Source organism: Cricetulus griseus, chromosome 4 (assembly GCF_003668045.3).
Source record: "Cricetulus griseus strain 17A/GY chromosome 4, alternate assembly CriGri-PICRH-1.0, whole genome shotgun sequence".
NCBI classification, from domain to species: Eukaryota; Metazoa; Chordata; class Mammalia; order Rodentia; family Cricetidae; genus Cricetulus; species Cricetulus griseus.
The window spans coordinates 95,561,688-95,702,506 of record NC_048597.1 but is presented as its reverse complement, the minus strand read 5'-3'; the positions used below and the strand labels follow the sequence as shown (position 1 = coordinate 95,702,506).

General features: G+C 48.5%; 4 protein-coding genes, 1 long non-coding RNA gene and 2 other non-coding genes across 14 annotated transcripts in view; 1 reads left to right on the top strand and 6 right to left on the bottom strand.

The window, feature by feature from the left end:
- Gcn1 (GCN1 activator of EIF2AK4) overlaps positions 1-42,299 on the bottom strand; it is a 59,495-nt gene extending 17,196 nt beyond the window's left edge. The window contains exons 1-39 of the mRNA XM_027414214.2: positions 42,282-42,299; positions 35,884-35,986; positions 32,908-32,971; positions 32,245-32,376; positions 31,454-31,562; positions 29,276-29,374; positions 29,058-29,192; positions 28,325-28,393; positions 28,093-28,201; positions 27,264-27,338; positions 26,474-26,602; positions 25,842-25,892; positions 25,402-25,500; positions 24,993-25,166; positions 24,223-24,375; positions 22,451-22,543; positions 21,606-21,681; positions 21,331-21,490; positions 20,160-20,349; positions 19,938-20,062; positions 19,023-19,201; positions 18,139-18,232; positions 16,735-16,848; positions 16,420-16,618; positions 15,079-15,234; positions 14,610-14,794; positions 13,696-13,776; positions 13,318-13,461; positions 11,589-11,716; positions 11,317-11,506; positions 11,087-11,157; positions 9,432-9,597; positions 9,035-9,229; positions 6,454-6,700; positions 5,790-5,911; positions 4,860-4,974; positions 3,755-3,934; positions 2,569-2,789; positions 93-161 (exon numbers count right to left, since the gene is read on the bottom strand). Of these exons, the coding sequence (XP_027270015.1) occupies positions 93-161; positions 2,569-2,789; positions 3,755-3,934; positions 4,860-4,974; positions 5,790-5,911; positions 6,454-6,700; positions 9,035-9,229; positions 9,432-9,597; positions 11,087-11,157; positions 11,317-11,506; positions 11,589-11,716; positions 13,318-13,461; positions 13,696-13,776; positions 14,610-14,794; positions 15,079-15,234; positions 16,420-16,618; positions 16,735-16,848; positions 18,139-18,232; positions 19,023-19,201; positions 19,938-20,062; positions 20,160-20,349; positions 21,331-21,490; positions 21,606-21,681; positions 22,451-22,543; positions 24,223-24,375; positions 24,993-25,166; positions 25,402-25,500; positions 25,842-25,892; positions 26,474-26,602; positions 27,264-27,338; positions 28,093-28,201; positions 28,325-28,393; positions 29,058-29,192; positions 29,276-29,374; positions 31,454-31,562; positions 32,245-32,376; positions 32,908-32,971; positions 35,884-35,986; positions 42,282-42,299 (5,019 nt within the window). The remainder of the gene's footprint in view (positions 1-92; positions 162-2,568; positions 2,790-3,754; positions 3,935-4,859; positions 4,975-5,789; positions 5,912-6,453; positions 6,701-9,034; positions 9,230-9,431; positions 9,598-11,086; positions 11,158-11,316; positions 11,507-11,588; positions 11,717-13,317; positions 13,462-13,695; positions 13,777-14,609; positions 14,795-15,078; positions 15,235-16,419; positions 16,619-16,734; positions 16,849-18,138; positions 18,233-19,022; positions 19,202-19,937; positions 20,063-20,159; positions 20,350-21,330; positions 21,491-21,605; positions 21,682-22,450; positions 22,544-24,222; positions 24,376-24,992; positions 25,167-25,401; positions 25,501-25,841; positions 25,893-26,473; positions 26,603-27,263; positions 27,339-28,092; positions 28,202-28,324; positions 28,394-29,057; positions 29,193-29,275; positions 29,375-31,453; positions 31,563-32,244; positions 32,377-32,907; positions 32,972-35,883; positions 35,987-42,281) is intronic.
- Positions 42,300-43,812: 1,513 nt separating this feature from the next.
- Rplp0 (ribosomal protein lateral stalk subunit P0) lies at positions 43,813-48,528 on the bottom strand. The gene is made up of 7 exons (XM_027414216.2): positions 48,379-48,528; positions 48,035-48,136; positions 46,780-47,043; positions 46,537-46,683; positions 46,236-46,421; positions 44,925-45,065; positions 43,813-44,046 (listed from the first exon to the last, which is right to left on the bottom strand). The coding sequence occupies exons 2-7, from the start codon at positions 48,086-48,088 to the stop codon at positions 43,885-43,887; spliced, it is 954 nt and encodes a 317-aa protein (XP_027270017.1). The 5' UTR covers positions 48,089-48,136; positions 48,379-48,528; the 3' UTR covers positions 43,813-43,884.
- Positions 47,305-48,028, bottom strand: LOC118238649. Its single transcript, XR_004769494.1, has 2 exons — positions 47,771-48,028; positions 47,305-47,684 (listed from the first exon to the last, which is right to left on the bottom strand). It is a non-coding gene; the product is annotated as an uncharacterized LOC118238649 (long non-coding RNA).
- Positions 48,529-51,290: 2,762 nt separating the features above from the next.
- Pxn (paxillin) lies at positions 51,291-103,557 on the bottom strand. 3 transcript variants are annotated; one of them, XM_027414218.1, is made up of 12 exons: positions 103,390-103,557; positions 62,345-62,571; positions 61,984-62,093; positions 61,512-61,648; positions 61,222-61,423; positions 60,107-60,242; positions 55,565-55,666; positions 55,146-55,316; positions 54,893-55,066; positions 54,300-54,381; positions 54,010-54,158; positions 51,291-53,394 (listed from the first exon to the last, which is right to left on the bottom strand). In XM_027414218.1, exons 1-12 carry the CDS (start codon positions 103,400-103,402, stop codon positions 53,128-53,130), a joined length of 1,770 nt encoding a protein of 589 aa, XP_027270019.1. In that variant the 5' UTR covers positions 103,403-103,557; the 3' UTR covers positions 51,291-53,127. The 3 variants fall into 3 exon arrangements, with proteins under 3 accessions (XP_027270019.1, XP_027270018.1, XP_027270020.1); XM_027414217.1 differs by lacking the exon at positions 103,390-103,557 and adding an exon at positions 62,676-62,730; XM_027414219.1 differs by lacking the exons at positions 55,565-55,666; positions 103,390-103,557 and adding an exon at positions 62,676-62,730.
- A 24,275-nt stretch (positions 103,558-127,832) lies between these two features.
- Positions 127,833-127,973, bottom strand: LOC113835513. Its single transcript, XR_003485101.1, has one exon. It is a non-coding gene; the product is annotated as a U4 spliceosomal RNA (small nuclear RNA).
- Positions 127,974-128,135: 162 nt separating this feature from the next.
- Positions 128,136-139,596, top strand: Sirt4 (sirtuin 4). 6 transcript variants are annotated; one of them, XM_027414222.2, is made up of 5 exons: positions 128,136-128,246; positions 133,917-134,411; positions 136,566-136,860; positions 137,651-137,861; positions 138,990-139,596. In XM_027414222.2, exons 2-4 carry the CDS (start codon positions 133,924-133,926, stop codon positions 137,801-137,803), a joined length of 936 nt encoding a protein of 311 aa, XP_027270023.1. In that variant the 5' UTR covers positions 128,136-128,246; positions 133,917-133,923; the 3' UTR covers positions 137,804-137,861; positions 138,990-139,596. The 6 variants fall into 6 exon arrangements, with proteins under 6 accessions (XP_027270023.1, XP_027270022.1, XP_027270027.1 ...); XM_027414221.2 differs by lacking the exon at positions 128,136-128,246 and adding an exon at positions 132,365-132,521; XM_027414223.2 differs by lacking the exon at positions 128,136-128,246 and adding an exon at positions 132,387-132,521 and having other exon boundaries at positions 133,920-134,411.
- LOC113835498 lies at positions 128,904-129,044 on the bottom strand. Its single transcript, XR_003485086.1, has one exon. It is a non-coding gene; the product is annotated as a U4 spliceosomal RNA (small nuclear RNA).
- Positions 139,597-140,819: the final 1,223 nt, after the last annotated feature.

Genomic DNA, 140,819 nt, shown 5'->3' with positions numbered 1-140,819 from the left:
CACCCCACCCCCGCCACCTTCTTCCCCCTCTCCTGAAAGCCACACACATGGTCTGAGGGGAATTCCAGACACTGTGCTACACCCAGACTCACCTCAGGTACAGGGTCCAAGAGCGAGGCTTTCAGGCCAGGTGTCACACTGGGCAGGTAAGGAGCCAAGTCCTATAACAACACAAGTTGCTATTCAAGGCCCGCTCTCCTATGGACCCTGACTTGTGGGTAGAGGAGTCTGCTCTCAAGACTGAGGACCTGAGTTTGATCCCCAAGACCCACAAGGTGGAAGGAGAGAACTAACTCCTTCAAAGTGTCCTTTGCCCTCTATATTCACACAGGTGTGTGCACACACATGCATCATATTAAAATGTATTTAAAAGCTAAAAATAAAACTGCAAGACATGGTGGCGCATACCTTTAATCCCAGCCCTTCAGAGGCAGAGGCAGGGGGATTTCTGTGAGTTCAAGGGAGTCTGGTCTACAGAGAGAGCCAAGACCACTTGAGTGGAGACCCCATGTTTAGAGAGAGGAAGAGAGTTGCTCACTATTTATTTGTTTGTTTGTTTGTTTTAGAGGCAGGGTCTCTCCATGTAGCCCTGGCTGGCCTGGAACTCACTCTGCAGACCAGGCAGGCCTTGAACTCACAGAGTGCTGGGATTAAAGGCATACACTACTATGTCTGGCTTGTAATAGCTCTTAAAATGAGAAAAAAACAAACAGCCCCCTTCCACCATGGGATACTATATGACAAGCAATTTATATAAATCATGGCACACAAACCTATTGGGAAATTATATACTACTAAATTATCAGTTGGGGGAACTCCCTCTCTGGCCCTGGCTGGCCTAGAACTTGTCATGTCATCCAGACTAGTCTTGAACTTGTGGTAGTCCCCACGCCTCTACCTCCTGAGTGCTCGCTATAAAAGCATGTGCCATCACACCTTGCAGTAATGTGAAAACATCAACAGTAACTGTCTCATGTTGGAGACCTGTGGCATTTTGTTGTTTTTCTGATTTTCTTCCTGAGACAGGGTCTTTCATATAATGCATACCAGGTGGACCTCTGTGAATTCGAGGCCAGACTGGTCTAGACAGAGAATTGCAGGACAGCCAGGGCTTCACAGAAAAAGCACATCTTAAAAAAAAAAAAAAAAAAAAAAAAGAGTATTTTGTGTGTATGGGTGTTTTTCCTGCATGTACATCTGTACCCCACAGAAGTCTCAGAGCATCGCTCTCCCTGGAGCTAGAGTTAGATGTTTGTGAGCCACCATGGGGGTGCTCGGAATTGAACCTAGGTCAGGGCTCTTAATAGCTAAGTGAGTGGTTCTCAACCTTCCCATGCTGCCACCCTTTAATATAGTACCTCCTCATATTGTGGTGACCCCAACTATAAAATCATTTCACTGCTATTCCATAACTACAATTTTGCTACTGTTATGAATCGTAATATAAAATACCTGACATGCAGGATATATGGTAGGCGACCCCTGTGAAATGGTCATTCAAACCCCCATTCCAAAAGGGTCACAAACCACAGGTTGATAACCACTGTGCCCCATTTCTCCAGCCCCTGGGATTTTGTAATCCTCCTGCTTCAGCTTCCTGAGTGCAGAAATTACAGGTATACACTGCACATAATTTTCTAAATCATCTGAAATAGAAATAACTCCACTTAGCTGGGCATGGTGGCACACACCTTTAATCTTGGGGGTGGGGGGGGGGCAAAGCGAAGCAGATCTCTGTGAGTTTGAGTGAGACCAGCTTGGGACACACAGAGAAACCCTGTCCCAGAAAACAAAACAAACAACAACAACAACAAAAACCCCTCCACTTTAACTTCTTTTGTGTATCAAGGCAGAGCTGTGAAATCACAGACACCTGGAACAAACAAACAAAGCAAATCTCCCCAACTAAACTTAATTCTCCTAAGAAGCTTACAGAAGCATACACACTCCCAATCAGAGAACACTTCAATGAAGGAAATTCAGAGCTGTGTGATGAACACTCCTGAAAGGTCTGAGAGGAAGGCAGACTGTCATCTGCACAGTGTGTGGTAGAGGCCAAGGACACAGTTAGCAGGTCCTTGAACCATTGCACTCTGGGAGATGCCCACATTTCCACCTCCTACCCTAATGGTCCAGGATTCCCTGCAAATATAAGCAGAGACAAGGCCCACACTCCGATGGGGGAAGTCCTTCTGTGTATGTTGCGTTATCAGTTGATCAATAAAACACTGTGGCAAATAGAGGCAGGGAGATAGGCTGGACTAGGAGGTGAGAATTCTGGGAAGTGAAGGCAGACAGGGGATGCCATGTGAGACCAGGAAGGTAGGACACACTGGACCCTTCTCCAGTAAGATAAGACCACGTGGAAATACTCAGATTAATAGAAATGTGTTAATACTTAAGACAGAGCTAGCCAATAAGAAGCCCTAGTCATTGGCCAACATTTCATAATTATTACAGCGTCTGTGATTATTTGGGGCAAAAGGGCTTTGTGAACCTCACATTACACACACCCTTCCTTGTCTTCGGCAGACTGGGACTTTGCACCCTAAGCCATTGGGCTCCTACCTTCTGGTCTGTCAAGGAGTACATGTTGCCGATAATCTGTGCCGCCATCTTCCGTGTGTCTGTGGAGCGGTCCTGGAAGGCTCTCTGGACAATAGGCATTATGAGTGCCAGGGACGGGGCGTCAATGAAGTGAACAAACTTAGTGTCCAGCAGGGTCTGCAGGCATTTCTGGGTCTTCCTCGACGGGTCCGTCAGGGCATCCAGCAGGACCGGGGCAATGGCTGTATGTCAGAGGGGAGAGTCTGGTCTGTACAAGTCTGGGAAGTAGCAGAGCCTTAGGGAGAGCAAGACGACTGGGTGCCTCAGCTGGTGAGGCCAGCCTCCCTAAAGGAGCAACCTCTGCTTCACAAGAAGAGAAGCTGGCTGAGTTTTGTTGCCAGCATTCAGCCTCTCCACTTCCCAGCCCTCAGAAAAGAAACACTTTATGGGCTGGGATGTAGCTCAGTTGGTAGAGTCCATGTTCAGCAAACACAGAGCCCTGGGATCAGTGTTCAACACTGCCTAATCCAGGTGTAGTGAAACAGCTATAGTCCCAGGATGTGGGAGAAGGAGGAGGACCAGAAGTTCAAAATCATCCCAGGATGGTAGGCTGCACACACAGGCCAGTCTATTCCAGAGACCAAAAACCACACTAAAGGATACCTCTGGGCCAGTGAGGTGGCTCAGCCAGAAAAGGCACTTGCCACCACGCCTGAACTGAGTTTAATACTCAAATGCACATGGTGGAACCATGGAGGGAACCAATTCTCATTAAGGATCTGCTGTCTTCCACACATGTGCCACTGCACACTTGTGCCTACATATACACAAATTCCTTTAATTAAAAAAAAAAAAAAAGAACATAGCTAATTCTTTTCCTGATGAAATGAGGTGAGACACACACAGTTACAAAGAATCTGGGTTTCAGATGGTGCTGATGTGCTGTGAGCTGCCAAGGATTCTGCAGACCTCACAGCTCAGCCAAGTACACAGGATCTTAGAGCCCAGCTGCTTCTAAGCCAGTGACTCACTGTCCCTACCTATGAAGATTGTGACATGTGCTCCAGACCAGTGGGAGCAGACTACTTGCAAATTCCCAGCACTAAAGATTTCGTCTTCAGAGGGCAATGGTCTTAGCTGACACTCCCTAACATCCAGAAGATAACAGGGATGCAGCTGGAGTAAGTGCCCCATGGGAAAACCGTACCCAGAATCTCCGGGTTCCTGATGACAGAGCCAATCTGCCTGAGTGCTTGCTGTCCGGCCTTCTGCACTTTGACGTGGGAATCTGTCAGCACCTCTGTGAGCTTGGGCACAATGTTGGGTAGGCAGGATGACAGCTGCTTAGGAGCACAATATGCCATTGCCCCGAGTAGCTCTACTGACCCTGCAAACAGAAGACACATGTCCAGCACTGAACCGCTCAGCGCTGGCCAGCAAGACACCTGTGCTGGCTGTAGGGGGATAGGACACTTAGCTTGCTTCCCTGAAGACTCGTCAGTCCCTGGAAAGAGGCCTACTGCACTGTGGCATTCCAGGTGAGGAGCAGGTAGCATAGAGGAGAGACAACACCAGGATGGGTATCCTGGCTAGTTTACTGTTAACTTGACACAAGTAAGAGTCATTTGGTAAGACAGAATCTCAATCGAGAAAATGCCTCATAAAATTTGCCCATAGGCCAGCCTTAGTACATTTTCTTAATTAGTGATTGACATGGGAGGGCCCAGATCACTGTGGATGGTGCCATGCCTAGGCAGGTTAGTCTTGGGTGCTATAAGAAAGCAGGCTGAACAAGCCATGAGGAACAAGCCAGCAAGCAGCACCCTCCATGGCCTCTGCACCGGCTCCTGCCTCCAGGATCCTGCCCTGACTTCCCTTAGTGATTGACTAGAATTCCAAATTTCTTCTGGCCATGGTATTTATCACAGCAGTAGTGATCTGACTAGGACAGCAGGGCTACAACAGGGAGACCTAGTTTAATGCCTGCATTTCCCTGGCCTCGGTTTCTTCATCTCATATTTGCACTGTTTGAAACTGAGGCAAAGCCTGAAGGAACAGAAGGGAGGTCATGCAGGAAGGCTCCAGGTCTTGACCCTCCCAACCAGAATAGCTCTAGTCTGCTTGTTCTAGAAAGTTCCAGATCATAGCTTCCAAGCTCAGGATTTCCTCAGAGCTACAGCTTCTATGTGACAGACAGCATGACTGAGCTACTCTACCATGTCCTCAAACAGGAGCTGTGAAGACCTGCCTCCCTGCTGAGAGTCATTCTCAGAGCAGGAAGCTGAGACTGAAACAGAGGGGAGTGGCCTCACCAGCTTTAGTCCGCCAGGATTCCTCCTCCAAGGCAGCTAACAAGGACGGGAGCACCAACTTCACACCATGAGCACTCAAGTTGCTCATCACAGCTTTGGCACAATCATCTGCAGCCTCAAGGGAGGAGAGAAGACATTCAGGGGCCTCCTTGCCTGGGCAAGCATCAAGGCCTGACACTAGCCCTAGTGTCCCTACACTGACCAAGACTGTAGTTGTGTCAGACCCGTGCCCAGGTCCAGAGGAACAGCCAAAAATGCATCTTAAAAAGCTTCAGTACTAGGAGCTGGAGAGATGGCTCAGCAGTTAAGAGCAACTTGCTTTGGGCCAGGCGGTGGTGGTTCATGCCTTCAATCCCAGGACTTGGGAAGCCGAGGCAGACAGATCTCTGAGTTCGAGGCCAACCTAGTCTACAAAGTGAATTCCAGGACAGCCAAAGCTACACAGAGAGACACTATCTTAGGGAAAGAAAAAGAAAAAAAGCAACTTGTTTAGCAATCTGAGGACCAGAGATTGGATTCCAGCACCATGCAGTCAGCCAGGCCCTTCACACACATGCCTATACCTAGCTAGCTCTGAAAGGGTAAGAGACAGGGTCACTGGGGATTACTGGCTTCCAGCCTAGCTGAGAAAGTATAAGCCCCCCAGTTCAGGGAAAGCACTACCTCAAAAGGAATAGGTGAAAGGTGATGGAGGATATCTTCTAGCTCCTAGTACACACATGTACATGCTCTCATAGACAACTAGATAACACACATGCACACGCAAATAAAATCTTCAATGTGTAAGGGAACCAGAGAGAAAACCAAAGCAGTAACCAGTGTCCCAGGTACAAGTTGAAGGGCCGCTGGCAGTGGGGGCTGGAACCCACTTAGACACCTCCCTGACCAAGACTGCCTAGGAACAGTTCTCACTTCCACCTCTGGACTTACCTCGCGAACGTACTGGTTTCCATCCCCAAAGCACAGCAGCAGATGGGGCAGCACATGGACCACATAGGGCTCAAAGAGCTTCCCCAACATGGTGCACAGCATCTCAAAGGCAAACAGAGCTCCTGGGGAGAAGAGGACAACAGACAGCGCTAGGAATACAAGAGCCAGCATTCCCCTGGTGCCTCCTCAGGCTATGGTGGCTATAGGACTGAAGCACAACAGCCTGTCTTAGTACTCAAGGGCAGGGGTGTGGCAGAGTGCAACAGGCAGGAGTTTCCAACACTTCCTGGCACCAACAACTGGAAAGGTCAGGCTTCCTTTGCTCAGCCAAGGCACTCCATTACAAGTTAGAAAGTAGGTAGAAAGACAAGCCTAGCACTCTGGAGTCTGAGGAAGGCGGACCACCAAGTTGTAGCTTATGCTTGACAACTTAAGGAATCCTTACCCTGAAATATCTGAAATATTAAAATAAGAAGGGCTGGTGTGTAGTGCAGCAGTAGAGTAGCCTGCCTAGCACAGGTGGGGCCTGGGATTCAGCCCCCTGCAGTGCAAGAAAGAATAAGGGAGAAAGTGCAGGCCACCCCACCACAGACAGGGCTGGGATGGGTCACACAGTCCCTCCTCCCTTGCTCTGAGGCACAGGCACCAACTTAGGGACACTCACCCTCTCGCCTTCGGAAATTCTTCTTATCCTGGATGGCGTCAGTCAGTGCAGCCATCATTTCCTGCTGCTTCAGGGAGAGGATGCCCAGGCCTTTCACCAGGCCCGCCAGCCCATATGCAGCCCCTTTACGCTCTGCATACTTGTCTGACTCCAGCAGCTGCTGCATGAGCCGCTGAATCATGCCCCCAGCGTCCTCCTTGACAGCAGGGACAAGAGGTGGCAAGCAGCTGGCAACAGACTCCTGGACCTGTGGGAGGGGCCATCTCATTAGTGCAAACAGCTCAATGACAGTTGTTCCTTGGGGCCTACACAGTAGCACTGTCTCACACCCAACCTTACCCACTGCTGCAAGTGTCAAAGCATCAGAGAAGCAGTGTTTCCCATATACTCATTACAACACACATGTTCCATAGGGAACATACTGCAATCAGAGACAAGAACAGCAACCCTATAGTGCTATTTCTGGTCTAAACCACAGCTTCTTAAACTGTGGTTCACAACCCCACATGGGACTGCATCATAAATCAATGTCAGGGTTGTGAGAAATTAGGAAACAGTAGAGACTTCTGAATGTGCAATAACTAAAAACTAACTCAAATGTCACCTCTGATGACTTCACTGTTGGTTCTGAACACACAATGCACTGTCCTGAGTGTGCTGTCACACCACCCACCAGCAGTGAACCCTGCTGCAGCACCTCAGCTTCCATTGAGACCACCCTGTGCAGGCAATGGCCGTGTCTAACTGCACCTATGAGCTTTTCTGCACTCAGAGAAGCACCATGGCTCAGTTACATAAAACAGAGACTTGTAGTGTTTGCCTCTCACCATCACTCAGTGTTTAAGTGTCAGATTGTTTTAGTTGTGGACCACATTGTGTTAGGTTTTTAAAACCATTGGCGTTAGTTGGGAATGGTGGCACATGCCTTTAATCTCAGTACTGGGGGAGGCAAAATCAGGTAGATCTATGTGAGTTCAGGACCAGCCTGGTCTACATAATGTTTCATGCCAGCCTGAGCTATACAGTGAGACCCTGCCTCCATAAATAAGCAAATAAAGAAATAAAATAAAAATTGAGTTGATGATCCCAGTTTTAGTCTATGAATTTTGGCTTGATATTAAAACAGAATTTCCAACAATTTCTGAAATGACCTCAAACGTACATCTAAAAGGGAGGATCAGGGAGATGCCTTTGCCACCAAGCATGATGAGCCCAGTTCCATTCTGGGGACCCACACAGTGGAGAGAACCTACTCCTGCAAGTTGTCTTCTGACCTCTACACTCACTCACACTGATGCATGTGCCTCTGCCCACATAAATTAAAAAGTAAAATGTTATTAAAAAATACATACATACACACACACATACATACATACATGCACCATTTTGTACCATGCATTTACGCAGTGGCAATCTCAGCACTGATTATAAAATAGAAAATAACTCAAACTGAAGTTCTACATCCTAAGTAGTATCAAACATTTAGGTGAAATTTGTTTATAAAAATAAATAAGCAAGCTGGGTGTTGGTGGCACATGCCTTTAATCCCAGCACTCGGGAGGCAGAGGCAGGCAGACCTCTGTGAGTTCGAGACCAGCCTGGTCTACAAGAGCTAGTTCCAAGACAGCCTCCAAAGCCACAGAAAAACCCTGTCTCAAACCCCCACCCCCCAAAATTAAATAAGCACATCCTTCTCATTAGTACAAAATCTATTCTCATCCTTAGTAAATAATGAAAATCAGGGTATACCAAGGAACTGTTTTGAAAATGTATGGTTGATTACCACTAACATTTGATTTGCAAATCTGTTTTTATTTTTTATTTTTTTTTGTTTTTTTGAGGTGCACCACCACCACCAGGCCATGAAAAACTCTTTACACACTATTGTTGAGAAGCCTTAAAGGTACCTGCAACATGTCACCAGCACCTGAAAGGGCCACAAAGCACAACACAAATGGGGCCTGTCTGGTTTGTTGGTTAGTTTTATTTTTTCAGATAAAGTCTCAATACATAGCACTATCTGGCTTGGTTTGCTCTATGCAAATCTTATCACATTAGCCTCAAACTCAACAGCTGCACCTGCTGGTATTAAAGCAGTACATCCCTGTGCTGACTGTTGTCTGGACTGTTTGTTTGTTTCTTTCAAGACAGGGTTTCTCTGTGTAGCCTTGGCTGTCCTAGAACTAACTTTGTAGACCAGGCTGGCCTTGAACTCACAGAAATCGTTTGCCTCTGCCCCGAGTACTGGGATTAAAGGTGTGCATCACCACGGCACAGCTGGGTTGTTTGTGTTGTTTTGTTTCTTTTAATCTTTGTGTATTCAGTGCAAAAGTTACTCTAAACACATGCACAAATATAAACAAACATGTACATGAACACACCAAAAAACCAAACAAACAAACAAAAAAAAACCAACCAAACAAACAAACCTCTAGCAAATGAGTATGAAAAAATGAAATACCCATGTTCTTCCTGGAGAGATGTCTGCTCTCTGTCAGCCACTCAGCTGCTAACATCCTATAGCCTATCCACAATGGATTCCCATCCCCCAGTGATTCATGGGCCCCCAAGATGGGAGTACCTGCTGAGAAGGCGTAGAGAGGGCAGCAATGAGCTTGGCAACAATGGGTTTTACTTTGGGGTCACTCTTGTCCAAGTGCTTGGCCAAAGAACCCATCAGGACCACCACACTCTGCCGCACGGCGTCGTAGCTGGCATCATTGGGAGCATCCTTCAAGAACTCCTCAAACACTGGCAGCAGGGAGTTGACATTCTCCTGAAAAGGCCACACCCCAGAGCCAAAGGTCAGCCTCCAGGTCCCATTAGAACCACATGCTTTGCCTCTGGGGCTGGCAGGGTTTCCAGCTTCCAGCAGACAACAGCAGGCCTGAGGACTACATCCTCTCAGGGTCTTTCTGGCACAAAGGAAATTCCCAGTAGGTGCTGGTGCCCTGTCAGGGTTTCTGTCACTCGCTCACCTTCCCATGGGCATTGAGTGTTGCGAGCGCTGCATCTAACATGCACTTCCGAACATCCGGGTTCCGGTCATTGAGAGCATCAGGGACAAAAAACTGAAAGAGTGGCTTCACCTGAGAGTTATCCAGATACTGCGAGAGCTTGTTCAGGGCCAAGGCTAGGCCACACCTACAAAGAAATGGGAGCTTGTGGGTTGGCAAGAGTAGGGCGAGGGCATCCCATGCAGGTGGAGCAAACAGCCGTGGGGCCGGGAGCAACATGCAGCCTACCATGAAGCAACTGCCCAAGGTGGTTCTCAACAAGCTGCTTGTGAAATGGAGACTAGCCATTAGTCCATGAGGTTATCTCCTGCAGGGTGTCCTGAGGTAAGGACCCGCTCTGCCTATTTCCCTGACTATGGAAGGAAATGAACCCCCCCCCCCCCCGCTATGTGTGAGACAGGCTGGAAGAGGAGAGACCTTGTTAAAGGAAACAGATGAGACGGCCCTCAGATGGGAACAAAGGCAAAGTGGAATTATTTTCCTTAGCCAGAAACAAGAAATTCCTATTCCAAGCTGATGGTCTTGAATGGAAAAGAGAGCAAGATGGCTCCATATAACACCTGTACTAGCACACAAAGTCACAGAGTGGAGAATGTGGGTGTGCTGGCTGGTTTTGTATCAACTGGGCATGGCTAGACTCACTGAAGAGGAAGGAACCTCAAATGAGAAAATGTCTCCATAGGATTGGGCTATACACAAGTCTGTAGGGCATTTTCTTTAATGGTTGGGGCGGGGACGGATCCAGCCCATGGTGGGTGGTGCCATCCCTGGGCTGGTGGTCCTGGGTTCTATAAGAAAGCAGACTGGGGCTGGAGAGATGGCTCAGAGGTTAAGAGCACCGACTGCTCTTCCAGAGGTCCTGAGTTCAACTCCCTGCAATCACATGGTGGCTCACAACCAACCATTATGAGATCTGGTGCCCTCTTCTGATGTGCAGATATATACATGGAAGCAGAATGTTGTATACATAATAAATAAAATCTTTAGAAAAAAAAGAAAGAAAGAAAGAAAGAAAGAAAGAAAGAAAGAAAGAAAGAAAGGAAAGAAAGCAGGGTGAGCAAGCCATGAGGAACAAGCCAGTGAGCAGCACCCCTCCATCAGCTCCTGCCTCCAGGTTCCTGCCCTAGGTGAGTTCCTCTCCTGACTTCCTTCAGTGACGAACAATGATATGGAAGTATAAGCTAAATAGACCCTCTCCTCCCCAAGTTGCTTCGATCTTGGTGTTTCATCACAGCAATGATAACCCTACAGTGTGATCAGCAATTCAGGAAGCTAGCCCTACTGTCTCATGATAGCCCACTGTGGGTGACAAGTGTCTTCCAAGGTCATACACTTGCTCCTGGACACTTTCCTAACCCTCTGGCTACTACTTCAGAGGCTGAGAGATGAGATCAACCTCTGCTGAGCACATTACACACTGCTATGGACTAGGGCCGGGGCTTTCCAGGTAGGTTCTAGGGGTGTGCTCCTCAAACAGATGAGCAGACAATGTTCCAGGGCACAGAGCTGGTACATGGGGAGCCAGCACTGACACATGCTACCTACTTGCAGCACCCACCCCAGTCCAGCCAGTGCATCTCAGAAAGCTTGGCAACGAGATCAAAACATGGATTTACCTGGCTTCCCACTGGTCTGGAGGGGACTCTGAAATCACTCGTCCCAAAGCATCCAGCACTGGGGGCGGCCGCTGCAACAGACAAGAGGCTAAATGCCCAGCAATGCTCTCCCTTACCCCAGGAGCAGGCAGACCAATGGCCTGGACCCCTGAACCATTACACAAACTGAACAAAAGACCACCCACTCACTTCCCCTGTCCCAGAGCACAGCAGCTGCCCAGCTCACTCACATAGAGCTTCTCCTGGTAGATCTCCATGAGTCTGCCCATAACCTCTGCTGCCTGCCGCTGGTACTGTGCCACTGCCTGGGAAAGAGCTTCAGCCCCAGCCTGCCTCACAGCTACCTCGTGGTAGATCACATCTTCGATCAGTAGAGAGCAGAGATCTGACTGTAGATCAAGGCTCATGGTCGACCAGAGCCTGCAGCAGACCAAAATTTAGGACTGGTCAAGCAAGGGCATGAAGTACAGTCTCCAGCAGTCTCTGCCGGAAGGACTCTCACCTCTCAGCCAGCTTCCGGATCTCATCATCCTTGTCAAACTTAACCACCCAGAGTCTCCGCAGCAGGTTCAGGCCGTTCTTTTCATCAGTGTCAGGTGCTGGCAATACTAGCTGGAGCTCCATCAGCCCCTGGGAAGAGAAGGAGGGATCAGACTGTGAGACTTGACATCTCAGAGCACAAGAGTTCCATCTCCCTTCTAAATATAACCATTATCTGTGTGTGGATATTTAAAGGAAAATCAAGTATACATAACCTCAAGTTAGGCAGTCATAGCACCAGACTCAAGCACTAGACACACGGGTATACACTAGAGACCACAGTAGGACACATCCCCATCACTGCAGAATGGTGGTGGATAGCAAGTCTGCAGATGCTGGGAATCAGTTCACTGCTGACCTGCTCAGATCCCCAATGGTTTTCTGGGACCTACGGTACAGCTCAGGGGTTCAGAGTATGTACCCCTCCCCAACCCAGCTTCTTTTCTTTTGTGAAATGATGACGTAAAGTGGTAGAAGCTTTGTTTTGTTTTTAAGACAGGGTCTCTCTAATGTAGCCCTGGATGTTTTGCAACTCATTATGTTGACCAGGCTAGCCTTGAACTCAGATATCTGTCTGCCTCTGCCCCCAAGGTGTACACTACCATAGCCAGTATAAAGAATTTTTTAAGGAGGCTGGAGAGATGGCTCAGAGGTTAAGAGATGGCTCAGATGGTTAAGAGGTCCTGCTCTTCCAGAGGAAGACCTCTGCTCTTCCAGAGGTCCTGAGTTCAATTCCCAGCAACCACCTGGTGGCTCACAACCATTTTTATGAGATCTGGTGCCCTCTTCTGGTGTGCAGATATACATGGAAGCAGAATGTTGTATACATAATAAATAAATAAATCTTTAAGAATTTTTTTAAAAGTAAAATTTACTAATTTAACTCTAAACATGGCTGACAAGGGCTCAAAACAAGGGCTTGTTAAATGAGTAAAAAAAAAAAAAAAAAATACCATACTGCCACCATTTTCCCCATGTTTTACCAAGTGCCAGTAGTAGGGGAACTAGCATTTGGAAACCACAACCTAAAAGCCATCCAGAAAAGCTAAACAGAGGCAGAAACTGAATAAACACCCTAACCCTGTGGACTAGGTCAGGGGATGGTTATTGTTAATAGTCACAACTTGGCAGAATCTAGAACCCCCAGAAGATGGGCCTCTGGGTAGCCAGTGGGGGGGTCATCTTGATTACGTTAATCGATGTGGGAAGATACCCACTGTGGGTGGCACCATTCTCCAGGCAGGGAATCCGGGACTCTGGGGGACTGGAAGAAGCAAGCTGAGCACAGACAAGCATGTATCTACTCCTCTCTTTTTTCTGATTGCAAATGTAATGTGTTCACTGCTTCAAGTCCCTGGTGCCTTCCCTCTTCCCTACCACAATGGACTGTAACCTGAACTGTGAGCTTAAATAAACCCTTGATCCCTAAGTTGCTTCTGTTAGACTATTTTATTAATACAAAAACAAAAAGATACAGGCTATATTTAACTGCATCAGGAGCCACAACTCAGACTGACAATTAAGGAAAGTCTTCCACAGTGAAGAAAAAGTGGACGGTGCTAGACAAGCTTAGAAAGACCCTAACCTACCCTTGACCCTTGACCCTCTCTTTGCCTCCTAGCCCTGTCTGAGGTATGGGACATTCTGATGCAGCTCCAACACTTGCCCAGAGTAACAAAGCACACACGCACCCGGAGTGCAGTCTCCCGCACGCTGGTACACGGGGACTGCAAGGCAGAGAGCAGCACATCCACCTCCTCCTGCTCGGCAAAGGCACAGCCATCCTCACCACTGCTGCTGGCACACAGGGTGGTCAGTGCATCCGAGGCTAGAACCTGGAGGCAACATTGATGCACAGTTCAGTCCAGCAGCTAATTTACACCAAGGGAGCTGGACAGCTGGGCTTAGAAAACCCACCCCACAGTGCCTTAGGGCTAAGACCCATAGTCAAGCCAGGCAGTGGCAGCCCTTCTACACAAGAGGGCCAAGAGAGAACTAGGTCTTAACTACTCAACTTTGAGGTCAGAGTCACAAAAACCATAGAACAGTCCCACCAGAAAGCTGATCACCTGTAGGCGAGGGGAGCCTATCCCGATCACCCATGTCAGCAGGCGCAGCATGGCCACTCGAGGCAGCAACTCTGGGCCATTCTGGAGAGAACAGGAGAAAAGTTAAGACGATGAAGTAGGAAGCTCCGTATCCACAAAGGCCACTGGTCAGCTGGCATCCCCTCACCTAGGGGAAGTATTCTGGGTCACAGCACTGACTCAATCATTTTAGAAACATCATTAGGTTTATTTACCACCAAGCCCGCAAGTGCTAACCCAGACTATCACAGGTTCTGAAGCTTGCTTGCGACTCCCAGAGTGAAATACTGTGAGCCTAAGTAAGAGGAGATACTCAATTTTACAAGAAAGAAAGAAATGCTAAAAAAAAAAAAAACAAAACCCATCACTTAGCTGGGCATAGTGGTGCACACCTTCATTTATCCAGTGCTTAGAGGCAGAGGTAGGAGGTTCTCTGTGAATTCGAGGCCAGCCTGGGCTACAGAGTGAGACTCACACAAAGCCTGTTAAGTGTTGAAGGGAAGAGAACTCTCAGTGAGCAGCTAGCTCAGTACACATCATGCAACCTAGCAACTCAAAACCAACAAGTGCTACAGATAGGCCAGAGACATGCAGACACTTAACAGTGCTGTTAAGATTAGGAAATACATACAACGCTGAAACAGCCATGAATAGGTAGCAAGTTAAATAAAACATAGTGCATACATGGCACAGGATCTCAAGCAATGGTAAAATCAAAACACATCAACAGAGATGTAGACCTATGAAAGCAGCAGCATGGCCCCTTTTTATATAAAGAGCCCATTGTCTAGTATGTGAACCACTGCTATAGATAAAACACCAAAACTCAAGGGACATATGTGAGCCCTTGCCTCCCAGGCCCCTCAAACCATGGGATGAGAGAGCTCCCTGCCAACCTCATCCACTCGCTCGGGCGGGGTGTCAGGAGAAGCCCTCAGCTGTGCATGGACAGTGAGGATCTGAAGAATCTGGGCCATCTGCTCCTCCTCCTCCTCCTTACTGTGGTAGGGCATCTCAGTGAGCACCATCTTTAACATCGGGAAGACCAAGGAGAAGGCGGGTGCGGACAGGGGTGCAGCATCTGTGAGAGCAGCAGAGCAGACAGAAGCTGGAAGCCTGATACCAAGCACAGTGCCAGGCACAATGGCTGGTAACCTGGTGCTAGACCAGGGCCACTTCTACCCCACAGATTGGCCCAGTCCCAGAATGTGAGACTGAACAGAGGCAAACAAGGAAAACCAAGGCCAGAGAGAGAGGACTCTCCCAACACCAAAGGCACAGTAAGCTTAGGGACGCTTTGGCTCCTGCCTCACTCCCCACACCAGCTCACACTGCCCTGTGATCTAGTGCCTCCTTGCCCCTTACCTGGCTCACCCTTGCCCACCCTGCTGGTGATGGTATGCATGTGCAACAGTGACACTGCCCTCTTCACAGCCACTGGAAGCTCTTCCTGGCACCAGGATTTATCCAGAGAACACTCTGGCTTCAGCAAGCGTAGTGTCACATGGCTCACCAAGGTGCCTGTGAGAAGAAAAGCAGCAAATGACCCACAAAGACACCACATCTGGCTAGAACACAAAGGCGGCACAGGAACAGTGGGAGCCTTGTCTCCACCCCTGCTGTGGCAGGTGTCTTAATTACTAAGTCTTTGTGACAGTATCCAAAGAGGGAGGCACAATAGCTGCCCTTTGTTTTTTTGGGGGGCGATGTTTATTTTGGGGCATGATGTCACTATGTAGCCCAGGCTAGCCTGAAACACAGGATCCTCATGGCTCCGCCTCCCAAGTTTTGGGATTACAGGCACAAAGTACCATGTCTGCAGAGCTGGTACTTTTGATACTAAATAGTCAAGAGTCACTGATCCCACAGTAAAGTTCCAGCTACAAAGTTCCTCCATCACGAGTTACTAATACTTCTCAGGCACCAACTGACATTTCTTCTCAGAACAGCTTGTAGACTCCAACCCCAGTCATGAGAACATTCCCTTTAGGCTAAGAAGAAAATCTACTTAAAGTTACCAATGGCTCACAAGAGAAGGCAATTGTAACTTCCACCCACCTGCTTGGCTTGTGTTTCTTCAGACCTTGTCACTGACACCTGCTGCTCATGAGCTCTGAGCACAATGACCAGCCACAGCACACCAACCCTCTCACTGTCTCTGAACCTGACTTTGTGGAGAACAATGCTACAAAGGGCTGGGGTGTGGCTCAGTTACCAGAGCACTTGCCTAGCATACAAGGCCCTAGATATGGTCTCCAGCACTAAAACAAAGCTGCTACAGAAAGATGAGATGCTAAGTAGCATGTAAAGTCTGCTCCTCAGCTGGGCGTTGGTGACGCACACCTTTAATCCCAGCACTCGGGAGGCAGAGGCAGGCAGATCTCTGTGAGTTCGAGGCCAGCCTGGTCTCCAGAGCGAGTGCCAGGATAGGCTCCAAAGCTACACAGAGAAACCCTGTCTCGAAAAACCAAAAAAAAAAAAAAAAAAAGGCTGCTCCTCAGAAGTCAGAGAAAATGCAAAATGGAGGGAAGAGGCAAGACTTCACTGTTCTTGAGCATATCCAGTGTGAGGTTCCATAGGCTGCTTCCATGTGGAAACAAAATTAGGCAGCTTAGGCCACACATCTCCTTAGCATACCATGGCTACCTCCAGCCCAATTCCCAAACATCCCTGAGATGACCCCACAGACAGAAAATAAAGACTAACCCAAGGCCTTGAGTCTAGGGGGCATGACACAGGCAGCCAAGGACAGGAAGGGGCCTTTGACCCTGGGAGCAGCCAGGGGAGACTTCAGCAAGGGCAGGAAGGCGTCGACCAAAACAGGGATGTACTGGGTCAGGCCACACGGGTTCCTGGTCATGATGGCATCTAGCAGTCCGAGTGCCGCCTCTAGCTCCCCATCCAGCTGCAAGCAGAGCCACCAGAACAGAGTCAGCAGAGTCCAACCCGAGACAGCAAAGAGCAGGAATGGACCACAGAGGATCCTTCCGGCACTGTCATGTGCTGGTGATGGCTACTTACCTCCTGCAGCCGTCTCCGGATTTGTGCCTCCTTGTCCATCTGGGCCTGCAGCATCTCCTTCTGCTTGCTGGTCAGCTGCACCTCCTCTTTTATGCCTCTCTTCTTCTTTATCTCCTGAAGGGCCGGGGTCAGAAACCAACTCTATATCCACGGAACAGACCCGCTTCCAAAAAGGATTCCAGGTCAGACTCAAGTCTAGGACCAGGGCCTCAAGCCCAGCACTTGTGGTGATATGTGGCACAAATAAAGTTTGTCTGAAGATCAGAGGATGGAGCTTAACACTAGCTAATCATAGAGGTCTGGAGGTCTGTATAGACAGATAGGAAGTGAGAGGATATAAGCAGGAAAAAACCAGGAACTTGTGCCCTTTTCTACTGGTAAACTAATGAGATAAAGGTGGCTTTGGTTTGCTCCTTTTCTCTGATCTCTCAGCATTTTCCTCTACATCTGACTCTGGGTTTTTATTATTTAGACCTACTAAGAACTACAATTACAAGCACATGCCCTCCTTCCCCTCCATAAAAGGTCACAGCCACTGGATGCCTACAGAATGGAGACAGCAGCAAAGAAGCACACTTTAATCAGGATTCTCAGCTTAAAAAGATGAGGGGAGAAATAACAAGTCCTTCAACGATCTCCAAGGGGTATTCTGGTGGCCACATGACTTCAGATTAAAAACTTTAGCCTGCCCTCAGACCCAGCCAAGGCCCTTACAGGACATAGGCTGCTTGGGTTTCAAAGTATTGAGCACCTCATCATGCCAGGAGCTGTTTGAAATGCTGGAGACACTGGGGAGAAGATAAAATCCCTCCCCTCACAGAGCTTACAACCTGGCAAGTAAAGTCAGACAATAAACAGGGAAACAAATACATAAAACGACTGTGGAACATGACAAATGCTATAAAAGCAACAAGCAGGAAGAGAGTGAAGCAAGCACACCATGGACAGATGGGCAGTAAGTCCTTTTCTGGGAAGGGCAAGTGATGACGAGACAAGAAAGCCCAGCCTGAGCTGAGTCATCGTCCAGCCGGCAGTTCGAAGGGCACGGACCGTCGGGACAGAGCAGGGAACAAAGTAAAAGGAAAAAAAAAAAAGTCCAGCCTGGTGAAGACTGAGGGAGAGCATGGGCTGAGATAGGCTAGAGCTCTCATAAGAACCAGTTCTTTAGAGCATATTCTGTCAATCATCTCAAGGATCCCTGGGACTCCACAGGATCAGGAATCAAGACACACCTGTCCTCACAATGCTAGGGCCGGAAAGACAGAGCAGCAACGTGCAGTGACAACCCAGTCTCTCTCTAGCAGGGTTGGAGAAGACCAGGGATAAATCAGGAGGGAATGTAAGACATAGCAAGAGAGCTAGTGCTAAGCTCAGCAGGCCCCCAGAGATGATCCATGCACTCACCTCCTTTAGCTCGAGCTCAATGATCTGCTCCTTAAAGGAATAGGCTTTGTTCTCTCGCTTCATGTTGGCCTTTTTTATGCTGTCCTGCTGGGCACTGAAACACACCGGAGCCAGTTACCCAAAAGAGTCACTAGGCTCCTCAGCCTTCTGACAGCCACCAAGCCTAGCCAGCAAACCTGTATGTGTGTGTTCATGCATGCATGTATATGCTCACATGTGTACATTGAGGCCAGATGTTAATTTCTAATATCTCCATCTATCACTCTCTCTGGCATCTTTTGAGACAAGGTATCTCACTGAACCTATATGTAGCTAACATTTTAACTAGGCTGGCGGGCCAGCAAGCACTTTACTCAGGTCCATTTCTTCAGCCTCCTTTTCTTTTCTTTCTTTCTTTTTTTTTTTTTTTTGGTTTTTCGAGACAGGGTTTCTCTGTGTAGCTTTGGAGCCTATCCTGGCACTTGCTCTGGAGACCAGGCTGGCCTCAAACTCAGAGATCCGCCTGCCTCTGCCTCCTGAGTACTGGGATTAAAGGCATGCGCCACCAACGCCAGGCCAGCCTCCTCCTTTTCTTTATTGAGACACAGTCACAATGTAGGCAGGGCCTCTATACAGTCCTGGCTGACCTCCAATTTACAATCCCTGTGTCTCAGCCTCCAAAGTGTGGGGCTACAGGCTCGCACCACCACACTCAGCTCCCAGGTAGCTTAAGTACTATGTACCTGGATAGTGCTAGCTCTAGACTTTAGGACCAAGCATCAGGGTTGGAACACAAGCAGGTCTGTCTGCCACGGACATCTATAAAGATGTCTCCATCAAATAAGCATGAAAACTGGTGCTGAGGAGGAAAGGTAGGGGAGCCAACTGCTGAGCAAGAGTCTCACCTCTGGATGATGGATTTATCAAACAGCTCTCCAGCAGGGGTCTGCATGATGGCAAACTCCTCCCGAGTCACGAGGCACAGTGCAGGGTTCTGCACGGAGGCGGTGATAGTGCTGATGAGCTGAGGGAGGACTCGGTCAGGGGACAGGATGGAAAGGGACCCCATGGCGTTCATGGAAGACTGTCAGACAAACAAACACCATCAGTCTGTACCCTAACTAGCACCAGGATAGGGTTCTGTCACACCCAAATGACCCTTCCAATCGGCTCCCCATTTCTGCCTTGTGAGCTGAGTATTGCCCACCAGCAGGGCGCCGCGATGCAGTCTGAGCATGCCTTACTAGACAAGCCTTCCCCCTCGCTCTGCTATTATCATTGATCTAGAGTGCACATTCCACTCTAAACTCCATGATCAATTTCCAAAGGCAGGCATGTAACCCCCTAACTGTATGACAGTCTTGGGGACAGGTCAATAGGGGCAATGAGACCCTGAGCCAGCTGACATTACTGGAAAATGAATGCTTTCTCATCGGACCTAGTGGGAGGACAAGATGTGAGCCTGAAACTCCTATCACAAACCTGAGAATGTAGCTCACACACTGGAAAGCAGAGAGAAGTGACTCAGAGATCAGATAAGTCTCATGGCAGAGGAAGTACAGAATCCACCTCTACTGACCTAAAGGTACCAGCTAAGCCTTGGTAGCACCATCCCAAGCTATGCACATCCTAATACCATCCACAAATAAGGTCGTTCCCTTTTGTGCTCCAACCAGTATGCATTTCTGTCAATTACAATCAAGGGGTCAAGACTACACATCACCATTCTTTCTCTAATTTCTGTGAGCCCTCACTTCCTGCACCCTCGAAGGGAAGTCCGGTCCTGATGTAAGTACAAATGCAGCTCATGGACCCATTACCTGGTTCAGGGGACTCTGTGTAGTAATTCTGGGGATGATCTGATCCAGGTGCCTGGTGATGAAGGCTTCAGGATCAATCTGCATCCTGGTGAGAAGTGCTGGCCAGAGTGCAGACTGTACTGCCACTGAAGGAGAGGGGCTTCTTGAAGCCTTCTGCCTGGACTATCGGTCCCCCTACCCTAAAGAGCCGCCCACCTCCCTGTCCCTCCTACAGCCACAGACCTAAGGACGGGTGGTGAGAGATGATCAGCATCTCCTGGGCCAGCGCCTCCGTGCTAGTGCTGTCACCCTTGAGCGCTGGCACCCCAGAGATAACACACAGAGCTTCCTGCAGGACCCGTGGAGGCACATAGGTCTTGCCCATCTCAGTCACTTCCCCAGCCTCTGTCACAAGAGCCTCCAAGGGCAGCACCTTTAGAGAGAACAAATGAGTTCCCACAGAGCCTGTGCAGAGCAGTACACAAACAGAGTGCGCAGAGTCACAGAGCCTCTCCTGCTATTAGAGGGAGTCCTTGCTGGAGTGCAACTGACACCTTGCTTCCTGCCCTGGAATCTGGACTGTGAGATGTGTCAGAAAGACACCCAAGACATCCACCTGAAAAAAATCTAAGGGAAGAGAACGAATTGGAAACTGGCTCTAGAGACCAGGAACACACTGCTGAAGGAAAAACAGTGAAGCCTGGCACCTAGGAAACTTCAACAGTCCAGGTCTCCACTGTCTACTCCTGGTTTTTCCTGCTGCTGCCTGAGAGAACCCAAACAGTGTGGATAGCTAGAATAAAAAAGATAGCAACCAGACGGTCAAGGATACCATGAGAACAGAGTCCACAGGTTCAACTAAGCAAGGCCCATAGGGCTCACAGAAACTGAAGCAACAACCACAAACGACATATACATAATTGGTGGTCTTGAAGGACCCACAGCAGGAATGGGGGGAACCTCTGAATCTTTTGCCTATGCTTGGGACCCTTTATCTCCTAATGGGTCACCTCATCCAGCCATGATATGAGGGTTTGTGTCTCATTTTATTGTAATTTGTTATGCCATGTTCAGTTGATATCCCTAGGAGGCCTGCTCTTTCGTTTTCTTTTTCTTTCTTTTTTCCTTTTAAACAGAAATGAAGAAGTGGTCCAGGGGAGAAGGGAGCTAGGAAGAGGGATGTAGGGGAAATTGTGATTGGCATGTAATAGTGTTTTAAAACAATCAAAAAGAAAATATCCAAAAACATTTTAGTTAAACTACATCAACAGTATGGAAACAGGAAAGAAAACCTCTAAAAGGCAAAGATGTTACCAAAGCTTGGTGGAAAAGCAGAGTCCTGGAATCATCTGGCTAAAACTCCAGGGCAGAAGCACAGTGACTGACTGGTTCCAGAGCCCACACCCTCTCTCACCTTGTGAGAACTGAGGACAGTCTTCAGCTCCTCCAAAAGGCCATTGGCCAGCTTAATGCCCCCAAGAGAGGACAGCAGCTTCCGAACTGTCTGCTGTGCCTGCCTGCGCACATGCCAGGTACGGCTCAAGAGCACAGCCACCAGGACCCGATAGTACTGCCTGCAAACACAAAGACATGGTCCCAGGAAGCAAACTTGTTACACACCCACTCCTCAAAGTTCCATCAACATCTGCTTTGTTGACCCAGAAGACAAGAGAAGTGAGGCTCACGTACTGAACTTTGCTGTTGGTGAGTCTCTGCGGGTGGTCCAGGAAGAGCCTCTCCGTCAAATGCAGCACAGTACACAGGGCTGTAAGGGAAAGAAAGAAACGGTGCAAGTCTTTGTTGTTGTTGTTGTTTTTTTTTTTTTTTTTTTTTTTTTTTTTTTTTTTTCAGACAGAGTTTCTCTGTGTAGTCCTGGCTGTCCTGGAATTCACTCTGTAGACCAGCCTGGCCTTGAACTCACAGAGATCCATCTGCCTCTGCCTCCCAAGTGCTGGGATTAAAGGCGTGTGCCTGCCAGCAGGAGGCAGTTTTCAATGAACATTCCCTCCCACCTTGTCTCTCTGAACTATATGAATGTCGTTCCTAATCAAAAGCTAACTAAAAAAGAAAAAAAAAAAAGTAAAAAATTTAAAAAGAAAGTGACTAAGAGTTGTAGCTCATTAATAGGATGTTGTGATTCATGAGTCAAAAGACTTTTCAAATCACTAATTAGCATCAGACTCCTGTGAGGCAACCTAGAATTTTACACATACATTTGGAGATCATTGTTCCCTTTCTGCCAGGCTAGAAACCAGTAGTTTCTGTGTCGCCTGGTGGGGGAGTAGAGCTGCCACAACTCCACCAGCACTTAGCAGAAGGAAACCCAGACAGCACCAATTACCCACTGAGCTATAATTACAGCTAATATCACAGCTCCATGACTGTCTCTTCAGTCCTCCCAAGTCTGCCTTCCTACTGAGCCTGACTCCCCTCCCACAGGAATGAATTCATTCAGAAAACAGCCCCACTGCTGGCCAAGCAGGTGCTCAGGAGCAGGTCCTCCCTAAAGACCTGTCAGGAGCCTAGAAACTCACCATCCTCTGAAGCCAGGAGCAGAAACTTCTCAGACGTGAATATCTGCTTCTTTTCATCCATGACCAGCTGCCAAAAGTTGTTCAGTTTGGCCTCTGAAAGAAACCAAAGGCCACCCATGTCACCCACAGGATGGCCCTTCCAAGCTGAAACCACTGGGCAGGCTCTGTGAAAGACACTCTGTGAAGGACCATTCCAAAGTTCACTGTTTCTCCTATTATGAAAGCAAATGTCAGTCCTTCAAGCCTCACATAGGGTCTGGACAACTAAACAACTAAAGGGTTCTGTGCGGCCTGAAGCCTCTCCTCTGGAATTCCCACTACCCGGGGACCTGGCCGGAACCCCACAGGTTCACACAATGCAGCTCTTTCTGCCTTTTCCTAACTATGACCATTCCAAGGCTCGCAAATGCTTCCCCCCTTTATGAAACCTTTACCAACATCCATTCCTCACACAAAGGATCAACCTCCAAATGACTCCCATCTCTGTCCTCCTACCTCAGAGCACGCACTCTGAGATGTGCTGAAGTGAGGTCCTGTTCGTGTTTATCTCACCCAAGGTAGCCAAAGGCCCTGGCATGCACAGTGGGCACAGCAGCATGCAAGAGTGAATCCTAGTTCTCAGCACAGAAGCAAGGCCAGGTAAGAGCACAGGCAGAGAGGGAGGATGCTAGAGGTTAGATGTCAGGCACCCATTCCAAAACATGGACCCAGCCTATGGCACCACTGCAGGTGGTAAAACCTTCAGGACACAGTGGGGGGGATACAGGTCAGTCACCAGTGCATGCCCTGAAAAGAAATGCTGAGACCTGGGTCTTTGCTTTGCTTCCTTCCCAGCCACCAGGAGATGAGCAGCTCTGCTCAGCCACAAACTCCCTGGCTGACACTGACCCCCACACAATGGGCAACTGCCCCACCATGTGACTGAGACCTTTAAGACCATGGGCCACAATATATCTTTTCTTTCATCCTCAGGTGAATTTCTCAAGTAGTCTGTCACAGTGATAAAGCCGACTAACACAGAGGACTCAAGAGAGGGCAGAATCCCAGGGGACAGAGAAGAACGGGAAGACTCCGACTTGAATTGTTTCCGTGCAGTTGATAGACGACATGGTTTACACAGTGTGTCACCCAGCAAGTCTCACTGCTATAGACATGATGTGACCAGCTGCTTAAAGTTTCTGCCTTAACTTTCCCACAATGACAGAGTATAACCTGGAATTATAACTGAAATGAATCTGTCTCCCCAAGATGCTTTCTACCAGGGTGTTTTATCACAGCAAAGGAGTGAACTAGAACATCCTATGAATAAGTAGGTAATTAAGACATGAAGTCTAGGGAGATAACTCAGGACCCAGGTTCCCAGCGCCTACATGGCAGCTCACAACTGTCTATCATTCCAGTTACAGGAAATCTGACACTTCTTCTGACCTCTGTGGCACTGAGTAGAGTGGTACCCATACACGCATGAAAAATACTCATACACATAAAATAAACAAACAAGTACAACAATTAAAAAACAACCAGACACAAAGTCCTAATACTCAACCTAGCAGTCCAAGTATCACAAATAAGCCTAGCCCCGAACACTGAAGTAACAGAGCCAAGAACTGTGAGAGGCCCCTGGCTGCACTCCTATTGTGACCCAGAGTTCATCCCTGCAGATTAACAGGCAGCCCTGGAGCTGACAGGCTGATGCTAAAAATCCAACACTTGACCAAGGGCTCTGAGAAGAGCGCTGTCACCTGGCACCTTGGACACATGCAGACCCTTACCCGCCTGTGAGTCAGCCACAGAAAGCTTAGACAGCAGCAAGGCTGCAGCGACCCCTTCGGTGACCGTGGGAACCTGAGTGTTCTGGGAGGCCGCCTTCTCTACTGTCTGCATAAGCAAAGGCAGAAAGTCCAAGGCCTGCAGGAGTGTGTCACCTGTGGAGACAGAAACATCTCAGAGACATCCAGATCTGCAGGGGTGACGAGATTACTTGAGAAGACATTATCCACCTAGGTGTGGACTGCCTAAAACCCTTCAGTTAATTTTCTGAGTATCTCAAAGAATTGGAGTAAGAACCTGGGACTTAAACTCTGTAACCATAAAAATTAAAGGTAAAAGAATACTATTAATCTGATCATCAGATGCTCCTCCACTAGATAAGGAAATAGAGATGCCAAATGAACTGTCCAGGGTTGTCAACAGCTGGTCAACAAAGAACCACTGGAGGCAGAGGCAGGTGGATCTCAGTGAGTTTGTGAATTCGAGGCCAGCCTGGTCTACAGAGTGAGTTCCAGGACAGCCAAGCCAAGGCTACACAGAGAAACCCTGTCTGTCAAAAAAAACAAAAAAACAAACAAAAAAAAAAAAAAAAAAAAAAAAAAAACCAAACAAACAAAAAATATCAAACAGGAGAAGAAGTCACTACTGTGAAGGCTGGGACACACACTCAGAAGAAAATGAGGCAGAGTCAATGCACTGGAAGAGGAAGCCCTGAATGGTGAGCATGCCTCTGGTCTCAGTCACTCCTTCAATGCAGGCCTGGACTTCTTACCTCGAAAGGAGGCCAGCATGCACTGCAGGTAGGCGTGCCTCACTGCAGAGGTGGAGGTTTTAAGGCTGAAGGCTTTCTTGAACCAGTCAGTGAGCTTCTTGGGCACTTCTGTAGTGAACCGGTTGCACCAGAGAGCCAGGACAGAGACAGCGTGTACCAAGGTACCTTCGTGCACTAGGGCAAGCGGCACAAGTCCAGTCGGTCTGACGTCTTATGACCATATCAAATCACTGCAAGCAGTGCGAGAAGGCAAGCCAGAGTCCCAGGGGAGGAAGCAGTGACATTTCAGACAATTCCCAGCCCTGTTAACTCAGGGAGGCGCACCTTTAGAAAGCCTTTAGAAGGCTGACTGAAAAATCATGGTCAAGAATGGGTTTAAGCAGCATGCTCCCCGTGCCACAAGAATTACCTTCCTGCTGGAGGAACGGAATGAACAGCTCAGCCACAGACCCATTCAGGATTTGACTAGAAGGGCCAGATACCACGTGATGACTGAGGCTTCCAATCCCTGAAAAGCAGATTCTCTGGTTAGGCCCTCCCTTGCACAAAGCCACAGCAGACAGCCTTCCTGCCACTGCCACCAGGGTACACCAGGCCACAGACCTCACAGGCTCCAGCAGCCACACTTTCCCCTGGCCATTACAGACACTCCTTCAAATTTCCTCCAGTCTCTCCTTTTAGAGAAGCCAGAGCTCCTGCCACACAGCCTGGCAGCAGAGTCCTGGGAGGCAAGCTGGCACAGCCAACACTGTTGGGCATTGGGGTTCAAAGGACTCATCTTGCCCGACAGTTCATTAACCCTCCTTCATCACTACAGCACACTGTTGAGACCCGGGGAGGAACCCCTACCTGAAAGGACGCTTGTCTTCTGGGCTACAACAGTTAACTTTCCTTCTGAGCCTGTGGGGAAGTAATAAAAGCGCTTGTTCACATTGGCCCCACTTCATAACACACATGTAGACACCCGAAGCAGCCTTTCTGGTGTGAAGCTGGGTTTAAAACAGCACTTTATAGCCTTTTGTTTTCTGACTAAAAGTACTACAATCTCAGCCAGGCAGTGGTGGCGCACGCCTTTAATCCCAGCACTCAGGAGGCAGAGGCAGGCGGATCTCTGTGAGTTTGAGGACAGCCTGGTCTACATAGTGAGTGCTACACAGAGAAACACTGTCTCAAAAACAGACAGAAGTACTACATTCTTACAGAAAGTATGAGAAACAGAAAATAAAGAGAAAAATGTGGCACATCATGTTCCCACTACTCAAAGGCACCATTAACATCTTCATGTCTTTCTTTCCTTTCTTCCCCGTGTGCACACAAGCAGGGGCATTGAAATGGGTGTGCTTCTGCCACACACGTGGAGGTGCGTCTCATCAACAGCCTCTCCCAGAGCAGACTCAGAATCAAGTTCCCACCACATCCCAGGTTCAAGGCTAGGGCATATCTGCTGTGTGAGATCTGCTGTGCCAAGAAGGCCTGCTCACCTCCAAGGATTGCAAACAGGTGCTTGGTCAGGGCCTCAGTGGCGGCGGAGTCACTGCACTGGCGAGCCAGGTTGCACAATGCCAGAACAGCTTCGTCCATCAGGCGGGGGCTGTTGGATTTCAGCTGATCTGGACACACAGAGCCACAGCTCAGGGGCTGCAGCAGCTGAACATGCAGACTTTAGTCCCAGCTCTCTACTCCCAGCTCTCTACTCCCAGCTCTCTGACATCACCATCAACAATCACAGAAAAGAAACTCCCTCCCCCGTTGCTGGCTAAAGCCTTATTTCTTTTTCCTTTTTCACTTTTAACATTCATTTACTTATCACCGGGCGTTGGTGGTGCACGCCTTTAATTCCAGCACTCGGGAGGCAGAGGCAGCCGGATCTCTGTGAGTTCCAGGCCAGCCTGGTCTCCAGAGCGAGTGCCAGGATAGGCTCCAAAGCTACACAGAGAAACCCTGTCTCGAAAAAACAAACAAATAAACAAACAAACAAAAACATTCATTCACTTATGAGGGAGGAGGGGTACCATGGCATGCACATACAAGTCAGAGAACAATTTGTGGGAGTGGGTTCTCTCCTTTCATCATGTGGTTTCCAGGACTGCACTTGAGTTGGCACTCTTGGCAGAAACCACCTTTAACCCAAGGACCCATCTTGCTGATGCTAAAGTTTACTTCTAACATAAGATGTGCTCCACCCCTTTTCAACAAAAAAAAAAAAAAACTACTGGATACAACTAAAACTCAAGATGCATCAAGGGGCTGCAGAGGGGTGAGCATACTCACTAGCCAAGCCTTTCACAATGTCCAGAGCATACTGGCTGAGATCAAGTGTCACTGATGCCAGCAGACTGGAGATGGCTAAAGGGACAGCAAACAATGTGCATTAGTTCCAAGTGCCAGTGCCCATTTTGCCCCACTCCCCAGCATACACCATCTGGAGTCTGCTGGTTAGCTCCATGGTGACATGACTGCCTTTCACCTCTCAAGGCCACAGCCTGGAGCCAAAGCTCTGCTCTTCACACCAAGTCCAGCCCAAACTGCCTAGAGAAGAGCTTATTAATCTTAATGGTCTCCGGAAAGTTCTCCAGCCTCCCTAACTACAGTCAGTATTAAAGCGAGTATTTTTCCATAGTCTTCTAGTAAGACAGTGCCCCATGGGGCTGGAGTAATGGCTCAGCAGTAAAAAGCATCAGTTGCTTTTCCAGGACCAACATCAGCCAGCTCACAAGTGCCTGGAATTCTCGTCTCCAGGGAATCTGATGCCCTTTTCTGGGTTCTGCAGGCACATGCACTCAGCCAGGCACTCTTCACGAAAGCACACATGCACAAGCACACACACAAGCACACACACAAGCACACACACAAGCACACACACACACAACACACACACACACACACACACACACACACACACACACACACACACACACGAAAATAAATTTAAAAAAAGAAAGCCCTCAACTTCCAACTATTCCAAAAGGAGTTCCTTTCTTGGCCACGGCCCTCACCAGGTAACTCTCAGAACACGTGGTGTGCCTGCTGCCAAGCCTACAGGAACAGAGCTGCTCAGGCAGCCCATCCCTTCACACCCACCTGCTCAGCAGGGACCTACTTTCAATAACATTTTCTGGGCTCCTCAGCAAGGACTTTTGTATGGTGGGCAGGATCAGATCCTTAAACTCTGAGTGGGACATGAACCGGAGCAAGGGGGCACAGTTATCCTGCAAAGATAAAAGAGTCAAGCACCCGGGCTCATGATTAAGAGTGAGAGTAAAGAGCAGGGTGTGTCCATAATTAAGCCAGGATTTGATACTGCTTGGGTGGTAGGTGTACAATCCACTCACCAACAAATACTTGGGGGGCTTCACTTTGCTCATCAGAATGTTCTTCACATAGAAGTCCAACAGGGCACTCTATAGGACATGAAGCCCCAAAACTTCAGGGTGAGCAGAGGTCCCACTTGCCATGCTTCCCACCCTCCCATGCTTGACACTGAAAGGTGGGGAGCAGTCATTTCCATGGCTCCTGGGACAAAGGTCAAAGACCTGTGGCAGGGTTTTGACAGTTCTGACTGCTCTCAGCTGGCTACATCTGAAAGCTCTCCCCTGCCCCCAGATGAACCCTACTTGCTGTCTCCATGATCCTTCCTACTAACTTTCTGCTCAAAATGTTCTGTCCCACCTCTTTACTGGCCAGCTTCTCTTGCTCCCTAAGTCCCTTCATTACAGAGACACGTTCCCTGATCCACAGTCCAAGTCAGATACCCATATTTATTTCCTTTGTCACACTTATCAGATACAATTAACTAGATGACAATCTGTCTCAAGTCAGAGTCCCCTCTGATTCAGTTTCACAAAGATCATAGTCTTCTGCTCACTGCCCCCCCTCCCCCCAACTACTGGCACTGTGCTTGGTGCATGAGAGCTGCCCACTGAGGTGAACAGTAAACTCTCACCCCAGTGACTACACCAGGGTTCACAGGCTACAGCTAGAGGCCACAAAGACAGAGCAAGTTTCCACTCTCTCCCTCCAGACCCCTGATGCAGCAAACCCACTGTCACTGCGCTTGACACTTGCCTTATGCTGACTGACCACGTCCATCTCTTTGTGATTCGTGCAGAACTGCACCAGCAGCCCCAGCATGCCAGCATAGTTTTGGTTAGGTTCTAAGCTAAGGATAGCTGAAAAGTACTGCTCCACCAGCCCAGGATTCTGAAGAGGAAGTAGAAGTGTGTCAGGTGGCAGCAGAGGTACCGAAAAGGCCCGGCCTCTGACTTCCCACCAGCTCCATTCACCTCCTTCCACAGTTTAGTGAGCTTCTTCATCGCACCATCCACAGCATGCTTGTGGGAGCCACCCAACACCTCCAGCAGCAGGAGACACTGCACCTCCACCTGCCAGCACAAGGAAAGGCTCCAATCAAGATCTGACTTAGAAGCATCCTATAACTTCCAAGTGTGCTATGATCCTCATAGCCTGTCACAGACATCCATCAGTCCTTCTAGATCCCAGCTTCATCTCTACCCCACTCCAGCCCCTTGTCCTAAATCTGCCCCCTTTCTCTTTTTAATGTGTGTGGGTTGTTGTCTTATGTATGTCTGTACACCACACACACACACACACACACACACACACACACACACACACACACACACAGTGCCCTTGGAGGTCAGAAAACACTATCAGATTCTCTGAAGTGGGATTACAGACAGCTGTGAATTACCATGTGGATGCTGGGAATCAAACCTGAGTCTTCCCCAGTGCTCTCAATTGCCCCCTAAATCCTGGCTTTCACCTAACACTGTACCTTACACTGACATGCATTTATTTAATAAATATTTGTTAAACACCTACTATGAGCCAAAGTATACACAAGGAGAACAAGGTGCATTCTTGCACCTTATAGATCAGGGAGAGAATACTGAACAAATAAAGATACAAATGGGGATCTAGCTCAGAATATAGCATGCATGAAGCCCAAAGTTCACCCCCAATAACAAAAAATTTTAAGAAGACACAATAGACATACGTCAGTAAGACAGTTGCCATTCAGGAACAGAACAAGACACCCTAGTTAACATTTATCTGCCTAGACGTGTCCTTCATTAAGGACAGGTAACAGCTGTAAGAACTCAATGAAGATAAGCCAGAGGCCTTGCCTGCTAGTAACCATCTACCTTAGTAGAAAGCCATTTGCTAACAAGGACACCCACACTCTGTGGAGGGCTCCAGCGTCAAACCCACACCAACTACAGCACAGGACTACCAGGAAGTGTCAATGCTCTAATTCACCACTAATTAATCCACTGCTGAAGGCTACTCCACAGCTGTTCCAAAGTATGCTAGGTAAGAAACCAGGAGAAACCATCTGTCTATCTGCCTGCCTGACTGGATGTTTCATCATGAGATGATTTCAGCTTTCTAATGTCACTAGTCATTTACATCTCCATGCACTACACTCTACAGTGTCTATGGCCATGCAGATCTCCCTAGAACACCTCTCTGAGGTACGTGGGTGGCTCTGTCAAATCTCATGGGCAAAAAATAGATCCACAATACTACCCTCAAGACTCCACCAGAACCATTAACCACTCACCCTGACCCTTAACCTACACTTAAGCCTACCTGGACATTCAAGAGAACCCCCCCCCAACCCAGCCTTAGACATCCAAGAGAACTCCCAGCCCAGCCTACCTAGACATCCAAGAGAACCCCCCAACCCAACCTACTTAGACATCCAAGAGAAACCCCCAGTCCAGCATACCTCGATATCCAAGAGAATCCCCCAACCCAGCCTGCCTAGACATCCAAGAGAACCCCCCTAGCCCAGCCTACCTAGACATGCAAGAGACCCCCCCCAGCCCAATCTACCTAGACATCCAAGAGAACCCCCCACTCTGGCCTACTTAGACATCCAAGAGAACCCCCCTAGCCCAGCATACTAAGACTTGCAAAAGAACCCCCAGCCCGGCCTACCAGGCCATCTCTGGGTGGCAGACAGGTGAGAAAAAGAGAGAGACTGTGCAAAGAGCAGGTATAGAAAGAGAGGAGAGAATTAGATGACCAAGACAACAGCCAGAATTTCACTCTATAACCTTGAAATCCAAACACAAAAACAGATGAGAGAGTGCTTAGCCAGAAAATAACATAATCTACATAATTGGCCTATGTTACTGTATCTTCTGGCATCCCTGACTTTTAGTTATCTCCCCCAGTCTGGCCTCTCATGAAGGCAGGGTCTACATGTCTTCCTCATCATTGCATACAACGCCTAGCATCACGCCTGGCCCAGAGAAGCTTGGGAACATTAGTGAGCAAACGAATGTGATTCCTGCTGCACTTAAGCCCACCACCAAACACACACCTCTGGACAATTTCAACCTGTGACAGGGGACTTGGGACGCAAGGAATGCTTAAACATCATACAACTGTGTAAAATTGACCCTCATGGCTCCAAAGACAAGGGAACCTACCAGTTTGTTCCAGATGTCTCCTTGCCGCTTAGCTTTCAGGGGAAAGACAATGCGTACTAGAAGGCAGGTCCAGGTCAGAGCCAGCAAGGCGGCTGAGCCACTGCTCTTGCTATGAAGGAGAGAGAGACAAACGCACATCCTGAGCACAGCACAGTATATGAACCCTCCCTTGACTTAATATACAGAAACTTGTTACCCAACATCATCACTGACAACTCAGGACAAGAGGACAGACCTCATCAGCCAAAATCTCATCACTTGACATTTGCAACAATAAAAACAAGATAAGGCTGGAGATGGCTCAGGGGTTAATAGCCGTCCTTCCAAAAGACCTGGTAATTCTCCCAGCAACCACATGGCAGCTCCCAACTGTCTGTTCCAGGGGACCTGACACCCTCCTCTGGTATCTTTGGGTATCAGGCATGCACATGGTGCAAAGACATACATACAGGCAAAATACTCATACACATAACCTTCATAGATAGATAGATGATAGATAGATAGATGATTAGATAGATAGATAGATAGATAGATAGATAGATAGATAGATAGATAGATAGGTGAAGCTGGCTTTCCCCATCCAGTGCCTTGGGCCCACTGACTCCCAGTCCTGCTCTTCAAGACAAGTAGTTTTTCTCTGCTAACCTGTTTCCTCTCTCCACATAGAGGCAGTCTCTAAGTGCTGTTCAAGTGCAAAGGGTAGGAGCCAGGTGTGCTGACATCTGCTCATTTGCACCAGCCTATCTGAGTAGTACTCCAAACCCCTAGAAGCCCACAGTCTGAGCTCTTACCTTGGAACCCCTGCTTTGGAGCCAACACCTGAAGACTGAAGAGAGTTTAGGAGGTTCTTAGCTGTGGCCTCTGGCTGGGCCTCAGCCAGCTGCTGGATGGCTGCCTGCAAAGCTCTGCGAGAGGCTGCGTCTCTAGAGTAGGGAGGGAGGGAAGGTGAATAGGTGATCTCAGCAGAGGCAGGGTTGCTTAAGCCAAGCACTGGTCTTTTGGGGAAACATTGATGGTAACTACGCCAGTGGATCCTAGGTGATGGAAATAAACTAGATAAACCCACCTCGCCCCAGAGTTCTAAAGTAGCTGGAAAGAGCAGAGGATAAGAAGGACAGAATCTATAGTTATGGTATGTGCCCCATGACTTCAAACTAGGTTTATATATATATATATATATATATATATATATATATATATATATATATTGCATACATAAGCTGAGATATTACAGAAGTAGATACCATCCCAGGCCTTCACGCTGACAACCACCCATGAGGTATATAATGGCATCATCTCCACTCTGCAGACGAGGAAACTGAGTCATAGAGAGGTTAAGTAACTTGCCCAGGACTTAAGAAGTCTGGCTCTAACAACTGAGCTCTCTCTACCCACTGCCCTCTCCCATCTTCCTGTACAGCATCTTCAGCACTGGGTTTCTGGTTCAGACTCACCTGTATCGATGCAGAGTCAAGCAGAATAACTTGCAGAGCCCTTTCACTGCTCCCTCTGGCAGATCTGAAAGCAAAATTTACACAGAGACTCAACAACACGCATAGTGGTGAGCGTCTGCACTGGGCCTCTGTCAGACAGGATCTTGGCACCAGACATCCCAGTAAGCCCCGAATCTGAGGTACAAGTCAAAGAAGAAAAGAGCAATATGGAAACACTCGGTACAGGAAAGCTTAGAGCAACACAAACATTTGATAAACCAATGACAGTGAAGAAGCACAAGACCTCCGTATCTTCCCTGTCGCTGCTAGAGAGCCGAGGATCAACAGGGTTACAGCTGTTCTGCTTCCTAAGCACTGGCTTCATTCACACTGTGCTCTTTAGTTTATGATCACTCAGCAGGTATTTGCTCACACACAATCTAATAAGTGGTCTAAAAATTAGCAGAAAGACCAGCCTAATCTGAGTAGCAAGTTCAAGACCAGCCAGAGCTACATAAGACTGCTTCAAAAATAAGATACATAGTGGGCTGGAGAGATGACTCAGAGGTTAAGAGCACTGACTGCTCTTCCAGAGGTCCTGAGTTCAATTCCCAGCAACCACATGGTGGCTCGCAACCATCCATTATGAGATCTGGTGCCCTCTTCTGGTGTGCAGGAATACATGCAAAGCACTCGTACACATAAAATATAAATAAAATAGAAACAGAAACAGACAGACAGACAGACAGATAGCATAAGCCAGGTGTGGTGGCACATGCCTGTAGTACCTCCCAGCTACTCAAGAGACTGAGATAGGATGATCACTTATCCCAGAAGTTTGAGGCCAGCCTGGGCAACAAAGACCTTGTCTGGGGAAAAAAAAAAAAACACACATGAACTCACACAAAATAATAACTTATAAAAATTAAAGCGCAGCCAGGTATTGGTGGCACACACCTTTAATCCCAGCACTTGGGAAGCAGAGGCAGGCGGAACTCTGTGAGTTCGAGAGCAGTCTGGTCTACAGAGCGAGTTCCAGGATAGGCTCCAAAGCTACACAGAGAAACCCTGTCTTGAAAAACAAAACAAAACAAAACAAAAAATTAAAAGCTCCAAGATTAAAGTACCATAAGTTGGGCATGGTGATGCACTCCTTTAACCCCAGTACTCAAGAGAGGCAGAGGCAGGTGGATTTCTGTGAGTTTGAGGCCAGCCTGGTCTACATAGTGAGTTCAAGGAGAGCCAGAACTGCATGCATAGAGAGACAGGGTCTCAATAAAAAAAACAAAAAAGACTGAAGTACTATGAGGAGCCAGAAAGGGAAAAATGCCTTAACTAGGTGGCTTCTGAAAGTCTAAACTTGCCAAGAGCTTAGTCAACTATAGGAAATGCAGAGGGAAGCAGATGCTGAATGGGATTAACAAGAAGAAAGACAGTAAGAAAATGGGTGGACTGTGAGCACCTGGCACTCAGTGCTGTTCTAAGTACTTCATATACATTAATGCATGCCATCCCCACAAGGTGGGCTCTGCTGTTAAACCCACCTTACAAGGAAGAAAGAGAACAGAAACCCTAGGAGGCCAGCCGGAGAGGTAGCTGGGTTGAACAAGAGTGCCCATGCCTGCTGGAGAATCAACTGGGACAAGCACTACCTGCCAGACCAGAGCACACAGTCAACAGAGAGAAGCTTGACTAGGGGAATCCGGCCTATCTTGTAAGACAAATCAAGCCCAGGAAGAGTTTTCTTGGTGTTTCTCATTTCAGGGCCCGAATGATGGAGAGGAAAGAAATGTAGTAGAGAGCCCAGCCTCTCCCTGTAGAGCTCTCAGCGCCAGGTGAGGAAAACAGTAACCAGAGCCAGGAACAGGGTGGTAGACCAGTAGTAATGACAGAAAACAAGTTACAAGTGTGCCACTGCCACGTGCTATGTGTTTTCATTTACCCCTCACACGAACCCTATGAGAGACATCACTAGCATCATGTTCAACCTGGGCTCAGAGCATTAGAGACCACAAAATGACAGGAGATTGCACTTTCATGCCGGAGCACTTTAGGACTCACTCCGAACTACAGAATTTCAGGGTGCCAGAAAAGCAAAATCACCCTCAAAAGAAATTCAGAGTGGTTCACAAACTCAGACACAGAAGTAAAACCTCTTCCATAAACTGGGGGAGCAGAAGGTAGTATTTGGCAGCTATTCTGCAGGGAAATCCAACCATTAGGGCTCCATACACGTACACATTTGGTGTCATGGCACACCGACTTTAACTAACTAGAGCCTTGCTGAGAAAGGATGACCTCCCAGGAAGCATAAAATTATACACTTCAGCACTAACACACAGGAGGACAGTTCAAAAGCTCACACACAGCAACTGACTCCACTTACAGCTTTAACAAGCTTGGCTGTTACCCAGGCAACAGTAGGTTGAAAGCAGCAAGGACTGTGAGAGGAAAAGTCAGGTGCAGTAGGTAGCTCACACCTGGAATCTCAGCCCTGAGGAGTGTGAAGCAAGAGGACAGTCATGAGCAAGAAACCAGCTGGGTCCATCCAGTGATACCCTGTCTTGGGAGGGTAGGAGAGATAGAAGATTGGCTGGCCAGCTGGCTAGTTTGTTTAAATTTGGTGTGGTATAAACACCTATAATCCCAGAACCAAGTGCTAAGAAAGGAGAATGGCAGTTTGAGACCATTATACAGGGTCCTTTACACACACACACACACACACATCCCTCCCCCCAAAAAAAGTCTGTGTGCCCAGTGTACTGCTCAAGAATGGTGTATCTTTTAGAAACATCTGAAATAATCATAGTTAAAACTATAAATAACTTAAGTACCTATCTGCACTGACCCAACTGTTTCAACTGTTTTGAAACACATTTTTTAAAAAAAGAAGTGAAGGCAGAAGTGGAGCAGGGGCAGAAGAAAGGAAGGTGAGAGAGCACAACTGACTTTCCAAAAGAAAGAGTACAGTACCGCAGGCACAGGGCACACACACACCTTTTCCAGCAATGCATCTCCCCAGCTCACTGAGAATTTCTCTCCGCTCCTTCACACTGGCTGTTGTCACCTTCACGGCAAAACGCTTTAGTGTCTCAGAAACCTGTGAAGACCAAACCCACGGAAAATGTCAGCATTCAGACCACAAACAATGAGGGTGTGCATGCAGTGTGCACACAGCAGAACTGCCACATTCCTGACAGCCGGGGATGGGATAATTGTCATAGGACGCTGCCTCTGTGCATTATGGGGATTCAGCAGCTTTTCTCAGCTCTGTCCACTAGTTGCAGCCAGTAGTAGTAGCCCATTCTTCTCTTGCCCCAGTTGTGACAATCAAGTCTCTAGACATTGTCAAATCTCCAGAGACAAAGAGCAAAAATCACCCATGGTTTAGATGCACTATTTTAATCTAGTCAACACACCTTTCTTAAATTTCTCAAAAATTTCTAGACAGAAAGCACCCTTTCAGAAATACCCCGAATGTACACCCCTGGTTGATGACTACTAGAGGAGGGGAGCCATTTTTCTGAAGGGCCGTGACCACTGATAAGCTGCCTCAGCTCCAGTGGGTGGCCCCACACCCACGTGCATGTGGGCAGCACTAACTGGACTAAATATAAATACAGCAAAGGAGAAAATGGACTTGCACACACACAATGTGGCGTGGGAACCCAAGAGCACTCCTGCTCACACATAGACACACTTTAAAGTGAATTAGTTTTAAAGCAGGGAGGGAATGGAGGGATGGCTCAGTGCTTAAGAACACTTACTGCTCCTGCAGAGATCTAGAGCTAATGAGAACTAAACGTACTGATTTCTGATTTAAGATTAAGTCAATTTAAGAACTACTCGGGCCCCCCCACCAACCCCGGAGCTGCAGAGATGGCTCAGAGGTTAAGAGCATTGACTACTCTTCCAGAGGTCCTGAGTTCAATTCCCAGCAACCACATGGTGGCTCACAACCATCTGTCATGAGAACTGGTGCCCTCTTCTGGCCTGCAGGCATGCATGCAGGCAGAATACTGTGTATATAATAAATAAATCTTAAAATAAAAAGAACTACAGATAAGACAGGCAGCAGGGTGGTGGCAGTGCACTCCTTTAATCTCAGCACTTGGAAGGCAGAGGCAGAAGGATCTCTATGAGTTCAAATCAGCCTGGTCTATAAGAGCTAGTTGCCGGACAGCCTCCAAAGCCACAGAAAAACCCTGTCTCGAAAAAGAAAAAAAAAAAAAAAAATACAGACAGGCAAAGCAAGTTCTGTGAAAGAAAAAGTACACGTCTACTATGTGCCCAGCACACTTTCCCTCCCTTTCCACCACCACACTTTGACCTCTAGGGGAGAAGACCAGCATCCTGGCCATTCTGGTGGAACAGAAGCACACACTGCTAAAGGTGAAATCAGGCTGGATCCCAGCTCTGCTCTCACTAGCTGTGGGGAAAAAAAGTCAGACAATGTCCACTCTAATCTCCAGTTTCTCTACCTAAAACAATCAACAGCACTCACTTTGTGGGACTGGTATGGCTACTCAGTCTCGCCGAAAGCACAAAATTGTGTGATAACACTGATGCACCAGCAAGGGTAGCGTCCAAAAGAACCACCTCCAAGACACAAGTCTCTGCTTCAAATAGAGCCAATGGTCACAGCACCTGCGTTCTCAAAACCAAACATGTCTATAAAGGGTTACCAACATGCCCATAGCCTTCAGCATCTGAGTCAGCACAGGTGCAGTCTCTTGCTTAGGGCAGTTTGTGAACATTCTCAGAAACCTGGGGACACCTGCTCCTGATCGGTTGTCTGCAAAGTTCATGTGAGCAAGCTGCAGGTCCACGAGGCAATCAAGTCTGGAGTCAGGGTGGGGGTTGTTTTTGAGGGTACTTCAAAGGAAGCCCACATTAGTAACACGAGACAAGGGTGGAGAGACACGGAACCATGCCTTTTTTCCTTTTTTATTTCCTGGTTTTTTGAGACAGGGTTTCTCTGTGGCTTTGGAGGCTGTCCTGGAACTAGCTCTTGTAGACCAGGCTGGTCTCAAACTCACAGAAGTCCGACTGCCTCTGCTTCCCGAGTGCTGGGATTAAAGGTACTGCTGGGGCCATGCTTTTACTTTCACATGTGTTTGGAGAAGGGCTGCTTTTGAGTATGGAAATGAGGGAACGCCTTGTGGGAGGGAGTTGTGGTGCTGGGTCCTGGACTCCGTCACCTGTAGGTGCCTTTACCACTGGGGTATCTTGCTAATCCCTGCTTTTTCTATGCTTAAAGTTCTGCCATAATTCTCTTGGCAACGAATACAATGGTATTCAAACTTGTACATAAACATTTTCTTGCTTTGGTATTTTTGGGTGTGTTCGTTTGTTGGTCTGGTTCTGAGACAACAGCCCTAGCTGTCCTAGAACTCACTATATACACCAGGCTGGCCTTGAACTCAAAGATCTGCCTGCCTACCAAGTGTTAGGAGTAAAGGTTTGTGCCACCACATCTGGCCTTGCTTTGGTTATTTTAAGTGTTCTTTGTTTTACTTTCACATAGGCACATAACCCAAGAATTCCAGAAAGTCTGCCCCTAGATGACACTTCAGTACTATGGAGGTTTCCTTGCACTGGGACTGTTTTACTTGGCCTTCTTTCTCCCCTGACCCCACTACACTCTCCCCATCCCACCAACAGCAGTCCTCAGTTAGTTGGACTCAGTTAGGGGTGGTTAGTGTTTCCAACTATGCATAAACAGTATGCACCCTCTATTCAATGACCTGTACCTCTCATCCCGTCCAGGATGTTTCCCTGGAGTTAATAATTGCCCTTTCCACAATCGACTGTTTGTCTTGTTTTACCTAATCTTATTCATCATTCAACTCATACTTAATTGTGTGTCTTCATTCCAGATAATTCTGTTCTTCCTCCTGAAGGAATCTCTGAATTTTCTGTCCTACCCCCATTTGGCAGGTGACCATCATCAAGTGTACCAGTCTGTGTAAAGCACATCCTTCATTTCAGAGAGGTCGTGCAGTGTGGAAAGGTTCTAGTGTCATACTCAAGTTTGTCAGGACCCAGAACTTGTTGAAATCTCTCACTCTCCTTCAGAATACTGAAGTTACTCTATCTCTCCAATGAAACCAAACCTTCAGCTGTGGTTGTGGAGACCAAAGCCATCATAACATTTCTGTTGTTCAGACAGGATCTCACTGTGTCCCCAAACTGATCCAACTCAGGACTATAGGAATGCCGACTCTGACTGATCTTCTGGAGGACACCGGTTTTTCCTTCTAGAAGTTTCTACATCTCTTTAGGATTCTGAAATTTCGAGGCGATATGCTTTGTTGTGAGTCTATTGTGCTGAGGCCTCTGGTGCAGAAACATATCCATCCACTGGGGTAAAGTTTCTTGAATTATTTTAACAATTTCCTTGAAAATTGATCCTAGATGGGTGTTCACAACACTGGGATCACAGTATTGGGTTTTATGGCCCCCAGAGAGAAAACTTGAGCTTCTTGCCAGAGTGGGGAAATCTGGGAATCTGACAGCATCTAACCCTGGGGTTCAAACCATCCTCCTTAACAAAGCTGCCCTCACTCCCATGTCAGCTGACCCATGAACTGCATCCACCCTTCAAAGGCTCTGTAAAGGGACTCGAGTGGTTCCTGAGTCTCCTACCTGATGGGTCAGGACTCACTTCCTTTGGTGTTCAAAAACCTGCATCCCTCTCTCTCTTCTCTTTGTTTTGTTTTTTTGAAACAGGGTTTCTCTGTGTAGCCTTGGCTGACCTGGAACTTGCTCTGGAGACCAGACCTGCCTCTGCCTTCCGAGTGCTGGGAATAAAGTCATGGGCCACTGATGTCCTGCAAATCTGTATCTCTTATTGTCACTTTCTGGCTTCCAAAAGTTTGCTACTATTGGCTGTGTTCTCCATCCTCCCCATCCATTTGTTGGGTTTGCTTTTGGTGCATTGGGGATCAAACATAAGGCCTCATACATGTCAGACAGGAGTTCTATCACTGAGCCATGCCCTCAGCCCTAAAACATCTTGTAGGAAAGCTGCTAGGGATGGCACCTAATGAATATTAGGCCAGAGTTCTACCACTGAATCATCCTCAGGTGGGGAGGGAGTGATGGGGGGGGGTGGTCCAAGGACAACTTTCAGGAACCAGTTCTCTCCTTCCCCCAAGGATCCAGCAATCAAACTTGGGTCATCCGGTTTGTACAGCAGCAAGCACTTTTACCCAAAAACCCATCTTACTGGGCCTACATTATTTTTTTTTTAAATCCTTTACTAACCTTAGTGAGGTTTGAGCAAAAAAATAGAAGCATATAGACCACCTCTGCCTTAAAAAATACAGTAACACTAAACTTTTGGTTTTGTGTGTGTGTGTGTGTGTATGTATGTATGTATGTATGCATGCATGCATGCATGCATGCCAACAAGGTTTCTCTGTGTAGCCCTGGCTGTTCTGGATCTCACTCTGTAGACCAGGCTGCCCTCAAATTCAGAGATCCTCCTGCCTCTGCCTTCAGAGTGCTGGGATTAAAGGTGAGTGCCACCACCCCAGGATTTTTTTTTTTTTTTTTTTGAGACAAGGTCTCACAGTGTAGCCCTGGATGGCCTGGAACTGCCTCTGCCTCCCAAATGATGAGACTAAAAGCATGTGCCACTACACTGTTAATAACACAGCATTAAATTCATGGTTATAGTTTCTTTCACAAATATGAAACAACTTTTTGTATTTGAAAAAGAAGTTAAGGATCTTCTTAACTGGAAATTGGAAGGCTGGGAATGTAGCTTGTAACACAGCCCTTGCCTAGCACACATGAAGCCCTGGGTTGGATCCCCAGCATGGCAAAGGAAAATATGAAAAGTTAGTAACACCCTGGAAACCTTGTCAAAACTGAGGAAAAAGAATACTAAGACCCTTTAGGGGTCACACTGGATGCTAGAAAGATCGGTGGTCATGCCTTCCAAGTTCACAGGCAGCACTGTGGATAGCTGCCCAAAAAAAGAGTTTTCCAAGGTGACAGAAACATTCTCCTAGTCTGACCAAAACACTGGCCACCAGTCACACGTGACTACTGAAATGTACTTAACAATTTTTAATTTCATATAATTGTGACTAACTTAAGTAAGCCTTATGGCTATTTTGATAACACGGGCAAGGGCTACTTACCATAATTCTACTGAAAACAACTCTAGATACAAGATTCTGTTTTTGTTTGTTTATTTTGTTTTTCGAGATGGGGTTTTAGCTCTGGCTGTCCTGGAACTTGCTTTATAGTTCAGGCTGGCCTTGAACTCACGGAGATCTTGCCTGTCTCTGCCTCCTGAGTGCTGGAATTAAAGGTGTGTTGCTGGACAAAAGATTCTTTCACCGTTGAGTACTAAACATTCAATCCTCTACAAACACTAAAGAACTTCACTTCTTATAATTGACTATGACACAGCTCTAAACAAATTACCAGACCTTGTACAGGAGACCCTTGCAAAATACCCTTTGAATGTTCAGGTTAAAACGGCCCCTCTTTGGTTGGCCTCTGAGGCTCAAACATAAAATTCAATTAATCTCACCCTGGAGATCCAAACTAACTATCTTTTATTATGCCAGTTTCTGCCAGGCAGGGTAATCCCAGCATTAGGGAGGCATGGGCAGGGTAGCTACAAATAGAATGCCAGCATGATCTACTTTTTTTTTTTTTTGTAATTGTGGTGGGGGGATAAGGAGTTTCTTTTCATCCTTCCATACGGCTACAGAAGAAGCTGGCATGGAGAAAGAGGTGTCCTCAATTGCTCCCTGAACTGCAATGTACCCACAGGTGTTAACCCTCAAAGGTGACAAGACGCCTCTTAGAGGTGAACGGACCCAGTAACAACCAAACTACATGGGAGCCCTACTCCTCTACCTCACGAGATCTTCCCAACAACCCTATGAAATAGGTATTATCTCAACACCACTTTACATATAAAAAGACTGAAACTTAGAGGGGTGGTGTCATTTATCTACTTCCCGGGAGAAACCAACGAGCAGAGTCAACTCCAGTTCGGTGTGGACATAAAAGCTACATTCTATATGCCCGCAGACCGGGGGGTCTCTGCCCTGCCCCGCGCGCGGCCCCCGGCCATGGGGCTCTGGAAAACCGTGGCGGACTCCGAGGGGGAGTTCTGCAGCCGCCGGGGCGGGAGCAGGCCCTGCAGGGCGCCAGCTGCCCGGAAGCCAAGCCGAAGCCCCGGACTCCTCGAGTCTAGGGTCGCTCTGGCCGCCGGGCCGAGCCGAGGCGCCAGCTCCCCCACCCCGCCGCCTCCTGCGGCCTCCGCCGCAGTCAGCTCCGCGACCTCGGACCCAGCGCTCCCGCCACCGCCGCCCGCACTCGGGCCCGGCCGGACGCCGCGTTGGCCCCGCGGCCGCTCGCCTCACCTGCGTGTCCGCCGCCATCCTGCCGGCGCCCACTCCGGAACCGCTTCCGGGGCTCTTCCGGAGTTCTTCCGGGTCACGGCGGAGCCCACGCGGCAAGGCTGCGCTTGGCGCCCCCGGGCGGGAGGGCGGCCACTGCTGGGTCGCGCTGGAACCCCGGGACGCAGGCTTTTCTCAGCCTGGCGTCCGGGGAGACGCCCGGCAGCTTCCGCGTCGTTGGGCATCCGGGAGTCAGCCCCGACACCCCACCGGGAGTTTCCTGAAGGTTCTGTGTTCTTTGTCGGAGCCACTAAATGCGGCTCCCCGGGCTCCGGGAGCTGAACCCAAAGAATTAGTCTGACGTCCTGCAGTCCGGAGAGGACCTGGAGGTTACAGCAGGTGGATGAGAGACAGGGAGAATGCAGGGATGCCTGGGGAATCGCTGAGCGGTCCTGCTGGGAGTCTGGGCCCTAAACTGGCTGCGGGCAGGAGTGAGGAAGATTTAATGCTTAATGGGACTCTATGCTTTAGAGAACGCTGTCTCCAGGCTACTTCGTGGTCCTCAGCAGTGGCTTTCAAACACCTAGTTCAAACGAGTTAAACCATACAGATTTGTAGTAATAAGCCACAAGCTTCATAACTAATACCAGTGGATATTAGTTACGAATTAGATCTCCAATTCGTTTTTAAACCCTGAGCTTTTCAGACTTGACACTTACTGAATGTCTATATGAACTGACATCAAGCTACAGTTCTAGCGGAAAGGCCAGAATCCTAGCATAAATTCCTTGTCCACACCTTTACTTGTGCATGCACACGAACTGAAGATACATTTTGGTAAGTCGTACAATTTTCTAGTTTGCACCCTCCCAACTAGAACAAACATGAAACTATGTACACTACTTGCTTAGTGGCCAGTTATTAACTGTCCCTGTATTCAGTTAAGCCTGTTTTATTGTTTTATTCCACCTTAATGAAAAGTCAGCTTTATATTCTACTCCAGATTCAGATGCACATCTTATGTACACAAACACATGGGTATTTAACAGAACTCATCCGTGCCAGACACATAGCAGTGCGTGTAGTTTGCTGTACCCAGGAGGCTAAGGCGGGAAAACCAATTTCTACACCAACATGGGTTGCAGTACTTAATGTCAAGACACCATTGGGCTGGTGAGGCAGATGGCTCAGTGAGCACTCAAGAGTGGGATTTCAGACCTGTTACCAACCCTAGCTCAAACCCAGCATTTTACTGTTGCCTCAGCCTAAGGGATGGAGTTCCAGATCTGAAGCATCCCCAGCAGTAGTAGCCACTAGCCTAGATATCCAAAAAAAGCCCAGAGACCAGTTATAGATATCAAGGTTCAACTGTACAGAGTTGGTATACTAATCTTGGAATATATCCCCCATGGATAAAGGGAACTACTCTTAAAAAAAGAAAAGATTGGTGGCACATCTTTAATCCCAGCACATCTCTGCATCCAAGGCCAGCCTGGGCTGCAAGGTGAGACTTAGTTTTCGAAGTATACAAAATAAATTCAGACAGACAATTTTAACAGAAGTAAGACTTTATTCTTTATTTCCATATTTCTCAAATTAAACTGGCTGAGTAGGTTGCTCTGAGGGATCAGTCAAACAGACCAAATCCCATATCCTCATCTGATTCCTCCGACTCTTCCTTGGCTTCAGCCTTCGCTGGGGCTGCAGCGGCAGCAGGAGCAGCAGTGGTGGCAGCAGCCACAGGAGCAGCAGCCGCAAATGCAGATGGATCAGCCAAGAAGGCCTTGACCTTGAAGAAAGAGATGGCCAATGTCATCTTCCACTCTCATACACCACCCACACCCTTCCTGCTGTTGTGCAGCTCCTGCAGCTCCCACATGTGTACAAGCAGTTACCCCATCAGGAGATCTGAAGTAGAGTGTGTTGGGAGGGGCACTGGGGTTTGACATTTTTAATGTGAGAATTTGCATACCTTTGTTCTTCATCTTTAAAAATCCATGTTTTCCCTTTTTGTTTTTGGTTTTTTTGAGACAGTTTCTCTGTGGCTTTGGATGCTGTCCTGGTAACTAGCTCTTGTAGACCAGGCTGGTCTCGAACTCACAGAGATCCACCTGCGTCTGCCTCCTGAGTGCTGGGATTAAAGGCGTGCGCCACCAATGCCTGGCTTCCTTTTTTATTAAGAAAGGACCTCACTATGTATATGTAGCTCAGGCAGGGCAGGTTCAAACTCACAGTAATGATAGGGCTATAGGAATTAATTCCACATCCTGCCTCTTACAAAAAAATATACTCAGGCATACAGTGGTGGACCACACTTAATCCCAGCACTGAGATAGAGGCAAGTGCATCCCTTGAGGCCAACCTAATAGTTCCAGGCCAGCCAGAGCTATACAGAGACCAAGTCCCCATCCAGCAATGTACTGGGGATCTATTAATAATACCTCTGTTGGTAGACTGCATAGCAGCAAAGCCCAGACCTGGTGGTGCATATACCTACAATCAAGGTCACCCACTACACAGCTTAAAATCAGCTCTGGCTACTTTCAACTGTCTCAAAGAGTACCCCTTGTCTTAAAGAATGGAGTATTAATTCACCAACTCAGCAGCCTGCTGTTTGTTACCCTGATGTCATTCAAGCCACTATGGTCCTAGAAGAATATCTTTTACCTTTTCAGCAAGTGGGAAGGTGTAATCAGTCTCCACAGACAAAGCCAGGACCCGCTTGTAACCATTGATGATAGAGTGTGGCACTGAGGCAACAGTCGGGTAACCAATCTGCAGACAAACACTGGCAACATTTCGGACACCCTGCATGGGAGGAGAAACAAATGCCAATGTTTAAACTCACACCCCTGGTCTCCAAGCCTTCTCACATCAGATACTCCTGGCAGACCAGACGACCCATCAGTTTACCCTTACTCCAAACCTGGGTGTTCCACACACATTTTCTTGAAAATCTAAGCTGTTATCTATTTCTAGATGTAATTTGCCAATTATGAAACTTCTTATAAGCAGAGCTACTCATAGCCCACTGCAGACATCAGAATCCAGATTCAAGTCTTTACATGTAAAATGTTTTGGTCTTTCATAGGTCTACACAACTTCCTTCAGACCTATGAACGCTGTTACTTCCAACTCACAATGCAATGGAAATGCTGTAAGACCTGCTCAGTACATCTTTCAAATATGATTGGGTATAGGCATGGTAGGAGTTGGACGGAGTAGAAACTATAAATACCAAACTCTCAAAAAAATTTAATAAGAATGTAATTTCAGTATGTCGTTCACAAAAGGAAAAAAGTCATTAAATGAGAACTTGATAGCAAAACCAGGTAAAACACCCTCAGAATAAAATACCTTTTTAAGAAAAAGGTAAGACAGGCAGTGGTGGCAGACACCTTTTGATTACTTAGAAGGCAGAGGCGGTTGGATATGAGTTTTTGGCCAGTCTGGTCTACAGAGTTCTAGGTCACACAGAGAAACCTTGTCTCGAAAAAACAACAGTGCTGTACATGTTTGAGACAGGGTGTCTCTTAAATGGACCTGTTGGTCCTGGAACTCACTATGTAGGCCAGGATAGCCTTAAACTCTCAAGAGATGGCCAGTCTCCTCTTAAAGATGCAGGCCACCATACCCAGCTGTATTACAGGCTATAAATAAGCACACAATTCACTGAAACCCCCCCACACACTTTACAGTCACTCCTGTTTTTTTTTTTCGGGGCGGGGTGGGGTTTTACAGTTTTTTGAGACAGGCTTGCTCTGTATTGTTTTGGAGTCTGTCCTAGAACTCATTCGGTAGAGCAGGCTGGCCTTGAACTCACAGAAATCCACCTGCCTCCACCCAAAGCGTGTGCCACCAACACCCAGCTGTTGCTCCTGGTTTTTACAGATGAGAAAATGAACAGGCTGAAGACGGTTGGCATACACTTGTACCTGCCATGCTCCCAGCATTTGGGGTTAGGAGCTGGTAGCATACCTCTAGGAAGCGTGAGTGCAAAGTCTGCTCTGTGATGTCAAGCACTTCTGGGTTGTAAATGCTGCCATTGTCAAACACCTGCTGGATGATCAGCCCAAAGGAGAAGGGGGAGATGTTGAGCATGTTCAGCAGTGTGGCTTCACTGGCTCCTACTTTGTCTCCAGTTTTTATCAGCTGCACATCACTCTAAAGAACAAGAAAACATCAGGCAGTTACCATCTGGACATAAAATAGGCCCACAGCCTCCAAGGGACCAACCCTCTCAAATGCCAAGCTACCACTGCAAGCCTGGCCTACTCACTAGAATTTCAATGGTGCCCCTGGAGATTTTAGTGGTGATGCCCAAAGCCTGGAAGAAAGAGGTCTTCTCGGGCCCCAGACCAGTGTTCTGGGCTGGCACAGTGACCTCACATGGGGCGATGGCACCAGCACGGGCAGCAGCCGGCACCTGAACAGAACAAAGGTATGAACAGTGAGAAACCGATAAACATGGGGATGGTTAAATTCTGCTTCCACTCTTCACCCAGTCTGATTCCCCCCTTACCTTATTGGCCAGCAGCATGTCCCTAATTTCAGTGAGGTCCTCCTTGGTGAACACAAAGCCCACATTCCCCCGGATGTGGGGCAGCAGCTTCTCCAGAGCTGGGTTGTTCTCCAGGTGCCCCCGGATGGCCTTGCGCATCATGGTGTTTTTGCCCATCAGCACCACAGCCTTCCCTCGAAGGGACATGCGGATCTGCTGCATCTGCTTTGAGCCCACATTGTCTGCTCCCACAATAAAGCATTTTGGGTAATCATCCAAAAGTTGCTACAAAACAAGCCAGGAAATCAAGTTGAAACCAAAAAACAGCAGAAGCCCCGTCAGTGTTCTTTCATGCTGTCAAAGCTATGACACTTCATTAAGAGTCAGCCACCTGAGCTTAACATTATTATGAACGAAATAAATTACATTTGAGAGGCAGCCAAAAATTACCTCTCTGCTGAGTGTGATGGCACAAACCTGTCAGGCCGGTTGAGGCCTAATTGCAAATTCTTGGCCAGCCTGAGCTACATGGGGAAGCCCTAACTCAAAAAAAAAAAAAAATGTGTTTTTGAAGTAAGGAATACTTGGTTGACTAAAATGACACCGATCAAGGTAAGAGATGGCAAGAGATGGCGTTACAGCACAGAAAAACTATGGCAGAGCTGACAAGGGAATTTAAGTTGGGAATATGTAAGTTGCCATACCCAATTCTGTGTCTAAAACTCACAATGGTAATCAAAGGAAACTAAACCAGTCTAATGCCTACCAAGGCTAGCAGCAGATCTCATTAACAACCGCTTCAGGGCTGGAGAGATGGCTCAGAGGTTAAGACCACTGACTGCTCTTCCAGAGTTCAATTCCCAGCGACCACATGGTGGCCGTCTACAATCCAATCTGGTGCCCTCTTCTGGCATGTAGGCAGAACACTGTATATGTAATAAGTAAATTAAACTTTAAAAAAGAAGAAAAAAAAAACAGCTTAAAAGGCCTTTTGTAGTAAGTCACTACACACCAGCTTGACTGGTAGGTGTCTGGTTTGCTACAACATGCCTCCTCCTTACAGTGAGTCACTCCTGTCTCAGCCCTTTGCAGACGATAGGGGTTCTACTGGATGAACCCCTCGGTGAAGTAATTCTGCAACAGGAGAACCTACATCCGGAACCTGAGGTTAAATCCGTCCTCTAGATAACACAATTCAGGGAAAAGCGCCTGGCAGGTGGCTGCCCCCAAGAGCCCGGGGCGGAAGCGGCTCTCCCACGACCCGCTCCGCACTTACGATGATCTTAAGGAAGTAGTTGGACTTCCAGGTCGCCCTGTCTTCCCTGGGCATCACGGCGGTGCGTCAGGGATTGCCACGCAGGGTTTAAAGACGATGTCACTAGGGAGAGAAGGGCAGTGTAAGCCTGGCCACCTCGACACCAGTCTCCGGCCTGAGGCCTAGGCGGCCGCGCGGGAGCTGGGCCCGGAGGGGACGCCGCCAACAGCGCGAGTGAGGCCGCAGGCAGGACGGGGCGGCCGGTCCCGTGCCTCCCTCACCGCGTCCCGAGTCCACCGTCCCCGACCCCAGAGTCCCCACGCGCCTGACCCCCATCATCCCTCACAGATAAACGTAAGCCCAACCTCTAATGAGGACGCCTGGCGAGAGGAGGCCCGCGCGCCCGCGTGCGCCTTTTATATGGGCGGCCTGGTTATCCGATGACGACATCCATACCTATTGGCTGGCGCCATCAACCGTCCCGCCTCACCAAATCAATGTAGGCAGCCATTGGGTGATACCGCTGCCACTCCAGCAAGTAGGGTGAGTAAGGACACTGCACCCTGCTGCATTAGAGAAGCGCTTCGGGAGCTGCTGCCCTCTGCTGGGCTGGAGCCGCCTTGCAGCGTCACCGAGCCAGTACAGCAAATTGACAATTCTGCCTTTCAAAACCTCCGTCCTTATTTGCACAAAACATATCAAGTAAAACCTCTAAGCCTTAAACCCAGATTATGTACAAGGTCCTACACGACCGCTCCCGCCTTCTCCCTGCGATCCTGTCTCTTGCTTTTCTACTGAAACGTATGTCTCCAGCCTGATGTCTGTTTTTCCAGAGTGTGCCCTTGTTTCAGGGCTTTTGCCAAACTTTTCCATCTTCCTGAAATGGTGCTGGCCAGTATCTGCCTGAGAAACTCATCTACCTCCTCCAAATCCTGCTGCAAACGAGACTTGCCCTGAGTCCTGATTTCAAATTTTAAGAGAAAGGGGGATCAAACCTACTGTTCACTTCCCTGCCTTCTCACTGTATAGTTTATCACATTATATTCATCAGCCTCTCCCTGCAGGAATGGAAGCCTCATAAAGGCAGACATTTTGTCCTGTGCCTCCAGACATTAGGTATATAAGTGTTTGTTGGATGGGAGACCACAGGGTGGCCAGATGACCTGGATCCATAACTTGGTTCTGCCACTTTGCTGGCCATCTATCTGCCTTCCCTCCTCATTTGTAACAGGAGGTTCTTATACCATTGCTGGGATACAGGAGAAAATCAATACATTAGCTTCTTTTATTATATACATTCATTCAACATTTATTGGGATAATTGTTTTGCTTTATCTTTGACAGAGTCTGACTCTGTAGCCTGACCCAGCCTTCCACTGATCCTCCTGCCCCAAGCTCCCCAGTGACCGCACAGGCACAAAGCTCAAGACATAGTTTTTAAACGCAAGATCCTAAGACTGAGGGGGGGAGGGGCTTTTCCTTCCCATCTCCACTACTTCCCTGAGCTGATTGGAAATCTTCAGTGAGTGTATCTAGGCCACATGTGGCCAACAAACATTTGCTACAAATGTTTCTGCTTCTTGAAATGTTCCCCTCGGCTAGCCTTGGGGGGAGGGGGGTGGTTGCCGGGTTGATATCCAGTCCTGCCAGTTTAGTCCTGCTTTCGCAGGTATGAGGCCATCTTTTCACACTGCAGTTCCCAGACCCAACAACAGCCCAGGAGCTTCACAAACACAGACATCCACGGCCCCTAGCCAGGAAGAGTGTACTGGAGTAGGACCCAGGGTTTTTGTTTTGTTTTGTTTTTAAGGTTTTGTGTATTTGTGAGTTTGTGTGTGAGCCCGTGTAAATGTAAGCCACATGAGTGAAAGTGTCCACAGAGGTCAGAGCCTCTAGAGCTCCAGGTGTTTTGTGAGCTGTCAGCCATTGACACTGGGAACTGAACTCAGGGCCTTCGAAGAGTGAAGAGTGCACTTGTTCTTAACTGCTGAGTCAGCTCTCCAGACCCATGAATAAATATCTATGGAGATATAAATAAACGTGTGGGGGGGGGCTGTACTGAACCCAGGGCCTTGTTCATGCTAGGCAAGCAGTATACTTGTAGTTTTGAAGAGCAGCCCAGTTTGAGAACCACTGGCATCACTGACTGCTGAGGTCGCTCTTTAATGACAGTTTTTGCAAACTCAGCACTGTGCTAAGTACTTGTGCATGGTCCTGATGTTACTGTCCCCCTCAACCCTGAGGTGTAGTATCTTAATGAGAAAAGTCCCAAAGGTTAAACTGTCTGGTATTGCAGAAGTAGGACCTAGGAACAGGTTCAAAGCTCATGGGCCTCACTGTGCTACAGGCAACCAAACCCTACATCTGTTCTTCTCTAAATGCATCTTTCCAGGTGTATACAAATGACATTTCCAAGGACATGCTGGCCCTGACAATATAAATACTGTCTCTAACTGTGGTATATCAATAAACATTGTGCCATGGAGCCATTAGAAATGCTGCAAATCTATATCCAGCGGCATGGGAAAGTATCCGTAACGCATTACTGAGAAGGCCAATCACATTTCTGTAAGGAAGTATCTAGCAAGGGTAGGAAAAATAGGCCAAGTCTTTATCTCTGAGTGGGTGTTGAAGGTCACAGTAAGCACAGCAACTCACAACGGCTACTTCCAAGCTCACAACGATAGAGTCAACATTCGGAATAGTATTTACTCTACTGCCTAGAAACTGATCTAGTCGGGCTTTGGTGGCACCCACCTTTAATCCCAGCACTGGGGAGGCAGAGGCAGCTTATCACAAATGAAACCATCCAGTTTGGGGGCCCAGAGATCTGACAAGAGAAATCAAGCATGTATGAACATGACCACAAGGAGGCAGTAGAGGCTGACCAGCAGCAGGAAGTCTGTGGCATTCCATAGAGAATCAACCAAGGTGTTGTCCCGGGGCCTGGTCATTTCCTTTCTCCTTCATCAGTAGCTGGAAGGCCACCCACAGGCCAATGGGAGACACCCTCAGTGCATCCACTTGACAGCCCCAGAACAGGACCCGCCTCTGTTGGCCCAGTAAATGCCCCCTAGTCCAGGAAAGCTCATGCTGGAGCCAGGAGAACCCAGGGCACAGGCAAGCTCCCAGGATCCCATTCTCTGGCTTTTGCAACCTCCAGGAAGGGAAAGTCAATGATCTGCCTTCTTTCTGTGACTCTTCTGGGTCTAGAGAGATTTCAGTTTCTCCGCTGTGGCAACTAGGTCAAATGTCCAAGAGACAGCATCAGCACAAGTGAAAATAATGGCAAACTTTATTGGCATAAATCACAGGAATTGAAATGGAAAAAGCCAGGTTAGGAGTTTATAGGTAAAAAGTCAAATGATCACACATCCATTGACCCAGAGAATGGCCTTCCAGATACCCCAGTCTCTTCTTGGAGAGGGGCCTGGAACGGGTCACTGTAAACAGAGCAGTAAAGGCCTGTGAGTGGCAGTGCTGTGTCAGACCTCTGGAGCGCCAAGCTCACCTTCCGGGACCAGGGCTGCTAGCTTAGCCCTGACCAAGGATTCTTGTCTGGGATCCCATCACAGGGGGCCTCTACTAGGAAGGTGATGTAATGTCTGGGTCCCCTGCCTCTGGACCCTTCTGGTGTGCGTGCCTGTTCCAGGGCTGGCTGCTCCCACTCCATCCTTTGGAATGGGAGCTATGGAGCCTTCCATAGCTCTAACAGGATCTTGTCCCTCTATTCCAAATCCTACCAGGCTCTCTTCACCAACTTAGGGCATTCTTCCCAGGACCCCCATCCCCCCACAAGCATGAATCCCATCTGTGAGAGGCAGCAAACTTTGCTCCAATCACCAGGAAGTTTGAGGAAGTGATACACCCAGTAGGACCGAGTCCAGAGACCCTTATGGTTCTTCCTGGTCAAAATCAGACCCCAGCTTTCCTGAGAAGGCGGAAGGAGCACGGAGAAGCAACGAGGTGGCTAAGTAAGTGTCCAATGGGCTCTCCTTGTTGCCAGAAAGTTCATGAGGAGCAGAGACTGGCTCCTGATGGCTTGCTCAGGCAGGAAGCAGACCCCAAATATATACTTTCCCCTTTGCCTCCCTTGGGAACAGGACACAGGAGGTTCAAAATTCCAGGTCCAAAAGGGCTGGAGACCCTCAGACCAGTTCTTAATGAAGAGCCTGTTGGCCTGGGCAATAAGGGAAGTTTGGAAATACAGCAGTTTAAAACAGTCCTGGGGAGCTGTGAAGTTACAGAACAGGGTCTCAACTGGCTTGTGCTAAGAAACAAAATAAAATACAAATTGTTTACCCATCCCAATCCCTCAGTACAAAGCAAAGTCCATACCAAAGCCGAGGCCACTGGCAGGACCAGTGACGGTGAACAAAGTCAAGAATACAAAAGGGGACGTTCTTCAAATCTCTTCAAAATCATCTTGTAGAGAGAAGTAAAAGCAACTTGAGCAATACGAAGTCGAACCTCAGTGTAGAAATCTATCAAAATTGATACAGTGTTGAGGCACGGGTGGCCATCCCCACCTCACGCCATCCCCAGAGATGGAGATGTGGCTACATAAAACATTATTGCTGGAGAAGCCTCTCTCGGTGAACCCGGGGCAGTCACCCAGATCCTGGGAGACTGGACAGTGGAACCCAAAGTGCCTTAGGTGGCCTGTGGGTGAGTTTATGCTGGCATTGTCTAGAGGGGGCCCGGAGTCCCCAGTACACTCAGGGTAATTAGGGTGAGAGAAATAAGGATAAAAAGAGCCCCTGGCTGACCCTCGCTGCCCTCCCACTCTGACTCCACACTGAACGGTGACAGTGAGAAGCTCTAGGGTGGGTGGGGTGCTGGCTCATGAGGACACACTTAGGGACTACTGGGCCCCAGACTCCACCACCGGGGAGGAAGAAGTGCACAGAGCCCAGGAGAGCTGAAGAAGGGGAAGGAGGCCCCTGAAACTCTGTGGGGTGAGGATCACGCAGGACCTCCACAGTCCTGTCCTGCTCCTGCCACGGACAAGCTTCCAGTTTCTGTCGGATCGGCCCTTCACCCCTGGGCGAGGTCCTTGGGTCACAGTAGCAGTAGGTGGTGCTGGCTGGGGAGGGGTGGGTGATGGGAGGGACCTAGCAGAAGAGCTTCAGGAAGCAGCTCTGGCAGTAGGGCTTGTCATTCTGCTCCTTGAAGGTGCCCTTGTTGAGCTGCTTGAGGCAAAAGGCACAGACAAAGTGCTCCGGGTGGAACTTCTTGGCCATGGCGGTGATGCAGCGGCCAGTAATGGGCTTCTGGCAACCAGAGCACAGGGAGCCTCGCCGCTCGTGGTAGTGGACCTCACAGTATGGCTGCCCATCGTGCTCAAAGAAGCTACCATTGACGAAAGGCGTGAAGCATTCCTGCCAGGCAGAAGAGGGAAAAGGCTCAAGAGCTGTCCTGGGCAGGGCTCAGAGGACCATCACCTCTGTGGTGGCCCCTGTCTACTTATCATTTCCTATGAGTTAGGCTAAATACTTAATTTTCCCCTGGAGGAGGAAAAGGGATGTAAGTGAGGTGACCTAATCAAGGTCACAACTAAACTGTGCAGCCTGCATTCAAACAGAGCTGAGCGTTCTGGATTCAAGCAGATGGCTGGAAAGCTGTTGCCAGAAATGGGACCAGGCAGGGCGGGAGAAGGGATGGGAAGGAAGCCTGAGCTGAAATTCTGCATCCTGGATTTCCATTTGGAGATTAGTGTGCACGCACAGGTATGACAGGCACAGGCAGCAGCCAAGAGTTTCCTGGGGTTACTTGTCCACCAGCCCTTGCTGGGGCCCAGTCATAGCTTTGGGGCTCCCTGTCCACTTCTATTGAGCCCCAGTCCCGCGGCCTCCACAGCTCTAGCGCACTGGGCACCTCTAACTTGCTCGTTGTCTTGAAGAAGCACACACAATACACTCCACCTCACCCCCCACCCCTACTCACTCCCTGAGAGCCCCACCTTCTCCCGAGACCTGCTCCCAGACCTGCCTTACCCTGCACACAAAGCATTCTGGGTGCCAGAGTGTGTTGAGGGCTGAAATGTAGTTCTCCAGGATGGCGCGGGCACAGCCGCCACACTTGGGCGCAAACATGTCGAAGTAATCCTTCCGACAGTAGGCTTTGCCGTCCTTCTCATGGAACCCTGAGGGTCAGGGGGTGTAGAGGTAGATTTGGGGCCTCTAGACATGGAGCCACCCTGATTCCACCATTGATTGTCAGCTCAGCCCACCACCCTCTGGGACATCCCAGAGAGTGACAGGCATGCCTTCCAGCATAGCCATACCTTCTGGACCGAAGAAGGCTCCGCACTGAGCACAGAAGAAGTGTTCCGGGTGCCATGTCCGGTCAAGTGCTGTCACTACTTTCTGTGAAAGCAGAAAAAGGGATCATGGGTAAGGTTCTCCCTCCCAACCTCAGCCCTGCTCACAGCCAGGGAACTGTAAATGCTAAGTATTTAGAGCTGCTGAAGTATAACACACACACACACACACACACACACACACACACACACACTTCTTCAAACCTCGTGGGCTCCAAGTCCATGCTTTTTATTGTGACCCCTGCTCCAGGGCCTCTCCCTAACATTACACATTTACACATTGTGGAAAGTGAGACAGCTGGCACCCAGCCCACTATCTATGGGGCTCCTAATCCTCTGCAGCTGAACTCGAGGACTGGGAGGTGGGTGGGAGCTAGAGCACCAAGGCTGCTAGGACTCAGCAGGGACCTATCACTTCCTGTCTGTGTGAGCCTTGGGGCTGACACTTCTCGGAACAGAAGACTGAGGGTTACAGTGGAGATGAAACTGAGACCATGGCTGGAGCCCAGACTGACAGCCCCGAGGCCAGAGCCTACCACCCACATGTGCACACTCACATCCAGGATGGGCCCGTTACAGTAGTAACAGCGGGGGGAGAAGAGGCTGTGGTAGTCCTTTTCACAGTAAGGCTGTCCGTCCCGCTCGAAGAAGTTCCGTGATCCGATCTCTTCCTGGCAGTGGGTGCAGACAAAGTGCTCGGGGTGCCATGTCTTCCCCATGGCAGTCACAACCTGAGAAGACAGACACAAAGTGACTCACGGTGAGGACAGGAGCAAAGGTCCCAGTGCCAGTAGGTGCCCTGCTTCTTACCTGCCCAGCGATGGGCTTCTTGCAGGCCCCACAGACCCCTTTGGCCACCGTGGCGACTCCCAGCTTGTTCAGGTCAGACTGCAGACTTCCCAACATGCTGTCGAGCTGGCTCCCAGGCTTTGAGAGTCCCCCAGGGGGTGGGCTGCTCCCAGTTTTCCCCTGGGCCATGAACTGTGGGCACAGAGAAGGCCTATAAGATTTCCAGGGCCTGGGGTGGGCAACTCACGGCATAACACCCATGAGGCTTTGCATCCTGAACAGATGGGCTGACTGAGGCAAAAGGCAGTGTCCTCTGGGGGTAGGGGAGTGATATCAGCAGGCAGTCCTAGGGTCAAGGAGGGCTTCTAGCACCCAGCTGTACGACCAAGCCCAGGGAAAACATGCCAAGTAAGAACTCAGCCCCCAGCCCGAGCACTGACCCCTCCCTCGTCCTGCCCTTCAGGGCTGCTCTGCCTGCTGCTGGGGGGCCAGCCGGCTGCCCACTGCCGCTCTCCATCCACTCTCTGTTCCAGGCCGTGCATCTTAGATGGGAAAGAAAGGAGGAGAAGACACTGTTTAGAAACTAAGATAAAGAGGCCTCGTCACTGGATTGTTTCACACAGGGATCACAGGATAAGAGGGTTTCTCACTACTGGCAGTACCAAAGATGGGCGGGGGTGGGGTGGGGGTGGGGGGATAAAGAGAGAATATATCTAGAGCAAAAGAACCTGAGACAGAGGCCCAGGGAGGAGAGGAGAGAGAGAGTAGGCATCGGGCAGGATAATGGGAAGGAAACTTGACAACCGCAGGCCCAGGCAACAAGGGTAGAGAAGTTGGGAGTTTCCGGTATGGGAGGGCTTCCTCTGCTGAAAGGGCCCCAGAGAAGGGGCTGGGGGTGGGGGTGGGATTCCCTGAGATGGAGCCTGGACATCAGGCTCAGGAGGAGCCGGGGTCAGGTTCTAAGGAAGGACTCAGTTACTGCGTCAGGGCTGACACAGGGCTCAGGTAGGGCAGACACGGGGACCCTGGGAGGCCTGCCTGCATTGGGTGGAAGAGCGTGTCCTCGTTGGTCTGGCAGCCCACAGACCTCATGGTGTGGGGTACAGGGATGAGACCAGGAGGGCCGTGCCCGTCCTCCTCCTGGGGCTTCCCCCCTGCACTCGGGACCCCAGAAGAAGCACATGCACCAGCCAAGGGCCCTGGACACGAGGGAGTGGGCAGGCTGGGCCGGAGAGGAGGGCTGCTGGCCAAGGGGTCAGGGTGAGGCTGGAGTAAAGGGTCAGGAGGAGAAGGAGCCACAACAGAGAGGGTTCTTCTCAGGGGAATGGGAGAGTCGGGAGGGTAGATGACCTGGGAAGAAGAAAGCAGAGAGATACGGAAGGCAGGAACTCCAGTAGCCAGGAGAGGGCAGAGCCATGTGGCCAGCCTTGTCATTAGGCCATGGAATGCAGAAACCACCCACCACCCCCAAATCTTTCTCAGTCAGCACTGGGGCCCAGGAAACCTCCAGATCCCACTTCCCAGGCCTTGGCCCCAGCATTTGCTGGCTACCTTCTCTACCAGCTGCCCCCCGGCCCGCCTCCCACGTGGCTGCACAGTGATGACAACGCCTTCAGTCAGCCAGTCCTGTGCAGAGGCCCCCGCCACCTCCTCTGACTCCAGCTGGATGCCCAGCCGGCCCTGCAGCTCTGCAATGAGCTGCTCCTGGGATGGGGTCCTGCTCAGGGTGGCAGGGTCCAGCCGGCGGCGAGGGGAGGGTTCCCGGGACATGGGATGGACATGGCCTGTCTCCCGGCTCCTCCTGATCACAGAGCGGATCTGGGGGTGGAGGGCAAAGCTGTCACCATCCCATTCCAGGCAAGGTCTAATGGTGTTCAGTTCACATTAGGGTGTCACAGGGGAGGCAAAAGCAGAGTGAGGAGGGCAGAGCTGCGGTGGGGAAGCAGGAAGTAGACAAGGCTGACTGGGCACAGCAAGCTGAAGACACTCCTGCGGCCCTGCATCCACCTCCAAGTCAGCCTCTAGCCTGGAACACTAACTTAACTTCCAGGGACCTCCGTCTCTCTATCCTTAAAATGGGACAGCAGCATTTTGTTGGCTTACCTCATAGGGTTATCACAGTAATTATTTGACAGCCCTTTCCCTCCCTCCCTTCTTTCCTTCCGACTTAAATAGAAAAAGGGAGGCTCCTTTTTTCTTTACATCTTTTAACCAGTGTTTTTCCCAGTTGACCTTGTAACTTACTCATCTGCAGTGTGTGTGTGTGGGGGGGGGCTGGAAAGAGGTGTAAAGTTCGAATCATACAAGAAAAAAATAAGAGCCAGGCATGATGGCGCACAACTATAATCCAAGCACTCAGAAGGCTAAGGCAGGACCAACAGCCAGGAGTGAAGGAAGGAAAACCAGGTATGGTGTTTTATCTACTTTTCAGGAATTATCACATCTAATCCTCTGGGTGACCTGAGAAAGTGTGCTATTATTGCTCCCATTTTAAAGAAGAGAAAGCTGAGCCTCTGGGTGGTTCCCCAGGGTCACATGGCTAGCAGGTATTGCCAGAGTGGTGTGTGGGTCTGTATGGTTCCCAAATCCATGCTTTCACTGTTCTGCACATTGAAAATGGGACAGCAATTCTAAAGGCAGTCTTGAGCAAGCAGAAGGTGGAGCATCACCACCACTCAGCAGGGTCCAGGTAACAATACTGCCCGACACATCCTCAGGGCCACCATCCTTGGCACTTTCTGCCAGGCAGACATTTATAGGGGCTGCATGCGGTTAGCAAGGAGTGGCCCACACTCAAGCCTAGTGGCTGCACAAGCTGCTGCCTGCCTGGCCAGCGGTGGAGATCCTCTCTGAGGTGTTGGGTGTGCCCATGACCCCGGCATGAGGAAACTCCGGCTCTTCCTTCCTGGCCTCCAGAGTGGCTTTGGTGGCACCTTCTGGGTTCCTTGGGTTCTCAAGTGCCTGGGTTGGTCCCCCCAGGCTTCCTCTCCAGGGAATCTTTCCACCTAATTGCTCCTCATTAGCTGGGGCAGGGCAACTGCTTTCTAGGCCTTCTGGTTCTGACTGTGCTCGCTCCTGCTGGCCACATTCCTTGGTGAGACTCCAGGTGTCTGGGAGGACAGCCTGCCGATCCACTGCCATGACAGCTGGCTCGGTCCCTTCCTGGATGCTGTAAGTCACTCCGGGGGGAATCTCAGGCCTGGATCCTGGCACAGCCTGTGGCCATCTCTCAACGGGAGCCACCGTCTCCTCCGAACACACATAGCTGGCCAGCGGCCCCTGGGATCCTGTGCTCACAGCTGGGTGCAGAGTGTGGCAGAGGGGAGTCTGAAAGGGCTTAGTCATGGAGTCTGTGAGGTCATTCCTAACTTGAGCCTGGCTCTTAGCACCAAATGACTGCTGAGAACCCTCCCCAGAGGGACACCATGAGTTCGGAGTGCCAGATGTCCCCTTGAGACTGACCAAATCAAGCCTCCTGGGAGCCCCAGAAGGTAGAAGGACCTGACTATTTCCTTCCCTATTGAGGACCATGGGGGTGTGGCCTCCATGGGAGAATTTAGTGGGAGGAGGAGGATGAAGAAGGGTGATGGGTAGGAATGGAGTAGAGCTGGGCAGCAGCCCCTGGGAGCTCAGCACCACAGCAGAAGAGCTAGTCTGGAGGAGAAAGACAAAGGGAAAGGGAGAGAGAGACATGGAGAGAGGTGAGGCAACAGGCAGGCATGGCCTGAGAGTTGAGAGAGCCACCATCCGCAATGCATAGACATAAGAGTCTTTGGGAAGAGTCTAACCCCAGAAATGCTTGCCTGAGCCTCACATCCTTGCACTCTAGGAGACCCAGGGAACAGAAAACATCCACAAAGCCATGCTTACAAAGTCACCCACAGTAAGCACCAAGGGGACTTGCAATAAGCTGTATGATGGGAAGAGAGCTCCAGAGCTGGTTCTAGGTGCAAACAAGGGGAAGCTGGCACAGGCACCAGCTCTGTGCTCCGCCCACCCCAGCTTTCCTATATCCTCAAGTCCTTTCTCTAGGGCTCCAAGACACAGTGTAGCTTTTCCTCGTGTGGCACTGGACTACAGGTCTAAGAAAGCAACTGCAGCCTTAAGGGACAGGTACCAGCACCATCAGTGCCTGGATCCTGACTGGCTGCTTATCACCACAGCAACAAGGTGATTGCTATTACCAGCCCCAATTCCACCCAATCTCCCACCTCCGTGTGAGCTCCAAGTATGAGTCCAGCTGAAGGGAGGCAGGAGGCACCTTCTAGGCCAAGAATGGACAGACAGCCTGGCTCCCTTCTCATATTCCCCAAGCTGTGCCTCAAAGGTCTCTGGCTGACCCACATGGAGCTGAAGTCAGCAACTATGAGAAATTTCAGTCAGTATTAATCCCTATTGAGGCACCACATCTTCTAAAGAAAACGTTGTGGACAGGCAGGCCTGGAGAGCCTGGGAGGGGAAGGTGGGACGCCTCATGCCGACTGGCCAGGTGCTTGGCAGGTTAAGTTTCCCACAGACAGGACTCTGGGAACTCAGGCCCTTAAAGAAGAAAGTGAGGGTAGAAGGAAGCTGGCTGGAAATGCTGGAAAACCCCATCCCCACAGCAGAAAGAAAGCGGGTGCTCTGAGGACAGATAGCGTGGGAGATACAGCTCTGGGACAAGTGACCTCTCAGGCATGAGGTCCTGGTCCCACGGGGCCCAGCAGGACATACCCTCCCCCACCAAGAGCAGCTATCAACACAGGGCTCATTGTCACTGTGTTCCAGCTCCTGGTCCCCTTGACCTGGTGGCTGGGATCACCAGGAGAGGGAGGAATGTTCCAGCTAAAGGCATCTCTGGTTTCTCTGCCTTCACAAGCTGCTAAGGAGCTCAGTCTTGAATATTACCTAGCCTCTCTCCTCCAGGGCCCCGAGGAGCTGCTAGTCATACTGAGGAAGGGTAATGGATGGGAGCAGGGAAGACAGAGAGAATCAGAGGGCACCTTAAAATCCGACAGTGAAGCCATGAGCTCGTCCAGCTCCCTGGTAGCAGAGGAGGCCGAGATGCGTGTCTGCTGCTGGCTGGAGGTGACTCGCTGTGGGCTGCTCATCTCACCTTGGTTCACAGTGATAGCCGGGCTGTGGGGCAGGCATGGAGTCAGTAAGGAGCCCAAGGGTCAGCCCCAGGCTCCACGGGGGGGGCTCCAGATCAACGACACCTCCAACTCCAGGGAAGGCCACCAGAACCCAGCAGCACCTTAGGGATCCCCATCCCTGGGAAAGAGTGACTAGCTAAGAAACAGTGCTGAGGTGAGGTGACCAGAGAAGGTAGGTGGTTCACAGTACCCCTACAGGAAGACAGGGGCACCACTACAAAGCCTCTCAACACTATACACATGCGAGATTATTACACATCAATAAACACTGACACATGGTGGCTCATCCCTGTAACCCAGCACTTGGGAAGCTGAGGCAGGAGGGCTACTACATAGTGAGTTTCAGAAGAGTCTGGGATATAGAGTGAAACCCTACCTCAAAATAAACAAGACCTGACGCTATTAGGGGCTTCCCTAATAGCTGTGATTGCCACAGCTACGAGCCAGCCCCCACCCCCCCCAACATTATATACTATTATATACTATTTGGTCTCACTCTATTTACTATGTAGGGTCATCTCCATTATTACTGTCTGCTTTACCTATTTTATAGTTTATGTCGTATTTTTGCGCTATGGTCTCATGCAGTTCAGACTGTCTTGGAACTCACTTATATAGCCCAGATTGGTCTTGCACCTGAGATCTCCAAACCTCGACCTCCCAAATGCTGGGATTATAACCATGTGTCACCATGCCCTACTTTGGCTTATTCCAACTTATAGAGCGAGAGTAAGACTGTTGTAGCTGGCACAGCCATGATCTAAACCCTGTGCCACATCAGCAAACCTGTGCTAACCCTGGCTTTGCCGGGTCATGCCATATCCCCAGGACCTGGCAAGTAGCAGACACTGTAGGGAGCAGGTGACTTCAGGGCTGATGGACAGGTACCACACAGCCCGAAGACAGTCGGGGTGAGACTTCAAGAGCTTCCCCAGCCTGGGGAGACCCTAATGGATACTCACACAGGGCTAGGCACAGAACTCTCCAGTTCATCCAAGAGGCTCTCCACGCTGGGCCGCACATCCTCCAGGCCCCGGCCTCCATTTCGCTTTGGCTTCTCTTTCATCAGGGGCCCAGTTTTTCCTCCCAGGGTACTGTTACTCTCTGGGACACCATAAAGGGGGCTCAAGGCTCCAGGTAGTGGGGGGCTTGAGTTGGCTTCATCTTGGAGATAAGGAAACAAAATGGTTGCTCATCCCTGAGTCCTCTAGGAACCCAAAGGCCCATGAGTAGTCCAGAGACCCGCTCACACCTGCAGGGAAGCCTGAAGGGTTGTGCTGCACAGCGTTCAGTTCTAGTAACAGACGGTCAAGCTCCGAGAGGTTGTTGCCCAGGGAGGAGCTCATCATGGTAGGTGAAGGCTCTGCGGACTTGTGTTTGTTGGGGAAGCTTTGAGAAGGAGAGGAAACAAGTAAGACTCTTCTGCCCTGCACTGGATGTGGCAGGCCCCAGATTCTCAAGGCCGGAGGGGTGGAATGTTACCAAGTCTCTTCAGCAAGAAGGCGGAGGGTAGGGAAGGAATGTGGTAAGGCAAGGAGGAAGGAAATTTTGCTTCAGTTTCTCAACTACAGAGATGCTGTCTCTACAGAGAAGGCAGTGACAGGGCAGAGGGGAGCCAGCTGACAAGCACAGGGCCTGGCAGGGGCCTTCAGGCCTTCTATAGTTCCACCAGTGGCCCTAGGGTTTCCCAGAAGCCGGGCTGATGTACAGTGCTGGTTCTGTACCTGTAGACGTGTTCTTCCTCGCCTGCTCGGGAACAGAGAGCGCTGTCCTGAGGGTTAGAGGCACCGGAAGTCTTAGCACTGGAGCTGTACACAGGTGACGGGGATGGAGGCTGCAGAAGAAAGAGTACTTTACTCAGGCCACCCCCAGGCAGCTCCTGCTCATAGCTTGTCTCACCAGGGAATTTCCACAGCTAGTCAGGTGATTAATACTTGGTCACTGGCCCCTCACATGGTGGGTGAGAAGGGCAGTGTATGACTAGGAGCCCAGAATCCCAGTCCATCCCCAATGGCTTTCCATCTCCTCGGCAGATCAGCTCCTTTTACCACTCAGCCCCCAAGGGCTCCGCAGACCCCACCTTACCTGCTGGTGAGTGTATCGGGAACCACTAGGCTGCCACTGGTCTAAGGGGTCAAGGATCGTGCCATTGAGGGCCTCGCTGGATGGGGGTGGTGGAACAGGGGGTGGCACTGCAGTCTCCTGATAGGTATGGTTTCCAGTTGGGTAGGAGTAAGGGGGCTCCTCTGACAAGAACACTGGCCGTTTGGAGATGTGGGAGGTGGTTGATTCCAAGTCTGCCAGCAGGGCGTCTGCAAAGAGAAGACGTCCACTGGTGAGAGTTGGCCCTATTGGGCACTTCCCAGGGGCAGTGTCCTGCCTTCCTGAACTTGAAGAGATCCTGTCTGGCAGACACCTGCTGCTTCGATGGGAGAAGAGACCTGGAGTTTCCACATCGGCTGCCCGTCCTCTCCTCCCTCAGGGGTTAGATGCCTGGCTCTGCATTCCTCCTGACAAGGCTAGGCTGCTGCTGCCTGGTGTAAGCAAGAAATGCCTGCTTAGAACTCTGATTCCTGAGGGCAACTGGGAGAGCTGGGTGGGAGGAGTCCTACGTCATGTCACAGCACAGGGAGGGGCTGGGTAGATAGAGCCAGGTCCTCTCTGGACTTCTAAGAGCCTCAGCCCAAGTCTAAAGACAGGGGGTGGCCTTAGGGAGCACCTGTGCTCCAGGTAGGAGCGGAATTCCATGCTCTAAGCTCCTCCTGAGGCCCCAGGCTGTGGGTAAGGTATGCAGAGAGGTAGGGGGCTGGCATGAAGCCAGCTCGGCAGCAGCCACCCCCTCAACAAGCTGGGAGTAAGACTGCTCTGCCAAAGCCTGGCAAGCAGCCCAGCCCTAGAAACTCCAGGGCCCCATGACTCCGCTTTTAATGGGGGGTGGGTCAGATCTCCAACACAAGCTGCCATTACCCTGGCATGCAGTAGCCGACAAGAGGCTCAGGTTCTCGACAGGAAGGGACAGCTAGAGGGACAGGAGTTGGAGGTACTGACCTTCCTGCCATAGCCTCCCATCTTGGGACCTTCCACAGTGCCACGGCCTGGGTACAGTCCAGCCCCGCTCACCACACCCTCCCTCCTTCCTGCACTGCTCACTGACCTGCTCACTCTCAGCATCTAGTGACCTGCTTCCTGGGCCCTCGTGAGTGGCAATCGAGGGGCAGTGGCTGCACTGCACTGATCACCATCTACTAGGAACCACTAAAGGCATCTACACGCGTGGTCACAAACAAGTGCCCCTTCTGGTGACCTAAAAGGCCAAACTGTTGTCTTTGGAGCTGAGGAAAGTAGGCTTGGAGGCTAGCAGTACCTGCCCTGAGTGATAAAGCAGGAAAGGGCAGGATCACAAGACTCCTCAGACTCCTTAAGTCCCAGACACCAAGCCTGCAGGAGGGACTGCTGTGATTTCAAAGAGACAAGATACCAAATCTAAGGAACTCAACTTCCTACACACCAGGGGCTCGAGCTCTGATCCTTGCTGGCGGCCCTGTCTGTAGCTCCATTCCCATGCAGAGAAAAGGGAAGCAAGGGCCTTTGAGGTCATGCCCTCTCCTAGCAGCCCTGACTACCTGTCACTAGGGTGGGTGCACCTACCCCTGGCTCCTGCTGTATGGCTGGACGAGAAGTTGTTCGAAGGCCGGGACCCTGGGTCCCAGTCTCTTGCTGCTGAAGAAATTCTGCTCCTGCAGCCCCTCCCCGTCCAGGTCCCCCGGAGGAGCTCTGACTTCCTGCCTCCAACAAACCGGAACTACAGGGAGTCTCTATGAGTCTAGGTAAGGGCATAAAAGGAACTAATGTCCAAAGCCAATCCCAAAGAGTCTCTAGGGCCACACCTGCTGTCCATTTCCTCTGGGCCCAGCCCAAAGTAGGCGGAACTCCTCTTCCTCCATCACAGACTGAGCCTGCAGGGCCAGCTCCACAGAGCAGGCCACAAATACAGCCCTGATGGGGCTGGCAAGAGCAGTCCTGTACACCTATCAGGGCCAAGAGCTTCACCTGTGGAACTTGCCATCCCCCAACCCAACAACACTGCCATAGAGGGCTGGGCTGAGGTCCCCCTTGCCAAAGATGGCTAAGGGATAACACAGTTCCCTCCAGTTCCAAACACTCCAAGGAAGACAATGGCCTTCCCTGCTAGCCGGTAAATCAGGAGTTCCACTGCCCGCTCAACAAGTCCCCATGCCCTGCACCCATGGTGCGATGCTGTGTCTGGCTTTATTGGTTTATGGGCCAGATTCTGGTTTGACTTCTTTTTTTTTTTTTTTCTATTCTATTTTTATGGTACTAGAGCTAGAACCTGGTGCCTTGCAGCATGGTAACGTCCACCTCTGAACGGAGACAGGGTCCTGTTATGTAAGCCAGGTGGCCCCAAACTCTCAATTCTCCGACCTCCATCACCACTCCCAGCGGCACGAGCCTTTCTCATTTATTTGTTTTCTTTCTTTTCTTTTGTGTGTGCGTGTGTATGTGTGCTCAGCAGTTCGAGCCTGTGTGGAGGTTGGAAATCTATGCCAGGTATGTCCTTTTTTGGGGGGAGGGGTCGAGACAGGGTTTTTCTGTGGCTTTGGAGGCTGTCCTGGAACTAGCTTTTGTAGATCAGGCTGGTCTCGAACTCACAGAGATCCGCCTGCCATTGCCTCCCAAGTACTGGGATTAAATGTGTGTGCCACAATCACCCAGCTACCAGGTATATTCTTTTATCACATGCCACTTTGGTTTTTGGAGTTTTCTGTTTGTTTTTTGAGACAGGGTTTCTCTGTGTAGCCTTGGCTATCCTGGTACTAACCTCTGTAGACCAGGCTGGCCTCAAACTCACAGAGATCCACCCACCTCTGCCTCCTGAGTGCTGGGATTAAAGGCGTGCGCCACCACCACCTGGCCCAGAATACAACTTTGTAGAGTTGGTTCTCTCCTTCCACTTTTGCATGGGTTCTAGGTATTAAATTCAAGTCACCAAGCTTACAGTACCTTTACCCACTGAGCCATCTCACCAGCCCATCCTTTTTTGTTATTGTTTTTGTTTTTAGAGATATGGTCTATGTAACCCTGGCTGTCCTAGAGCTCTCTATGTAAAACAGGCTGGCCTCAAAAAATAACATTGTTTGTTTTGCGATAGGGTTTTACTAAACTAGCTAGTCACTGAGTCCCTGGGATCCACCCATTTCTACCCCCACAGCACCGAGGTTCTAAACACACATTGCTACACGAGGCTTTTATATGGGAGCTGAAGATCTAAACTCAGGTCCTCATGTTTACACATCAAGTCATCACCCCAGATTGCTTGCTTCCTTCCTTCCTTCCTTCCTTTCAATTTATGGAGAGGTTTGGGGCCAGCAAGATGACTTAGCATGTTTGCTACTACACTTGATGGCTTGAATCCAACAGACCCTGGGACCCACACGGTAGAAGCAAAGAACAAGTCCTGCAAGCTGTCCTCTGGCCACCACCACCACTACACACACACACACACACACACACACACACACACACACACACCATATAAAATATAATTTAAAAGAAAGAGAGGGCTGGAGAGATAGCAAAGGCGTTGTAAGAGCATAAGCCCCTGGTTTGGTGTCCAGCACCCACATCAGGCAGCTTACAGCTGCTCTAGGGGTCTCCAAAGCCTCTGGCCTCTGCAGGCACCTGCACTGGTGTACACAAACACATACAGACACAACCTCAAACACGGTCAAAAAGAAATTTTTACAAATCAAGAAAAGAGAATCATTTAGGGTTTACAGAAGAGCTCTAGGTGATATGGATAGTGGGGCCTAGCTCAGCGCTAGACTTCTCTTCAAGATCCAGTCTAACCACTCAGGTGTTTGTGTTGGAGAGAACTCTCTTTTTTTTTTTTTAATTTGGGACTGGAGAGATAGATACTTCCACAGTAAGAACCCTGGCTGCTCTTGCAGAGGACCTAGGTTCGGTTCTCAGTACCCACAAGGTAGCTCACAACCACCTGTTAACTCTAGTAACGGGAGATCCAACACCCTCTCTCAGACCTCTGCGGGCACTGCATGCATTCAGTGCACCTGCACACATGCAGGCAAAACACCCGTGCACATAAAATAACTTTTAGATTCACATCCATTTATTATTTATTTCTATGCACATGAGTATGAAAGTCAGAAGACACATTACGGAAGCCAACCTCTCCTTCCGCTTTGCGATACGGCCTACATTGCATGGGAATTTCGGTGCTAGACTGCAGCCACACACCCCTTTACACGGCTGCTAGGGATGAACTCAAGATGTCGGGTTTGCCTGGCCAACGCTGTGACCCACTGAGCCATCCCTCATTGTGAATAGTTCTTACTCTGCAGTTTATAAAGGCATGTGAAATGCATTAGCAGTGACATCAGACTATTTACTTTGTGACATCCAGAAAAAGACCTTGCTCTTTTCTGGATAAAACATGAAGTCAGCCTGGACGAGAGTCACGGAACAAGAAAGAAGTATTTAGCCAGGTGGGGTGGGGTACACCTTTAATCCCAACATCCAAGAGGCAGAAGCAGGTGGATCTGTCTGGTTTGAGGCCAGCCCGGGCTACAGAATGAAGTCCAGGACAGCCAGGACTATACAGAGAAACTTTGTCTCCAAAACAAAAACAAAAAAAGAACATTCAAAATTGTGTGTGTGTGTGTGTGTGTGTGTGTGTGTGTGTGTGTGTGTGTGTGTAGGAGAAAGTACACTATCTCCCAATTTCCTTCAAATGTTTGACTGCCTGAGAGAGAGGGGAACTTCAGCAGGTACCTAAACAGGCACAGCCTTCTGACATGGCTTCCTCTTGTCTCTTTACCCTGAGTCCTTGCCTGGTGGCTTGAACAGGACCTGGAGCCCCTGTGCCCCAAGGCCCCAACAAGCTGCTAAAAGAATATACGAGACAGCCAAAAGAGACTCTGGGACTCTGGATTCCACAGCAGACACCTAGCATTTCCCATAGGCCACAAACTGATTAAAGGCTAAAGTCCCCCCTGGAGCTCAGCAACTCTCCTCCTTCCCCCTATCCTCCCACCCTGCCCTGCCCTTGAGTAAACAGAGCCAGAAAGAAGCTTGCACAGGAGTATACCTGGCTACAACCTTTGCCTAGCTCTAAATATACAAGGGGTACTGGTAACTCCTTCACCTCACACCTCAATGGCGCCGTCCTTTAGCACAAAGATCAGACACAGCCTCCATCCTCCTCACAGAGCCACCTCCACCCTCCTCACAAGCTGGAGACCTCAAAGTCTTCAGCATCGCACTGCTAAATTGTCAGGTCCAGGCCTGACACCACTGCAACTCAAATGCAAGGCCTAAATCTTGAACCCACAGAAGAGGAAAAAAGCAGAGGCCACTGAGCAAGTCCGTGCAACCCTGTGTATGGAAGGGCAAGAGAAGGAAGAGAGGGGCAAAAATCACTGGGCTATGCATAATTGAGACAGGGTGCATACCATCTGCTGTTGACCGCCAGAGGGAGCCATTGGCTGTCTCACCTTCCTGCCATCCGGAGTGGCCTTAAGCAACCACGGAATTTTCTTGCTGAGCTGGGGGAAGACTAGGGAGTCCCCAGCTACAGTGAGAAGTTTCAGTTCCAAGACAAGCTGGCTGAGTTAGAGGAACAGAGCTGGCATGTCAATCGGCCCCGGTGCCAAGACCCTAGGCATGCAAACCAGGACATATGAAGGTGCAACTCAAGGATGGAATGAAGTTCACTCTCCGCAAATGCAGGGTACAACACCCCCATTTCTATTTTATAGCTGTGCCTGGCTCAAGCCAACAGCTCAAAGCAACAGCAGTTTCAGGCCAAGAGACTGTTCCAAGACAGGCTGATGACACGGGGCACAGGTGGCTAAGCCAAGACAAGGAAACCCTTAGCCAGGTGTGGTGACATACTCAGTAGGTTGAGGTAGGACTGCTTTGACCAACAGGCTAGCAGCCAGAGCTATATAGCAAGACCCTGTCTCAAAACAAACTAACAACGATAATAATAATTAAAGCAGGGAGGAAGGACTCTTCCCCAGGCCCCAGTAACTAACCAAGGTAGAAACATCTAGGGCTGTAGTCCTTAGGGAGCTCCCATGAAGGCAAGGGAGGCAGCACCAGGCCCACAGCCTGAGGGGCAGCAGACATAGAGGCTAACCAGAATACTCTGATCACATTTCTCAGCAAATGCCACAGTTGTGCCCCTCAAGCTCCCATGCCAGCACAGAGATGTAGGTCCAAGTAGCCCAAGTCCCTCCAGCCCCCAACATGAGGGGTGTCTACCAGACCACCCTCTGAGGACTCAAGCTGACCAACAAGATACACAGCACCCGGTAATGGACTAAAGACAATCAGTGGGACTAGGAAACTGAGGTCGATGGCAGAACACTCTGTCTTCTCTTTCTTCCCTCTCCCTCTCTGTGTTTCTCCTGTCTCTCTATCTCTGTCTCTGTCTCTCTCAAGTTTCCAGTCCATTTATTGCCCAGGTGTGGACAAGCAAAGCCAGAAGACAACTTCCAGGGAGTCAGTTTTCTTCCTCTACCCTAAAGACCTCCGGGGACTGAACTTAGGTTGTCAACTACCTCAGAACTTCGTAGCAAGTACCTCAGAACTCTTGTTTAGCAAACCAGGGTTCAATCCCTAGCTCCTCCTCCACCAAAACGGCAGCAAAAGGGAGAATCCATGAGCCGCCCCACACACACACACACACAGAGAGAGCAAAGAAGTCACTCAGGGCTCTTTGACAAGCTCGCCCCTTTCTCCTGGCAATCCCTAGCCACATCTTAGGTCTGTGATAAAGACTGTCGAAGGACAAAGTCCTGACACTGGCTGGCTGCCAAGCGAGGTGAGTTAAAGGCCCACCCAAGATGACTGGAGTTATGTGGGAGAAGGTTGGGCTATTCATTCCTCTCGCTCTCTTCCGGTGGCTGGATGTTACAGCCTGTGTACAGGGATTTGGAATTTGAACACAGAGCCTGCTCACTGCCTGAGCAGGTGGTTCAGAAACCTAAGGCACAAACGCCCACCTGAACATGTTTCCAGGAAAGTCATCGCTTTAAGCACAGCACTAGGATCAAAGATGAAAACTTAGCATTGGGCCTGAAACATTGCAGTCAGTGGATGGGAGCTGTTGGTGGGCAGGGGCTCCTGCAAATGAGAAAAAGGATGTCCCACTCTGAGGACAAAGAAGGCCACATCCAGTGCTGGGACAGTAGGCAGGGCATCAATCTGGCCACAAGGGAAACCTCCTGTGATGGCTATTCTTGATTGTCACCTGACTACATTAACGAATACCCAAGCGGCTGGGAACACCTGTGAGGAGCTTCCTTCATTAAATCATTTGAAGTGGGAAAACCCACTTTCAATCTGTTTTTTTGTTTGTTTGTTTTTTTGTTTTTTGTTTTTTTGAGCTAGAGCAGCTCTGGGCCTCTCCAGGCCCTCATCTGCATCTTCTGAGGTCCACCCATAATCTGGACCACATTTCCTGCTGGCAGCCTATATAAAGGACATGAAGGAAGGAAGGAAGCTCTCTGCCTTGCTCTAGCTCTCACTGGGAAGTGCACTCCTTCACCGGCATTAGAGCCTACTGCTCAGGTGTGTAGAGGACACAAGGTCTTGTGGCCACAGATAAGCACTAGGGAAATCAAGAATGTTAGATGTGCAGGCAGTCTCTTCAATGGGAGGGATGTAACCTGTTTTCCACCCAGAAGGCAGGTTAATAGCCTGGTGATCTGTGCTATCTGCAGGGACAGGCCATGCCCGAATCCCCCAGAAGTTTTTATCCCAGACTCTTCCTAGACTTATCTCAAGCACTGTTTCTCAGCCAATAAAACCCATCCCTAGGAGAGATGTCACATGTACTTAGTAGCTTGGTGACCTCTACGGTGACCTAAACCACACCAGATCTTCCCCTTGTCCTTTAAGCTTGTGGAAGAGGTCACTTGTACATTGTGAAAGAGTCTCAACAGAGTTGAAGCTATATTGGGTTAACTGTCAGCAGGAAAATTTTTTTCCAAGTGGTACTGTACTAAATGTGTCTAAAATAAACTGCTTGGGGCCAGACTCCAGAAGTTTGAACCAACACCAGCTAACTAAGTCGTGTTGAACCAGGTTTCCTTCTAGCCTCATACGGATAGTTAGGATAGTGACTCTGCCGGTTGTGGCGTTTGCTGGGACCCCCACATTGGCATACCCTGAAGACCAGCTAAGACAGCCAGCTAAGACTACTTGTGGAGTAAACAAGTAGATTCTTGGATCTTCCGATGGTAGACAGACACTATTGGACTAGCAGGACCACAGACTGTAAACTATTTCATATATGGCCTTGAGTATATGAATATGTATTCATTGAATAAGTTCTGTTATCAAGAGAACCCTGACTAACACACCTCCTAACACATCTCTACTTCTGAACCCGTGGCTGGAAAGGCAAGACATTGAGCCGCCTTTCTCATCCCTCTCCAGCTGCAGCTGCTCTGCCTGGGCCCTCACCACTCCGGATCCACTGTCCACAGGCCCAGGCTTCAGCAGAGAGCTGGTCCCCAGGTTCTCAGGAAGGCCCACTTCACCATGCCTTGTACAGGAGGCCTGGCAGGGAACAGTGCACAGCAGTTCTTCCTAGCACCTTTCTGCAACCCAGCGGAACCTGGGGAAGGCCTGGCACAACTCCCTTAGGAGGAAGGCACAGCCACGTGCTTCCTGAGTGCCCGGGCAGCAAGGGATTGCAGTACCTGAGGGCTCTCCCAGCGGCTGGGTGCCTATGCCTTCAGTGCTACACTGACAAGTACCAGATCCAGCACACGTTTAAGCAGCCCGTCTACCATGTTATGCCGGAAAAGGGCTCAACCCACCTGGGTAGCCCAGGAGCCCTAAGTGCTGTGGGGCTGCCCAGCAGAGGGCTAGGAAAAGTGAGTGGAGCTACAGAAACAGCAAGACCAGCTCAGGATGGCCCATCTTCCGGTCCCTTTGGTGAGACTTCTCCATTAGGAAGGAGAGAGGAGTAGGAGGCAGCTCTGCCCCTCCCCCTCCGATGACTCCCAGTCCCTGTCCCCCTCAACCTGCCAGAGCAGTTAGAGTAGAGGTAATCTAATCCAAGGCTGGGTACTTTTATTCAGTGAGTAACTCCCCAGGAATGGGGAGCTGGGTATATTTATCCTGGTAACAGTCCTGTCTGAAGGGAAGGCAGCTGTGGCCAGCAAGGGCCCAATCCACAATGAAGATCTCTGCTCCTACCCAGCCCAGGGACCTAAGGCCTCAATACTCACGAGGAACTCAACCTTCTAGAGTGGTTTCCCTCACAATGTGGGTTCTACAGCCTCATCAGCTGTCTCCTCACCAAAATTAAACTCTAGAGATCGACAGCCTTGTTTCATCTTGCTGGGACAGAAGGGTGGAAAGGACAAAAGCCGGCATAAGGGAGGAGTCAAGCACCAGGCCAGTCTGCGGAGGGACCCGGGCAATGGTAACCTACAAGTTCTAAGGAGGTGAAACAGGGTCACAGATGAGACACAGCACCGTGAGCTAGCTCTTCAGGACTTTGTCTAAATCCAAGACACTGCTATTATATGAATCCCACACCAGGGATGGAGAAGATGGGATCAATACCATAGTGTCACTTAAATATTTAATAGCCATGCTGCAGGCTATGAAGACTCGCCATCAGGCTTCCCTAACTGACTCATGCCTCACTCAACAGGAACTGCCCTGGAGGAAGTGTGGGCTGGGGTGACACACAGGAAACCAGGAGAAAAGGCTCTAGATTTTCCAGCCTGCAGCAGCAAGGGGCTCAAGGTAGAGCGGCTCCTTCCCAGAGGCTCACACAGCCAGAGTGGCAAGCAGATCCCCTTTCTTTACTGGATGCGCGGCTTTGTCCCCAATGTCACAGGGCACAGGTGAGCTGAGACAGAAAAAAATAAAGGCTGAAAGGCTTCTGTGAGGTCACCCTAAGCTCCAGACAGATGCCCGACTTGCCAGGCCTCCCCTCTGAATTAGGTACTCATCACCCACACAGGCCACACTCAGCAGCCCCCCGCTGTTGTAGCCTCCCCTCCTGAGCAGGTTCCAGAACTTAGTGAGAAGCAGAAGGTGCCTAGGCTCACCTGCTACTGGATCTGGCAACACACCCAGGTGAGGAAGCAGCAACCTCACACCTTAAGAACTCGTCATTAGGGCCCCTCCCTCACAGATGCCAGAAACCACGGACACATTCATTTCCTTGGTCATATCTTATGTACCTCTTCAGCTCACCTCGATGCACTATACCCTCTTGTTTTGTTTTCCAAGACAGAGTTTCTCTCTGTAGCTCTGACTGTCCTGGAACTCCCTCTGTAGACCTCAAACTGGCCTCAAACTCAGATCCACCTGCCTTTGCCTCCCAACACTAGGATTAAACGTGTGCACCATCCAGCTAACACTAAACCTTTTAAGGTCAAGTTGAGGCCCTCCTGCAGGCCCAGCCCCACAGTTCCTTCAGGGGGTAAAACTGATTCATGTATGAAAAGAAGCTGCCTGGAGCCCAGGAGAATCCTGTCCCGTAAATGTCCCGAGTCTGTTCCAGCAAAACTCCAGGCCCTTCCTGCAATCTGGCTCTTCCAAGCACATGAGTCTGCAGTAGAGCAGGGCGGGTCCTCGGCTGCTCTCCCTGCTAATCACCAACAGAGCTTAGGAGGGGCTCAGCAGTGAGTCATCCCTGGCCCCACAGAGACCTGAACAAAAAGTTCAAAAGTTTGCCTGTTCCTGCGATGAGCTGTAATCTTTCCAGTGTTTATGGATTTACAGGCACCAGTTACTCTACTCCTTACTAGCCAAATTCTACTGATGAACACAGCCCAAAACAACCAGGCAAAGGCTCTGACCTCCTCCTGGGCTGACCACCCTCCTCTAGTTCCCATGTGTAACCGGTCCCCAGGTTATTACCAACTCTTCCTTCACTCTCCATGTCACACATCATCCATCATCCTTATTTTTTTTTTTTAATCCCTTACAGCATGGTCTAGCATCTGACACCAAGCTCAGGCCCTTCTCGGAATCACTGCCACATCCCTGAGGATTCTCCTAAGGCCTCTTCTAGTGGATAAAAAATGGTTTGAGCTTCTGAAACACCCCCACCCCTTCCCCAGCACACACTTTTTGTTTTGCAGCTGTGGCTTTTCGTGAAGTTCATATTGGCCCTGAGCCTCTGATCACTGGGCTTCGCCTCCCAGTGCTAGGATAAGTCTACACCACCACTCCCAGCTAAAAGCCCACACTTCACTTTCACCCCTCCTACCGGAGTGCAGGCTCTCTGAAGGAACGTCCTCCCTTACTTCTGGACACCCTTTTCTGGCCTCTCCCAGGACTGGAACGAATGTGTGTTGAGAAAGGGGCAGGGTGATCAGATGCCTGTTCCCCCATAAGTATGGAACAGTATAGGATTAGCATACATCCTGTGTACATCTTCCTATATAGGTATTTACTTGTTGATTTTTGCCCCAGACGCTGTCTCGCTGTATTACTCAGGCTGGCATCAGTTTTCAATCCTGACTCAGTGTCCTGGAGAGCTGGGATTACAAGCATGAGCCATTGTGCCCAGCATACCTGTGGACTATTTTGTTGTTGTTGCTTTACATTTCTTTACATTTCTGTAGAGACAGCTCAGCAGTGATGAGTGTGCACTGCTTTTGCGGGTGACTCGGGTTCAGTTCCCAGCTCTCACATGAGGCTCACAACCACCTGTAACTCCAGTTCCAGGAGACCTGAGCCTCTCTCCTGGCCTCCTCGGACATCAGGCATGCACACGCTGCACACACAGATGTGTATGCAAAATAGTCATACACAAAAATAAATCTTTTTTTGATCTATCACACTTTATTTATTTTTATGTGTGCACGCGCACATGTCAGGGGACAGTTTGTGGAGTCCCTTCTCCGTTTTCACTGTGTGGATCCCAGGTGTTGAACTTTGGTAACCAAACTTGGTCACAAGCGTCTTTCTTTACCTGCTAAGATGTCTCGTCTGCCACTAGATGTAACATTTAGAAAAGATTTTTTTGTTGTTGTTTTGTTTGTTTGTTTGTTTCATTTATTTATTTATTTATTTGATTTTTCAAGACAGGGTTTCTCTGTGTAGCTTTGGAGCCTATCCTGGCACTGGCTCTGGAGACCAGGCTGGCCTCGAACTCACAGAGATCCGCCTGCCTCTGCCTCCCGAGTGCTGGGATTAAAGGCGTGTGCCACCAACGCCCAGCTTGTTTGTTTTTTTCAAGACAGGATTTCTCTGTGTAGCTTTGGAGCCTATCCTAGCACTGGGTCTGTAGACTTAGGGCCTCACACAATGTAAGAACTAAACCACTGAGCTGTGTTTTCTGGTCCCAAATATTTCTGAAGCCTCAAGTATAAATCCACAGAAATAGAGGGACAAAGCATCCTACTAATAGCCCTCTTTGCTTTAAGTGTGTAAGGGCAGAACCCCTGGAGTTGAAACTTGTCTTGAGCCTCTTAGAATGTGAAGCCAAACCATGCTTCACTCCCTGCTGGGGCCTTGACCACAACATTCCTCTTCAGCTAGACTAAGACCCCCACCTCAGCCCACCCCCCTTCCCTTCCCCACTGTGGGCGTCTCTCTCTATCAACATCCAATCCAGTCCAAACCTCCATCTGCTGTTACCTGGATGTTCACACCTCCAGGAGACAAAGGTGCCCCAACAAACCTTAAGGGAACCACAGACAGCCTTCTGGGACCAAACAGACATAGAAGGAAGAAGTTTAAATCACTGCCTTGAATCTAAAACAAGCAAGGCTGCATGCCGGAGGCAGTGGAACTGCAAGTGACACAGAGACACAGGAGGCTTCCAAGAGTCCTTTGCACTGCACTCAGGGACTTCGGTGGACAGTTTTACGAAGCGCCACAAAGCCCCCACTGTCCACACATAAAGCCACCTTGTCCATATCACAGATTTGGCTGCTCTGGTGTCACTGGGGGCTGGGACAGTCACATGGCTCTTTGTACACCCTTCTGGTAACCCACCCCCAGGACACTGTGCTACAGTGGAAATGACAGCCTTCCCAACAGAGATGGGATAACTTCAGAGTCACTGCTCAGCAGCCTGGTGAGAATTTACTAGAATGTTATTAGCTTCGGCTTACCCAGATACCTCATGGAGCTCACTGAGTGATGGGAGAGAAAGCATGGAGAACGCCATCGTGGTGGCTGGAGAGAAAATAAATATGGGCCTCCCACTCTAACACAGAGAAGGCCCATAATAAATAAATCTGCACCGCTGATTTCCATGTCCCCTGAAACAGGACAGGAGAGGAGCTGGAGCCAGCGACTGCAGCCAGAGATCCTGGGAGCTGTGACAGGTCGTCACTAACTCTGGCCTTCTTGCTGAGCAAACCACTGACATCACCCCTCTCTGCCTGGGGTTCATTCCAAGTCCTCCTCAGAGAACATCAGCTGAGCCCAGCAGCCTCAGGCACCCTCCCCAGCAGAGGCAAGACAGAGGAACTAAGGGGCTTTAGCACTCCCCATGCTCCCCACTCCCCATCTCCACTGCAGATGGGCCCTGTGACTTTAAACCTGGAGATGCCCAAGTTCCAACAAAGACCCGAGAAATAAGGCCAGGACAGAGCAGCTACTGCCCCTGTCGCAGGGAGAGTACAGAGTGACACACAGGGACCAAAGATGGTGAGACAGCTGCTCAGGAAGAGAGAAATAACCTTCCAGAGCACCCAAGCTTCCTGGACTGCAGCCTGGAGGCTGAGGCCCAGGGAGTGAACTCTGCAGCCCCTGGAGGAACCAAGAAAGCAATCCACTGGAGTACATTGCTACCGCTGCCTACCCTAACCCATAGCCCCTTTCCCATCCTTCTCTTCTGGAAGGTTCCGTGTTGTAACCTATTGTACTCCAGGTCAGCTTGCACACGTGTTTCCCTCCTGGCCTCTAATCATATCACAGCTGCTCCCATCTGAGCACTGCCAAGCAAATCAAGGTTCCCCCAGGCACAGACCTGCAGCCTCACAGAGCAGGTCACAGAGCAGGCCACAAGCAGGCAGACGTAGCTCTCCTATGAACACTGAACCAGTCAAATAAGGATGAGACAAACAGCTGACTTGAACTCCCAGGCCATCCTGGATGTTCCCAATGGACAGCCAAGTACATGTTCCAAGCATTTGCTCTCCTACACACACACACACAAATAGTTAAATAGTTCCAGGTTTGCCCTCTGTAAATGCTGTTCCTACCTGTCCCAGAGGTCAAGGTACAAACATGCTAAGGTAACAAAAGACACAGTCAAGAGTTATCCTTGGCCCCCAATCTCTAGCCTGATGTGCAGTCAATCATGAGGTATAGCACCACCCATCATTGGCCAGCAGTCATCAGGTACTGACATATGTCGTGATCTTTACTTTGAGAAATGCAACCGGAGTGGGTTCAAGATGACTCCATGACAGTAGGTCTCAGTGTTGAATGTGAGACAGCTGAAAGCACACAGGACCCCACACACACCCTTGGCATCAGTTGAAATGGCCTTCTCAGTGATTGGGAGTTCTAAAGAATGAGGAAGCAGTGAAAGGACCAGCTCAGCTCCCCCCATCAACCCTCAATGACGTTTGCTTCCCTAGAAGCACCGACACCATGCAGCCCTGGGTCTCCTCAGTGTCACAATGTTAGGAAGCCATCTGCTGAGTTCAGAGCTCCAGGAAATGCTGGGGCCCCTTGACAGCTGGTGTCACCACAGACAGTTGGCACCTCCCGAAAGGGAGCCCATCCCACGCACAGAAGCTCTGGGTCCCATCCCAGTCCTCTGCCCACAGTCACTCCACACTCGCTCACAGGTGACCTGCAAACTCAGCACGAGGCCCTGGTGGGGTGACGTGCCTCCCTGCAAAGGTGGGATGCTTCCAGTCACTATCCTAAAGGGGGAAAGCAAATCTCACCAGAACTGAAGATCCTCTTCAATTCTCACAGTGGGAAACCTGCCTCTTCTGGACAGGGAGGAAGCAGATGGTGGCTGCAAAGTCATACTGGGGAAACCACAACAGCAGAAAACGGAAAAATATGCTTTCCTGAAACAAAATGTGTCCAGGGACCTCTGGGCTCAGTCTGGCTAACAGAGCTCACATGCAGAGACAAGATACACGGGAGGATAAAATAGAATACAATCAACGCAAGGCCATGCGACCAGCCAGCAAGAAGCCCACCAACCCCAGAGCCTCTAGCCAGGCAGATACAAATCCCCAGGGTTACTCTGACTGAGGTAATCCATGCACTGCGCTCAGGGGAAGAGGGGGATCCAAGGCCCAGGAGACCCATGGAGGCAGAGCAGGGTGGGACCTACCATACCCCCAGTTTGGATTTGACTGCAGGAGACAGTCTGGAGCTCAGGGGATGCAACCCAGCAGAATGGGACAGATGTCAACAGAAGTGCCTGGTCGTAATGCCCAGAAATATCACACAGGAAGTCCCCATGTACACACAGGGAGCATTCCAAAGCTTGTTTAGAAGTTGGATTTTGAACCATAGAGACAGTCTTCCAGTAGAAGCCATATTCTGGAGGGAGGCTGGGCAACTGTCCAGGTAGACTGTTCATATCACCCGATCCACAGGTTCTAGGTTCTGCAGAGTGCTCTTCTGGATGAAGTGTGGAAGGGACAGACAACTCACCTGGGTTAAGGCCAGGTTGGAATTAATCTAAAGCACCTGAATTGCCTACTGTTCCTACTCTTTGCCATGTATGGAGCACAGTTGTCTAGGGTACTGCTAGGTAAACTTCCCAAGGACAAATGGGACAGCGGTGTGAATCAGAGTCTAGTGGCTAAACAAGTGACCTCTGTTGGAACAAAGCTGTCAGCCAATCTTGGTATCCAGACAGGAAATGGTCACCAGAGGTCAGTGAGCTGACCTGTCCCACCACTGACCTGTCTGATGCAATTCATTTGTCCTTTATAAAGAAGGGAAGGCTCTGTCCTCTCCCCCTCCCTGTTGTACTCTGAACTGTGATACCTGTCTCCACAGGACATCATTCCTGGGTGGAAGGCCCACTCCATCTTTTGAGACACCTAGATGAAGCTGGAGCAGGAATAAGATCGGCCCAATCTCCCTGACCGTAAGTAAGATTTCCTGTTCCACATGAGGACAAATTTCAAACCAAGACACAAAGAGCAACTGTAACATTGGCCTAGTATCCAGGTCCTTTGCAAAAGGGGGGGGGGGCATGCTTTCCATCAATCAATGGGTAGGGAAGGGCGGTAGAGCCGCTCATGAAGTGTCCATGGTCCAGTAAACAACCCTAATGGAACTCATCAGATCACTGAAATAATAACAAGAAACAGTGGAAGGGGGAGGGTCAGTGGGAGTGGGCAAGGAGAACAACAGGGAGTAAATTAAGATTATATACATGTATAAAAATGTCATACCGAAACACATTATGTAATATATGTTTAAAAAAAAAATGAAAAAATAGCTGGGCAGTGGTGGTGCACGCCTTTAGTCCCAGCACTCGGGAGGCAGAGGCAGGCGGATCTCTTTGAGTTCAAGACCAGCCTGGTCTACAAGAGCACAAGAGCTAGTTCCAGGACAGCCTTCAAAGTCACAGAGAAATCCTGTCTCCAAAAAAAAAAGATGATAAAGAAGACACCAGAGGCACCAGTGACTGCTATCCTAAGAGCGGAGGGCAGGAGGGTGTGCGTGTGTGCGTGCATGCATGGATGCATGTGTGTAGGGATGAAGGGGTAGGAAGTTACAGCTGTCGCTGGGACAGCCAGAGCCTAGAGAGCTGGTGGATGGGCTGGCCAGAGGTGAGGCCTGAGTCCAGACTGCTCTAACTCAGTACCAAAGCTCCAGTGTGCATTGGTCCATGACATCCTACTCTATGACCCCTTACCTCTGACCCCGCCTACCCTTTTACCTTTTTGGTGGACTAGGAATTACACATGGCCACTGGTTGGACAAACAGACTTCCAAGGTGTCTTTCAGCACTAACTCTGATTCTCCTCCTATGGGGGATCCTAGAGGCAGCAGAGCCAGGCTTAGAAGAGGAGCAGAGAAAGCAGAAAGCCCTGGTCTAAAGCCTGCACATGAATCACTTCAAAGGTGTGTCGGTGCTTAAGAAATCCCAAGGGGCCAGTAAGATGGCGCTACACTGTTAGCATTTGCCACTAAGCCTGATGCCCCGAGTTCAAGCCCTAGAACCACACAGTAGAAGGAAAGAACAGGCTACTGAAGTTGTTCTTTTACCTTCACTTATGTGCCATGACATGCAAACACTCCTACACACACAAACCAGGCGCCGTTCTAGCACTTAAGAGACCCAGGTGGGCAGAGCTCTGTGAGTTCGAGGCCAACCAGGATTATATTAGCAAGTTCAGCCAGGACAGCCAAAGCTACATAGTGAGAACTTGTCTCAAACAAAAGGAAAGAGGAAGGGAGGGAGGGAAGGAAGAAAGGAAGGAAGGGAGGGAGGGAGAATGGGGGAGGGAGGGAAGGAAGGGGAATGGGAGGAGGAGGGAGGGAGGGAGGGAGGGAGGGAGGGAGGGAGGGAGGGAGTAAGACAGATGAAGAATCTACAAGACTGCACATGAAAACTAAGACGTTTAGCTTCCTAGGAGCTAACAACACAGATGGTCCCACACAGATGGCCCCTGATGAATGGCAGCTTCACTGACAGTTTTTCAACTTTACAGTGGAGCAAAGGCAACACTATGCACTCAGTAGGAGCCATGCTCAAGTTCTGAATGGCCACTTTCCTGTGCCGATGGCATGTGGCATGTGGTTCGTGATCCTGAGCTGTTAGACAGTAACAAATGACCCCACCCAATCATGAGGGTAAACAGCTGGCACCCTGCTGGGTGATGGGTGCTAAGCTGTGCTGCTCAGTAGACTAACTGTATTAAAGGCATTTTCAGTTTAACTGGCAATAGTTTTATTGGGACGTAAATCTACCACTAAGCCACGGAACTGAACTTTCCACGAGAAGTGATGTGGCTGCCTTCTTTGGATGCAGCATGAGATTTGGTCCCTTTTCCCTCCTTGCTCATTTAGCCACTCACATCACCTGCCTGGCTTTGGCAGGTGCATGAGTATGTGACCAAAAGCAGGGTGGATTTGTAACCATTCAACAAGAAGCCTTCAAGTCCTAGCTCCACCATTTGCTAGCACAGCACCTCTGAGCTCAGTTTCCTTGTGTGCAAGTTGAGCATACTGCATTCTGCAGATTCCCATGCCTTCCATAAGCCATCTGATGGAACAAACAAGACAACGAACATAGAGCAGAGCAGGAGTACCAAAAGCATAGTGACTGGTGAGATGCTAGAGTATGAGGAAGGGCTTGCTGTCAAGCCTGAGGACTTGAGTCCACTCCTTGGGACTACATGGTAGGAGGAGAGAACCAACTCCCTCTGCCATCTACACATACATGACAACATACACACACACAAACACACAACACACATGTGTAAATAAATACAATGATATAATGCAATAAAAATGTAACACACACAGTCCTTATACAGTTTCAGTACCAATCTCAATAGGTGATGCTAGTTGATGTCAACAAATTTGACAACCCTAATTGCCCCACCTGAGCAGGTGTGAGAGAATGCCCAAAACTACAAGGATGAACTGCAGAGAAGGCTCTCTGACAGGGGTCACCTGGGCGGCTGGACTCTCCACACTGTCACCAGCATTATTATGACACCAGCAGCAGAGGACTGGTCTCTGTCAAAAAGATTTTAGCCAGAACATTTCGGTTCATACCTATCATCTCAGAGATTGAGGGGTGGAAGCAGAAAAGACTAGTGGTTCAAGGCCAGCCTGGGCTATATGAGACCTTGTCTGGGGAAAAGGAGACAAGGGAGTATGCTTTAAGACCCCATTAAAACTCCAATCTCTCTCCCTGAATGTAAAGCCATTCCCAAATTCAAAAGATCATCGGGTATAAGTATCCAAGAGTCCAGTGCTCAGGATGTGGAAGCTCAGTGCACATGGCCAAGAGGAAGAAAGATGCCGCTGGTTCCCCTGGGCATATGGTCCAAGGCCAGCCTCCCAGCCCAACACACTCCCAAAAAATATCTGCTCCCAACAAAGATGGCAACAAGGAAGGAGTCTAGGGATTGGTCTAACTAAACCCTCTAATTCCAGACTTCAAAGTTCAGCCTCTGAGGAGCCTCAAGACACAGCTCAGGACTCACTCCAGAGGCCATGAACCCGAGTGTGGCCTTTCCCTGGCCCTGCCATCTTCCTCCTCCTCCTGACTCAGTCAGCTCCCGTCCTGGGCAGGACTGGCCATTCCCTGAGAAAGGATGGAGATCCTCCTCCAAATCCCACAAAGGAAAATGACTTTTACACTACCATCTGATGTCCATGACTGGCCTTCAGGAGATCTGTAAACCACATTGTGTGGGGGTCCCTACCATACTACTCTGGATCCCAATAGTCAGTCACAGTGCAAAGGAGATGGTAATGGATACAAGGGAAACCACTAGCTTGGGGCAGAGCTGAGAGCATGGCCTAGCGCCTCACAGCTCACTGCTGCCTGTTTTGAAGAAGAGTGTGGCGTTGGGAACTAAAGCTGTTCAGCCTCCTATCAGGTGACGGGAATTCCTGGAATAGGATGTGCTGAGCAGTACATGCTCCACAAAGGTACCACAGGTCATAGGGCACAATGACTGTCTCACTTTTTAAAAATTATTCCTTTTTATTTTATGTGCATTGGTGTTTTGTCTGCATGTGTGTCTGTATGAAGGTGTCAGAACCCCTGAAGCCAGAATTACAGACAGTGGTGAGTTGCCATGTAGGTACTGGGACTTGAACCTGGGGCCCCTGAAAGAGCTGACAGAGCCCTTAACCACTGAGCCATCTCTCTAGTCCTCCTCCCCCATCTCACTTTGTACCCAGCTTCCCTGCCTGCTCTAGGTCTATCCATCCCTCATGGGAGGCAGCCTCGATACTTTGATACCTTAACACCCCAATACTCAACTGGTGGCCCCAAAACATGAAGGACAGAGACACAGGGTCTGCCGCAGAGACCACTAATTAGTGAGAGGCTATTGTAAGGGGAGGAACAGAAGGCCAGGACAGCAATTTCCAGTTAGAGATGAACAACAACCTGGAGCAGAGAAGTGGTGGCCCTCGCCTTTGATCCCAGCTCTCAGGAGGCAGAGGCAGGCAGATCTCTATGATTTCAAGGCTAGCTTGGTCTACAAAGTGAGTTCCAGGACAGTCAGTGCTGTTACAAGGAGAAACTTTTGTGTCAAAACAAAACAAAACAAAACAAAACAAAACAAAACAAAAAAATGGGAAAGGGCCAGAGAGAGAATAGAGCTCAGAATGCAAGTCCCAGCTTGGCAGAGGGAGTCAAGGGCCCAGGGCCTTCAGGAAGAGTCTGGACTTACAAGGGCTTCTACAGAGAGCGGTTGTCAGGGGAATGCAGGACCAGGCCTGCCTCTTAGATTGCTCAGTCAGTGTGTACAGGCAGGAGGGGAGGGAGGCAGGACTCAATTGCAAGAAGAACACAAGCTGCAATGCTGTAAATGAAACAAGGAAAAAAAAAAAAAAACCAAGACCTGGGTAACTGAGTGGAAGGAGGAGGAGGAGGAGGAGGAGGAGGAGGAGGAGGAGGAGGAGGATGCCTCCCATGTAGGAGGATAGAACACCACCAGCTGAGACGGGAAGATAGGAGGAAGCAGACCCAGGGGAGGGGAGGGATCAGAGTTAAGGTAGTAAGGACCACAGTAAGGACCAAGGACAGGCAGGGGCACTGTAAGACAAGGAAGCCGTCGGGGGAGGAAAGAGCCTTTTCACTACCCAACTCTATGAATCGCTCAGGGGCCTGGAAAGTAGTGGTTTGGAAAATGACACGGTGTCCTACCTCAAGTTTGCCCCCCCCCCCCCCGCTGAAAACAAGTCATTCTACTGCCAAGCCTTGGAAAATTATGGAGGCTGCATGTACCCTGCTCCAGGAACTCTCAGAGCTCCCTCCCCCTGCCTGAGGACAGCTTCAGGGGTCCACAGGCACAGCCAGCTCCATGTATGACAGCTCTCTTCCAGGAAGAAGGGCTTAACCAAGCATGTTATCAGGGAAGCCAGGTACTTCCTGCTACAGGAGCTTGAAGTTGACCCCTGGGGCCCTTCCAGGCTATAATCTCAGGCCCCCTACTTTCATGGAAATACCCTCAGAACTGCCTGGGCAGTCAGACACATCTGAGCCTAGAGAGCTTTTACCTGACAAAATTCAGCATCTCACTAGAGGTTGGCAGGCACCGATGTCCAGCCTCAGCTTCCAGCCTCAACTTGGCTGCCACATCAAGGCTACCCCTAAAAGGTCACTCTGTGGAGGAAGCATAGACTGGTGACTGTCCTCCACCTTGTGATTCAGGCTGTTTGACTTGCTTGAAAGATCCAATTAAGAGGACACAGGGTACCAAATCACAAATGAAGAGTTTAACGTGCACATACATGTGTAGATATGTGCCTCCTCACTCCAGGCCTCTGCACCTACCATCCCCCCTGCACACACCACTCTCCAATCTTCTTTACCAGGTTAAATAAATCTTGTCTTATCCACTGAAATCCACACACCTGTCTCCCCTTGGGCAACATAAGGGTTAAAAAGGTTCACCTCATCTACCTAGCAAGCAAGGAACAGTGCTGGTTTTATTCTGGGGACCTCTTCTGTGAGCAGCTCTCAAACATAACCCCAGAACGGCTTCTACTCCAAAGACAAAACCTTTCTAAATGCCCACGTTTGTCTATGGCAACTCCACCACAAGGCAGCCTATCTCCTCTAACTGTTCATGCTCTAAGTAAAATAAACATAAACTGTTTAGAGCACTGTTTTCTCTTTGACCTTGTCTGTACTCAGGGTTTAAGGGCCCCTTCTTCAAACTCTTCCCTGATGAAAGCACATTATCCCACAGCCCCTAAAACAGCCCGGGGAGGTCAGAGAACAGCAGGCTCACACCCACCAGCCTCTCCGAGCACTGAGAGTCTAGTACAAACAGAAGCAATGAGTTAACAACCCTTTACGAGCCATCCATGCAAAGATCTGCCTTCCCACCTCAGTTCATGCCACCTCCTGGAGGTCCTCCGTGAGCACTCCAACTCCTGGTCCTTCATAATCCTTAGGTGCTCCACCTTCTGATCCTCCGTGAGCACTCCACCTCCCAGTCCTCCATGAGTGTTCCACCTCTAAAATCTCCATAATACATAGACACTCCGCCTCCCGATCCTCCATGAGCACTCAGTGTATACAAAGCAGAGTGGAGAGTGACACAGAAGTCTCCCCATCCTACCCCAGGGTTTTCTCCATCTACTATTGCTGTGCTCTGCATACATACTATGATCTAGCCACCACCTCCTCCCTCCAGCTACACTACCCCTTAACTCTGAAAGAAAAGAGGGGGAAAAAAAGAAGAAAGCAAAGGAATACTCCACAAGACTCTGTGGCTGGAGCATAGCCCCTTGTGGGCACTTAAGCTCACTGTGTGGTCTACTTAGCGTCCTTCAAAGGGAAGAGGGGAGCTCACTGCTCAGGAATGAGGCCGTGGGAGGGAATGTGGGCACCAGGCAGGGTCAGGGCCTGCACTGGGCAGCACCTTGGCCTGGTGCTGGGCAGGAGGCACTACGCAGGAGTAGCCTGAGTCCTGAGGACTGGTCACACCAATTGCCCATAGGTCAGGAGAGCAAACACCGTGAGCATGTTATCAGACATGCTACAATGTATGGGCACCATCAAACATGGGCTCCACAAGCCAGCATCTGGTTACCATGCCTGCCCCAAGAAGAGATGGACTGCAAAGTATGAGTTAGTTAGTGAGGCCCGGCTGAACACTATGGCGAGGACAGCAGCCAGGGAGGAAGAAAAAAATGTCCTGGCTGTTTATTTGTTTCTAGTGCTGAGGAATGGATCAAGGGATCCACGAAGTCTAAACATGCATACCACCACTGAACTACACTCCCACCAGCCATCGTCACGCTGCCCACACACACATCACACACTTCTTTTTTGTGTGACAGGGTCTCACTACCTAGCTGTCCTGAAAATCACTTCGGCAGGCCTGAAACTCACAGAAATTTGCCTGTCTCTGCCTCCTGAGTGCTGGGATTAAAGATGCGCACTACCTCCACCACTGGGCAACTGAGAACAAATTTTAAAAAGCAGACAACACTGTGAGTTTTATAATTTATGTAATTATGACAACAAAAAAAGCATAGGAGGGGCTGGATGGTGGTGGCACACGCCTTTAGTCCCAGCACTCGGGAGGCAGAGGCAGGCGGATCTCTGTGAGTTCGAAACCAGCCTGGTCTACAAGAGCTAGTTCCAGGACAGTCTCCAAAGCCAGAGAAACCCTGCCTCAAAAAACAAAAACAAACAAACAAAAAAGAGATTCTTTTTTACACTAAACATGAATAGTAAAATTTGCAAATAACTGATAGGTTAAGCCTGCAAACCATTAAAATAATAAACCAAAGAATTATAGCTAAGTAAGGCAAAACAGAATCCTAAAAATAATGACTCCAAAAGGCAAAAAAAAAAAAAGGAAGAACAGATGTCACACTTGAGGACAAATGGGAAGACAGGGGACTTACACCCGACACACTGACAGTTATTTAAATGAAGCCTACAGGATCTAATTTAAAGATGGATGTTGTCAGACTAATTAAAATGAGACTTTAATTATATAGGCTATAAGAAACGAACTGTGAATATAAAAGCAAATTCAAAAGCAATACGCAAAGATATGTCATGAAAACACTAACTCTAAAAAAGCCAAAGGCGGGATGTAGCTCAGTGGTAGAAAGCCCTGCCCCTCCCCCCAAAAAAGTCAAAGTGCAATTAGCATGACCTGTGCCCACCACTGACACTGATACTCAGGGTCCCATGAGCCTAGGACTCCAAGGCCAGCCTGAGCATCACAAACAAACAAGTTGAAGTGACCCTTTGAGGAAAGCACAGTGGCTGACAGCTTCCAGAGAGCTCCAGACTGTCCCTGACTGCTGCCGCCTGCTCATTCACTGTCACCAGGAACAAGTCATTCAGGAAGAAAACTCTGCAGCCAGGGCTCTGAGAGACAGCATGGCCCGGCAGTGATAGTGCACCCCTTTGATCCCAGCACTCGGGAGGCAGAGGCTGGCAGATCTGAGTTTGAGGCCAGCCTGGTCTCCAGAGTGGGTTCCAGGACAGCAAGGGACACACAGAGAAACCCTGTCTCTGGGTGGAGGTGAGGGAGAGTGCCACCACTCTTGCAGAATGTCTCTATGGGTCACAATGCAAACCTTACAAGAGGTGTGGGCTGATTTGTTCAGAGATTCAAAAGAAAAGCCTCTCAAGTTCAAGGACCAGTGTGGGTGCCTAACACATGACAAGAAACTTCCTGTGAGGAAGGCTGTAAGATGTGGGATTGTTTGCAGATGAGGGTCCTCGATCAAGGCCCTGCTCCGCTATCCTCCAGGCTAAGGGACACATTATGCCCATCTGCACAGAGCCAGGCGTCCAGTGAGGTCAGCAATGCACTGCAATGATCCCAACTATCTTAGTTAACTGAATAGCAAGAAAGAAGAGAGTAGAGGAAGGGAAAGGATAGTTTAAAATGTGTCTGTTAGTCACACACAAGGTAAGGTTCCACAGTAAAGGTGCATTGGGATTTTTTTTTAATATTACTTATTCTAACTCTATTTTATGTGCAATGGTGTGAAGGTGTCAGATCCCTGGAACTGGAGTTACAGACAGGGCTTCAAGCAGAGGAAGCAAAAACTGACAGAACTGGAAGGGAAAGAACGAAAGCTTAGTAATTGAGGAAGCCAGAGAGAAAAGTAAATAACTCAAGAACTGGCAAGAAGACAGAGGGCTAACAGGCTCTTGTTAGTTTGAGGCACAGGAGGCTGTGCCTTCCTCACTGAGACACAGGGGGTGGGGGAAGAATGGGCACACAGCAGAAAATACCCCTCCCCTCCGAACACTTGACTGTTCACACTTAACTCTCTCTCCAGCCTCCCCTCCCTCCTAATCTGGTAACTAGGTTCAGCCACCCTCCCATCCCCCTCCCACATACCTGCAGGGCCTTGTCTCAATGGCAGCAGTACCAAGCAAGCTTCAATACAATGTACAGATGACTTGCACATATATAAAATATACACAAACACAAACACTAGCCCCAAACTGTCGTCCCCCAACGCCTGCCACCCAACATCCTTTGTATCACCCTCATGACAAGTGGGAATCAGAGTCCAGTGTGACCAGAGGGCTGTGTAGGGCAGCAGGTTAAAACACAATCCCCAGGCTGGTGGTGGTGGTGCATGCCTTTGATCCCAGCACCCGGGAGTCAGCAGCAGGTAGATCTTTGAGTCTGAGGCCAGTCTGGTCTACAGACCGAGTTTCAGGACAGCCAGGGCTACACAGAGAAACCCTGTCTCAGAAAACTAAAACAGAAAAGGAGCTAGAAGGAGCAAAACTGTGAATACATTAGATACCACTGGATTATAGGGTTTTTTAATTATAGTTTTAAAATGGTTAATTTTATACTACTTCATCTAAATAAGAAACACCCCTGCTTTGGGGAGGCAGAGAAGCAGGCAGGAGTTCAAGGCCAGTCTAGTCTACAGAGCAAGTTCCAGGTCAGCAGGAGCTACAGAGAAACCCTGACAAGGATAGAGAGGGGAAGAAGGAAGCGGGGAGAAAGAGAGATACAGAGGGGAAGAAAAGGAACAGAAAGTTGAAGAGTTAGCTCAGTCACAGATCGCTTAGCAAGTTCAAGGTGGGCGCTTGGTCCCAAATACAGAAAAGAATAAAAGTAACAAAAGTTACCAGGATGTACCCCAGTACCAGCTTAGCACGTGTGAGGCCATGGGTTCCATTATCAGCACCAAGAATAACATAAATCAGCTGTGGTGGCACAAGTCTGTAATCCCCATCCTTGTCTACACTGCAAGCTCTGGGCCACCCTGTATCAAGGGGGCTGGAGAGATGGCTCAGTAGTTAAGAGCACTGATTGCTCTTCCAGACGACCAGGGTTCAATTCCCAGCACCCACATGGCAGCTCACAACTGTCTAACTCCAAGATCTGATACCTTCACACAAACATACATACAGTCAAAAACAGCAATGCACATAAGATAAAAATAAATAAAAAAAATTTAAAAGGACTCTCTTAAAATAAATGAATAATAAAAATGAAGGATGTATCTTATGTGCATGCTAATATATTTGTTAAATCCATGGAAAATTATTGGAAAAGACACACACCAAACTGCTTAAGAGCAGATCCCACTCTCGGCTATGGTAAACAGGACCATTTATGTACGGGTATTTATTTGAAAATGCTAGTTTTCTTTCCTTTTAAAATTTATTTATTTTATGTGCACTGGTATTTTGCCAGCATGTATGTCTGTGTGGATGTCCTAGGTCACCTGGAACTGGAGTTACAGACAGTTGGGAGAGACCATCTGGGTGCTGAGAATTAAACCTGGGTCCTCTGGAAAAACAATCAATGCTCTTAACCACTGAGCCTTCTCTCCAGTCCTGTGTGTGTTTTTTGTTTGTTTTGTTTTGTTTTGTTGAGACAGGGTCTCTTTGTATAGCCCTGACTGTCCTGGAACTTACTTTGTAGACCAGGCTGGTCTCGAACTCAAAGCTGCTTGCCTCTGCCTCCCGAGTGCTGGGATCAAAGGCATGTGCCACCACCACCTGGCTTGAATGCTAGTGAGCATAAACACAGACACTTGCACTTCCACACTTTGCCTTTACAGTAAGCATGAATCTTCTTCAACAGAAATTAAAATAAATAACAGCATCACCAACAAAGTGGCATGAAACAGAAAACTTGTGGGGGCACCGTGGCATATGTGGAGTTCTAGAAGGAAAACTAGGGCTCCAACCACCCACCACAGATGAAGGGAGGGGAAGAACCCCGGGCCTCTTGTGCTCAGGCAGTATGGGGCTCAACTTGATAACTGATTTTCAAATGCCTTTACATTTTTATTCCCAAACACTTCAAAAGCTACATGGCTGGGGACGCAGCTCAGACGGTGAAGGCTTGCCTAGCATGTATGAAACCCTGGGTTTCACCCCAAGCACTGCACAAACTGAGCCTGGGAGTGGAGGTGGAAGGATCAGACGTTCAAAGTCATCCTAAATTGAAGGCCCTCCTGGGATACACAAAGAACAGAAGGACCACCCCAACAAAACCCCTTCCAAAGCCCACACACACACACACACACACACACACACACACACACACACACACACACACACACACACACACACACGTGCGCGCGCGCACTCAACGCACGCACGCACGCACGCACAAGTTAAGCAGCTCTGGCTGGAGACTCTCTGAGACACCCAGTTCTGGAAGTAGGGTGGGGCCCATCAATATTCACCTGACAGAACATTTGGGGGGAAATGTCCCAGGCAGTCAAAGCAGGGAGAGGAGACCGTAGAGCCAGGAGAGGATACACTCAAACAATCTACCACCAGCCACATCCACTGTAGCCAGAGACAGCAAACTGAGTGCTTTTGCGAGTGGATGAACCTTGATACCCTGGCTGCACTCTGCCTAAGGGTGAGGCAGAAAACAGCTGAAATGGACAACTACTCTGCTCTAGAGGCATAAACAGGATGTGTGGAAACAGATGACCACAAGTGACCACAGGAAGCTATGACAACCACCTCCAGGTGACACTGGCTTGTTCCTGCTTGGCCCCTTCAGCAGACCAACTTCACAAGCTAACTTCTCCTGAAAGGAAGGAAGGGGCAGGAATTCTTGGACAGCTCAGGACATGGCAGCAGAGGCCATCTGAGGTAGTAAGGCAAAGAAAGAGAGGCCACCAGCTGTCTAGCAGCTGCCTCAGCCCAAACATGTAGCAAGGCTGACGTTCAGGACGGTGAAGGGACCACACATCCACTCCTGGGGGCAGAGAACTTTCCAAGAAGGCAGCATGTAACAACAGAGCTCAGGCCACAGCCAAGGAAGGAGTGAAGAAGTCCAGGCACCACAGCAGCTCCTTCACACCAGCCCCAAGGAGGCCGAACCAAACCTGCTGCCCCGGAGCTCATCTTCCATGAGAAGGCCTGACCACCCTACCAGCCTGGGAGCCAGGAGCCCACAGGAAACTGAGTGTGGGCCACTGGACACTCCCATTTCCACCCGAGGAAGAGGAATTCTAGAAACCGACAGGAAAAGCCTGCTCAGGATGCTGAGCCACTCCGTACCTGAACAAAACCCAGGGCAGCCCCAATAAGATCAAGTGCCCTGGGGAGAGGACAGCCATTGAGCCAACTTCCATGGAAGGGTTATACACCTAGCCATCCAAGAAGACAACACAGCTCTCCCTTTCCCTCCCTCTCTTTAGTTTATTTGTGTAAGTATTCTGCGTGTATGTATGTCTATGCAATACATGCATTCCTGGAGGCTAGAAGAGGACACTGGGTGTCCTGAAACTGGAGTTATGGATGTTTATAAGGCACCATGTGGATTCTGGGAACCGAACCCCAGACCTCTGGGTGAGCAACAAGTGCTCTAAACTGCTGAGCTGTTTCTCCAGATCCTGTTTTTGTTGTGTTGTTTTGAGACAAGATCTCATTCTGTATTCCAGGCTGGCCTAAAACTCATGGCAATGCTTCTACCTCAGCTACCCAAATACTACGAACATGAGAATATGCCATTACACCCAGCTTAATTCTCCCTTTCCCTACTGATAAAGAAGCCTGAGTGGCGGCGTTCTCCGGAGGCTTCATGGATGTCACATTGCATCCTTGACAGGCCAGGGCTGACTGGGAGTAGATCTCAGAAGAGATCAATGTGGAGCTCTCGGATATCAGTGTCAGTGAGTGGTCGGTGCAAGTCAAGCTAGGAACAACCTCCTGCCCAATGCCACAAAACACAACCTTATGCTACCGGCGCTGAAGTAAGACTATTACTTCTACATGGTGCCAAGATGTGGGCAAGTTATGTTCTCCCAGGGAACCACCAGAATCATATTCCCCATATTCCCCAGGGAGCCTAGCAGGCAAATACACTGACTCCCACTGCCAAGGTCACAGATGTGTGGTGGAAGTTTAAACACTGAGGGCAACACAGAGTCAAACCCTAGAGTCCACATGATTCCAAGAGTCAGTGTTAGTCATTGCCATTGCCATTAAACCAGGTACGGGAGTACCCCTCTAACAGCAGGATTCAGGAGGCTGAAGCAGGTGGACTGCTCAGAGCTTGAGGCCAGCCACAGCTACAAAGCAAGACTCTGTCTCAAGAAATAAAAACGTGAGGCTGGACTGTGGTGTCATATGCCTTTAATCCCAGCACTCAGGAGCCAGAGACAGGCAGATAGATCTCTGTGCGTTCAAGGCCAGCTTGGTCTACAAATCAAGTTCCAGGACAGCCAGGAAACACAGAAAAACCTTATCTCAAAAGAGGGAGGGAGGGAGGGAGAGAGAGAGGTAGGGAGGGAGGGAGGGAGGGAGAGAGAGAGAAATGTATCAACGGAGAATAAAACACTGTTTCAGGAAAAGTTACTCATTTCTGGATGTGAGGGGTGTACACTGACCCTGTTGAAGTTAACAGTAGCAGCAGTGCAGACCCAGGTAAGGCTGGGAGTCCAGATTCCATCTGTGACAACAAGCAGCTTCCACAGCCCAAACCTAGAGAAGCTCACTGAATTCCTCCAGAGGAGGAAGTGGTTTGCTGGAGGCCTACATTTGCAATGGGTATCTGCAGTTGATGCCAATTTATCATCAACTACCACTGAATATCTACAGAGCAACAGTGGCGAGCACAGAACAGAACTGAGAGCTGACACACTTGACAGCTAATGAGTGCCCTGTCCTCAAGGAGCCTACAGTAGGAAGACAAAAAGAAGTCCATTGCCCTTTCTATTAAAACTTTGTTAAGAAGCCTGGTTTATGCCGATCTGCCAAGCTATATTTAAGTGGAAGGGTCAGAAGGTTAGCTAGTTTTAATTGGGGGAAAAAATACATCTCCCTGGGCGGTGGTGGTGCATGCCTTTAATCCTAGCCTTCTGGAGGCTGAGGCAGGTGGATCTCTGTGAGCTCCAGGCCATCCTCGTCTATGGAGTGAGGTCCAGTACAGCTAGGGTTACACAGAGAAACTCTGTCTCTGAAGAAAAAATAAAAAGGTGGCTCACTACATTAATAGAGGCAGAGGTTCGGGGAGGCAGATGAGTAAAGAGGCCATTTTTCTGTAGCTTAAACAGACGTCAGGGCACACCCCAGAAATTCACATACAAGTGGAAGCAGAGAACCAACTCCACAATATTGTCCTCTGACCACCACAATTATGCTGTGGCACGTGTGCCACACACACGCCATGCACAGGTGCACAGATTAAAACAAACAGGAACCCCTAGGACACTGGAAAGATGGCTCAGAGGTTAAGATCACTGGCTGCTCTTCCAGAGGTCCTGAGTTCAATTCCCAGCAACCACATGGTGGCTCACAACCATCCGTTATGAGATCTTGTGCCCTCTTCTGGTGTGCAGATATACATGGAAGCAGAATGTTGTATACATAATAAACAAATAAAATTTAAAAAAAAAAAAAAACCCTAGATTCGGTAACCATGTGCTGGTTATAAAAAAAAGGCTACAGATAACTGAAAGCAGGGGCCAGGTAGGAATGTGGAGGAACACAAAACTCAATGCAGGAGCAGAGATGATCAACTCTCAGGGCAGAGACTGTGGGGTTATCTAAACTGTTCGAGAGAGAATGTGGGTACAGTGTAATTTGTAGTGATATAATAACACCATGGTAATCAAATCTGAGTTTTCAAAAGAAATGAAGTAATGTTTTGAGGTATAATCTCTTGGTGTTTTAAGTACTGGCAACTAACCTGAAATATTTTGAATATCAGGAAGGCCAAATAACACAGATTTATAGGTAAAATCTGAGTGACCTGTGACTTCCTGCCTTTGGGTGTCCAGTCTGAAAAATCAACAAGAACCAGCCATGGTAGCACATGCCAGTAATCCCAGAAGGGAAGGCAGAGGTAGGGAATGTATAAATTCAAGGTCATTCTTGGCTACAGAGCAAGTCTGAAGCCAGCCTGAGCTACATGAATCTGTCTCACCCCACGCCCTCATGCCTGGAGGTGGGGACAAGAGGGTGGGGGGTGAGTACCAGAAGACCGTGGTCTGCAGCACATGGGCACTGGGTGTGTCCCCCTTCCCCTAACCCCTATGAGTGTGAGCTTCAGTCTCACTTCCTCATCTGTAAGTCAGGATAACTGTCTCCTACCTCAAAAGTTATGTCCATTTTCTAAACTTAGGCCAAGAAAAGGGGAGGGGCATACACGGAGCTCAGACAATAGCTGAGGCCTCCAAGTGAGAGAGAAAGAAGGAAATGAGCTGGGTCTTTGCTGGCTTGCAAACCGGAAGAATCTGGACAATAGCATCCACGTCAGGGGTGGGATAGAAATTTGGGAGTAGCCAGCACAAAAGTTCTAAAAGAGGTCATGGAAGTAAATAAACAGGAGAAAAATAGCAAGCCCAGAGAAAGCTTCAGGGAAAACGGGAAGGCGCTCCCACTCAGAACACCTATGAGGAAAGCGGGGGAGTGCGGGGAAGAAGAGGACAAGAAAACACACTCACTAGGGTAGGAAGCATGTCAGCAAGTGTGAGAGATGTCCCAGGCTAGGTCAAAAGCTAACAAAGAGGAACAGAGAGCCAAGATGAATAGCAATAGATTAGGACCATGAGGCCACAATAGTCCAAAGCAGACCAAACTGATGCAAGTGGGTAAGGTGTTTGTCACCAAGCCTGACAACCTGAGTTCAATCCCCAGGACCCACATGGTAGAAGAAAAGGGAATATTCAGGCAAGGTATCCTCTGACCCCACATATTCATATGCTCATGCACAATAAATAAATGTTTTTGGTTTTTTTTTTTGTTTTTTGTTTTTTTATTTTTTGGTTTGGTTTTTCGAGACAGGGCTTCTCTGCGGAGTTTGAGAGCCTGTTCTGAAACCAGCTCTGTAGACCAAGCTGGCCTTGAACTCAGAGATCCACCTGCCTCTGCCTCCCAAGTGCCGGGACTAAAGGTGTGCATCACCACCATCCAGCATAAATGTAATTTTGTGTGTGTGTGCCATTCTTTCTTCTTCTTCTTCTTCTTCTTCTTCTTCTTCTTCTTCTTCTTCTTCTTCTTCTTCCTCTTCATCATCACATCATCATCATCATCATCATCATCATCATCATCATCAAATTAGTAACAAGCTTGTTTTGCTTCACATGTCAATCCCAGCTCCCTCTCACTCCCCTCATAAATGTAATTTTTAACTTACAGGTATTTTACTGAGAAGGGGCCAGTAAGAGGTTCAGCAGTTAAAGGCACTAACTGCTCTTCTAAAGGACACAGGTTCAATTCCCAGTACTTACACTGGGTGGCAGGAGATATATACTCCAGTTCCAAGGGATCTGAACTCCTCTTCTGGCTTGTGTAGGCACCTCATTACACAGGGTGTACATGTAGACAAGCAGGCACACACACACACACACACACACACACACACACACACACACACACACACACACACACACACACACACACACGGGCAGTTGGGGCTGGCTGTGAGGATGAAGTAAACCATGAGTAAAGACACTGTTCCAATGAGTAAAGACACTGTTCCAAGGGCCTGTCTGCTGTATGCTCAGCATCTCTAGTTCTGCACGGGGCACAGTCTTCACAGACTGCTTCCAGCAGAGTTCCTGTTGCTAGGTCACAAGCTCCAAGGCCCATTTAGAAAGACACACCAGCACTGGGGTAGGGTGGCTCAGTGGCAGGGGCATGCTTGGAAAAGAATAGACCAAGACAGCAGGCTGGACCCCCAACAACACAGGAGACATACTAGCATGCGGGTGAGAATGGGGCAGCCTGAATGAAAGAGCTCCCTGATTATCCACATGAGGAAGGAGCACCCCAGTGGCTTCTGTCTGTCTGTCTGTCCACCTTGTTCAGCTGGAAATATATACCCCGAGCTCCTCAACAAGAAAACGGACCAGAACATGGTTGTTTCTGCCAAGCCAGTTCTGAATAAGCTGCATTCCATTTCATTAAAACAATTACCTGAGCTCCAGCCAAGAATTACATAAAGCTTCCTCCAGACCCAGTCCCCTCCCCCATGAAACACACATCAGGCTACTTCTCAGGCCCGCAGCATGAGGCCCTGACACACCACTTCCAGACCTCGTTAGGAGGCCTCCGTGATCCCCTCCCAAACAGCCATGCTGATGGACAAACCTGAAGCTCCAAGACCCACTTCCTGGCTCAAAGCACCGACTTCCTGAGGGCCTGTTGACTGCTCAGAATGTTTCTGCTAAGCCCATGGGCCCTCAGCTCTCTGCCTGAGCCCAGGGGCCACTAGTGCCAGACTATAGTCAATTCCCTACCACCACCAAAAAGCTGAGGCTCAAGTGGCCCAGCTTTGACTCAGCACACTGCTCAATAAGAAAGAGGGAGTCAAGGGAATGGAGATTCCAGGAGAGAGCTGGAAAGACTGGAGAACCAGAAGGGCCAGATCTGCACTGCAAGTTAAGAGCTCATGGCCCTATGCCCACAGGCTAAAGATGTTGGTCTTGGAAAGGAGTTTATGCATGTGAGGCAAACTCGCACCCACCCACACCCACCCCAACTCCCTGGATTCAAACTGCCTGAAGACATCCACTCCTGCTCTGAAACCACTGGCCCAAACAACCCCTTAATTCCAACCATCTCTCTTGTCCTGACCCTGTCTAATTAATGTCACATTAGCCAAAATGACCAGAGCTAACACTTCACCTACAGAATTGAGCTGTCTCTCTGATCTTTTTTTCCTGCCCAACTGTGACCTACCTCCCCAGCTGAGAGCACACCTCCTATCAGCTTGTCTTCCCAACACCGGCAGTCCCAAGCCAACACAAGCCAGCAGCACCCTGGCTCTACAGCTCAGAGCCCACCATAGAAAAGAAGGGCTTGAACTTTTTCCAAACCTATTATCTTCTTTTTGATTTTCGAGACGGGGGTTTCCCTGTGTAGTTTTGGAGCCTGTCCTGGAACTCCTTTTGTAGACCAGGCTAGCCTCAAACCCAATGAGATTCACCTGCCTCTACCTACCAAGTGCTGGGATTAAAGGTGTACGCCGCCACTGCCACCACCCCCACCTGGCTCAATACCTATTATCTTAACAGTGTCCAAACATTCAGAGAAACTGAAAAACACACAATGGAAAATGTACCTTCCACTTGAGACTCTGCCATCCCGTGCAAATGTATGGCACATGCTTTCTGTGGACACATGTATCCACGTACATACATGTGTAAATCCATATACAACAGGCCCTCCATACCCACAGGTTCCACACCTTCAGACTCAACAGTAGAGGACGGGAAATACAAAAAACTCTGTACCATGCTCAACTATAAGCAGAGATTCCTTTCCAGTCCTTTCCTGTCTAACAATGCAGTAGAGCTGAAATAACAAGCACTTAACATCGTACCAGGTATTTTAAGTAAATTGGGGGGTAAGAGGGTCATGTATGCACATACATGTTCATATGTGTAAGGGTCTGAATCCATGTGGAGACCAGAGTTTGGACAGGTAGTGTCTTATACTACTCCCCCCCCCCTTTTTAATTGAACATTAATTTATGGAGGAGAGGTACAGACACATGCCAGAGCACATGTATAGAGTTCAGAAGATAATTTGTGCGAGTTTGTTCTCTCCTCACACTGTGTGGGGCCTGAGATTGAATTCCAGCTGTAGGGCTTGGCAGCAAGCACCTCCACCCACTGAGCCATCTAGCCAGCCCCTATCATTTTTTGTTGTTGTTTGGGGGTTTTTGTTTGTTTGGTTGGTTTTGTGTTTTTGAAACAGGGTTTCTCTGTCTGTAGTCCTGGCTGTCTTGGAATTCACTCTGTAGACCAGGCTGGCCATGAACTACCAGAGATCCACCATCTTATTTTTTGAAACAGGGTCTCTTCACTAAATCCGGAGCTCAATCAATGGATAAGCCTGTGTCTGCACCCCACATTTACCACCACGGTCTTTTTGTCATGTGGGTGGTTTCGAATCTAACGAATCTAACGAAGTAAACACCTTACCCACTGAGCCATCTCCCCAGCCTGGGATGGTTTCAATTTTAAAGTTTACAGGAAGGGCTTGGGGGCGTAGCTCAGTTGGCAGAATGCTTGCCTAACTGGACAAAGTTCTAGGCCTGATCTCCCTCACTGCATAAACTGGCTGGAGTACTCTTTCGATCCCAGTTCCTGAGGGGAAAGGCCAGAGAACCAGGAGTTCAAGGTCATTGTCTCACTCATGACATAGCAAGTCTGAAGCCAATCTAGACTAAAAAACTGTCTTAAAAAAAAATTGGGGGGCTGAAGGAATGAGTCATTTGTTAAGTGTACTGGTTGCTCCTGCAGAAGACCCAGGTTAAATTCCCAGGACCCACAGTTGACTCACAACAATCCATAACTCCAGTTCTAGGATGGACATGATACACAGATATAGGTGTGAGCACATATACATAAATAAATGCAAAAAAAGCAAACAAACCTTTTTTTTAGAAAAAGCAATAAAGTTTTGTATACAGGGAAATGAGTGTACAAGACTTTAATATCTCATGGCAGGGAAGTGATGGTCCAGTCACTCTTCTACAGACACCAACACATATATGTGACTTTTGGGTTTGGGTTTTGATTTTTGGGTTTTGTTGTTGTTGGTTGTTTTTTTGTTTGTTTGGTTGGTTTGGGTTTTTTTCTGTATCACTTAAAATTAACTTGCAGAGCCAGGTATGGTGGTGCATACCTTTAATCCCAGCACTTGGGAGGCAGAGGCAGGTGGATCTTTTTGAGTTCCAAGTCCAGCCCAGTCTATATAGTAAGTTCCAGGCCAGTCAGGACTACGTAGTAAGACCCTGTCTCAAAAATAAATGTTGCAGGCTTCATGACACTTCACTCCTACTTTCCCATGTCCCTAAGAAAGATGATCTTCTCCCATAAACCACAATACCACAATCACACCAGAAATAAGCATTTAGGGCCATCTTCAAGGCTGTGGTAGGCCTTCCTAATGGCACATCTGCCTGCTACTGGCCCAGTGTCCAAAGCCTCCGTAGGGAGGCCAGTCCTAAGCCCACTGGTTAGGCAGTCAGCTGGAATCAGGATATGGATGTATACTGAGACCTGATAAGAGGCGAGTGGATGGAAGCTTGTGCTTGGTGAGGTGAACCCTGACCTTTCCTTTTAATGAACTGCTTTAACTAACATTTCTCAGCTTTTATTTCTCTTCTTCCTCACCCCGCCCTTTTTCCTATTCCCACAGGACACCCTCTGTTTCTCTTCCTTAACATTTTTATTTTCTTTTTGAGGCTGGGTCTTACCATGTAGCCCCAGCTGGCTGGAACTATGTAAACCAAGCCAAGATCTGCCTGCCTCTGCCTCCTGAATGCTATGGCTAGAGGCGTGTGCCACCACAGGAAGCCTACCTTGACATTTTTAACAGCCTCTCCACTAGAAACCATATTGTTCAAATGACAGCAGTGCATATATATATATACCTTAAGACTAAGAATGCACCCATGTATGGCAGCAGCATAGGCCGACGGCACAAAGAAAGCTGCTGAGACCTGGAAGAGACATCCACTTCTGGCAGCTGTACTCTAAGCCCACAGCTCTGTGTCAAGGGGACAAGTGACTGGACAGGTGGCTGGTGAGAGCAGAATGGAGGCCTCTGTCCATCAGCAGACATAGCCACCAAGGCCTTTCAGCTCCCCCAGAGGACCCACAGTCCCCAAGAAAGGGGAAGTGGGGCTTAACAGATGATGAAGGGAGGGACAAACAGAAAAGATTTGTGGAGCCAGGTCTCAGGACACAGGCCTATAATCCCAGTTTCTCCAGGAACCGAGGCAGGAGATTTACTTATTCAAAACCTGTCTGGGCTAAGGAAAAACTGGGCAGCCAGATGTGGTAGCACACGCCTTTCATCTCTGGGAAGCAGAGATACATGGAACTTTGGGAGTTCCAGTCCAGCCAGGGCTATGTAGAGAGAGCCTGTCTCATAAACAAACCAATAAATAAAATGCTAACAATAATTTCTACTCTACAGTCAGTGAAACAGGATTCGACCCCTAATCCTGCTTGGCACTCACTAATTGCAGAACTCAGACAAGTGGGCTTGTTCCATTTTTCAGTTCTCTCCTTTGGAAGTGGGGATTGGTGAAACTGAGAGTAACAAGAGAACTTACTTCCTATGACCAAACAATAGATGCCAGATGCCCAGTAGTGCCTGAACGTAAGTACAAAAGAAATGTACAAGAGTTCTCTATGCGTGGTTTCCATTGTGAGCCAAGCGTTTAACGTCTGAGCCATCTCTCCAGTTCTACATGTGGTTTTTAAAAAAAAAAAGTTTCGAAACGTCACAGAGAAGAGTTATACTTGTGGGTTTTGGCAGTGGTGGAGCACGCCTTTAATCCCAGCACTCGGGAGGCAGAGGCAGGCAGATCTCTGTGAGTTCGAGGCCAGCCTGGTCTCCAGAACGAGTGCCAGGACAGCTCCAAAGCTACACAGAGAAACCCTGTCTCGAAAAACCAAAAAAAAAAAAAAAAAAAAAGGCACCTGCCTAAGAACTTAACACCACCCAGGGTTTGAATCCAAGCCAAACTTCTTACTTGCATGCACCTTGCAAAACATCCACCAGGAGGGTACCACTGCTTCATGGTTAGATGCTGCCTCTGCCACAGCCCAGCAATGGGGTGACCTGGTGCAGACCTAACACACAGAGCTACCACATACAGGCAATCCCTAAGGCCAGACTGTCCATGGAAACTGGGTGGCTCTGTAGCCTGGAATACCCCCAGGCAACTCCCTTACCCTCCCTAGTATCACCCCCAAACACAATGAAGCACTGTTTTCTAAAGGGTCAAGACTGCTGAGAAGTTGAAAGGAGACATGACCAGATTCCAGAGACTGGACACTGCCAACAGCTGGCTGTGTCCCACATTAGTGGATGAGAAGGCAATGCTATCAAGTCATTTCCTGGGGACCTCCCTGGCCAGCAAAGCAGGAGCTTTAAAGGTAGCTATCAGTTACTCAGCAGGCCTTTGGGTTCACCCCCTGATTAGTACCAGCTCCTATGGCTTTGTAATTAAGACAACGAGGTCCAGAACTTGATCTGTCTAGGTTCAAACCCCAGCTCTGCCACAGAACTTCCCCAGCTCAGGTTTCTCCATCTGTGAGGCAGAGATAAAAACACCTCCCTCTCTACAGTTGTAAAAAAAAAAAAAAAAAAAAAAAGATAGAGAAAAAAGTGCTGAGCACAGTGCCTGTCTCCCATGGAGCTCCAGGGATCATCACCAGGTCTCGCTGTGGTCATGGCCTCCCCGTGGTCATGGCCTCCCCAAATACATTACGAATGTTAGCATGGAGCCAGAAAAGAGCCAGGGCAGAACGCAGAATCAGTGCATCTGTGTTGTGAGAACTCTGTCCAGGAAACTCCGGCCAGAACTTGAACACAAGGAGCTCCCAGCCAAACCAGCATCTAAGCTCTAATGAGAAAAGCCACCACCAAGCAGCCACCCGACAAGGAGTAGAGAACACACAGGGAAGGGCAGGACACACTGTGTTTATGTTTTTCTGCCCAAAGAGCTATAAATTTGTAACTTATTAAACAGCACATGGCGATTCTCTCACTGGCCACTATGGGGAGGGGGAGGAGAGCTCCAATTTATTTATTTTTACCCTTAAGCCAGAAAACAAAGTTTTCGTGGAAGCTATGCACCCTGTGGCCTTGCTACAGGGAGACCACCCTCAACTATCCCCTATGTTAAGTGATTGGGACTTCACAGCTGAGATCTCTCTTGGGAGACAAATAAAAACAAAAGGGCTGGCCATCACATCCACCCTAACCTAGGAAAACAGCTGACGGGCAGTGTGCTGAGCAGCCATCCAGACAGCTGACCGCCTGGGCTCAGAAGCAAATTCCTCTGCCCTCCTGCACACACATTCCCCCCACCCTAAACTCTGGTCAGCCAGGCGTGACTGGCCCCCTGAGAGCTCATACTAAGGAAGTCGGGTAACATGGATTAAACAACTGAAGAGTCTAGGGAAGGCAGCAGAAGTCACAGGTGGCAGGCCATCTCCACTGCCCCCCCTCCTGCCAAGGCTTGCTTGTCCCCTTTCTGAGAAGAAATGTACACAGGAGGTGGCACAGGGACCTGGCTTGGATGTGTTTCTTGGCTGTGCAGCCTTGGGTTAGAGAATCGGCCTCTGTTGGTCTCTGTTCTCTCACTTTGTTACAAAGAGGCAGTGGTGCCAGCAGTGGCCTTGGGGCCATCGTACAGGATGGCTGTTGTGAGGACGGGGCAAATCCAGGCATGGGTAAGCAAGCACTCCATAAACAGCACATTTGGATTCCGACAAGTCCCGTCTGCCAGACACTCTCTTTCCTTTCAAAGACAATCCAGTGTTCTGGCCCTAAATGGAAGACCGTCAGAAGATGGGAATTCCGGGCTCTGCAAACTCTACAAAGACTTCCTCAGTCCTTCAAACAGCACAGAGGCTGTCCAGAACCAACAGAGCCCTCATCAGTGTGTGAGACTCTGTGACTCAGCTCCAGCTCCCGGGTTCCTACAGGGAAACCTGGAGACTTTCGGGGACCTAATCAAAAGTCCATCGCCCCAGCCTCCTTTCAGCTTAGGTATTTTTATGTGGAAAAATATAAAATTCAAAATACCTGCCTGGAAGCTATGCCAACCTTGAGTTCGATGGGAATGCGGATGCCAAGCCTGACCCAAAGGCACAACTATGTTTGGCAGCGATCCTACTCAGCGAAACAAACAGGACCCAACACCACCCCTACCTCCAGGGTGTTTCATTCAGGGGCTCCCTGATTCCACAAGGCAACTGCAGGAAAGCAGTGAAATTCAATGTCTACAAATAATCCACCTTAACCTGGTGCCCTGTGAGCTTGAGAGAGGCCCCTCAGTCTTATCTACTCCCCAGAGCCAGGAACACCGATGGCACCAGTGGTCACACAAGCCACCCACAGTCCAGAGAGAGAAGACAAGGCTCCTACAGAGAAGGGAACTTACCCCCTACACACCACCTCAACTGAGGGGCCCTAGGAGGAGAAAAAGACAAGGGATCCTTCACTCTGGGATTCAGGGGGCTCAGGGCATTCCTGGAACCCTTGTATCAATCCCCATGGGTTTAGAACCAACTTCCAGGAGAGTCTTTCTTTCCTCTGTCCTAACAAACACCAGACCAAGCGTGGACTGAAAAGAACAGCCTCCAGGCTCCAATAACATGAGGACAGTGAAACTCTGTTCTGGGCATCCTGTCCTCCTTCCCTGTGTGGCTTCCAGCAGGCCTGATGCTGGGGGTGGGGGACCTTGCTAGCTAGGACACGTTCAGAGATGGCCATACCCTGCGGCCCATTCCCCTCCTCATTCCTCTGGCATTTCACCAGGGTCTGAGAATAGTGGGTGAGAGGCGGGAGTCATACCCCCACACACACACCTTGCCTTTCTAAGTTTAGACTTGAAGGAAAAGGGCAGGTCTGTGAATGAAAGGCTGGTCCATACTGTTCACTAATACAGCCTGTAAAACGGGGTGACTAGACTTGAAGCGACGGCGGGGGGGGGGGGGGGGGGTTGTCCATGCATTAGCGTGGGACACTTGTCATTCGAATGGGGGTGTGGTCCTCACAAGCTTTTCTGTAGCTTGTGATGGGAAACGGGTGGGCTCCCGAAAGGGGGCCCTGACACGAGGAGAGGGGTGCCTGTCTGCAAAGTGGGAGGTGGCCTGGAGGGATCCGAAGCGGGACACAGAGAGGGGGAACGGCCTCCGAGATCGAGTCCCGCAGGCAGCCGCTCGGAAGTGGGGGTGGGGAAGCGGAGTGAGGGTCCCGCAACTGAGGAGGAGGTCTGCCCGGGAGCGAGGCACCGTCCCTCCACCCGTGGCGGACCGGGCGGGTCCCCGAACCCAGTGTGGGGTTCGGGGACCTCAGGCAACGCAGCGGAGAGCGGCTCGCACAGCCCCGGGCCGCAGGCACCGCAGCCCAGCCGGGCGCCAGGGTGGGATCGGAAACCCCAGCGCTCGCTCGCGGCCGCCGGGCCCCGGCCGCTCCGCCCTCCGCCTCCCGCACTCACCGAGGTCGTCCATGGCGGGTCCGTAGACGCCGTTCCCCGGCTCGCTGTCGCCCTCGCTGACCGTCCCGAAGCTGCTCCTCACCGCCCCGCAACTTTTCCGCCTCCAGCCCCGGCCCGGAATGGAACCCGCTGCCGCGCGCGCCGCCGCCACGCCGCCGCCGCCGCCGCCGCCGCCGCGCGCGCCCGCGGCAGGCTGGCCACGCCCCCGCGCGCACGCTGGCCACGCCCCCGCCGCCGACTCCGAGCACGCCCAGTCCCGCGGGGGGCGACCGACCGGCGTGTCGGTGGCGCCCCCTTGCGGCGGAGTGGGCTGGAGGCGTCTCCGGGCCGTGACACCCTGAGTTCAGTCTGTCTCTCTCAAAGTCATATTTGTCACGCCGACTTTCAGACCAACGTACACACCTGTCAGCGCCACTCGGGTAGAGTCGGATTTGTTCACCCAAGCATCCATTTGAGTCCCAGTAGGTCGCTTCCCAGTGGGATTAAATCGGCAGGCCTGGATGGAGCCTTGGGACGGTCCTTGGGTTGCCCTCTGCAGTGATGGCAATGCGGGTCACAGCAGAGCAGTGACCCAGAGGCAGTTTTTCTGAATCAGGGTCTCTTTGTAGCTCCAGCCAGCTAGGAACTTGTGACCGTTGTGACCTGGTCTCCTAACTGCTGAGATTAGAGGTGTCCGGGACAAATTCTGGCTCCAGATCCAGTACCTTGGAGGTTATGAAACTTTTAATTTTACCTTGTTTGCCCCTTAAACCCTTCCTAGACACTGACAAAATTCTGCACAGGGCATAGATACCTCCACATTATAATAAAGTGAAAACTACCAAAAAGACATCCCCAGAGCCTGGCACAGTTGCCCAGAGAGCTCCCCTGCATTTAGAAACTGGGCGCTGAGGACTGGAGAGATGGCTCAGAGGTTAAGAGCACTGGCTGCTCTTCCAGAAGTCCTGAGTTCAATTCCCAGCAACCACATGATGACTCACAACCATCTATAATGAGATCTGGTACCCTCTTCTGACCTGCAGGAATACATGTAGGCAGAACACTGTATACATAATAAATAAATAATTAAAAAAGAAAGAAAGAAACTGGGTGATAAAAGCTGAACTAGAGTCTGGCATGGTAGTTCAACCCTGTAGTCTCAGATAGTCAGGAGACTGAGGCAGGATCACAAGTTCAAGGCCGGACTGGACTACAGAGAGAATTCAGGACCAACCTAGGCAATTTATGGAGACCTATCTCAAAATTAATTTTTTGTCTCGTTTTTTGAGACAGGGTTTCTCTGCGTAGCTTTGGAGCCTGTACTAAAACTCACTCTGTAGACCAGGCTGGCCTGGAACTCACAAAGATCCACCTGCCGCTGCTTCCCAAGTGCTGCACCACCACTGCCCTGCAAAATTAAAATAAAAAAACTTTCTAAAACAAACACACACACAAACTGAGTGTGATAACACAAGGCTGTAATCCCAGAATTTAGTAGGTAGAGGCAGGTTGACCGGGATTTCAAGGTCATCCTTAGCTCTACAGTGAGTTCAGTTCAAGATCAGCCTGGGCTACATAAGACCCCATCTCAAAAAACAAATGAATAATGAAAGAAATAAAGCAGCCAGGCGATGGTGGCACATGCTTTTAATCCCAGCACTCAGGAGGCAGAGGCAGGGGGATCTCTGTGAGTTCGAGGCCAGCCTGGTCTACAAGAGTGAGTGCCAGGACAGCCTCCAAAGCTACACAGAGAAACCCTGTCTCGAAAAAAAACAAAAACAGAAACAAAAAAACAAAGAGAGAAAGAAAGCCAGACTTTAATCACAGCCCTTGGGAGGTGGAGCCAGGAGAGTATGGAACTCAAGGCCATTGTGGTGGTTTGAATGTAAACAGCCCCCATAGGTCCATAGAGAGGGGCACTACTAGGAAGTGCGGCTTATTGCAGGAAGTGTGTCATGGGGGGGGAGGTGCCGTTTCAGAAGTTCAAGCCAGGTCAGTGTGTCACGGTCACTTCCTGCTACCTGCAGAGGATCCAGATACAGAACTCTCAACTACCTCTACAGCACCATGTCTGCCTGTGTGCCATATTCCCACCATGAAGATAATGTACTAAACCTCTGAACTATGAGCCAGCCCCAGTTAAATGTTTTCCTTTTATGAGAGTTGCTGTAGAGCTGGTCAGTGGTAGTACATACATTTAGTCCCAGCACTCCTGGAGGTAGAGGCAGGAGTTCAGAGCAGGCCTAGTCTACTGAGCCAGTTCCAGGACAGCCAGGGTTACAAAGAGAAACCCTGTCTCAGAAAAAAAAAAAAAGGAAGAAAGAATTGTTATGGTCGTGGTGTTTCTTCACAGCAATAGAAACCCTAACTCAGAAGGCCATCCTTGGCTATATACTGAATATAGGCTACCCTGGTCTATATAAGACTCTGTCTAAAATAACTAATAAAAATTTGAAGCCAGGTGTTGGTGGCACACACTTTTAATCTCAGAAATCAGGAAGCAGTTCTGAGGCCAGCCTGGTCTACACATCAAGTACCAGGACAACAGTACAGCCTCCAAAGCAATAGAGAGAAACCCTGTCTCCAAAAAAAAAAAAAAAGGACTCTTGGGCCAAGCATGGGCACATACCTTTATTCCCAGCACACTGGAAAAAGAGGCAGGTGGAGGATCTTTGTGAGTTTGAGGCCAGCCTGGTCTACATAGTAAGTTCCAGGACAGCCAGGGAGCCAGGGATACATAATAGACAGACCCTGTCTCAAAAATATAACCTCTCCCAAATTTTTTAAGTCTCAGTGACAAAGCATGTGCCTAGAATGCCTGAAGTCCTAGGTTTAATTTCCAATACCCCCCCTAAAAAAAGAAAGATTGAGTGATGCGATGGTTGAAATGAAAACGGCCCCCATAGTCTTGTATATTTGGATACTTGGTCCCCAGCAGGTGGAACTGTTTGGGAAGGGTTGGGAGGTGTGGCCTTTGTTAGAGGAGGTGTGTCACTGTGGGATCAAGCTTCCAGGTTTCAAAAGCACCCGAGCCATTCCCACTCTGTCTGCTTCCTTCTTGAGGATCAAGACCTAAGCTCTCAGAATGGCTCCACACCCTGCCTGCCTGCCTGCTGCTGCTGCTGCTGCTGCAATGCTATCTACCTGGATAATCATGGACACACCCTCTGATACTGTAAGCTTCTAATGAACTGGTCTATAAATTGCCTTGTTCATGGTGGGGTTTTTTTTTCCCAAGACAGGGTTTCTCTGTGGCTTTGGAGGCTGTCCTGGAACTAGCTCTTGTAGACAAGGCTCGTCTTGAATTCACAGCCATCTGCCTGCCTCTGCCTCCTGAGTGCTGGGAGTAAAGGCATGCGCCACCACCACCTTTTTTTTTCAGAATTTTTTTATTTGAATTAGAAACAAGAGTGTTTTACATGACAATCCCAGTTCCCTCTCCCTCCCTTCCTCCCCTACCCCCCCCCAACTAAAACCCTACCTATCACATATCCTTTCTGCTCCCCCTGGATGGTGAGGTCTTCCATAGGGTGTCATCAGAGTCTATCGTATCCTTTGGGATAGGGCCTAGGCCCACCCCCCGTGTATCTTGGCTCAGGGAGTATTCCTCTATGTGGAATGGGGTCCCAAAGTCCACACCTGTGCTAGGGATAAGCACTGAACAGGTCCTGTAGATTTCCGAGGTTTCCTCACTGAAACCCATGTTCCTGGGGTCTGGATCAGTCCAATGCTGGTATCCCAGCTATCAGTCTGGGGAGCAAGTTTCCCGATGTTCAAGTCAGCTGTTTCGGTGGGTTTTACCAGCCTGGTCTGGACCCCTTTGCTCATCACTCCTTCTTCTCTGCAACTGGATTCCAGTTCAGTTCAGTGATAAGTTGTGGATGTCTGCTTCTATTTCCACCAGCTGCTGGATGAGGGCTATCAGGTGGCATATAAATCAGTTATCAATCTCATTATCAGGGGAGGGCATTTAAGGTAGCCTCTCCTCTGTTGCCTAGATTGTTAGCTGGTGTCATCTTTGTAGACCTCCAAACATTTCCCTCGTGCCTGATTTCTCTGTAAACCTAAAATGTCTCCATTATGGTATCTCCATTCTTGTGTTATCTTCTGTTCTTCCCCTGACTCAACCTTTCTGCTCCCTCATGTGCTCTGCATCCCTCCTCTTCTTCCCTTCTCATTCTCCTAGTCCCCCCTCCCCCCGGCCTGGCTGTTTTTGTTGTTGTTGTTGGTGGTGTGTGAGTGTGTGTGTGTGTGTGTGTGTGTGTGTGTGTATGTATGTGAGTGTGTGTGTGTGTATGTGTGAGTGTGTGTGTGTGTGTGTGTGTGTATGTGTGTGTGTGTGTGTGTGTGTGTGTGTGTGTTCATGGTGTTTTGTCACAGCAACTGAAAACTAACTAGACAAGTGATAAAAATAAATAAATAACTCTCATTTACTAAGTGTTTGGATACACATATATTGGCACTATTTTCTAAGACACCATGAGGTAGTTAAGGTGATGATAGTCTATCAGTTGTATATAAAAACTCCTGCACACACAACTTCAGCTTCCCCTGTTTCTCAAGACCCAAGGCATCGAGTTTTCTGTGCCAGGCCAGGTTCTCTAAGAAGATGTAGAGATCAAACTAGGGGTGATGCCTGTGAAAGACAAGAGGTTGGCAAACAGAGTTGGGCGAGTAGAAACTCGGAACCTACAAACATAGGGTAACCCAGCAGAGAGCCTGGGAACCAAAAGCCAAGAGGACCCCTTAGTCTAGCCTGTGACCTGCCCACTGTGGGAATGCCCAACACTACAGCTGGTGACATACAATACCACTGAGCCACATTGCAGATCTCCAGGGAGCCCCAGGAACTTAACACCATCCACTAGATACAGAATGGAAGCCATAGCTGGGGCAGGAAGGGTGATGGTGGCACATGCTTTTAATTCCAGTGCTTGGGAAGCAGAGGCAGAGGCCAGCCTGGTCTACAGAGTTAGTTCCAGGCTGACCAATGCTACACAGTGAGACCTTGTCTCAATCAATCAAACTTAGCCGAGCAGTGGTGGTGCTCTCCTTTAGTCCCAGCATTAGGCAGGCAGATGCAGGAAGATCTCTGTGAATTTGAGGCCTACAGAATGAGTTCCAGGACTTCCAGGGCTACACAGAGAAACCCTGTCTAAAAATCAAAACAAACAAACAGAAGTACAGTGTAGTAGCCACTGCACAAATGCGTGGCTACAGAGCACTTAATCTGATGAATTCAAATATGTTGTAACTGTGGAATGCACAATGGATTTCAGAGATCCCCTACAGTGCTCTTCTCACGGGTATATTTTTAGTTCTTTGAGAATTTTGTACAATGAGTTTTGACCATATTTATCCTTCCCCCAGCCCCTCCCAGGTCCACCACCACCCCTTCTCTACACACCCAGCTTTAGGTCCTCTTTTTTTCCTCCACCACGTCCAACTTGTGCTGCCCATATATTCATGGGTGTGTGGCTTTCCACTGGAGCAGAATACTTTTAAAAAAAAAAAACAGGTTTTCAGTTTCCCTGTGTAGTTCTGGCTGTCGTGGAACTTGCTCTGAAGATCAGGCTGGCCTCAAACTCTGAGATCACCCTGCCTCTGCCTCCCGAGTGCTGGGACTAAAGGTGTGAGCCACCACTGCCTGTCTGGTAAACACTGTCTTTAAAGAATTGAAATTAACAAAAAAAAAAAAAAAAGTGGGGCGTTGGTGGTGAATGCCTTTAATCCCAGCACTTGGGAGGCAGAGGCAGGTGGATCTCTGTGAGTTTGAGGCCAGCCTGGTCTACAGAGTGAGTGTCAGGACAGGTTCCAAAGCAATGCAAAGAAACCCCGTCTCGAAAAACAAAACAAAACAAAAAAAAATGAGAATTGAAATTAAAAATCTGGGCAGAGTGATGCTTGCCCATAATCCCAGCATAGGAGATGGAGGCCAGAGGAACAACACAAACACCTGCTCCCTGATCTGTTTACATGGTGAGCTCTGGGGTAACCAGAGTTACACAATGAGACCTTGTCCCCAAGAAAATAGGTGTATGGATGACATTTATTAAACATCCATTTATCATCGATGTGCTAAATGTTTCTAGGAAGAAGAGGGAATTAAAGGAAAAAACAATTTGGAAGAGCAAACTCAAACTCCCAGAGCTTACAATATAAACGCATAATCGTTACTCATTGCGGGGTGGGGGGGGTGTTAAGATTTTATTTATTTACTACGTATACAACATTCTGCTTCCATGTATATCTGCACACCAGAAGAGGGCACCAGGTCTCATAATGGATGGTTGCGAGCCACCATGTGATTGCTGGGAATTGAACTCAGGACCTATGGAAGAGCAGTCAGTGCTCTTAACCTCTGAGCCATCTCTCCAGTCCCATACAGGGACTCTTTTTTTATTTTTTTATTTTTTGGTTTTTCCAGATAGGGTTCCTCTGTATAGCTTTGGAGCCTATCCTAGCACTCGCTCTGGAGACCAGGCTGGCCTGGTCTCTGTGCAGCCCTGGCTTTCCTGGAACTTGCTCTGTAGACCAGGCTGGCCTCAAACTCAGAGATCCACATACCTCTGCCTCTTGAGTGCTGGGAGCTACCACCACCAGACATAAAATAAATCTTTTTTTCTTTCTTTCTTTTTTTTTTTTTTTTTTTGGTTTTTCGAGACAGGGTTTCTCTGTGGCTTTGGAGGCTGTCCTGGAACTAGCTCTTGTAGACCAGGCTGGTCTCGAACTCACAGAGATCTGCCTGCCTCTGCCTCCCAAGTGCTGGGATTAAAGGCGTGCATCACCAACGCCCGGCTAAAATAAATCTTAAAAAAAAAAAAAACAAACAGATAAAATAGTAAATAAAAAATATCTGTAACGCAACAGAGTTAAACAGTAGGCGTTTTTGTTATTGGCTTGTTTTGTTATTTTACTTTGTTTTGAGTCTCCTGTATTCTAGGTTGGCCTTAAACTAGATATGTAGCCAAGGATGGCCTTGGACTTCTGATCCTCATGAGTGCTAGGATTTCAGATGTTCACGTTGGGGCCTGAATCCAGAGTTCCATAAATGCTAGGCAAGTACTATAATAACTGAGTTACCTGCCCCATTTCCAGTTGTATTTTCGGCTAGATCAGTGGTCAGAGGTCACAACCTGTGGGTTGTGACCCCTCTGGGAGTTGAAGAACCCTTTCAGAGGGGTCACTTAAGACCATCAGAAAACACAGATATTTACATTAAAATAATTTTATGGTTGGAGGTCAGCACAGCATGAGGAGTTGTGTTAAAGGGTCATAGCATTAGGAAGGTTGAGGCCCACTACCCTACATGATTCTCCCTCCCTCCTCCCTCCCTCCCTCCTTCCCTCCCTCCCTCCCTCCCTCCTTCCCTCCCTCCCCCCTCTCTCTCTCACACACACACACACACTTACACAATACATCCATAATACACATACACACTCACACATATACACTCTCACACACACTGCTTAAATTGTGATTTGCAGTGCTTTGAAATCTGCTCTTTTTCCTAGGCTTCATACTGTCTTCTGGGGAGTGGTCACAAGCAGGGAGGAGTGATCTCTCAGGTGGATCTAGTGGATGGCTACTGCTTCCATACTCTCTTGTCACTCTGGTCTTAGAGCAGGAAGGGTCATTTAGCCAATCAGCTGCGCAGAGTATCTGCTCAGTCTAGCATGTCCTCAGTGTCTTCCTTTGCCCTGTGAGGGCCCCTCGGGAAACACAGGCTCCTAACACCTCTGTGAGACAAAGATAGGAGCTCAGTGCAGTGACAGCCATGCCTTTCCTGGTCTGTACTGACTCTGTTGTCCTGGCCACCACGTCCCCAGGCTCACTTTTGAGGATGCGGTGCAGACAGTACAGGCACTATCCTGCCTGAGCCATACACATACTCTCTCATCACAGAGCTCAAGGCCTCTGTGGAAACAACAGGAGATTCAAGCACTGTCACCCTCTCAAGCCACACCTTATACCACACTGTGGCTGCTTCCCAAGTTAGAAGTAGGCACCCTGCCCTTAAGCACTTTGCCTCTGTGTCACATTTTCACCGTGCCTTGGTATGTTTCGAGGTAAGCAGAAAGGTCTGTGGAAGCCTACTACGAAGATGTGTCCTCTGTGAAGCAGAAATTTAAATCTCTCCTTGACTGCATTGCTAGGGCATTGCTGAAGGGCCTGTGATGTGTGCGCTGTCCGTGTACCATGCTATCTTCTCTTGCCATTTATCCTAAAGGCCTCATTTTCTTGAGCAGCCATAGCAGTGCTGAGTCATACACCTGAGTCAGCATTATTTAACCATTTAAATGTAATTATCTCCACGCTTTCGACATAATTAGCAAGGTCGAGAGACCTTCCTTGTAGCTAAATCCTGGAGCACATCCTTCATTACTGCCTGAAAATCATTGGTTCCGACAAGTGGAATTGCTGTGTCAGGAGTTAACTGTAGGGGGCTTGGGCATAGCTCAGCAGTATAGCTAGCAGCTAGGTAGCATAGCTAGGTATGCTTGCCTAGTGTGCCCAAGACCCTAAATTCAGTCCCCAGCCTGTTCCTCAAAGAGACTATGTGGCCCTTCCTTGGGTGAGGGAAGTGACAGGAAGTCACCTCTAAACCCTTCCATTACTCATCTCCCATCCATACAGACGAGCCTCCATTCCTACTACTACCTTCTCTGCTTTTCCCTCTGACCATTCCACCATCGTCTTGCCTGGGCAACTAGTTAAATAACCTTCAAATTAAACTGGAAGCTTCCAGCCAGAAGCCAGCATTCCCAGCATTCAGGAGGCAGAGGTAGGCGGATCTGTGAGTTTGAAGCCACAAAGTGAGTTCCAGGACAGGCTCCAAAGCAATAAAGAGAAACCCTGTCTCAAAAAACAAGCAAGAAGAAGAAGAAGAAGAAGAAGAAGAAGAAGAAGAAGAAGAAGAAGAAGAAGAAGAAGAAGAAGAAGAAGCCAGCATTATAGTTTGTTTTTAATTTTTTTTTAAAGCGTCTCACTGAATTTTTTGTTTGTTTTGTTTTGTTTTGTTTTTGTTTTTGTTTTCGAGACAGGGTTTCTCTGCATAGCTCTGGAGCCTATCCTGGCACTTGCTCTGGAGACCAGGCTGGCCTTGAACTCACAGAGATCCTCCTGCCTCTGCCTCCCGAGTGCTGGGATTAAAGGCGTGAGCCACCAACGCCCGGCCTCACTGAATTTTTTAAAAAGAGCTTCACTATGTATTTTAAGATATTTGATTCCACTGTGTAAAGATATGTCACTGTGATTGGTTTAATAAAAAGCTGAACAGCCAATAGCTAGGCAGGATTTTCAGGCACAGAGGATGCTGGGAAGAAGGGGGAGACGCCGGAAGATGTAGGACAAGCAGCAGGGGCAATATAAACATAACTGAGCTATGTAAAAGAACACAGATTAAAAGGTATGAGATAATTTAAATTATAAGAGTTAGTTAGAAACAAGCCTAATGCAGGGCGGTGATGACACACACTTTTAATTCCAACATTGGAGAGGCCGAGGCAGGCGGGTCTCTGAGTTTGAGGACTACAAAGTAAATTCCAGGACAACTAGGGCTACACAGAGAAAACCTGTGCACACCTTTAGTCCCAGCACTTGAGAGGCGAGACAGGAGGATTTCTGTGAGTTGGAGACCAGCCTGGTCTACAAGAGCTAGTTCGAAGACAGCCCCCCAAAGCTACACAGAAAAACCCTGTCTCGAAAAAACCAAAATAAATATATAATCTTTAAGCCACCTGCTATATCAAAGGCCTTTCCCCCCCAAGCACACGGGAGGCAGAGGCAGGCAGATCTCTTTTGAGTTCAAGTCCAGTCCAGTCTACATAGGCAAGTTAGGGTTAGGGTTAACCAGGGCCACGTAGTTGTAGCTAGTTTATCTCTGTCCCACCAGTGAGGTCCCAATCATGACACCGAGACTTATTAATTATGAAATTTCAGCCGGTAGCTTAGGCTTGTTCCAATGTTACCTTTTTAGAAGCCACTTTATTGAGGTATAATTTGCACCTGATGAAGTAAAGCAATTTGTGTGTTGAACACAAATTGTAAATGCAGTGATGGTGCAGGATTTGGAGGACAGCATCAGCTATAAAGTGAGACCCTGTCTCAAAACAACCAGTAATTCCCAGTGCGCTAGGCTCAGTGAGATGTATAGCCTTGACTGAACAGCATCTCACTTGAAACCTAGAACATTCCATTTGCCCTCACTGCAGGCCCCATATAATCATTGACTTGTCTTTTGTCACTACAGGTTAGTTTGAATTTTTTTTTTTTTCAAGACAGGGTTTCTCTGTGTTATCCTGGCACTCGCTCTGGAGACCAGGCTGGCCTCGAACTCACAGAGATCCTGGGATTAAAGCCGTGCGCCACCAACGCCTGGCGTTAGTTTGAATGCTTTGATTTTTGTTTTGTCATTTTTTTTTTTTTTAGACAGTGTTTCATGTAGCCCAGGGTAGCCTCAAAACTCCTCATGTAGCCAAGGATGACCCTGAACTCCTGATTCCCTGCCTCTCTATCTCTTTAATTAACCACATGTACACGTTGCATTCTCTTTTCTTTTTTTCGGGGGCTGGGTACTTTTTTCTAGGGTGCACAAGGGAGGCCTGCCTTCTTTGGCACATTGTAAGGTTTGTGAACTTTGTCTATATTAGGCATCATCAATTTGCTCATTTTTAATTGCTCAGTAGTACTCCCTTGTATGGATGTGCCAGAACCAATTTCTGCATTATACTGTTGATGAACGTTGAGGTTGTTTTCTAGTTTGGTCCGCTATGACGTCTGGAAATCTTTATGTGAACATATGGTTTCATTTCTCTTAGGTAAATACCTAAAAGTGGAACAACTGGCTTGCAATGTAAGGTTTAAAAATGCAAATTAGGTCTCCTCAGCTCCACTCTGGTGGTTTCCTGTTACATTTGGGATAAAACCCGACCTGGAGTCCTCACACAGCTCCCCCTCTCATCTGGGCTTTATCCAGTCTTCCCCGGCTTCTCATACTGGAGCCAAACCGGGTTCATCCTGTTTGATGTCTCAAACACAGCAAGCTACTTCTCTGTTTCTCTTGCACGGAGTCTTACATCCCTTTCTTTGGCTTGTTTCCTACAGTTGTGTAACAAGTTACCACACACATAGGATTCATGACCGCAGTTTCCTCTGCTCAGGAAAACGACACAGTGTAGCAGTGAACCCTGCGGAGTGTCACAGCTAGCTGGGATGGACCCACACCCTCATCAGGAGACTCTCAGGATCTCTTGAAGGTTTCAAAGCTTCATTGTATGGTCGCTTTGCTCTGTTGCTCTGAGTACATCCTGGCAGGGACCTATTGTAGAGGACACTATTTACCTCCGAAGGCTTCAGACACCGATTGACAAAGAGTCAGAGCAATATCTTCAGTCTTCGTGCCTTCATGACACTACTCCCACCGAACAGCAGAATTCTTCAAAGGGGTAACCCCACCTACTAGTTTAAAATGACCACAGTTCCAGGGTTATGTCCTTTTTCTTGTTTTATTATTTTTTTGTGTGTGGCATTGATATCACCACGCATGATAGGTAAATGCTAGCAATGAGCTATAGTTATTGTTCTTTTGTTTAAGTTTAAAATTAGAAGGCGAGAGATGGAACTGGTGTGATGGAACGCGAACCATAGAGAGTACATTAGCCAGTTTATTACAGGGCGGGAGAGGGAGAGAGGGTATAAGTGAAGAGCAGAGAGCCAAGAGGAAGAAGAAGGTAAGAGGAACGAGAGAGTAACGGTAAGAGGAGAGTAAGAAAATGTAAGTGGATAGGGGATTTTCTTTTAAAGGGGTCCTTTACACCTGTGTGCAGACTTAGCACTCATGGAACCTTGGGCTGACCAGAGTACTGCCTGAGTGCATTCTGCCAGGTGACCGGAGCAGGCCAGCATGATGCCTGAAACTTTCAATAGCCCTGTCCCAGATTTGTATTTTGTAACTAGCTCTAATTTAGGGCCTTCGAAGCTTTAAGCCTGCCCTTTATGGAATGTTCTTTATAGATCATTCATGACTGTTCGTGTCATATCATCCCCACCTAGATATTTTATCTCTAAATTCTGTTTTGTTTGTTTGTTTTTCCAGAGAGGGTTTCTCCATATAAAAGCCCTGGCTGTCTTGGAGCTTGCTTTGTAGACCAGGATGGCTTCCAACTCACAGAGATCTGCCTGCTTCTGCCTCCCGAGTGCTGGAAATAAAGGCCTGAGACACCACTCCCGGTTTATTTCTACATTATTGTCTCTGATTCTCATTAGACATTGTCTCCTTATCCTAGTTTATTTCCTTTCATCATCAGACATTATGTCCTGGATTTATTTACCTTGCATACCTGTTTGTTTGTCTTTATTATTTTGTTTGTTTTTTAGAGACAGGATTTCTCTGCGTAGCTCTGGCTGTCCTGGAACTCGATCTGTAGACCAGGCTGGCTTTGAACTCACAGAGATCCTCCTGCTTCTGCCTCCCGGGTGCTGGGATTAAAGGCTTGCGCCACCACCACTGGGCTTTATTTACTTGTTTATTAATCATCTCCCCCCCCACACTTTAAGATGCTACAAGAACGATAGTTATAGCTAACCAGAGTGGGTAAAGAGACATGCCACCACGTCTCCCAAAACAAGTTCAGTCCCCAGAAACTACTTGTGGAAGGAGAGATTTGATTTCCACAAGTTGTCCTCTGACTTCCACAGGAATGCTGTGGCCTGTGCGCCAGCATGCACATACGACACACAGTAAGGAAATCAGTGTTAAGGACAGTGAAGTTGGAGCGCTGCTCCAGAGGTTAAGAGCACTGGCTGCTTACTATTCCATAGGACCCTGGCTTGTTTCCCAGTATCTACATGGCAGCTCATGATGCAGTTCCTGGGGATCTTGCTCCCTCTTGTGGCCTCCTCGGACACTGCACACTTGAGATGCACAGATTTACCTTCAAGAAAAGCATCTAAAGACTGACCAAGATGGTTTTTGCCTTTAATCCCAGTGCTCAGGAGACAAAGGCAGATCTCTGGGTGTTCGAGGCCAGCCTGGTCTACAGAGCAAGTTCCAGGACAGCCAGAGCTAATGATGAACCTGGGCATAGTGGTATAGGCCTATACCTCCAGTTTAACAAATGCTGAGGGCAGAGTCCAGTGTGGACCACATAAGGAGACACCACCTCAGAAAAAGGGAATGACTACAAATGATTCAAATATCCATCACTAGGGGATTGGTCAGATAAATGACATGCATTTCCAAAAATGGAAAACTATACACTCATACAAAAGATTCAGGAAGATTACTATGTTCTGCAATGAAACCATCTGCAAAATAAAAACAACAATAAAATGAGCAGGGTATGCAATGTGAGTCATTGGGAGAGAAAAGGGGGAAGAGTGAAGAAATACGGGAGGCTTACACACATTGGAAGACAGCCCAGCCAGGAGGGTAAAGTACCAAAGTCACCTGGTAGGGCTTGGGGACAGGATGGCCCGAGGTCAGAAGTAGGAAAGAGACTTCAGGACTTCACTCAACACCTTTTGTTCTGTTCTGATTTGCTTTGCTTGTGAGACAGAGTCTTGCTGTTTTGTCTAGGCTGGTCTCCATATCAAGAACCTCTTTCCCCTGCCACCTAGGTGCTAAGATTACAGGCTGAGCCACAGGGCCCACTGTTCACAGATGTGATTTCATTGGTTCTCAAAATGAATCTATACAAACAACTTAAAACTGTATTTTTTAAATTATTTTTATTTTATTATTTTAATTTTTTATATATTATTTCTTTTTTACTTCACATGCATTGGTGTTCTACTTGTATGTAAGTCTGTGTGAGGGTGTTGGATCCTCTGGAACTGGAATTAGAGGCAGTTGTGAGCTGCCATGTGGGTGCTGGGAATTGAACTCAGGACCTCAGGAAAAACAGTCAGTGCTCTTAACCGCTGAGCCATCTCTCTAGCCCTTAAAACTGTATTTTTAAAATGGCACACAATGATGGGTTATAGATCTCCGGGAGGGCATGTTTAACATGTTTGAAGTCCTGTGTTCAGTCCCCAGCATGGAGGGAAAAAGTGATAAACCAGGTGGAACAGGGAATATAAATGGGGGAGTGTTTTCTAGAAACTCCTAAGACTCCTACTTTCTGTGCTGAAAGTGTTCTTGAAGATGGAGGACATGGGGAATGGTCCTAAAGCCCGCCGAACTGTCTGCAAGAAATGTGCCAAGCACCAAGCCCACAAAGCAGAATAGCACAAGGACAAGGACTCTGTCTGCCCAGGGAAATCTGGGCTATGACAGGAGGCAGAGGGGCCACAGTGGACAGATTGAGATTATTTTCCTCAAAGAGCTGAAACCAGGGGCTGGAGAGATGGTTCAGTGGTTAAGAGCACTGGCTGTTCTTCCAGAGGTCCATATGTGTTTAATTTCCAGCACCATACCTGCTTGTAACTCCAGTTCCAGAGGATGTGACACCCTCACACAGACAGACATGCAGAAAAACACCAATGCACACATAAAATAAATTACATATATGTGTTTATGTGTGTGTGTGTGTGTGTGTATATATATATATATATATATGTGTGTGTGTGTGTGTGTGTGTGTATATATGTATATATATGTGTGTGTGTGTGTGGTATGTATGTATGTATGTATGTATGTATGTATATATGTGTGTGTATATAGCTATCTATCTGAAACTACAAAGGAGACTGGGCGTGTATGGAGATTCACCTCAGATCTAAGAAATGCAAGCACTGGGGTGAAGAGAGGCTCAGTGGTTTCGAGCATTGCCTGTCTATTCCCAACAACAATGTGGTGACTCACAATGGCCTGCAAATCCCATTCCAGGGAATCAGGTATGTTCTTCTGAACTCTGCAGGCATGGGGCATGCACATGGTGTACATACATGCATGCAGGCAAAACAGTCACGCCATAAAATAAATGACATTCCAGCATTTTATTTTATTTTATTATTTATTTATTTATTTTGACATTCCAGCATTTTAAATTGGGATATGATAAGAGAAAGGGCCCAGGGGCTGGAGAAATGGCTCAGCGGTGAAGAACACTAACTGCTCTTCCAAAGGACCCAGATTCAATTCCTAGCACCCACATGGTGGCTCACAACTCCAGCTCCAGGGCATCGCATAACCTCACAGACAGACAGGCAGACATGCAGGCAAAACACCAATGTACATAAAAAATAAATTTTAAGAAAAGATTCTAATCTCAGCACTTGGGAAACAGAGGCAGGCAGATCTCTGTGAGTTCGAGGTCAGCCTGATCTACAGAGTGAGTTCCAGGACAACCTCCAAAGCAATACAGAAAAACCCATCTCGAAAAACCAAAAAAAAAAAAAAAAAAAAAGGATTCTAAAGAGAGAGAGAGAAAAGTCAGAGTGACCTATTTCTAAGCTGATTTTGTTATGAAGAGAATAAAATTACGATACTATGGAAGGAAGAAAGAAAGGAAGGAGGGAAGAAGGAGGGCTAACTCTGACCTTGGTTTTTGAACCAGAGGCTGTAGGAAGGACTTTCAGAAGGAGAGGCTGGTATTCAGAAAGGAATGCCTGGAAGGTTTGCCTGCTAAACCAGACTTGCTGGTTCCTGACTTTAATCCCAGCAGTTGCAAAGCTGAGGCAGAGGGATCTCTGTGAGCTCAAAGATGGCCTAGTCTACATAGAGAGCTCCAGGCCAGCCAGGGCTACAGAGTGAGAGCCTGTCTTAAAATAACAACAACAATAATGATGATGATGACGATGAATAAAAGATGAATAAAATGAGGAGGAGGAGGAGAAAGGAAGGGAGGGACACACAGAAAGATTGTGTGTGTGTGTGTGTGTGTGTGTGTGTTCATCTCAAGGAGGAGCCCTGGCAATTAAAGGGTGGATGGATCCTAGTGGAGACTTTGACCCTATTGTCTGGCAAACACCAAGACAGGTCAGGGTCCAATTCCGGCTCTGCACCTGCTGCCTGTGTGTCCTCACCCATCCAAGCATGGACTCTCTCTCATCCTTACGGTGAGAGTGAGATTTCGCAGGTTTGTCACACAGTAGCTGTGTGCTGGGGAGCAAGGACACACTCTCCACCTCACTTGCTTTAAGCATTTGGGAGGCAGAGGCAGGCGGATTGCTGTGAGTTTGAGGCCAGTTTGGTCTCCAGAGTGAGTGCCAGGATAGGCTCCAAAGCTACACAGAGAAACACTGTCTCAAAAAACCTAAATAAATAAATAAACAAATAAATCCAATCCCAAATTGTAGGTGATGGCACACACCCTTAATCCCAGCACACAGTGTTAGACCCCCGAAAACTCAAGTATCCGGGGTCTCAGGCCAGGTTCGCGGTCACCCCAATCACCAGGCGGATTCGAGAGCTTGCTGCAAACTGCACGAGGCTTTATTGTAATTTAACGAGCTAACCCTATGTTAGCTAGGGTCTTTCACCCACCCGCCATGGCGGACGGCTAGAAAAGACGGCTCCTATGGGCTCCCAAAGGATCTTATAGGGCAGCGTAAGGGGAGTGTCTAGGGGTACGCACAGGCTTACGCACAGGCTCATGATTGGTGTGCTTCCAGGCTTGGAGGGCTTGCCCTGTGTTGATTGGTCAACTGGTTGTTATGGCTCATAGGCCCTCCCAGGGTGGTTGCTATGCTCTCTACGTCATTGTCGTGCGCTTGTCCGTAAAGCACACCCAGGGTCATAAAGCATAGCGCCACCAGGTAACTTCTGATTGGCTCCCTGTCACGAGACAGGCATCTGACTTTCTAGTGTCTAGGTCAAGGTCATAGAAGCACATGTTCGACCATTATGGCTGCCAAAAGGGAAGCCGGTTCCTTCAACAGGAGGCAGAGCCAGGTGGATCTCTTGAGTTCGAGGCCAGCCTGGTCTACAGAGCAAGTTCCAGGACATCTGTTTACAGAGAAACCCAGTCTTAAAAAGACCCCTTCCCCAAAATAAAATAAAGTAAAATCCTATCCCAGGTAGGGATGTGGCTCAGTTGGTGGAGTATTTGCCTAGCTTACAAGGCCCCTGCTTGATCCCCAGCGCTACACAAAAACCAGGCACACATGGCTGCAATGGCTGCACAGACCTACGACCTCAGCACTGGGCACTGGGGCCTTGTGCTCCTCCCTCTCCCTTATCTCCCTACTTCTTTCGATCTTACCTCCTCCAGTCTGGGGGGGGGGACGACGACACTGGGTCTGAACCCAGAACCCAGGACACATGCAGACTGCACTCTACCACTGAGCTAGAGCCCAACACAGAGGAAGGAAGCTCCTCCCAGAGCAAAAGGTTCCTGGCTCTGCAGATACCAAGCCCTGCTAGAACCCGTCCAGCCCTCTCAGTCCTAGTAACTTCATCTCTCTTTTCAGTTTACAATGTGCCTACCGCCTCCTCCAGGAAGCCTCTGTGATTACCACGGGGACTCAACCTTACCCCTGTGCCCAACAGTCTTCATGTACACTTCCTCCTTACATTATCTTGTTTAATACACACCAGCACATCTCGCCTCTGCCCTGAAGGCACAGTACCTGGGTAGCTTTTAAATATCTTATTTTCCCAGACCCAATCCCCAGACACTCTGATTTAATTGGTCTGGAATGTTGTCTGGGTATTAGGATTTTTTTCTCCTCCTCTTCTTCCTCTTCTGTGTATCAGGCAATTGGCAGCCAGGGTGGAGGCTCAAGACTCCCCTTCTATAGCCTTGGGCACCAAGACACAGAGACGCAATTGTGTGGCTAAGGGTCACACAGCTAGTGAGTAATGGAGCCAGATTGGAACACAGAAAATCTGACTTCAAAGTGTGGTGGGGGTGTGGGGGTGAGGGAGGAATCAATTGGTCTCCTTGATTCCCCTAGTGACAGAGAAGCCCGGGACTGTGGGGCAGCTCTGTTCTGAGACAGACTCAGGCCCCTCCGGCAGGGGATATTTTTAACCTAGAAGCTGGTGCTTCTTCTTGCAAACGTCCTGCAGCGACTTAGACACTAAGCAGATTGTTGGGGGCTGCTGAGCCCTTTCCCTGCTGCGGGCAGCTTTGGAGCCAATCCCTTACTGGTCCCTGGAGGCAGCCAGTGGGTCTGGGCAAGCTCTGAAGAGTGCGCTCGAGTGAGTGTGTGTGTGTGTGTGTGTGTGTGTGCCTGTGTGTGGTGTTTCTGATTATATTTCCATACACAAGGAGGGGAGGGGGTCAGTATGGGATAGGTCCAGATTACTCCTCCCCTAAGAGATGAGAATCCCTTCATCCAATCCATCCCTCCTCTTTGCTCCTAGCCTGCAAAGGAGCTGGAGGCCAATGGATATTGATCTTTTTTTTTTTTTTTCTTTTTTCCAAGACAGGGTTTCTCTGTGTAGCCCTGGCTGTCCTGGAACCCACTCTGTAGACCAGATCTCACAGAAATCCATCTGCCTGCCTCTGCCTCCTGAGTGCTGGGATTAAAGATACCACCATGACCTCCCTGCTCAGTGCCTCGTACTGCACAGCCAGGATATGGATGTACATTTGTTTTCTTCTGTTCCATTCTCCAATGGGAGACTAGTTAGAGTGGTGCCGTCAAGGAGAATCAGGAGTTCAAGGCCAGCCTGGACTACATAGCAAGACCTGTCTCAAAAAAAAAAAAAAAAAAAAAAAAGGAAAAAAAAGCATATGTGTGTTGCACATGTTTGGGTATCTCCAGATCTTTCCGCTCATGGTTTTTGGGGCAAATATATAAGCAAGCTTTCAGATACCAAATTGGAAGTATCCTTCAAAATGCAAAATGAAAGGTTCAGGCATTATGCTGGCCTGCCCCTGTTACCTGGCGGAACAGGCAATACCCTAGTCAGCCCAGGGTTCCATGGGAACTAAGTCTGCATACAGGTGCAGAGGACCCCTTTAAAAGACAGTTACTGCCCACTTACACACACTCTCTATATTCCTCTCTCTACTCTTCTCTCTGCTTCTGCTCTTCTCTTCTCTCTGCCTCTCTATGGCGACCGGCCATGGCAGGCAGCCATTAACCCTGTTCCTCCTCTCTCCACTCTGCTGGGCCTATAATAAACTGGTTAATATGTCTAATATGTCTCATCTTGTGTCTCACATTGTGCCTCGCCTTTTATTTCCAATTTAAACAAAAATCTAACACAAAATGCTTTAAACAGGCAAAGCCAGAAATTTACAGAAATGTCCACACAAACTGCCCCACAAGGAAACCAGTTACAGTGTGTATACACGTAATCCCAGCACTTGGGAGATGGCTGTAAAAGGCCATCTTCAGTTACACAGAGAGTTCAAAGATAGCCTAGGCTATTTGAAACTGTCAGAGGGAGAGACAGACAGACAGACAGACTCACAGGAATGATGTAGCCGTGAGACTATTCATTGTAGTAATACAACATTCCCATCGAACAACCAAAATGTCCATGAACAGAAGGGGTTAGCCTTGGCAGGACTCAGCTACACAGAAGAAAGCCAAACTGTTTGCTGAGATGGAAAATACATCCAGGATACACTGATTGGTGGAAAGAAAATGGAAATTGTAAAACATGTACAACCCAGCCATAGCCAGGTGTGGTAGCACACACTCTTTATCACAGTGTGTGGGGTGGGTGTGTGGCAAGAAGACCTCTGTGAGATCCAGGACAGTCAGAACTACATCATGAAACTGAAACAGTCTAGAGGTCTTAAAATGATAGACTAAGGGGCTGGATCACTTCGTTTTCTCTGTCAGTTAAAGAACTAAAAGGCTGGGAAAATCTGTGATGCAACAGAGAAAAACTCAAGCACTGTAGACAGAATCAGGAGTTAAGAAAGACTCTTGGTGGAGGTGAGGAAACACATACATGTAACAAGTGGGGGAGGGGAGACACACATGCAACAAGTGGGGGAGGGGAGACACACATGTAACAAGGGGGGGAGGGGAAACACACAACATGCAGCAGACACACAAAGATGCACTGCAAAGCAGATGGCGTGTGTGTGTGTGTGTGTGTGTGTGTGTGTGTGTGTGTGTGTGCACGCGCGCGCGCGCGCAAGTGCGTGTTCACGTGCATACACACACCCAGACCCAGGAAAGCCGGAGGATCCATTCTTGAGGGATGAGGGTTTTAAAGCCTTTGAAGAATGTTCCTCCCCTACTCAGGGTTCCTGAGCTTGAAGAAAGCTACAATGGCTGATGGCCTCAGAACTGTTGTGTGACATGTCCTGATCGGTCCTTAAACTTGTGGCGACAGTCCATCAGCTGCCCCCCACTGGTGAGAGACAAAAGCTGCTTTGTCATTGAGGAAGAAGTGACCATCTTGGCAACTTACCACCTTATTACCTAGCCGTGCCCCTCTGCCCACCTGTCTGTCTAACAGAGAGTTTGCTAACTTCTAGTCTCTCAAAACTTAGTGTGAAAAACAAAATAAGGACCTGGAGAGATGCCCCAGCAGTGAAGAGCACTGGCTGCTCTTCCAGAGGACCTGGGTTCAATTCCTAGCACCCACATGGCAGCTCACAGCTGTCTGTAGCTCCAGTACCAGGGGACCTGACACCCTCACACAGACATGCACGAAGGCATAATACCAATGCTCATAAAATAATAAAAAAAAGAAAAACAAAACTGACAAATGAGCAAATATTGGCCATACCAACAATTCCAGAACTTGAGAGATATTTGAGTTCAAGGCTATTGAGAGCCACATGAAAGAGCTTTCCAGATAGACCATGCCACTGTGAGGGGAAAGAACAGGCGTGCAATGACAATGCTGGAAGGACTTTTAGCCCCTTTCTCAAGAATGGCGCCTTGGTGTCTACTGGGGAAGTCTGTAATTCAATAATAATAAAGCAATAATAATAATATTTGGTAGGCAGCTGGCAGAGTGCTTGCCTAGTATATATGATCACTTCAGTTCCATTCCCGGCAACACATAAATGCTAAAAAAGGGGGTGATGGTGTAAGTCTGTAATCCGTAATCGCAGTTTAGGAGGCAAAGAAAGTCTAGGGTACACACACAAGACAAGGTCTGAAAAAAAAAATTGAAAAGGCTTCTGATATCCATCATCCACAGTGGAACCACCAAGATGCAGATGTCCATAGCCCATCACACTAGAAGTTCAACCCTCATGCACCACAGAAAATGTAAGAGGCAAGATCCAGGATGAGGAAGGAATTCCTCCTGGCCAGCAGAGGCTAATCTTGTGGAAGGTGGCCGTACTTTGACTACAACATTCAAAATTAGTCCATTCTTCATCTTGTCTTGAGACTTTGAGATGATATGGTCCCTTGTTGGCTAGTTTTATGTCAACTTGATGCAAATTAGAATTGTCAGAGATGAGAGAGCCTCAATTAAGAAAATGCCTCTGTAAGATCCAGCTGTAGGGCATTTTCTTAATTAGTGATTGAAGGGTAGGATCCATCCCATTGTGGGTGGGGCCACCCCTGGGCAGGTGGTCCTGGGTTCTATAAGAAAGTAGGTTGAGCAAGCCATGGGGAACAAGTCAGTGAGCAGCACCCTCCATGGCCTCTGTCAGCGCTGCCTCCAGATTCCTGCCCCCGTGTGAGTTCTTGTCCTGACTTCCTTTGATGAGCAGTGATGTGGAAGTGTAAGCCAAACAAACCCTTTCCTTCCAAGTTGCTTTTGGTCTTGGTGTTTCATCACAGCAATAGAGATTCTAGTGGACTTGAAAAGCCTTATACCATCCCACAAAGAAAAAGCGAAAGTTTGGCTGAGACTGAGCTCAGAGTCTCAGAGACTGAGCTCCAATTAATAGTAAATTAAGCCAGGTGACGGTGTGCCTTCATCCTCAGAATGACCGAGTAGGAGACAGCCACACCAGCAGTGGCAGAGATCCCAGACATTGAGTTTTTGGGGAAATGAAGCTCTGTGTAGATCAATTTGTATTTCTCTTCGGGATTACACTGCTGTGGAAAATCCCCTGTCCAGTACAGCAGGGAGGTATGCGAAGCGCGGTGCCCCATTCCAGGGTACCTTCCTAATTTGGTGATGATGCACACAGCTCATGACAGTGCACACAGACAAGCATGCCTTTGAGATCACACACCTGCTCACCAAAATAAATAAATAAATAAATAAAAAAAAAAAAAAAAAAAAAAAAAAAACCTGAGCTGGGCGGTTGTGATGCCTCCCAGGACTCGGGAGGCAGAGGCAGGAGGCTCTCTGAGTTCCAGACCAGCCTGGTCTACAAGAGCTATTTCCGGGACAGCCTCCAAAGCCACAGAGAAACCCTATCTCGAAAAATCAAACCAAACCAAAAAGCCCAACCCAACCCCAAAAAACTTCTGAAGATCTTGGCGAATGTCATCATCAACAGTGGTCCCTGGGGAAGATTCAACAGGCTTTGGACGCGCAGGGACAGAAGGCTGCAGGCTGTGGGCGTGTCCCCGCCTGGTGATTCAGACCATCTGGTTGCTGTGCACAGGTGCTCGCGAGGTCTCTCCGGAACACCCAGACCATTGCCGAATGCTTTGCCGATGAGCTCATCCGGGCCGCTGAGGACTCCTCCAACTCCCACGCCATCAAGAAGAAGCGTGAGCTGGATCGTGTGGCCAAGTCTAACTGCTCATTTCCCAGCTGCCGCCTAATAAACTGTGTCCTTTGGGACGACTGGGAAAAGACAGAACGGGGGAAAAAAAAAAGAAAAAAAAAAAAAAAGAAAAAAGGCGCGTGCACACCTGCACTCGGGAGCCTGAGGAAGTTACAGAGTAAGATCCTGTCTCACAGAGGGCTCTTAGTCTGTCCTTGCATATCTAGCCCTCAGCCTCCTGACTCATTTCACTAAGAATATTGTTTATTTGATTACCGAGTTTTGGGTCACCCTGTTAAATTATGTACCCCTAATAAAAACATCTCACCTGGGTCTTTGTGTTCGTCCTTCTATGACATTGTAAGTTCCTTTCCTATACAAGGTGATTTTGTTGTTGTTTTCGAGACAGGCTTTCTCTATGCAGACCTGGCTGTCCTGGAACTCACTCAGTAGACCAGGCTGGCAGCGAACTCAGAGATCTATCTGTTTCTTCCTGGGAGTGATGGGTATGCACCACCACTAGTCAGCTTTTTATTTTTTTTAACCTTTCTATTATTAAACACACACACACACACACACACACACACACACACACACACACACACACACACACTTGAGCTGGGCAGTGGTGGCACATATCCTTAATTCCAGCACTGGGGAGGCAAAGGCAGGCGGATCTGTGAGTTCCGGACAGCCAAGGCTACATAGCAATGCCCTGTAAATTTTTTTTTTAAAACTCAGGCTTCAGTCCCAGAGCTGCACTGATACAGGCGAATATTTAAATGAGTCTGCCACTCTGGTGTTTGTGGAAGCCATTTGTAGTATAAATCACCAGAATCAATGCTTGTTTTAATTTTTAAAGATTTACTTATTGCGGGGTGTTGGTGGCGCACGCCTTCAATCCCAGCGCTCAGGAGGCAGAGGCAGACGGATCTCTGTGAGTTCCAGATCAGCCTAGTCTACAAGAGCTAGTTCCAGGACAGCCTCCAAAACCACACGCACAAAAAACCCCTTAATGAACAAATAAAACAAGCATAACTTTGATGATGGCTCAAAGAGGTTAAGAGCACTGAGTGCTCTTCCAGAAGTCTTGTGTTCAATTCCCAGAAACCACATGATGACTCACAACCGTCTGTAATGAGATCTGGTGCCCTCTTCCGGCATGCAGGCATACATGCAGACAGACTACTGTATACATAATTTTTTTTTTTTTTTTTTTTTTTTTTTGTCCGAGAGGGTTTCTCTGTAGCTTTGGAGGCTGTCGTGGAACTAGCTCTTGTAGACCAGGCTGGTCTCGAACTCACAGAGATCCTCCTGCCTCCGCCTCCGGAGTGCTAGGATTAAAGACCAGGGCCACCAACGTCTGGCCCATTAAATTCTTTATTTCAGATAAAAATAAATATAAAATTATTCCTTTATTGTGTGTGTGCACGCTGGTAGGGTGTTGTTTTGTCACAGAGTTTATGTGGAGTTCAGAGGACAGACTGTAGGAAGCTATTCTCTTCCTCCCCCACCTTGTGGGAACTGAGGATGGAACTCTATTAGGCCTGACATAAACTCCTGTTAGCAGACTTACTAAATTATCCAGGCTGGCTTTGACCAGAACTGACATACTTGTCAGGGGACTGTCTTTTGTTTGTTACAGGTCTCGCTCTGAATTCCTGATCCTTCTGCCTCTCTCACAGAACGGTGAACTGCCTGATGTGGATACTGGGAAACTAACCCCGGTTCTCCACAAGGGTGAAAAACATCACCGCTCCAGTACTTTCGGTGAAAACTAAGTACGAATTAGTCTACAGAGACGTAGGCCACAGAAATGAAAAGGGCAGACCACAAGTTTTCTAGATTTACTTTGCGTCAATCGTCCTTAACCTTTTCTGCAAAGTCAGAATTATTACATAAAACACGAATCGGAAATTATGAAGCTCTCAAACTAGGAGGTAAATATAATCTAATGTTTAAACCACAATTATTCAGTCTCCGTAGAGACTGTCAAAAATTGCCAATGCCGACTATATTTCAAGTCGTCATGGCGGGGTATTGGGAAAAGTTTTCAATTAGCAATAATCGCGCCTCGGATAAACCTCATTGGCTACGATACTGCCACTGCGCAAAGCTGACGAGTAACGGGGCTCGCTTAGCTTCCCTGGGCGAAAGATTCCCATCACAGTCACGGTGAGCTCTGGCCCACCCGCGACCGCCGCGTGATGGCCAGAGCCCGGCAGTTCCCTCTCAGTCATTTGCGTGGACGGATTCCTGCCGGTGGGCCATCTCGCGCCCGAACGTTCGTGATTTGCAAACAGCGTGGACGTCGCTTGGGATGCTGGGGAGACGCTTATGCAAATCAGGCTAACGTCACAGCCATGGCCCGGGTGGAGACTCAACCCGCCGGTAAGCCGAAGGGGCGAGCGATCCGGCGAGCGATCGGTGGGATGCAGAGACGGACTGTAGGGGCGGGGGTGCGTAAAGACGTCTGTCACTCTTTGCAGTCGGGAGGAGGAGGCAGGAGGATTGCCCCGAGTTTCAGGCCCAGTCCCGGATAAGTAGTGAGACCCGGAGGGAGGATTGCTGCGAGTTGTCAGCCATACAGGGATACAAAGTGAGAGATCTCTCAATAAAACTGAGACTTGAGTTAAACGAACGGATGGGGGGAAGGAGGAACGAGGGAGGGCGTGGTTGTGACGATACTTTTGAGAAAATAACTGAAGACGTAAACCTTGCTACGCTAACACCTAGAGATACCGTGAGCAGAAAACGTTAACAGATTAGAGATAGAAAAAAAGGAAAAGAAAACAGGAGCTGGAGAGATGGCGCAGTGGTTGAGCAGTGAATTTCTAGTACCCACATGACAGCTAACAACTGTTTATAACTGCAAGATACTCACACATACATGCACCGATGTACATAAACTTTAAAAGCAACAAAAGCACAGAGAAAGAAATTAACTGTTCAGAAAGGAAACAATGTTGGGTAACGTGGCGAAGTTTTGCAAGAGAGCACTCACAAAGTAGAACTAAAATAGTTTTTCTTTAAACCACAATTATTCAGTCTCCGTAGAGACTGTCAAAAATTGCCAATGCCGACTATATTGCAAGTCGTCACGGCGGGGTATTGGGAAAAGTTTTCAATTAGCAATAATCGCGCCTCGGATAAACCTCATTGGCTACGATACTGCCACTGCGCAAAGCTAAAGACTGCCCCGCCCTGGGCATCATGCCTAGGAAGTGCGGGTCCTATTTCAAAGAGGGGGTTTTCGGTCGAATGGAAAAACCTTCAATTATTGTTAGTCTGAAAATTATACCGCCTAGTACAATCTTTTGGTGCTTTCTGTGTGATACGTAGGAGGGATATAACTGGTTGTTTAAATAGGTTCACGTGTGTGGCGTGGCATAGACATGCAGCAAAGCACTATGGGAGCGAATATGCTAATAGAGTCAGTTCGGAGCGTGCAAGCGGCAATTGGAGAAAAGGGCCGGAGTCAAGGTGTTCCTTTGGCTAAATGTTACCATCTTTTGCAAGGAGGCTTGCTTTTTTATGATTCATTTTATTTTATTTTATTAGTTCAAATTAGGAACAAGCTTGCTTCAGATGTCAATCCCTTCTCCCTCCCACTCCCCTCCCCCCTTGTTTATGATTTTTATACAGGATAAAGTATGTGTGTAAAGTCTATGTAACATAAAATGTAGTTTTAACTATATTAAGGGTAAATTTAGTGTCGTTGATTGTATTCACATTACATCTCCAGAACCTTTCGATCTTCCCAAACTAAAACTTTGTAGGCATTGAACTCTGAGCTCTCTAGTCCCTTTTCGTGCAACCACTCACACTCTAGATACTTTACATAACTGAAAACAATTAACGACTGCGTTTCTCTTGCTGTAAGAATAATTTTAAAGTTGGGCGCGGTGGCACACACCTTTAATCCTAGTATTTGGGAGGCCAAAGGCAGGTGCATTTCTCTTGAGTTCGAGGTCAGCAAAGACGAGAGAGAGAGAGAGAGAGAGAGAGAGAGAGAGAGAGAGAGAGAGAGAGAGAGAGAGAGAGAGAGATTGAGAGATTTATGTGTATGAGTGTTTTTCTTCCACATATATGCCTCCTGGGAATGACTGTGGAGGTCAGAAGAGGAACTCAGATATCCTGGAGTAGTCACAGTGGTTTGTGAGCCACCATGTGGGAGCTGGGAACCAAGCCCACATACTCTACAAGAACAGCCAGTGCTTTGACAACTGAACCATCTCTCTCCAGTCCCTTACTGCAACTTTTTGTATGTGCATCCCTCTGCCTCCCAAGTCTGGGATTAAAGACATGTGCCAACACCACCAGGCCTACTGTAATATTTTTATGACTCATCCATATTGTAATACACATCTGGATTTCATGCCTTCTTATGGCTCAATAATTTCCCATGTAATGGGATTTCGTTTACCTCTTCATTCTTCAATTAGCAATAATGACACATTGAATAATCCTCATTAGCTGTACATTTGGGTTTGAACCTTTTGTCTAACATAACTAATGCTGATATTGGTGTGCAACTATCAGTTTGAGCTCCTGTTTTCAATTGTTTTTTTTTATTACATTTATTTATTTTCCTGTGTATGTGTGTGTATATCTGAGGACAACTTGTGGAGGGAGTCCTCCCCTTCCACTCTGTGGGTCCCAGGGATTGAATTCATCCAAGTGCCAAAGATTAAAGGCCACCACATCCAAGCCCTCCCTTTATGGTATGAGGATTGAAACCCACGGTTTGTGCATGATGGACTTCCTAATCCTTTTGTGAAAATACTTTAATTCTGAGGAGAGAGGTTAAGTGGCTTTATCCCCCAGAAATGCTGCAGCGTATAAAATGTGAAGTAAATTTCTCTGCCTGCTTTACTTTGTCGAGTGGAAAGCTGTTCATAACCTGTGTCTGAACTTCTTCCCCGAGGGAAGTTGTCCATATTTATTTGATGTTCGCCGTTTATTAAAATTCAAACAGTATAGCTGGTGGCTCATGCCTTTAATCCCAGCATTCAGGAGTCAGAGGCTGTTGGATCTCTTGTTAGCTGGAGGTCAACCTGGTCTACAGATTGAGTGCTAGGACTGTTACACAGAGAAACTCTGTCTTGAAAAAGAAATCCAACAGTAGCTGAGCCTTTGATCCCAGCACTTGGGAGGCAGAGGCTGGTGGATCTGTGTGCTTTCTGGCCAAGAGAATGAGTGAATAAGCCTCTATGTTTTATACTTAGCTTTGCTCATATTGACTTAAAAAAACTCCATTTTTCAAATTTATGGACATATTTCTTCATAATCCTTATTGATTGTGTGTGTGTGTCATGTGTGCATATGTGTAGGGGAGCCAGTGGAGGCCACAGTGGAATGTTGGGGTTCCCCCTACTTTATTCTTTTTGAGGCAAATTCCCACTAAACACTGAGCTCAAATCCTTCCGCCAGGCTGAGAGCAAGCAAGCCCCGAAATCCTGTTTCTCTCTGCTCCCCTCTGTGCTGGCATGGCAGGTTATGTGGTGCTGGAATCCACATTCACATCCTCATGCTTCAGCAGCAATTCTGGATCACAGAGTCATCCCTCTAGCACCCATAATCCATTTTTTTTTTAAGAATAAAAATGTGTGCACATGTGGGGCAAAGGACAACTTTGTGGAGTCAATTCTCTTCTTCCACCCTTATGTGGGTCCCAGGGATCAGATTCAGGTTGCCAGGTCTGTGCAGCAAGCCTTTACCTGCTGAGCCACCTGGCAGGCCCCAAACTATGTTTAACTCATAGCAGGGAATTTAATTACTTTGCAATGGAAGAGGAAAGCGAGTCAGTTCTGTCAACCTTGGTGGCACATGCCTTTAATCACAGTTCTGGGGAGGCTAAGGCAGGTGAATCCCTGTGAGTCCGAGGTTAAAATTGGTCTACGTAACAAGTTCCAGGCCAGTCAAGGCTACATAGTAAAACCCTGTTTCAAACAACAAAACAAGAAAAAACAAAAAGAAAAAAAACACGCCAAAACATAAAGAAAGGAAGAAAACAAGTCAATTTTATATTATTAAGTGTCTTTTAGGTGGGCATGCTGGCATACGCCTTTAGTCCCAGCACTCAAGAGGAGGCAAGCAGATCTCTGAGTTCGAGGAGGCCGGCCTGGTATATATACTGAGTTGCAGGACAGCCAGAGATTCAAAGAGAAACCCTGCCTCAAACAAACAAACAAACAAACAAACAAAAATAGAATGAATTCCTAAAGTAGGGCTGTTTAGATGCCATTTTGCTCGCAGGACATTGGAAACTAATCATTTATTTGCCGGGCATGGTGGCACTAGCCTGTAACCTGGTATTTGTGGGATGGAGTCAGGAGATCAGGAATTTGGAGTCATAGCCGGCTGCATGAGACCCTGTCTCAAAAAAACAACACAACATAGAAAGACCAACCAACCAACCAAACACAAAAACACCAAAACGCACTCATTGTCTCAGGTGTCAGCAGCACATCCGGAACTGTAACTGAGAGGACCAGGAAAGACAAACGGAAGTCAGGGGACGACCGCGGTAGGACCTTAAAGTGGGAGACCCGCAGCATTGTGGGACTTGTAGTTTTCTTCCAATTATGTCTGCTTTCATGGACTACACTTCCCAAGATGCACACACAGCAAGATAGTCCCACTGTTGGGTGAAAATTGTGGTGGGTAAGTGTTCTGATCCGTCTTTAGGTTTTCAGCTTTGAATTTTACGAGGGATTCCATTTGTCCTCTTTGTTCTTGTGGGGTACACGGAGGAAAACAGCGTGTCCCAGAAAAACCCGACTGTTTGTTTAGCTTTTCACATGCAGTTGCGGAATGTCACGGAGAAAGCCGGGTCCTGAGCTCAAGTGTAGGAAACCGCTAGGTAATTTTTGCATTATATCAAAGCCTATGTCAAAGGCTTGTTTTTACAACTAGAAAACTTGACAGGCAAGCGTGTGTGTGTGTGTGTGTGTGTGTGTGTGTGTGTGTGTGTGTGTGTCTTCTGTGTTCAAATAGCAGAATTTACGATGCACACTAAACATGTTATGGGGGAAATGAAGGAATTAAGGTATGTATGGGAAGGCACGAATAAAATCAGAAGTCTGAAAGATCAGGTCAACGTCCTGAAAACCTGCCATATTGGGCTGGAGTGATAGAATATCACTCCATATCATATAGCTGTGTCGCAGAGGCCCCGGGTTTGATACCCAGCACCATGTAGGAATACAAAACAAAATAAACAAAACAAAACCAAAAACCTTATCTACTAGAATTAAATGTCTCAAGGAGAAATAAGATCATTCTGGTTTAGCTGTGTGTGCCCTGTAATCCTTGGCCTGGGCTAACCCTGTCTCAAGAAAAGAAAAGAAAAGAAAAGAATTCAGATTCAAACCAAGTAGGGTTATAGAACAAATAGTCCATTGAGGGATAATATGAACAAAAATATAGAAAATAGTCGGGCGTGATGCTGCACGCCTTCAATCCCAGCACTCGGGAGGCAGAGGCAGGCGGATCTCTGTGAGTTTGAGCCAGCCTGGTCTACAGAGCGAGTTCCAGGACAGACAGGGCTCCAATGGGGGAGGGTCGTTTTTAAAATATTAAAAAAATTTTAAATTAAATTTTATGTGTTTGGATATTTTACCTGCACATATATTTGTGTACCAGTTTTGTTCCCGATGCCTGCAGAGGTCAGAAGAGGGTGTCTGATCACTTGAAACTGGAATTACAGATCACTGTGAGCCACCATGTGGGTGCTTGGAATTTAAGTCTGGTCCTTTGGAAGAACACCATGTGTCGTTAACCTCTGAGCCATCTTTCCATTCCCCCCTCCCTCCCATGTACTATTTGTCTCTCTCTCCTTTGAGTATAGGACAGACTGGTCTCTTGAAAGCTGAGAATAGCCCATAACCTGGCTGCTTCCATCTCCCGAGTGCTGCAATTCCAGGAAGGGCCATCCTGGGAAATTTTCATAGCTGAATGTATTCCCGAAGTGGGTAGCCACATTTTTATGCATCCCTAAGTTGGTGGTTAACTTTCTTGGTAAAACCCAGCTCCTCTCATGGATTTCTTTTTCTCTAGAAGGAGAATGAGCCGATTGACTTTCAGGTCAACAAAGGGCCATTGGATGACAAACCTCAGCAGGCCGCGTTCTCACAGACCTACTGGGTTATTTGTGCCGCCAAGCCCTCCTTTGGACCCTGAGAAGATCAAAGAGTTACAGCGCTTCATTACCCTTTCCAAGAAACTTATAGTGATGACAGGCGCAGGAATCTCCACCGAGTCTGGGATCCCAGACTACAGGTCGGAAAAGGTGGGTCTCTACGCCCGCACTGACCGGAGACCCATCCAACACATCGATTTTATCCGTAGTGCTCCCGTCCGCCAGCGGTACTGGGCCAGAAACTTTGTGGGCTGGCCGCAGTTCTCCTCTCACCAACCCAACCCAGCACACTGGGCCTTGAGCAACTGGGAGAAACTTGGGAAGCTGCACTGGTTGGTGACGCAGAATGTCGATGCTCTGCACTCCAAGGCGGGGAATCGGCGGCTGACAGAGCTCCATGGATGCATGCACAGGTGCTGGAGTGTATGGGTTTGGCCATCAGAGGACACGTGGTTCCCCAGGCGAAGGGCCTTTGGCTGTCTTGACCAGGGTTGTCTTAGTTCCAGAACAAAGGCTTCCTCAGCAAGTGTTGACTTTGGAGTTAGGTCTAGTGAACTGAGAGGGGAGGTAGGAACAGAAACAGGAAAGGGAGCAAGCCAAACAAGGGTGCTGTCTGTCTGTCTGGTGCTCTTGGTGCAGCCCTGGCATGTGCTGCACCACCTCTGGGTTTGGTTTCCTAGCAGCAGGAGAAATCATGTGAGTGGGGCTGCCTCCTGCAGTGACTCCTAGTCTAGAATATAATTCAGAGTTATTGCAACTGTACAGAAAGAGCCACCATGAGGTGGTGAGTAGTATTGTCATCCCTGAGTTTGGGTTGAGAAAAAGAATTATTTCACCAAAAGTAAAGAAAGCTAGGGTGTTAACGAACCATCTCCAATCCCATCTTGGTCCAGCACCACAGTTGGGGAATTAACTCCCTGACGTGGTCACTTCTCCTTTCTTCTTATTTGTTTGTTTGTTTATATGGAGACAGACTCTCTGTGTCATAGCCTTGGGTAACCTGTAACTCACTATGTAGACCAGGCTGGCCTCAGACTCCCAGAGATCTACCTGCCTCTGCCTCCCAGGGTGCTGGGAATAAAGGTGTGTGACACCATCACACCCAGACTCCTGTTTTTTTTTTTTTTTTTTTTTTCTTTTTGAGACGGGGCCTCCTGCATTCCCGGCTGCTCTGGAACTTGCTGTGTGGCTGTGGATGACCTCGACACTTTGTGTTTGTGTATATTTGGGTGTATATGCATATGTGGGGACCAGAGGTGGAAGCGAGTATCTTTCCTCAGTCATCTCCACCAAAACCATCAGCTGGCAAGTCTCAGGTATCCCCCTGTCGCTGCTTTCCCCAGAGTTGAGGTGACAGGCTTTCCCTTTTACACGGGGCTTCTGAACCTAGGTTCTCACATGTGCATAGCAAACACTTCTCCAAGTGAGACATCTTCCTTGACCCAGCCTTGAGTTTCTGATCCTCCTGCCTCCATCTCCTGGCTGCTGGGGTTATGATTGTGGGACACCATACCATGTCTGTGAGCTGCTAGGGATCCAACCCCCAGGGCTTTGTGTATACGAGGCAAGCACTCTGTCAAACAGCTGTGTCTCCACCCTTCCAAAGGTGTGTTCACAGGGAGTGATAGTGACAGTGACTGCAGAACTAGTGTGGAGGGGGTATGGGTTTGAGTACTAAGGAAAAGCAGAGCATGTGTGGATTCTTTTTTTTTTTTTTTTTTTAAGATTTTATTTATTATGTGTACAACACTCTGCTTCCATGTATATCTGCACACCAGAAGAGGGCACCAGATCTCATTACAGATGGTTGTGATTCATCATGTGGTTGCTGGGAATTGAACCCAGGACCTCTGGAAGAGCAGTCGGTGCTCTTAACCTCTGAGCCATCTCTCCAGCCCGCATGTGTGGATTCTTTAAGGACAAATCCAAGCTGGCAAAATGCAAATGGAGTAAACAAACATGAGTTCAGTCCATGGTTGGTCTAGCCCAGTGGCTCTCAACAATCCTCAGGCTGTGACCCTTTAATGCAGCTCCTCACGTTGTGGTGACCCCCAACCATGGCGTTATGTTTGTTGCTACTTCATGACTACACTTTTGTATGGTTATGAATCATAACTTAAATATCTGATGTGCAGGATATCTGCTATGCAACACCCTGTGAAAAAGCTGTCCCAGGGCTGGAGAGATGGCTCAGAGGTTAAGAGCACTGACTGCTCTTCCAGAGGTCCTGAATTCAATTCCCAGCAACCCACGTAGTGGCTCACAACCATCCGTTATGAGATCTGGTGCCCTCTTCTGGTGTGCAGACGTACATGGAAGCAGAATGTTGTATACATAATAGATAAATAAAATCTTAAAAAAAAAAAAGGTCTCCCAAAGGGCTTCGACCCACAGGTTGAGAACCACTGCTCTAGAGGTTGCAAAGGAGAAGATGAAGATGAGCATGGCTGTCCTACTAGGAAGAGAAAGTGCCTTTTTTCTGTAGGGAGTTAAAAATGGTTGGGTCTGCTCTGCCCGAGTTATCCCTCCCAGGAACTATACTCAGCAGGTCTCATATTTGCTTTTAGAGTCCTGTGCCTGAACTGTGGGGAACAGACTCCCCGCAGGGTGCTGCAGGAACGCTTCCAAGTCCTGAACCCCAGCTGGAGCGCTGAGGCGCAGGGTGTGGCCCCCGACGGTGATGTGTTCCTCACGGAGGAGCAGGTCCGGAGCTTTCAGGTCCCGTCCTGTGATCGATGCGGTGGCCCTCTGAAACCAGATGTCGTTTTCTTTGGGGACACAGTGAAGCCAGACAAGGTTGACTTTGTGCACAGGCGTGTGAAAGAGGCTGATTCCCTGCTGGTGGTCGGATCGTCCCTGCAGGTACCTGACTCCATCAGTGTGGCGGGTGCCCTTGCCTGTTTTACAGGGTGAGAAATCCTAGCGGTTCCCTCTTATTTGGTGTTTGTGTGTGAGTGTGAGTGCGCATGTGTAGTCATGAATTTCCACATGTGTATGCAGGTGTGTCAGTGTTGGATGTCTTCTGTTGCTGTCTGCCTTAGATTTTTTTGTTTTTGTTTTGTGACAGGGTTTCAACAGCCCTGGGTGCTGGGAACTGAACCTGGGTCCTCTGTAAGAGCAACAAATGCTCTTAACCATTAAGTCATCTCTCCAGCCCCTGGCATAATTTTTGAGACAGTCTCTCACTGAACTTAGGTCATGGAATGGCTATGGTGGCTGGTCAGTGAGCTCCTAGGAGCCCTGTTGTTTCCTCTGTGGGCACTGGGATTACACGTGATGACCACCATCACTGGATGGGTTTACATGGATTCTGGGAATCTGATCTCACTTGGATAGCAAGAACTTCACCTAGTGAACCATTTCCCAAGCATGATTACCCCTTTGTAGATGGTTGATGTGTGTGTGTGTGTGTGTGTGTAGGTCAGAGGACAACCTGTGGGGGGTTAGTTCTCACCTTTCATTGTGGGTTTTGGTAACTGAGCTCACACCATCTGGCATGGTTCCAAAGCACCTTTACCCACTGAGCTATCTCACCGGCCCCTCAGCTCATTTTCATCTTTTTTTTTTTCTTTTGTTTTTGTTTTGTTTCTGAGTTTATGGAATGATTCTTTTCCTGGACCTAGAGCAAACACTCTGTCTTCCGTTTGGGCAGGTGTACTCTGGCTACAGGTTCATCCTTACCGCCCGGGAGAAGAAGCTCCCAATCGCCATCCTGAACATTGGGCCCACTAGGTCGGATGACTTGGCTTGTCTGAAGCTGGACTCCCGCTGTGGGGAGTTGCTGCCTTTAATAGACCCACAGTGACTGAGGACTGATGCTCAAAAGCTACAAATGGACTGTCCGTTGAGTCCTGTTGCTAAAGGTAGATGTCTTCTCAGACGGAAGGGTCTAGCCTGGCATATCGGTTCATGCTTGTGATCCCAGCCCTCAGGAGGCTGATTGAAGAGGGTGGCCTGTAGCTCAGGGGTAGTCTCCATACATAGTGGTTTCTAGGTTAGATTAGGCCACAGGTATGAGACCCTAACTCCAAACAACAAAAACAACAAAATCTAGATGACAGATTCAGCTTCCCATTAGACTGAGGAGTCAGGTGGATGAGAAAAGAGACTATTCTAGGCTTAACATTATGGCCTTTTATTTTTTAACTAAAAAATAGAGTGGATGAGATTTTTACTGTTTTTGTTTTTATCCTATTTTTATTTTATATTTTCTATTGTCCTGTTAATGGACTATTTTTAATTTTTTTTCAAGATTTATTTATTATGTATACAGTATTTTGCCTGCAGGCCAGAAGAGGGCACCAGATCTCATTATAGATGGTTGTGAGCCACCATGTGGTTGCTGGGAATTGAACTCAGGACCTCTGGAAGAGCAGCCAGTGCTCTTAACCTCTGAGCCATCTCTCCAGCCCCTATTTTTAATTTTTGTGTATGATGTTTTGCTTGGCTATTATGTCTGTACAACATATTCATGCATGGCCCACAGAGGCCAGAAGAGGGCATCAAATTCCTTGGCACTGGAGTTGCAGGTTGTAATCTACTACATGGGCACTGCAAAGAGGACCAAAGCAGGTCCTCTTTGGGAGCAGCAAATGCTCATGAAGGCTGAGCTATCTCTCCAGTCCTGTGTTGTTGTTGGTGGCTTCTTCTTCTTCTTCTTCTTCTTCTTCTTCTTCTTCTTCTTCTTCTTCTTCTCCCTCTCTCCCTCCATCTTCCCACCCTTTTCCCCTCCCTCCCCCTCTTTCTTTCTTTTTTGTTTTGTTTTTTTGAGACAGGGTTTCTCTGTGTAGCTTTGGAGCCCGTCCTGGAACTCACTCTGTAGACCAGGCCGGCCTCGAAATCAGAGAGATCCGCCTGCCTCTGCCTCCAGAGGGCTGGCATTAAAGGCGTGTGCCAATGTGCCTGCTCCACCCTGGGTTTTTAAAGGGTAGGTTGACATTTACAACCATTTCTTTCTCCCCATTGGTATTAACTTGTTTGATTCTTTTCAGATCCCTAAGGATTCTTCCCTGACCTTCAGACTAACGGAAGTTTATGGGTTTGGCCTCTAGAGGGCAGCAAAGCAATGTCTACAGGCCCGTCCACTGCTGCACCATGCTGTTTACAGACCAGCTGTCAGCATCCTTGGGTCCATGAGAGCTGCCCTCCCCCACAAGAAAGACTTTCAAAAAATAGCTGTTTTTTTTTTTTTTTAAGTTTTATTTATTTTTATTTTTTCTGAGATAGGGTTTCTCTGTAATAGTCCTGGCTGTACTGGAACCAGGATTGTAGGTTGAACTAAGGTGCACCTGCCTCTGCCTCCCAAGTGCTAGGATTAAAGGCGTGGATCACCACCACCCAGCTAAGTAGCTGTTCTTGATGGCATAGCTGTGTCACCTTCCTTTTCATACCCCCCAGAAGAAGAAACAGTGGGGAAGTAATAAACCAGAATGGTCTGTGGAGGGCCAACATTGCGATCTCACGAATTCAGGGAATAACTAGAAGGGCATCTATAATTTATTTATAATTCCAAGTGGTTGTGTCTGACTGAAGCACTTTGATATTTTGAACAACGTGAGTAATAGTATACATGAATAATAAATTATTTTTAATAGCATACCAAGTGTGTGACCTGTGCATTTGTATATAAGGAAGTTGGGATTTATGCTACTGTGTTGTAACAATTTCTACTTGATGTTAGCTCTCAGAAGGGGATGCCTACCTTGAACCTGGTTTGTAAAGAGAGAACAGTTCATTCCCTGTGGGTTCTTCAGCTGGTATGTTCATTCAGTCACGGCCCTCAATGGAAGGAATCAGTGTACCCTGAAATGTGAGGGCCATGGAAGACTCATACTCTACTCATGCTAACCCTGTCCGTGCCTCTGGAGCAGTCTCAGCTCACAGGGTAATTCGTGGTCTTGGGCTGTGCAGAGTGGTGTGCCTGCCCAGTCATTTATTTCTAAGAGATTCAGGGTTGTAAATCTTAGTTTTGTTTTTGTTTCAAGACAGGGTTTCTTTGTTGGCTTTGGAGGCTGTCCTGGAACTAGCTCTTATAGACCAGGCTGGCCTTTAACTCACAGAGATCTGACTGCCTCTGCCTCCCGAGTGCTGGGATCAAAGGTATATACCAGCACACCCATCCCAGAAAGCCTTTTCTTCTCATTTTCACTTACCACAAATAGAGCATAGCATGGAACTGAAACTCGGAAATAGAAGTGGATTTCAATCTGTTTTACTGTTTACTAATTAGGTGAACCTAAGTTATTTTTGGTGACTTTCAGGCATTTTTGAATAAATAAGGATTGGCTAGTGATGTAGCAAGTTGGCTGCTTGGCAACACAAAGCCCCTAGGTTAGATCCCCAGCACATAAACTGGAGTGGTGATAAATACATGTAATCGAGGCATGGTGGTACATACATGTAATCCCAAATCTCAGGTTTATGACAGCAGTATGAGCAGCTCCAGGTCACCATGCCTATGTAGTAATTCTGAGGCTGGCCTGACCCTCGAAAACTTAAAAGTTAGAGTAACAGTTACTTCAGTGGAGTTTGAAGAATGAGTCACATAGCAGAGTATCTGGCCCACAATAGGCAAATGCCCCCACAATCACTGGAGCATAGGATAGAAGAGGAGATGGCATGGATTCTGCTTACCTTTGTCCCTATCGAGTGTACCCAGATCTCTTGATGATCTTCCCCAGGGCCTCATTTTTCTGTTCTTGTACAGTTCTATTTATGTATGTATTTTATGTATATGTGCGCTTTGTCTTCGTGTACCTCTGCACACCGGAAGAGGACATCGGATTCCATTCTAGATGGTCGTGGGCTGCCATGTGGGTGAT

Coding starts and splice junctions, on each gene's coding strand:
- Rplp0 (XM_027414216.2), bottom strand. CDS start 48,088: ATGCCCAGGGAAGACAGGGCGACCTGGAAGTCCAACTACTTCCTTAAG. Junction 47,044..48,034: donor ACTACTTCCTTAAGATCATC/GTAAGTGCGGAG, acceptor CTTGTTTTGTAG/CAACTTTTGGATGATTACCC. Junction 45,066..46,235: donor TGCACTCACGCTTCCTAGAG/GTATGCTACCAG, acceptor CCTCCCATGCAG/GGTGTCCGAAATGTTGCCAG.
- Pxn (XM_027414217.1), bottom strand. CDS start 62,715: ATGTGGAAACTCCAGGTCTCTTCTCCCATCGAAGCAGCAG. Junction 55,317..55,564: donor AAGGGCAGGACGAGGGAGGG/GTCAGTGCTCGG, acceptor CTGTGCCCACAG/TTCATGGCCCAGGGGAAAAC. Junction 54,159..54,299: donor AGCCTTCTTCGGTCCAGAAG/GTATGGCTATGC, acceptor CCTGACCCTCAG/GGTTCCATGAGAAGGACGGC.
- Sirt4 (XM_027414222.2), top strand. CDS start 133,924: ATGAGCCGATTGACTTTCAGGTCAACAAAGGGCCATTGGATGACAAAC. Junction 134,412..136,565: donor CTCCATGGATGCATGCACAG/GTGCTGGAGTGT, acceptor ATTTGCTTTTAG/AGTCCTGTGCCTGAACTGTG. Junction 136,861..137,650: donor TGGTCGGATCGTCCCTGCAG/GTACCTGACTCC, acceptor CCGTTTGGGCAG/GTGTACTCTGGCTACAGGTT.